The sequence below is a fragment of the Phaseolus vulgaris genome, chromosome 7 (assembly GCF_000499845.2).
Source record: "Phaseolus vulgaris cultivar G19833 chromosome 7, P. vulgaris v2.0, whole genome shotgun sequence".
NCBI classification, from domain to species: Eukaryota; Viridiplantae; Streptophyta; class Magnoliopsida; order Fabales; family Fabaceae; genus Phaseolus; species Phaseolus vulgaris.
Window position 1 is genome coordinate 31,999,505 of NC_023753.2, and position 123,545 is coordinate 32,123,049.

Consider the following 123,545-nt stretch of genomic DNA (forward strand, 5'->3'; position numbering starts at 1 on the left):
TAATTTATAATGTTTATAAAAAAAAAATACATTTGGGGTATATTTATAATTCACGTCATTTTAGTTCCTAAAATTGTATTTTTTTTTAAATAAACCCATTTTTAAATAAATTTACTAAATTAACTCATCCCCACTTTTATTTTAAAACTAGATATAGTTGATATATTGAGAATTTAATAACTGGGGTGGCTATAATTCTTAACACCGAACAGTATTATCAGGTTTTATTTACCTTCGTTTTTTCATTTTTTTTGAAGAAAAATGAAAAAAAATGAAGCTGGAATTTAATTCTCCATAAATTAAATTCTAACTAATTTTTCCATATAGAAATGGATATATTGAGAATGAATTCTAAATGTGATATCTTAACACTTTAAGAAATGTTGAATTTGAGTTTTAGATGGCAATTGAAGAAGTGAAAAGAGTAAATTTATTGAGAATAAAAGGTAGATGAGGTGAAAAAAGAGTGAATGTATACAAATTTATGTAACAGATGGCAGAAAGAAGAAGGAGGGGCCATAATGTGGTGAAGGTTCAAATGATACATAATTGATGGGAGGGAATAAAGAATATCGCATATGTATTGGCAGAGACATGAAACAACTAGACGAAACAAAAACATGGAAACAGAATCCAATGCAATATTTTGTCAGAGATCAAATTATAAACTAGTAAACTGTTTTTGTGTTTTTTTATGCTTCATAATCCCCATTTCTTATTATATTCTTCTTCATTTTTTCTCATTATTTACTCTCCACTGTCTATTTTTCAGTGATCCATCACAGTTTTTTTTTTCCCCTTTTCTGAAAGGAATTTTATTAAATTCTGAATAAAATTAGTTGTTACAATTAGTTAAAAGAAGTTGATGTTTGTGGTGGGGTGAATCATAGAGAGATGGATTTGAAGTGTAGTTACAAAAACTCAAATTCGCCATTAAGAAATCTCAACTATGAAATCACCTTATCTTAAGTTTTATTTGTTATTTGATATATTAGTATTTATTATGATAACAAATTCAAATCTAATTTATCAAATTATATATATATATATATATATATATATATTAATACAGTTTTGTTTATGCAATAATCTAATACTCCCATAGCAGGCCCATTAACATTCTCATAATCTGTTGGACCGGTGTTTTTATTATCACTTTTGTTGAGGCTTCTTCTTGCACCACCATAACTTAAGGCAGCCCATAAGCCAGATAAAAGATTATTTTATTCTTAAAAAATACTTTCTAGATTCTATAATTTGAAAATCTATTTTTTTTCTATTTACAATTTGAAAGGTGTAAAATTTGAAAGGTGTAGAAGTAACTTCCAAATTATACAATCCAAAATATTTAAAAAATATATATTTTAGATTATAGAATCCAAAAGGTATTTCCGAATCAGGAAATACTTTAAAAATTCTGTAATATGAAAATATCTTATGGATTCTATATTTTTTTTTAAAGAAATCCATTATGAATTATAGAATTTGAAAGGTATTTCCAATCTAAAAATACCTTCCAAATTCTATATTCCAGAGCTTTTTCGGATCATCTATTCCAAAATGAAAAACATCAATAAAATAAAGGGTATTTTTGGTATTTAAAGAAGTATGTGGTGCCACAAGAATCTATGGAGGTGCAAGAATAAACAACCATTTTGTTAGCCGATAAATTCTTCTTGTATTCCATGTTTTTCATAATTATCCCTTTGAAAAGGAATTTAGGTATTGGTATATGTTAGAGTTGTTAATTTACGATGTTATCCTTTTTTTGGTAGTTGGTGGCATTAGTAGTGGTGGTAGGTGATTGCGTTGTTATGCTTTCTCATTTAGTTTTTCAATGATGTTTTTATAATTTTAGAATGTGAGACTTTCCATATTATAGAATTTAGAAGTTAATATTTATGAATTTTTGCATTTTGGATTACACAAAATACAAAAATTTATTTTTGATTGTACAGTTTGGAATACTTTTGTATTTTCAAATTGTAAATTTTGGAATACAAAATTTATATTAAAGATTGTACATTCTAAAATACAAATTTGATATTCCAGATTGAACATTCTAAAAATAACAAATTAGTATTATGGATTGTGTAATCTATATAAATTTTCTATTATGGAATGCACAATCTAGAATACAAAATTGTATTTCAAAATTTGTAATCCAAAATACGATTTTTTTTAGCATTTTTTTTTTGGTATAATTGTAGCACAATGATTGTTGAATGTGTAAATGAAATCTAATTTTGGAGCAGAATATTCAACAAAGTAGATAAGATGTCGGATATGGAAGAGTTCAATTCAATGAACAGTGAAGATGAATTGGTTGGAGGAGATTATGTTAGGAATTTTACAACAAATGAGGTTAATAAAATTTCATTCATTTGAGTAAAAAGTTTGACATTATGTTGTATTGTATTTATGTAAGTATTTTGTATGCGAAATGACTTACATCAGTGGGTACATAGGATGACCTTTCGACTTAGTTTTGTGATTGTCAAGATTAAATTTGACAAAGAAAGTGGACAACAAGGAAGAGAGACTTGTATTGTTAGGTTGTAAAACGAATTGTACAAACACGATTTGGAGGTGATTATAACTGTTACAAAAAAATGTGAGTGCTCTTTTAAATTGGAGGGTAATTTTGTTCGTAATGGAGAATGTTTGGCATTGAAAGTAATATGTGGAAGTCATAATATTGAAATGGCTGAGACATTAGTTGGTCACACCTATGTTGGTAAATTAAAACTGAATGAACATTTTAAGGTTGTTGATATGACTAAAAGTCTAGTGAGATCGACAAATATATTATTTACTTTGAAAGAGAATAACAAGGACAATGTCACAATAACAAAAATAAAGCAAGTGTTCAATACCAATATGCATACAATTGATCATTAAGACGATCTAGAACTGGAATGTAACAACTAATGATGTTACTTGAGCGTGACAAATATATTCACTGGAGTAGGTGTAATTAGTATTCACAAGTTGTCACTCATATTTTATGGACATACCCTAATTCAATTAAATTACTGAATGCATTTAACATTGTGTTGTTGATAGATACCACTAACAAAACCAACAAAATATAGGTTGTTTTTGCTTGAGATAGTAGGTGTGACATCCACAATATTGACTTTCTCTGTTGCTTTTGTGTTGTTAGTAAGTGAACAAGAAAACAACTTCATTTAGGCTTTAGAAAGACTTAGAGGGTTATTTTTTAGGTCAAATGTGTTATCCTAAGTCATTGTTAGTGACATAAACTTTGCTTTGATGATTAGCCTTGTTTTTCTTGAAGCTTCCAACCTTCTGTCTCAATTCTACATTAATAAGAATGTTAAAACATACTTGATTATATGCAGGTTTTGGAAATTATTATGGATGCATGGGAATTTATGATTGAGTGTGCATATTGTGATGAATTTTTTGGGTGTCTAAAATGTTTTGAAGGTATTTGTTCGCCATGGTCGTTATTTGTTGAATATGTGAATAACACATGGGTCATTCCACACAAGCAAAAATTTGTAAAGACATAGACATATACAATGATGTATTTAAAGAATACAACATCAAATAAGTATGTTTGTATGTGTTCATTAATACTTCATAATATACATGCAAAATTTGTAGGTTCAAACTTCATATTTATCTTGTAATATGCATGGTTGAATGTGCTCATTGGAATTTGAAGCGATAGGAGACTTGTGTACATGTTGGGACACACTAAACAATGTCATAATATTGCAACATAATGAAATTAAGGCATCCTTTGAGAAGAATCTACATGTTGTGGGGGCACACTTTCAATACCAACTTGTATAAAAAAAATGGTGGATTTTGTATCTAAATATGCTTTGATGCATATTGCTAAAGAGTTTGATTGGGTCAAACATGTGGATTTTGATAGTGAATGTTGTGCATGTATAGTGAGACGTACTCACGGTTTACCATGTGCTTGTGAATTAGCTGGATATGACCTGAATATCATATCACTAAATGAAGTTCATGCTTTATGGACTAGACTGAGCTTTTCATATGTCATCATGTGATTCATCATCTGAGTTGTCTATCCAATAAGAATTTGACGTCATTTTAAAGAAGTTGACATTGCAAGTAAAATCACAATTAAGAGCAAGCTCTGTGAAATAACCTACACAAATATGACATTAACGTGTGCATTAGTGGATAAAGTGAAAACAAAAGGATCCAAAAAACTTGATCAAATCAATTTGTCATGCCCACAAAGAGTGAACCATCATATTTTGAGCATGTCGATGACATTCATTCTATGCATGATAACTCTTTTTCATGGAAGGTCGTCAAGGGGATGGGAAAACTATCGGTCGTTGTGAAAAACAATGCAGTTCCCCTACTGGATCAATTTCATCCCGATTGTCATCCTTACATAGTTGATGTGAAGTTTGATAGTCATTCTGGTTATCAATCTATTCTTTTGTTGGGGATGGATGAAGACTCATCACCAACCACCCTAAAAATAACCAACAAACCACAAATAATGCAGGAACCACGACGATCACCAACAAAAAAAATCAACAAATGCATAACACAAATCGTCAATATGTAAACCCTAAAGCAAAAAAAAAAAAACACAAAATAATCAATAAAACCTAAGAAGGTGCATAGCATAGCATTCATGCCCACCACCACAACAAAAAATGCAGAAGAAATCACAAACCAAAATACATAAAATCCGTCAATAAACCATAAACAAACAAAAAATCACCAATATAACTGTAAATTTTACCATCACCATTCTTCATTGTTTGACATTGCTTCAGAATACTACGTCTTTGTTTTTCATCTCTTTCGTCTCTCCTCCAACTTGGCTGTGCCTCACAATAATTATAATTTTACAAATAAATACTAATTACTCAACAATTTTCTCATTTAATAAACAATAAATATTATTAATTAATAATATAATGTGTTTTCTCTCGTTTAGTAATCAAATATGAATAAGAAAAAATTGAATACATAATCACATAAAAATTAATTAGAAAAATACTAGACTATGAGTTTCAACAATTTTGTGAGCAGTTTTAGAGCAAACAATTGCTATATATTAAGACAGATATAAATTAATGTTCTGGGTAAATTGTAAAAGATATTTAGTACTTGTCATAGGAATAACATAAGAAAATGAATTGAAAGAAATTTAAAAATGCAATTGTGACGCACGTAAGTCGTTTCGCTTTTGACCGTTTCTAACGCGCTTTTACGCCGCCTCTTTGAAGGGGTCATTAGTGCTTGTCCTTTTCAGAAAAAGTTGAAAATAAATCTAAATCTAATCATTTCAAGTTCCATTGAATATCACATTATGAACACTCATCCAAACAACATTACGATTAGTGTGTCTTTTTTTTTTTTTAATTTCAAAATATCTCCATTCAATTTAGACAAATTCCGATAAGTACAGCCCCAAGTGCGTGGTCACTGCACTGCGTGCTTCATGTTTCATAATACTCTTCCCATCTCAACAAGTTCTTCAAATCTTCTATTCTATTATGTTTCAAGAAAATTTAACAAATAAAGGGTTGTTTGTTTTATGAAAAAATGATTAATTTAAACGCAAACTGAATAAGAAGCAGAGAATGTTGACTTTCCAAGAGAATACGCGGAAAACTCCAGCTTTTGATTTTTCATCGAGCTTTTTACTTTCTCATTGACATCAATTTTTTGGGAGAGGGGGTACCTTTATATCACGGGAAGACAAGAAATCATGCAAATTTTGAAAATACTTTCATTCAATATAAAAAAATATTAAAATTTATACATAAAAATACACAACATGTATCTAAAATCCGTAAAATCCGAAGTATTATTTTTTTTAGAATTTAGAGTTTGTTATGTTAAGAAAATAAAATATATAAAAATTAAATTAAGAAAAAATATATATAAAATGTCATTTATTTTAACTTTTAAATAATATAAGATTATATATTAAATATAAAACACAGCTAAAATAACTAATTAATAAATATTTTAAATCTATATTAGTGTTTGAATCTTGCTATCACGAGTTCATCAAAATACGCTAAAAGTTTGTTAAAAACACGTAATTCAAAGGTTAAAATATGGAAATATTTTCGTGGCACTCAACAGGAAAGTGAAAGAAATATCTGACTTTTCTTTGTCTCGGTCAGCAACAACACATAGTGCAGTTCTGTCTTTAGTGTGCTAAGGAAAAAATAAAATTAGTATTTAATGAATACGTTCAACGATAAGTACTAGATAAAGGCAATTATGGATATTAAAGTCAAGACTTTAAATCAAACGTCCTTTTGTAATCTTACAAATACTAAAATACGATTCTTAAGTTATATAATTAATTATCCAGTTTCAGTTTTAGAGTTCATACAGCACATGTGGGGATAATTATTATTCTTGACTTCAAGCTTTCGTTAAGTAATTACCCATCTTGTATATATTATAAAATATATTTTTTTTTTAACATATTTCTTACATTAAAACTATGTGAATATTTATAAATAGTCTGATAATAGTGATATGATAAATTTTATAAATTTAGATTAATATAATTTCTTAATAATTTTGATATTATATTAAAAAAATAGATTCTAAGTTTAATTAATGGAGCGTGTGATCTCTAACAAAATTTGCAAAATTTGAGAATGGCGTGTGAAAAGAGAAACCATGTAGGAAGTGCTAAAGATATTTGTTCTTGAGTATGAAATGGGTTGGTACCCAACTTTTCAGAAGTATCATAGTAATTATGAATATTAATTTTTGAATGTAACTATCAGACACATTCACCATAAATAAAGCAGATATTCAATGGTGGAAATAAAAGACAGTATAAATTAAATAGACGTAATATTCAGTCCCAGGAGTAACAGTTTCCACTGGTCAAACTCCAAAATTTCGTACCAAACCATAAACTTTAGTTTAATCAACCATATCCTAACTAAACTTTTGCTGAACATGATTTGACAATATGAACATTATCATATACGATAGAACTGCTACATTTTATAATATATTTTAAATAACGTTGAATTCGTTAATAATTAATCTGAAGGTGTTAGGCTATATTTTGGGTAGCTTCTAACTCAGTTTCACACATAAACTCAATTTTTTTTATATATTCTATTATTATTATCAAAATCAACTATATTTTTTCTAAATATGTTTTCTTTCATTTACAGGGTCAAAACACGAATATTTTACTCTTTACAACATGTTTTACTAAAAGACATATAATTCAATATTTAAAAATTGTATTAGTGTTTCACACATATATTGTGAAATAAATATTTAATTTATAAAGTATTTGAACGTATATAATGCGAGATACGTGGAGTGGCAGAGCTAAATCTCTTACAAATTACCATAGTATTTTTAATAGTAATGTTTTTATCTACACATTGTTAATAGTGATTATTTATTAAATTAATTACGATGAATTCTAAATAACTTCATATTTTTTTTAGCTAATTCAAAATCACTTTAGAAAGCAGAGAACTGATTAATAATGGCGTTGTAATATATAACACATTTCATTAGTTGGAATAATATGATAAATTCAGTTAAAAGCTTTGTTTTACAATGATAAATTAAAATAGTTAGCTGTTGCAACAAAATCTAAAATAATGTACTATCAAGTAAGTTTTATTGTTTTATGATTGATTACTTGTTTAAGTTTATCAATATACACTTAACTAGAGCTTATTTGTAATGTTAATTTCAATACACTTTAAAAGAGATAAATTAATCCAATAAGGGAAGAAATTATATAAAATCTCCAATCTTAACTATAAATTATATAAATAAAATAATATGGGTAAAGAAGAACTTTATAAATATATGCTTATTTTTCTTAAAATATGTAGTTCCATCTTTTTGTATTTTTTTTAATAATATTTTTTTCATGTGATGACAGATGATGGTTGTTATTTGAGGGGTCAGTCTAGTTAAGATGTTAAGTTGGATAATAATGTCTAACATGAAATCATTTTTATAATAAAAAATATTAATAAAAATAAAGTATTGTTGTCATCCAAATAAATAATATAAGATTTTGTTTTCATAGAATTTACAACGATTTAGTTTGTCTAACTCAATAAAAAACACAATAGTGTATCATTTTCATTTATGCACTTTAACTGAATTGTTAAGAATTTAAGATATATATGATACATTAAAATTTTAGATTGAAAGTGTTGTGTTGATGTCATTGATATAGAATTTTCCACGTGTCTCCTCCTCCTCTAAAAAAAATTTAACATAAATAATTCTAAACTTGAGCAAGAACACATGTGATTATATGAAAGTTAATTAGCAAAGCTATGGTTGTTAAAGGTTGTGTTCTTATATAAAAGTTAATTAGCAAACCTCTGGTTGTTAAGGTTGCTTCCAATGGTCATATGTGTGATAACATAGAAATTAATTAATTAATTAATTAATAAGGCCATGACAATTAGTTTTACGATTAAAAAAAGTAATGGTTATAAGATGCTTATTTATTGATAGTGTGTAGACAACTTGTTTTAATCAAATCTATATAATGTACATTACTTGTTGATTATAACTTTGTAAAATAATAAACGTTGGAGTTAATGTAAGTTGTAGAGTAATTATGAAGATTGGTATGATATACAATAGATAGACCAAAATGTCATTACCTATTACATGTCATTAGAAAGATCATGTTGTAAAAGTGTGTATAGTCTATTGTAGTAAAATAATTAAAATTTAATATGAAATACAACCACCATATACCTTAATGCCTTAATGAATATTCCAAGTTGAGTTTTTCAAAATAGGAACATGAATTTCCAATTTTAAATGTGCAATAAGTTCTCCCTCTAAGCAAAGTAATAGTCATTGTCATTTAATGATACTATGAATACAATGTGAGCATAGGATAAGGTTCTCCACATAAATGTATATATATTGTATGTTACTCCATAACCATAAAAAATATTTAACCATTTTAGAGATTGATAACATAATTGTATCATATATACCTCTTTCCTCAACTACATTACTTGATAAAAGATTACATGATTAACTTACAACAATTATTATTATTATTATTATAATAATCATAGAATCAATGTTACTCGAATGCTTCGATTAAATATTTGTCTTAATTACTGTGGAAAAATCAGGTTTAGGGTTACTTATATATTTTTCGTGAAGGAAATGCGTGTGCTGATAAATTAGCTAATTTGGGACTTATTCATAAAGAATCTTTTCATTGGTATAATAGGTTACTATACAGCCTGTTATTAGAATTTTTTTAGTTTACCTATGTATCGTTTTTGTTAACATGTGAGTTTTGGTCTAATCCCTCATATTTTTGTATTTTTTTTCTTTTTTAATAATATTTTTTTTTTCATGTGATGGCAAATGATTGTTGTTACTTGAGGTGTCAACATAATTGAAATGTCAAGTTGCATAGTGATATGTAATAGGAAAACTTTTATTTAATAATTATACTAATAATAATCACAATAAAAACAATAAATTTTGTCTTCAATAGTAAAAGACTGACCTAGCAAATTTTAATCCAATTAATGGCATTTTCTTTTTGTCGGCAATAAAAAATAAATAAATGTGAACCATTTTAGGGGTGGTCTAACCCTTATACAAACATAAAATACCTAAGACACTCCATCTCAACACTCACACCGCCAGACGCCTAGAATTACAAAGCAATCATAACTCAACCAAAAAAATCTGAGCTAAAAGATAATTCAAGAAACCATCGTCATACAGACCAAAGGTTCGAGACACCACTCGGAAAAGAAGAACAAACCAGAGAGAGACTTGGACGTAATCCAAGACCAAATTTTCACTTGAACCAAGACAACTACAACCACAATTAATGACATTAACTGCAATAACGCAACCAGTTTACAAATCATTAACCAGAATAAATTCAAGAATTATCATTAATCAAACAAAAAATAATACAAAACTTTTTTTTTTTTTATCAGCAAAGAATAAATAAAATTAAAGGGGATACTTCAGGGGTATCCCAACCCATATACATTAACCAGAAGTAGACTTCCTATATCAACCAATACAAAACTTACTTTTCTTATATTTTTGCGTTAGCTTTTTCTTTAGAAAATTTAATATGTTTGTAAGTTGATCATTACTCCAATTAATCATCATTATTAATAAGGCTGTTCATTTAATTATTGTTATTTATTTGTGACTTTGATGAATATTTGTTATGGTTTAATTGTCTGCTTATTTTAGAGTAGTATTAGTTTGGATATGTAATTAGAGTAGTATTAGTTTGGATATGTAATGAAAATTTTAATAACTTTCTTTATATTGTGGTAACTTAAATTTGATCAGTATTTTAAAAAGTCAATCTCTCAGTTTACGTTACGAAGAACAAAGTTGATATAAAATACATGTGGTGTGTTCAATACTTGTCTTTATATAAGACAACAAGTTACATGTAATTTTCGTCTTTTTTTGTAGTTGGCTCTTGTATAAAACCTTAAATTAGTGGAGTTTCTTTATCTTTACTTGAACCCAACAATGGTAATAATTATATTTATTAATAAGGTTATTCATCTGATTGTTGTTATTTTATTTGTCAGTTTGTGGAATATTCGTTAAATTAATTGTATGTTTAATTAAATATACATTTCAATCTAACTTTAATTTAAATTAAATATAACTCTAGTCAATTATATTCGGTATGTTTATCCTGAAAATCAATTCAATCAAAATTATAAAATAATTATTATTAGTAATATAATACAAATGTTAATTATTTAATCTGTATTAATTAAATTTATTATTTAAAATATTTAATTATGAAATAATACAATCTATTTTAAAGGAAATATATACTTTAGAAATCTAAAAAATGTTTTGAAATTAATAATTTTAATAAAAAAATAATTCCAGGTCTTTAACCTAACTCGATACAACATGATAATCTGGGTTGAACCGAATGTAATAAAAAAATGAAAAAGCTCTATCCAATTTAAGTGATTTTTTTTTATTTATTTCACACTTGAGTTTGTCTGAAATTCCATTCATTACACTTTGTTTGGTAAATAACTTATTATTGATGAAGAATGATTCAAGATTATTTATGAAAATAATGTATTTGCGGAAGTTATTTAAAAAGATACCAATTTATCCTCAATAGTAATATTCACGTGCATACTTGTTTTTTTTAATAATAATTGTTGCGTATCTCTGCATATCCGTGAGTGGTCGGAAATTTTCATTTTATAAATTAATTGATTTATAAAATTAAATTAAATTTAAAATTTACTTTTCAATATAAACATAAATACTATTTAATAGTCTTGTACTTATTGATTCTAACGAAAGTATAAATTATAATTTTTAATTTATTAATTTGATAATTATTATTTCTCTATAACATAAAATTGGTTACTAGTGATATTTGTTAAAACGTCAAAAAGAACTTACGGTCTTACACACGTGGAAGATGATATGATCTGAGTTTGAATGTAAGCACATAGTGTGCTAGATAGCGAAGCAGGAAGAGGCAAATATAATAGTGTCGCTTTCGCTCCTCTGGCCTACCGCAATATTTTGTTCCCAAAGCTTATCTTAGCACTCGAAAGTGGAATTTGTGTGTTGCTTAGTGAAAAATAAGAAGAAAATGCAGGTTCTCTTAGCCATTTCTAGAAGTAAGAAAAAGAGTGTAAATTGTTGTGCATATGGTTTGGTTTGAACACGAGAAGAAGGGTTTGAATCCCAACAACTATCCTCCGTGTCCGAAAACAAAACCAGCACAACAATATCCACTGCGCCCCTTGATTCACCTCCCCCATTATTTGACTTACATGTCAATCCCACCTCCCATTTTATATCATTTTTCCACCTTCCCTCTCTCTTTGCATTATATATAAACATACACACTCTCTCCTCACTCCAATTTCTCACCTTCCATTGCCCCAATTTCTTATTCAAATTTTACAAACATATACATACAATTTCCATTTTTACTTTCTTCATCGTATTATAGCTTGGGAGTGGAAATATGGAGATTCACGAAAACCAACACGAGTCATGGTCGGAGACGGAGAGCACGGGAAGCCGAGGCATGCAAGTGGGCTTCAGCGGGCCTCTCAGCGGGCCTTTCAGCGGGCCTTTACTTACCAGCCACAAGAGGAACGGCAGCAAGAACAAAAGCGCCAGGTTCAAGGACGACGAGGAGATGGTGGAGATAACGCTGGACGTCCGCGACGACGCCGTTTCGGTCCAGAACATCCGCGGCGGCGACTCCGAGACCGCCTTCCTCGCCAGCCGCCTCGAGATGCGGCCCTCCTCCTTCTCCGGCCGCCTCAGACAGGTCTCGCGCGAACTCAAACGCATGACCTCGAACAAGACCTTCGATAAAGTTGACCGTAGCAAATCCGGTGCTGCTCGTGCCCTACGCGGCCTTGAGTTTATGACCAAAAACGCTGCAGGTCCTGAAGGTTGGTCACTGGTCGAGAAGCGCTTCGATGAGTTCGCCATTGACGCAAAATTGCCAAAGACTCGGTTTAGTCAGTGCATAGGTATCATATCATATACACACATTTTAGTTTAAATACAATCATAAATTATTATCTATAGCAGTACTCACTAAACTCGTTTTTAGAAATTAGTTTTTTTCCTGGAACTTATGAGTTTTGATGACAACAAGGGATGACGGAATCGAAGGAGTTTGCCGGTGAGTTATTCGACGCATTAGCTCGTCGCCGGGGAATAACATCAGCTTCCGTAACCAAGAACCAGTTGCGTGAATTTTGGGAGCAAATTACAGATCAGAGTTTTGATTCACGACTTCAGACCTTTTTCGACATGTAAGACTCCATGATCATCATCTCTTGTACTATTATTTAATTATAATTTCATTTTCATTTGGAAGCTCATGTTGTTATACAGCTCATTGTTTTGCTCTTGTAGTGAAAAACTACTTATTTAGGATATGCATGCCAGAAGATATTATATAATTTGTTTAATCTAATAATTAGGCAGCAGAAAGAGACGGATTGTCTGCTTCCACAAATGGCCCAAATTATATATGCGCTCTGTGTATACAAATATTTCTTCGTTGAACTATACTTATGTCAAAGTAGGGCGTTCAGTTTTCAAATAATTATATAGAAAATCATTTCCGTTGATCATTTTTTTCTCTGTAAGACTTCCAAATATCATTATCGCGTTTCACGGAATCTGCATGTGAAATCATGTGTCGTAATTTAATATCGTGTGTTAATTACTTGATTAAAATGTATTAGGGTATGATAAGAAAATGTTATAACGAGGGTTGATGATTGCGATATATGAATGCTAATTCCATGCAACTGTTTCATGTTTAATTAAAACTATTTACATTTTTTTGTCAGCATCCTTAGATATCGAATTTTTAGTATTTATTTATAGTTGCTTTTTTTTTATCTTTCATTAGAAAATTTAAACATATTTTCTTATTTGAAGTGACAACACTTTTTTTTTGTTGGATTCAGTAATTAGTTTTGATGACTATATATGTAGTTAGTATCAATGACGTCCATGAATCCTTTTGTTTTACTTTTCTAACTGTTCGAATTATTTGACTCACTATTCAAGTTTCCCAAGTGGCAAATGACCGAACACAAATAAACAGTGTTACATGTGTATATAATTAGATAACCAAGGTTAGGTGACTATAATAAAAATATAAATGGAAAGCAGCTCTATCATAATAAAAATAAAATAATATTTTAAAGCCAAATGTAAGAAATATTGCATCATTGATTAAGGTGTACATGCACTTTTGGTTACTAATAAACCTAAATCATGTCAGGGTGGACAAAGATGCTGATGGACGAATCACTGAAGAAGAAGTAAAAGAGGTAAGAGTTTATTATCCAATAAAGAACTCCTAAAAAAATTTACTTTTATTTTTATCGGATAAATAGGGATACTCAAATCCTGAAGGAAAGACAATTATTACTGACTCAGCGACCATTGGACCAAATGACTAATGGCTCCAGATTAAAATTTTAATTTTCAATTGCTTTAGATTGTTTATTTTTTTAATTGGAGTTGTGGAGAGACGTGAACATAGTTGTATGATTCATTTTGCAGATTATCACCTTAAGTGCTTCAGCTAATAAGTTGTCAAAGTTACTCGAACGTGCAGAGGAATATGCTGCCCTTATCATGGAGGAGCTGGATCCGGACAACCTTGGATACATTGAGGTTTATATTTTACACCATTCATAAATTCAGAACAAAATAAGTTAATCAGCTAGAAAAATGGCCTCATAAATGGTTTGATGGTGGTGTTTATATGTTTATACTTTAAGGTTTATATTTTGTCATTGTTTTTATATTCCTACGTTCGGTTGGTACGCTGCATTATTGATTGGCCTTTGGTACTGGGTGCTTTTTGTCTTGGTCAATTCGGTTGCTTTTTCTTTTGCTGAAAAATTTCGTACCCAATCCATCGTCCCTGACAGGCTGATAGGCCTCGTTAAAACTGGACCTAGGCTGCACTTCTCTATTAAAAAATATTTGGGATATATGAATCAATTAACAAAACTTGAACCTACAATTATTCCCTAAATTTTGGTTCACGCCAATTATGTATGATATAACGATAAGAACTAATTTAATTATATGACCAAACCTAATTCAGTACTTTATCTTCTATCCTAATGAAATTTTAGATTTACTCTTGAAATTTATCATCTTCTATCAATTTTTTGAAACTTCTAGAGTCTTATTCACATAAGATTGATAATCAACATTATAATGGTTAGATAACTAATATTAAGCACTTACTATTCATATAATAACCCGACCTCGTCTTTTTGAGTCAGTAAATATGTATGCTGAATTCAGTTTAACTTATACTTTTATTTAATAATTTTCGACCGAACATATTTTTCATACATTAGAAGTAGTTACCCAAACATCAATATATAGTTTATTCTAAAAACTTGTGTCTACTGCTTGAGTTGATGTAAAGAGAAAGTCCAATTATTATGAAAAATGTTACCTGACGTAAAACTGTGGTCTCACGCAGTTATACAACTTGGAAATGCTGCTCCTGCAAGCGCCAGCACAATCAACCCACATAACCACGGATAGTAGGGTGCTGAGCCAAATGCTGAGTCAGAGACTAGTCCCTACAAAGGAGCACAACCCCATCAAACGTGGCTTTCGGGCGGTGGCATACTTCGTGCAGGACAATTGGAAACGCCTTTGGGTAATAGCCTTGTGGCTTGCTATTTGCGCTGGTCTTTTCACTTGGAAGTTCATCCAATACAAGCACCGCGCCGTGTTCCATGTCATGGGCTACTGTGTCACAACAGCTAAGGGGGGCGCAGAAACAACCAAGTTCAACATGGCCTTGATCTTGTTGCCCGTATGCAGAAACACCATCACTTGGCTCAGAAGCAGGACCAAACTAGGAGCAATAATTCCCTTTGATGACAACATCAACTTTCACAAGGTAAAAAAAACTAAGACCCACATACAGAAACAACTTATACTGTTTATTATTTTTTTGAGTAAACTGTACTACTGGTACTCTATTACTTACTTGAACATTTAAATATATATAGGTGGTAGCCTCTGGCATTGCAATTGGTGTTGGATTGCATGTGATTTCACATCTAACGTGCGATTTCCCAAGGTTGTTGCATGCCACGGACGCAGAATACGAGCCCATGAAACCATTTTTTGGGGATGAGAGGCCCAATAACTATTGGTGGTTTGTGAAAGGAACTGAGGGATGGACTGGGGTGGTGATGGTGGTGCTTATGGCTATAGCTTTCATTTTGGCACAACCATGGTTCCGAAGGAACAGGCTAAACCTCCCCAAGTCCCTCAAGAAGCTCACCGGTTTCAATGCCTTTTGGTACTCCCACCACCTTTTTGTCATCGTCTATGTGCTTTTCATCATTCATGGATACTTCCTATACCTTAGCAAAAAATGGTACAAGAAAACGGTACGTGCATGGTCTCTCTCAGACATGTACCTCTATTGATTCTCTGTTCCCTTTTTTCTTGCAAATCCTCTTTATTGATGATTTTTTCAATTGGTTACACGACAGACGTGGATGTATCTCGCCGTTCCCATGATACTATACGGATGCGAAAGGCTACTTCGTGCGTTTAGGTCTGGCAACAAATCTGTGAGAATTCTCAAGGTGCATATATTTTCAACAACTTCGCTCCATCTCTGCTTTGATATCAAATGTGTTGCTAAATGAAATTTTAACAAAATATTCCAGGTTGCTGTGTACCCAGGAAATGTTCTAGCACTGCATGTGTCTAAACCACAAGGATTTAAGTACTCTAGTGGCCAGTATATATATGTTAACTGTTCAGATGTTTCCCCATTTGAATGGTATGCACGTAATTTAAGTTCCCCTTTTTCATATATTACCAGGATGGTGATCATGAACAAAGTTAATTTAATTATGTGGCATTGATATCTATTTGTAGGCATCCCTTTTCTATTACATCAGCTCCGGGAGATGACTACGTGAGTGTTCACATTCGAACTTTGGGTGATTGGACATCACAACTGAAATCTGTTTTCGCCAAGGTAAATTTTGCATGACATTTTTATTTTCATTTTGCGAATTAATCTGCTGATGACATGAGCTTATCATCGAACATTCTCAATATGGTTTATGCAGGCATGTCAACCAGCAAATGATGGCCAAAGTGGTCTTCTACGAGCTGATATGCTACAGGGCAACAACAAACCAAGGTATGTTGTTTAGCTGTCTTTAAATGTGTGGTAAAAGAGATATGTGACCATGAAGAGTAGGCTGATACTAAAATTGACAAAATGACCAATTTCTGATTATTGTGGAAAAAAAAATCAGGATGCCAAGTGTATTAATTGATGGACCATATGGTGCTCCGGCACAAGACTACAAAAATTATGACGTGATCCTTCTTGTGGGGCTTGGAATTGGTGCCACCCCTTTGATTAGCATACTCAAAGACGTGCTAAACAATATCAAGCAACATCAAGACGAAGAAGAAGGAGTGGTGGAAAGTGGCGTTAAGGACAACAAGAGGAAACCTTTTGCCACCAAGCGAGCTTATTTCTACTGGGTTACCCGTGAGGAAGGTTCCTTTGAATGGTTTAAAGGGGTGATGAATGAAGTGGCAGAGAATGACAAGGAAGGAGTCATTGAGCTTCACAACTATTGCACAAGTGTCTACGAAGAAGGAGATGCTCGGTCAGCTTTGATCACTATGCTTCAGTCCCTCCACCATGCCAAAAATGGTGTGGATATTGTATCGGGAACAAGGGTGAAGACGCATTTTGCAAGACCAAACTGGCGCAATGTCTTTAAACATGCAGCACTCAAACACCCTAACCAAAGAGTTGGTAAGTGTGAGTGTGTGTATATTGATTTTGTTTTGAATTTGATTCCTGAATTTTACAGAGACATTACTCAGCTAATTTTGTATCTGCTTTTCAGGTGTTTTTTACTGTGGGGCGCATGGATTGGTTGGGGAACTGAAAAGGCTTTCTCTGGACTTTTCCAGGAAAACCACCACCAAGTTTGATTTTCACAAAGAAAATTTTTAGATTCTTTTTTCACTTATGTTGATATTTTTTTGGGTAAATGTATTTATATATAGTTGGATCATTTTTTGTTGTAGCGGTGGTATATAGCTAGCTGCATTTGATACATGGAATTTAGATGTATCTAGAAGTTGTATTTTCCTTTTAGGTAGTGTGTAGTCATGTTGTAGGCTTGCATACTATCAGTTCAAATGGTTATTGTAATTGTTTTATAATATATGCCAAACTTCTTAGTTTATTTAATAACAGTAATGCGTACTTGTTTTTTCAAATCCACAGACAGGAAAACATAAACATAGTAACTATCGTATCATCCCAAAGGAAGATATTTGGTTGTGTTTTTTTGTTTGGGCCTCTAATACGTCAGTCCACATATTTGGGCATTCTGTGCTTATATTACTCGGGTCCATCTGTATAAACATATACTTAATATAATAAAAATATATTTTTTCAACTTTTCTCTCCCTTCGTGTGAACATTAGTATCGTCTACCCAAGTGTGTACTGTAGCATCGTCTACCCAATGAACCAATCATGAAAAACTTTAACCGGCTCTGCTCCACTGCCACTACTTATTCTAAATATTTTCTTCTTCGTCTTTCTCTTCTTTCGTTTTTTTCCACTCTTTCTTGCTTCTCGTCTTGTTTTTCCTCCTTCTGTCATGGAGTTATTACAGAGCTCTACTAGTACTTATTTTCGGCATTCAGAGAACCCAATAACAGTTCTTGTTACGCCTCAACCTTGACGGTCCAGTTATTCCTCTTGGAATAGAACAATTAAACTATCTCTGTTTCCAAGAATAAATTCAAATTCGAAAAGAGAGAGAAAATACAGAACCTTCGTGTAATATTGAACTCTACAAAATTTGGGAGAGATGCAACATTATAGTTATCTCTTAAATAACACCGACTCTTGCTACACAGATAGCACATAGCACCGTCAACATTGATAATGCGAAGAATTATGGGATGATCTCATAGAAAGATTTTTTAAAAATAATCATTTTAGGGCTTTTGATTTTCTTAAAGAGATTAACTAGATCAAACAATGAGAAAGAACTATGACATAATATTATACGTATTTGAAGACTTTGATAGACTCGTTAAAACCTTTGCTAACGTGTGTGTGTGATGCAAAATGTACTTGCAATCTGCTCAAGATTATTGTTGATTACAGAGAATCAGAACGCGCCATGTGTTTCTTAAAAGGTTTAGGAGAAACCTACAGCACTGCAAAAACACAAATATGTTAATGGAACCTCTTCTAGGTATCAACCGTGCCTTTTTATGGATTCTCCAACGAGAGAGACAGTTAAATGAGATCATTGGTATTAAAATCAAAGTTTTGATAAGCAATGTTGGTTGGTCAACATGCACAAAGGATGAATTATAATCATACCGCTGACGAGTGTTACTCAAAGAATGGCTTTGCACCATGATAAGAACAACCATACTGCTAATGCTATAAAAAAAATGGAGATTATAATGAATAAAGTGAGGAATTCTCACAAGGAAAATTGGTTAATGATAAGTCATAAAAACCTTAAGTTCAGAAGAGTTACAACAACTTGTTTACAGAATTCAGTCTGCTAAGATGAAAGATAAGGGTCTAAACAATATAAACAATATTAGTGGAGAAAGCTTAAGACAACGATTAGATAAAGGTAATAATGGTAAGAACGTTTGGATTCTTGATATTGAAGCTACAAATCATGTAACTTGCTCTCTATCTCTTTTCATAAGTTATCACAAAATAAAACCAATTATTATATTGCTTAGTTATAAACATGGTACTAAAGGATACATAGTTATTGACACAGAAATTTTCATCAAAAAAAGGTTATTTTCTATGAATCCAATTTTTGTCAAATAATTGATAAATCTTCTCAAAATGATGTAAATTATAATGAAAAGTTTGTCAAGAACATATATGAGGATGTACATGGTGTGATTCATCATCCTATATAAGTTATTAACAACGAAAATGATAGTTGAACAAAAACTAAAAACTTGAGAAGATCCACTAGAACTCGTAAGGCTCTAGCTTTTCTTTGAAGACTATCATCATCATGTAATATTGTCTCCTCATGAAAAGAACCTTAAGAAACCCAACATTGTATGTTATCCTCTTGACTTTGTTTTATCATATAAAAGTTTTTTAGGAAAACAACTTAATTATGCTCTTTCTATTTCATCACAAAACTAACCACACTCTTATGAGGAAGCCAAACAACATCCAAAATGGATGTGTGTGTCATGGAAATTGATATCAAAGCTCTTGAAACAAACAACACTTTAGAGATTGTTGACCTACATGATAACAAAATACTCATTGATTGTAAGTGGGTATACAAAATTAAAAGCAAAGCAGATGGATAAATCGAGAGATAAAAAACAAGAATCGTTGCAAAAGGGTACACACAACGTGAAGGAAAGATTATACGAATATGTACTTTCCTATAGTCAGGCTTACCACCATTTGAACCATATTAGTTATAGTTGCTATTAAAGATTGACATTTGGAACAACTAGACGTTGATTATGCGTTTCTACATGAAGAACTGAAAGAAGAAGTTTACTTGACCTACCTCTAGTAATTACTCCATAAAGGTGCAATCAAGTATCTCATCTAACCAAGTCTATATATGATTTAATACAATCAAGTCAACAGTTATATATATGAGAAAGTTGTGATTTGTCCAATCTCTTCCATCCAATTTTGAAGCTACCAAAATCTTGCTTTGATGGATAAGGGTTACTTGTTTAGTTAGAATGACACTTTGCTGGAAAGTGCTTTTTTGCTTTTAGTAGTTTTTAGGATGTGAAACTACATTGTTCCGTAGGTTTTTTGTGAGCCTTTTATGTGCTCCCTAGTGCTCAAGAACCAAAGGTCCTCTTTGTAAGGGGTCCTTGACTGATGTATACGGAGTGGGACACCCTTGAAGTGTCTCATCTTAATTATATTAATTCTTTGCTGATATATATATATATATATATATATATATATGAGAAACTTACTTCTTTTTATACACTATTAATTTCATTCAATCTAAACCTAAGAGGTATCTCTTTCTTAAAGAAACCAAAACATTTTTTTATCATTTTTCTAATATACATTGATGATATTTTGTTAGCTGGAGATTGTATGAAAAATATTAAAGATGTTTCAAATAATGCTTTTAAAATAAAATATCTTGGATGCTTAAAGTTCTTTCTTGGATTATAAATTGCAATAACTCATGAAAATTTTACATATTTGTCAAAGAAAATATACTCTTGATATTCCAGCTGATACAAAAATGTTAAATGCAATGCCTGCTATTACACTTATGATAATAAAAATTGACAACTTATTTTATGAAAACTTAGATACTCATAATTCTCTGCGTGGATAATATTATAACCTATATAAAATTCTCTGTATAGTTCCTTAACCAATTCGTTCAAGTCCTTGCTAAACATCATCATCAAGCGATGTGACGTGTTCTCAGGTATATTAAAGTTGAATTTGCACAAGGTATTTTTTTTACCCAAAGAGTTATGTTTTGCGTATCAAAGCCTTCAATGATTTGGATTAGGTTTCTTGCGCTATCACACGATGATCCACAACCAGATTTTGAATTTATCTCAAATATTCTCTTTTATCTTTGAAAACAAAGAAACAAAGCATAATTTCCAAGTCCTTTTCTTAAGTAGAATGTTGGGCTTTAGCCTCCACCTAATGAGATAGAATGACTTGTCTGTTTGTTTGAAGATTTACGTATCATACCGTGCAACAGAATAAACTTATTTTGTGACAGTCAATCAATCTCATTGCTTATAACAACAATTTTCTTGAATGCATTAAACATATTAACATTGATTTTCATGTGGTCAGGGAAAAACTTCAACAAGAATTATTTCATCTTCTACCCATAAGCTTTATTGATCAACCAACTTATGTATTTACAAAGCCACCAAATGGTGAAGTGTTTTTAAACTTGTTTTCAAATTTAGAGTTTTAAATATACATACTCCAGTTTGAAGAAAGATTTTTAACTTTTTTTTTATATTTGGATCTTTAATAGAGGACCCACTTTATTTTCAGTTTTTCTCACTTTTCGTGTGAATATTAGCATCATCTACTCAAATATGTGAAAAATTGCAGCATCGTCTACTCAAGTATCACTACAAAAAAAATCAGTATTATCTACGGATTTTTACCCACGGATCTGAGTCCGTAGGTAAATTCAGCATTACCTACGGATATTACCTACGAACAACATTACCTACGGACATTACCTACAGATTCTGAATCCGTAGGTAAATTCAGCATTACCTACGAACTATTACCCACGAATTTTCAATCCGTAGGTAAATTCAACATTACCTACCAACTATTACCTACGGATCTTATTACCTACCAACTTTTACCTACGGATCTCTATTACCTACCAACTATTACTCACAAATCTCTATTACCTACGAACTATCACCCACTTATCTCTATTACCTACCAACTATTATCATAATAATTATATACATAATATTAAAAACATTAATATAATATGAAAAATTATAAAAACATAATTCATATTCATAAATAATAATAACCATAACTAATTTATACCTATTATTAATATTAATATAATAATTTAAATAATATAAATAGTATTATATTAATAATATTAATATTAATAATATTTTATAATATTTAATAATATTAATAATATTTAATAATATTAATAATATTTAATAATATTAATAATATTTAATAATATTAATAATATTTAATAATATTAATAATATTTAATAATATTAATAATATTACTAATATTTAATAATATTAATAATATTAATTATATTTAATAATATTACTAATATTTAATAATATTAAATAATATTAATAATATTTAATAATATTTAATAATATTTAATAATATTAATAATATTAATAATATTTAATAATATTAATAATATTAATAATATTAATAATATTAATAATATTAATAATATTAATAATATTTAATAATATTAATAATTATTAATAATATTAATAATTATTAATAATATTAATAATAATTAATAATATTAATAATAATTAATAATATTAGTAATAATTAATAATATTAATAATATTAGTAATATTCAATATAATAATATTAATAATATTAGTAATATTTAATAATATTAATAATATTAGTAATATTTAATAATATTAATAATATTAGTAATATTTAATAATATTAATAATATTAGTAATATTTAATAATATTAATAATATTTAATAGTATTAATAATATTAATAATATTAAACAATATTAATAATATTAATAATAATGATGATATTTAATATATGAAGAATTTTATTAATTTTTATTTTATTAATTATATTAATATTGATAATCATACTTATAAATATAATAATAATCACAACATGACAACAAGACTGGTGTAATGGTTAAAGCTTCTATGGACATATTTCAAGGGACTTGGCTTCGAGTCCCACCTGCTGCAGTTTAATCCGTAGATAAATTGGATTTTTCTTGTAGTGTATGTGAACCAGTCATTAAAAACTCCAAATACTTTGATATGAGAATGAGATAACAAAATACAGAAGTTTGATTTTTTTTAAGACATTCTAATCTTCTCCTTACTTTGTAACCAATGCACTTTTACTGTCATACATTAACGTAAGTATGTTGATTTTTGTACTACTTTAAACATGCTTCTCTTGAAACCTGAGAAGTAACTTGTAAAATATTTGAATAAAAGTTATTTTGTTATTTGTTTCATATGATAAATAAGTATAGAAAAATAAAATGGGTCCTATTTACACTTCATTTTACATATTTTAACTACTTTTATGTGCCTAAACGAGCTGAAAATAATGTTTTCTGTCTAAAAAAATAAAATAAATAAAGTAATTAAATATTTTCCATTTTAATAATTTATTTCATTTTTTAGTCCTTCTATTTCCCTATGAACAGATGCATAACTTACTACTCATGTTTCTGTTCCTTCTTTTTAATAATTGCCACGATAATAACTTTGCTTCTTTACAGATATACGATGTCAGAATCCATTAATTTGCATTTGTCTTGTTTAGTGTTGTCACTGTCACTAGTTCTTAGAGTTTTATAAATTTGGATAATCAATTCTAAGAACTTAACAAGACTTGTTGGCTAAGTTATAGTTTGGTTTGTTTTAAATTAGTTTGCTTTCTAATAAAAAGAGATTTTATCAGAACAAACAAATCAGCCTTTTAATTGAGTACTCCTTTATAATTAGCAAAATGTTTTTAATAAAATGTAGCTAACATTAAAGTCATTATTTGACAGCTACTAGTATTAATTAATAGCATCTTATTGAAGGCAAATAAACAATCACATCCCCTCTAAAAAGCCAATGAATACCAAATTATATTAACCTTTAAAAAATTATTTTGATCACCACAAATTCTTAGGCATACTTAGAATTTGAGTTTTGTTTCGTCATCATTTTATCTTTGAAAGATGTTTTGATGAATTGAAAAAATTGTATAAATTAATTTTAACTTCAACTTCTAAACTACTAATTAAGGATAAGAAATTTTGGAGTGAAAAGTGTAAACTGATAATTTAATTTTGGGCACTGATAACTTAACATACAAGGCTTCCAAGATTGCTTTACAATTATTTTCCATGAGTTTACAGCAAAATCCTATCTGTATATCCAATAGCAATTTGGAAACTTTCAGGTAAATAAAAGTGGTGTCAAAAAGTAAAAAAATAAATAAAGAGAGAAAAAAACGTTTGTTTATTCCATTGACATGTACAAGCAACAATGGCTATCCTATACCATTCTTTTTATCACAACCAAATACGTTTACCTGAAATTTCTTATTAAGAATATTTTGGATACAAAGAAATTCTAACAAGATTCCATCACTCACATGTTCAATTTATGTCTATATAACACTTAATTTGTTAGGTTTTTCTGAGAAAAGATGTTAAAAAATTTGACACTAATGAGTAGTAAACATTTTAACCATTAATTTACTATTTAAGATATGATATTTAACACAACTGTTATAGATACTCATAATATTTTTAGAGTTAAATTACCAGAATAAATAAATAAAATATTTCTTAAATAAATAGTGTTATGTAATACCTAAAAGAAAAGAAAACAACTCCCGCGGATCTCCAAATTTTAAGTTCTTAAAAAAAATTAACTGATTTATCATAATGATAATTTTAATTAGTAATAAAGAGTTTAAATTAAATAACACCATGAGCAATAATAGATAATTAATTTGTTTCGAAAAGAAATTGTTCCTCTTTCCTCCATTAACTGATTCTCTCGATCACTCTTATTTCTGGAAATATGGTGTGAAGTGTTGTACTTGCATAAATTCTTTTAAGTTTAAGTCATTATTTATCTTAATTACTTATCAGAAAAACTAAAAAATTAAACTAAATGCTCTATTTATTCATACTATTTGTTAATGAGTCTATTGAGTTTGACACTTTATTTTAAATTGATTACTTATTCTTTATTAATTGATTTTTTATTTTATAATTATGTCCAGAACACTTAATTAACTTTATTTGTTTGTTGTCTATCGGTGTTTCTTATTAAAATTGACATACGTAAGATTTTCATTAACACATAAAATTTCCATTAACATATTCTTTTTTTTCTTTTCTTTCTTTTGACTTCTCTATCTTTTGGCATGCCTAGTTCAGAAATGAAAGGTGTGTTCTAAAAATTAAAATAAACTTAATTTAAGCCCAGTTGATTAATAATTACACGAATAATACAGAATCCAATTTATTATTCTAATCGATAAAGATTGAACTTACATAAACCTAGACTTTCACGGGTGCATTTAATATACACCTTTAAAAAATGGGGGAAAAAAGGATTAACTATGTATTTCTTGTCTAACTAAATTATTTGTATTTTTTTTTTTCATTTTTTCTGCTGGATCAATTAAGTCTTTCAGTTTTTCAAAAATAAATAAATTTAGTCTTTTAATTGATTTTCTTCTACTTTAAATTCTTACACCACATGAAATTACAATTAAAAGAATAAATAAAATATGAGGTGGAAATTAAGTTTAGAATAATGGAACAAGACGTCCTAATTTAATTACATTTTCATTAACTATTAATTAAAATTTCAACTTTGTAATAGTGATGAAAATTTTAATTTGAAACTTAAAAGTACCAGAAAATTAAAGTATGATATTGAAAATAAATACATTAAACCTTGATGATTATGTTGTTAATGAACCCTATCATTATTACAACCTATGAGAATATATTCTCGAAATCCATAAAAAGTAAAACCTCTGAAACACCTGCTTCATCAAAAGGCATGAGGCACAGATTGGCAAAAGAAGAAAAAGCAAAAACCGAATCAAGTATATGTGTCCACTACAAAATTTAATTTTCATAAAACAAAATTCAGCGACTCCTGTTCAATTACGTCTAAATTGAAACCACCATGTTTTCACATCCTTTTTTCCCATGCAGGTTCTTCTTTTCATGAAACCCTTCACTTTTTCCTTCTCCCTCTTTTATATTATTATATACAAATTATTCTCTTATGCTTCAAACTCTCTCTTTCTCTGCTTTTTAACCCTTCTTCTCTCTCTCTCACTACTCTTCTGTCTCTTCTCTTTTCGCTGGAACCCCAAAACCTCTTCTTCTGTCTTTGAAGCTCCAATGGCAGCAACAGAATCTAAAGCGGAACCTAAAGAAGCAGGAGAAGGCGTAGAAAGAGAACCTTTGGCATGCAAGGTAAAGCATCGTTCCATCTTTTACATTTGCTATTTCGCTTAACAACGCCCAGTACTCTCCAACAGGTTCTGAACTTGTTACGCTTCTGTCTCCCAGACCGTGGCGTTGAGAGTCTCCATCCACTGTCAAGGCTGCAAAAAGAAAGTCAAGAAAATTCTGGAAGCCATTTACGGTAACGTAACCACCTTCAAAACCAAACCCTGATTTCAATTTCCCTCCTTTCCTTTAACTCTTTTGCACCACACTCGTTACTCTTCCATGGCGCAGGTGTTTACAAGATAGACATTGATCAGAAGCAACATAAAGTGGTGGTAACGGGGAACGTTGACGGCGAGACGTTGATTTGGAAACTCACCAAGGCGGGGAAGCATGCAGAGTTGTGGCCTGAAAAGGCAGATTTGGGAAAGAAAAAGCAAGGAAAAACAGAGAGCCAAGAGAAGCACCAAAGCGACGCAGAAAGCAGCGAAGGGATTAAGGAAAACGATAAAGAAGATGTTAAGGTTGTCGCGCAAGAGCCATCCAAAAACGTTGAAGGTACTAACAATAATAATAGCAACAAAAGTAACGCCGTTAGAAACATGGATGGATGCGCCGCCGGTAAAGCTGCTGTTCAGTTTCAAGAGCCAAAGCCGGAGGTGAGGCAGACCGTGGTATTACAACCGGCCGTACCGGTAACCGAAAAAAAAGTCAGCATCGCTGTTCAAGTTCCTAACGACAATGAAGCAACCGGAAATGAGAATAAAACCGGTGGAGCCGGCGGCGGTGGTGCTAGTGGAGTGAAAAAGAAGAAAAAGAAGGCGACGGCGACCGGGAAAGGAAGTAATAACAACAACGTTAACGAGGTTGGTAGTGATGCAAAGGCCAACGATGGTTCCAGTAACCAGTCAAATAGTCAAGGTCTCGTTCATGATCCAGCTGTTCCAGTTCCAAGTTCAGTTCCTTTCGCGATCCCAGCCAATGACAGTTGGGCACGTCAACACCACATTTACCGTCAGTACCCACCGCATTACTATGCACCTCCTCCTGTTCCTGCACCTGCACCTGCTCATGTTGTTCACAGTATGAGCTACCATACGGCGCATCCTAGCAGCAGCTACGGTGCAGCGTATTATGCACCTGCCCAACCGTATTCGTACGCCCACGTGGTGCGCCCAGGCTACGAAGTGGAGCCTCCAGCCTACACGTACGAAGCGGAACCGTATGCATCGTATGGTCCATCGCAGCCGTCGGATTCGTTCGAGCTCTTCAGCGATGAAAATCCGAATGCGTGCTCACTGATGTGAGAGTGAGTGGCATTGCACGCAATCATTTCATTAAAGTAATTTTGTAATGGGTGTAGATATAGAAGAATATTTGACAGGCCTCCTTTTAATTTATTAATATATTTTAGGAAAAAACTATTTGTTTGTTTTTATTGAAGGGATGAAAAGTAAGGGAGAATAATGGGTGAATGTGGCTCTGTGGTTGTTCTTGGTACCCCACAAGCTCCACTGCGCAATATCCATCACTTTACTATTATGCTATGCTTCTTGTAGACTTATAGGTGCGCTAAAGTGGGCCAAATGGAACAACTTCTCAAAAAGATGAGATGCGTTCAAATGGTTTTTAAAAAGTTCATTAAATGTATTCCAAATAAATATATTGTTTTATATACATGTGAATTTGTTTGGTCGTATACTTTTGCACTCAGTTTAGGCAAATGAAGTATGACCAGGAAAGTGTTAATAGTAATTAAACTATACAGAAATTATGTAATATGAATGATAATTGCTTACATTAAAATTACGTAATACGAATACTCATTGCATACACAAATTTTAAAATTACGTACTATTGCGACACTGCCTTTTTTTAGGTCTAACACTAGAAGATTCATCCCATAATATAAATAGGTGCAATAATATCATGACATAGTATAAATAAACGCAATAATAAAAACAAATATATTATTATTACAACATTAATTATACTTATACTTATTCAATTTAACACAAAAATATTTTCTACTATATCTTTTATTTTTTATTAAAAAATATAAATAATTATAGATATTATATATTAAAAATTAATTATTTAACCTAAAAAAAATATCATAATTTATTATTTAAATATTTTTTAATAAAAATAAATAAATTTCTAAACTTATATTTTACATCTTTAAAATAATTTTCAAATTTCCATATCTGTCACAAATTTCAATAAATAAATCTCATAAATCTATTTTATCATTCTTCAATCAAAACAATATCATAGATACTTACATATTTTTTTAATCTTCACAAATTTTCTATTTTCCCTTTCATAGATCTTTTCCCAAACATAGCATAAATAAGTTGACAACCCTTAAATTTTCGAAAACGAAACTCGAACACAAAATGAGGGAAAAGGGAAAAAAAATAGTACATGATCGAAGGAAATAGAAAAAAAAAGTACACGAAGAAAATGAATTAATTGTTCGGGTAAGAGATCTCTCTCATTCCCTTATACAACAAGTGTATGATCAGGAAAGTGAAGTCAAAAGGTTGTCCCGAATATGAGAATAGATTATCACCGAAAAGCAAAACAAGAATAATCATTATTCAATTAATCAATTTTATACGTTTATATTTCAATTTGAGATATGGACCACTATTATACATACACACACATCCTCAAAGATTTTACATATTCTGTGTTGCCATGGGAAGAACATGTTTATAAGGAATATTTTAATCAGAAAACAATAAAGTCACTGAAACCATTAATGTCTTCCACAAAAATAAATCTCTGGAAAGCTTTTTCTGGTTTTTGATTCTGTTGCCAACTTGAGCCTTATTGGACATTTTTGGTTGAAGGGAATTTTTCACCAAATATTTATTCTTATTCTCTCATGAGAGGCAATGCAGGAATTCAGATTTATATTGTTGACGAGAAACAATTTAGACTTTACTTTACTATACCAGATAATTTACGAACAGCATTTCTTCTTTTTTGAGTTTTAACATCAAGTGTTACAGAAATCAATTACATTACAATACTTGCTAAACTTGTTTTGTTACAAAAATCATTGCTTACTTGACTAAAAACTCTGCAGCATTTCAATTACTAATTTTTTACACGCAAAAACAAGTTAATAACAGTCACGTCGGGTCCTTTTAAGAGGATTCTGAAGTGAATACTCTGGGAAACCTTGTGGAATAATCGAATAATAGTGACGAGGAAGTTTAGTAACACTTGATCATCTGCATATTCTTTCTTGTCTTATCATTTTTCTATTCAGGAATCTGATTCCTTTTATTAAAGATTCAATCTACCTTCATATATAAGCCTCACAAGAGTTGTAAACTATGAACTTCCAGACACGCTATTTTTAAATAGTGTCGACACATCAATAAAAAAAAAAATTATAATAATTATAAAAATAAATATATAGAAGTCAGAAAAGTGTTTGAAAAATCTAAATAAGAAAAGTGTTTTAGAAATCCAACTCAAAAAATGGGTTATAGAAAACAAAATTCATAATTTCTTTTATTTAAGGATATTTTTGTCATTTCACTCCATTGAAAATGTCGATAGAGTAATTGCCCTTAATCCTTGGACTGATTTCAGCTTGAGGAGGCCCAGTTTTTAATGTGGACGTCACTGTACTGTTCTTATTTATTGGGATTTTTTTTAAAACATTGCCCGAAAATTTTATTTGTACCATCTGAAAAAACAAATGCATATGTTATGAAAGGTTAATAAGACTACACTGGTAATCATAATTTATTTGTACAGCAAGATTTTTATTAGAAGGTCATATTGATATAATAATGTTTAGCTAGTTGATAATATAATGTATCAAAATAATTTGAACTACGTAGCTACAATATGGTTTGTGTATCCACCAACTTATACAAAGTTTTAAGTATAGAACATCGTTAATCTGTGTTTTTCATTTATATTAGAGGTGATTATGATTTGGATTGGATTTAATGAAACTTGTTTTGAGTACACATATCAAAATAGTTTATAGGTGTTGAATCATTGGGTATAAAAGTAATATTCTAGTTTTCTTGAAAACAATATTCTTTTCAGTATGGAAAGATAACATTGTTACACCAACATTTTTCACCTCTTTATTAGTGAGATGACCATCATGTTGGATTATGTGTTTGTATTATTGCATATATCAAGAGTGGGACAATTTTGTTCATATGTGGCGTTGTATTGAGTGCCTTACAAAATATAAAAAATAAATAAAAACATTAAAAAAAGATATATTTTTGGAACACAAATTTTGAAAGGGTAAAATTGAAATTTCAATTTATACGAGAGTGCAACTTCAAATGATGTGGATGTAAAATATAGTGGCATTCTTTCTAATGCATTCTAATTTAGGTGGTAAAATAGGCTAGGTAGTAAATAGGTAACTCACCAAAAAATAGAATAGGACGGGTTAACTTGTCATGGCAAAACAGGTTAAAAATGTTGACCCGCCTAACTAAAGAATAAGTCAGTAGGTTAATCTATCAACTTTGTTTTTAATTTTTTGTTTAATTTTGTTATATTTATATATTATTTTTTAAAAGTCTATTTAACTATATAAATATTTCTTAAGTTTTTAATTAATTAATTGATATCTCTAATTAAATAAATTAAAATAATTATTAATTTTTGTGTGTTAAATTACTCCATTATTAATATTATAATTAATAATTGAAATTTAATTTGTAAGTGTTAATCATTTAAGTTATAATATTATTACATATTTGTATTTTCTAAATAATGTAATACAAAAGTTTAATCTTTTAAATTTTTTTATTTTTTATTTTTAATTTAAAAAAAAAAACGTTTGAGATACACCAATTTAGTGGACTAGACGAAAAAAGACGTCATATAATACATACTGAATAGTCAAAAACATTAACCCAAACACTAACCTAATTTATCAAATTATGACGGATTAGGAGGCTAACTAGCATGTGAAGATTCATTCTATCATCCCTAATTCTAATATAACTTTATAATAGTTATATTGTATTTCTTTTGGACTTAACCGTGAATGCATTTTAACAAATTAAATCAAAAGTTAAATTAAAAAGGAGAAGTTTAGTTTGTAACATTTTATCAAAGGTTCAAATTTTACTTTATAGGTCAGGAGGTTGTTTTCATTATTTCTAAGGTTATGCAAAAACTTGTTCATCTATAAGAACTAGTTTTACAAATAAAATATATATTTGTTTTATAAAACTAAAATTGAAGAGAAATTTAATATATGATTAGCTTATTATTGGAGTAAAAAGTGGATCTTAAATACAACATTAAATCTGTAATATGTAACATTTATTAAAGATACTTTTAAGGAATGTTTGGATAAAGAAACTAAAATAGACAAATATTTTAAATATATAAATTTGTCCATCTTTATTTTTAGAAAATACATATAAACAATAAATTAAAACTACAATATATTATGTAATAAATGAGTTAGATTGAGTTGAATAAAGAAAAATACTTTTTTAACGTAAAAACATATCCTTGACACTATATTATAATAATGTAATAATATTTAAAATTAAAAAATAAATTAAAATTGATTAAAATATTATTTTATTTGTTTGTAAAGTGAATATTTTTTACTATTCACGCTGTTATAACACCACTCTTGAATTAAATTCCCAGTATCCAATCTAATAAATAATAAATTTGATAAGACAATTCGATTTCCCATAAATACTCCAAATATTTAGGTTAAATTGAATGAATTTTACTTGGTGATATCTATAAACACCCAAATTTATAACTCATGTTTGGAATTGATAGGTGCACACTTTCAAATTTAAAGTACATATTTCCATTAAAACATTTTCATCACGAAACGCGAGAATGAGTTTTTCAACTACAAAATAATAAGGTATTTTTATCTTAGAGTGTATGTCATATCTATAGTTGGGAAACAATTAATTCTACACATGCTCCTTAACCAATTTTTATGTAACAAGCTTAAAGTTATTTTTTTATGTTTGTTAACATTAACTATTTAGGGGGAATGGAAAAAAAAAAGAAATGGACTTCAAATATAATTCAACTTTATAAAATTGACTTATAATGTTATGAAATGTTTTTATCTCTAATTGATAACACACCTTCTCGTGTCAAGACCTGTCAACTTGTGTGTGATTATATATTTATGAGTGGTCTAATATCGTTTAGATAACAAGTAACCTGATAAGTCCAACAAACTTTCGTTATAATAGACTCTAAATGCATTTGATATCATATTAAGTGGTGAATTTTAAGTCTAACTTAACCTTATAGAACTGATTTATAAAATGAGGTTTACACTCATTTATATACTATGAAATATTTTTATCTTTTGTCGTTAACACTTAATTTAAAATTAGGAAATATACTTTAATTTTAATTTAATTTTATAAAACTAATTAATAAAGTAAAGTTTGTACTATTTTTTTTTTTAAATCGATGTAATAACACTAAGTTAGGAAATATGAGTATATATGTTAAAGACCTAATCTGAGTCCAAATGATTTTCTCTGACTTGACTTTTTTTTTCTATCATCCACTTTAAAACTTACCCTTGTAGAATTCATCAAGCATACTGGTAGCTAATCTCTTTTCCTAATTTTCTTTTCTTTTATTTAAGTCTTTGTTATATGCGAAACATAGTGGTTTCTCACGCTTCCTTGTGAGAAAATTAAAGTAATCAAAGTAGTTCTTAGACGTGTAGGGAAGTCACGCATATAATATACCAAGACAATTTTGTCACACTTGGAAATTTGTATTGAGGAGTAGGTGAATGAAAATGTTGGAGTAATATAATAGCCTCTACCCATTTCAGTTTCTTCTTTTTCATAACTACTGCTGGAATACAAATAGTCAACTTAGCACAATATAATAATAACCTTTCTCAAATTTATTAAAAACAACAAAATAAATATACATGCAAATATAAATATTCACACTCTCTCCTTTCAAAAGAAAAATACAAATAATACACACTTCTTCATGCTCCACACGTCTCGTCTTGCCCTCCCTCTCGGCCCCTTCTCTATTCTCTCTTTGGTCCACCAAATTTTAGAGAGGCCTTCCATTAAAGAGGAAGAAGTTGTCAAATTCGGCAATTTAAATTTATTTATTAAATAAAAAACAGTTACTTATGACTTAAGTGTTTTCATTTCTCTTTTTAGTTAATTATAAGTACTTTCTTTCTATTGAGTGGAAACTCTAATGGTAAAAAAATGGAAAATCAAAATTTTAATTGAATTTAAAATGATGAAACGAGAGATTTGTTTAGCGGGGTTAAAAGAAAAGCGTTATGAAGGTGGTTGTCGCTGTCGGAAATGGCAAAAGCGTAAATAAAGAGAGCAGAGTGTCTTTTCTTGAAAAGCAGAGAGAGGGTTTAAAGTTTGAAACTTTCAACTAGCTGTGTGCATTTCATCGCGTGAGCTGAATTCATTTCATTTGGGGGAAAAAGGGGAAAGAAAGAAAGACGCAGCATTCCTGAATTGAGCAAGGAAAGGGAAAAAAGAGAAGCCTCTGATCAATGGCGAAGTCGTGTTCCTTAGCTGTGGTGATGATCTGCGCCGCCACCGTACTGGTGGCAATGAGTCGGTGCCCGACAGCCGTGGGCGGCGGGGACCACCACCTGGGAATGGGATGGGGTTCCACGTGCAGGGGGTCCATCGCGGAGTGCCTGGGAGGGGAGGAGTATGAGTTGGACTCGGAGATCAACCGGCGCATCTTAGCCACCAACAAGTACATCAGCTACGGTGCGCTGCAGAGGAACACTGTTCCCTGCTCTCGCCGCGGCGCCTCCTACTACAATTGCCAACCAGGAGCTCAGGCCAACCCTTACAGCCGCGGCTGCAGCGCCATTACGAGGTGCAGGAGCTGAATTTTTCTTTTCTTTTTCTCCAATATGTTCTGTTGTTATATAAATTTATTTGTTATTCGTCAACATTTGTGCTCGTCCATTTTCGGATTGCTATTGTCAGAATACACTGCCTCCTCTTAAATCTCAATACTAGTATTGTTATTATTTGGATTTGAACGTTTGTGTAAAATAAAAATAAAAAAGAGAAAAAAACTGTCACTGTTTTTGTTTTTTTTGCCCACTCTGTGCTACTCAGAGTCTGAATCTGAGTGGGTGAAAAAATACAGAGGCCGTGCCCGTGTATTGGTGATTGTATCAGCGATTCATTAATGCTCTCGTTTTCCATTTTTCAAATCACAGTCCCTCCTACGATGCTAGTATAAATTTTCAATCTTTTTCTGTGGGTAGCTTTATTAAATCAACCAACAGATTTTGGGTTTTCCACTTTTTCTCTGTCTAAACCAAGTGTGAAATTGGGATTGGGAGATTCCAAGATTAGTTGATTTTCGCTTTTTGTTAATGCTTTGCTTTTGCATGCTAAAATAAAGCGTTGAGTCTGAACTTTGAATATTACGAGGATACGTGAATTCGTTGAAAGTGTTACTATTCGAAAATCGAAGGAAGCAGTGAAAAGCTGAAGTGGGTAAACGAACCGACACGCCAAATATGAAACATCATGGAATGGGTATGTGGGTAAAAAATGTACGACTGAATATTCTTTCAACACCATGGAATTTATTATATATGTTTTAAGGTATTGTGAAGTTTTTTAGGCCTCTCTGTGTTGATTGAGAATTCAGATTACACTATCTTACTTGTCGGCAACTTAATTCTTTGTATCATCACAAGACAAAAGCATGGTGTTACAGTTTTCTTTTCCAGGAAAGTTCTGGACCTTGTAATTAGAATAATTCGGGTGTGTTTGGTTATTCAATAAAAAAAACTCATCACACACATTTCACAACAAGAGAAGGGCAAAGGAAAGTGTAAGGTAGAGTTGAGTTAGCTTACTGGCACTTCCTTAATTGTGTGGTAGATTAATAATGAATGAAAAAGGTATAAGTTGGCGGTGAGGAAGAGTTATTTTTCTGGCTTTTGACATGGTAATTAAAGTCGTTAAATCCCCGCCTTTTCTATACTTAGGTGTTGGTTAAGGGTTCCATCACATTTCAAGTTCTAAATGCAGAGCAAATTTGAAAAGGTAAAAAAGTGGGCAGAAGCAAAGGTTTATGTGGGCATTAAGACCCCCACAAATTATTAAGGTATCTTTTTCAAAAAATGGCAATCAGGCTTCGATTTGCTTTCTGTTTTGTTGCTTTTGGAAAATTATTGAAGAGCTGAGATTCTATCGGTAATGGAAATGGGGGACCAGACTAAAGCTCTGAAATTGTTAATGAGGCAGCGTAATGATTCATAATTTTTATTACTTTGCCTCACCAAATCATTGGCCTTCGGTCATCGCCGTTTCATATAATATTATTGACGCATTTTGGAATTGGGTCTGTAACTCACTTTCTGGGATTCGTATGTTTGATATGTTAGGTAGAGGCTTAGTTGTATTGTAGTGGAGAACACTTTGGTTTTAGTTTTATAGATGGCGAAAGGAGAGTGATAATGGGTCTTCAAGGAATAAAATCTAAGTTGCTTAGCCTAAGAAGCGCCTACTATTGGTACTTAAATTCTGAATATAAATCCTTTGTTCGTCTCTAAGCCTATGTTTGGATCCATTCTGGAAGGATGCGAGCATGGAAGAGTGATGTTGTCCTTCACTTGTATTGTTCATTTGTATTTATACTCAGTGATTTATGAGTAGGTATTATCGCATCTCTCATCTAAGTGAAAATTCAAAGGGAATCTATCGTTCATACTTTGGAGATTCATAATTGTCCTTAACAAATTTTGTTTTTTTCCTATAACCGATTATTAATTTCTTATTTTTAATTTCATAATCAATTACGTACTATTTTTCAAGTTATTTATAATTGATTATGAACTCATGTTTTTAATAGTCTAATCCATGTATTATTTTCCAATCCATCCATTATGAATTCATGTTTTTAACCGTTCTAATCAATTATGACTTATTTTTTATGAAATAAATATCTTTAATATTCATTTTACTGCATTTCAAATATTTTTTCATTTTTTTACAATCTCCAATATTACAATTCAATTTATAACGGGAAAAATTGTTTTTATGAAAATTTTCTATCTTCCGACAATGATAAATAACTCGTATTTTTTTTTCAAAAATAATTATTCAACGGTACATGAAATAATTTACAAAATTTTAATGAATTCAAATCTACACAAAAATGCCTCATATTTCATTATTCAAATATTTTTTAAAATAAGGGTAAATTTGTGAACTTACATTTTAAATCTTTTGAAAAAAAAAATCACTACCATCACATCACTCACAAACTTTCTTCATAATCTACTATACATACAATCTTATTTCCTTGCATTTTTCTCTCAAATCACTCCAAATACACTTTCTCAAATAATCACACATCCCCTCCCTAATCCAAAAACACCATAATTGTTGAGATGCTTTTGTGGAGTGTAGAGAAGTTTGTCTATTAATTTGTGTCGTGTACAAAAGTTGTTTGTCATTCTTTAGTCGTTTTTGTTGCTATGTATACTTGTTGTATGACAATTATTTTTTTTCCCTAGCTTCTTCTTTTCTTTATATAGCAAGCCTTGTATCTTAAGTTCTAAGAATTTTTCCTTTTAGTAAAAATTGTTTCATGCTTTCTTCCTTATTTGCTTCTTACTTTCTTTTATGTTTAACTCTCAACTTAACATTTACATATCGCTTACACTAAACCCTACATTGACACACACACTGGTTGCTTCACCATGGAAGCATACCATATTCAATATGTTATCAAAGCAAGTTGAAAGACATGTTTTGCCTCTATTGTTGTTGCATCTTGTTTCAATCTTGCTACTTCACAATTCTTGATCTTGCTTTGTTTTTGTTGGTTTTCGGTTCTTGATTGATTCTTCTTTTGCATTGTTTTTCTTACTACCTATCATCATAGAATCGTCACACATAACATGGTTTTGTAATGGACCATTGCATAAACCACTCAAGCCCTTATTACTTGCATCCTGAAGAAAATATTGGAACTGTTTTTGTCTCTCTTTAACTCAATGAGACAGATGACCATTCTTTTAGTAGAAACATGAGATGTGCTCTTTTATCCAAGAATAAATTGAAGTTCGTAGTTGGTAGCCTTTGAAGTTCCAAAACGTGGAGATCCTTTGTATGAAGTTTAAGAAAGGTATAATACTATGATTCTATCATGGATTAATCACACAATTATTACATTGTCATTAACTCTTGTTGTTATTCGAAATTAGAATTTATACCAACTCAATGTTGATAATGTTTTCCTCAATATCTCAATAAAGAAATGTACATGATTTAGTATTTACTAAATACTAAATCTTTCTAAAATGTGATTACAAATTAACCTTAAAAATGTATCCATGATATCTGATTAACTCAATGTAAACATCTTTGAATTTTGAAACATCCATTTGTGCTTCATTTTCTTTTTCTCCCTCGAGTTGATAAAAGGGGACAATATTATTAAAGGGTTAGGCACACAAATTGGAAATGTGAGTACTATGCATAAATATTAAATTTATTTAGCAAATTCGGGTAGAATCTTGTGATTTTGTTATTTGAACTCTTTTCCAATTACTATTTTAGGAGGCACTTGCTAATATGATGAAGAGACCGTTTTATATATGGATTCAACAAGGGCTAAAATGTTTGAGACCAATGACAGTGTAACTTGTCTTCTTCATCAATGTTCTCAAACATGTGTGGCTATGATAAAACCATTATTGAAATACTGTTCCCAGAGTCTTTAGCTTGGCCAAGAGATGGGAATAGACTAATAATGTTGATACCCTAAAGGAATGGGACAAGGACCTGACATTAATGTAGTGAATGGATTTTAGTTCCTCTTTTGTTTATTTTGTATCACGTAACTACTATAATAAATTCATCTTTTTCCTCTTAGAAACTCTTAAACTTTATAATTTTATTTCTATCATGTCGTTCTATGCAACTCTTTTTTATATATAAATTTATGCAAATTCATCTTATAAAAAATAATTTAAGTAAGTCACGGAGTTTGAATTCAATTATAGTTTTGCTCTTCATTGATAGGTCTACATAAACATAACATTTTCTTAACATTTAAATTAGGAAAATATAACTTTTTAAAAATGTTTTTACAATGTGCATGCATTAACAATACACCACCTTAAAAAAATTTAACCTTTTTTCAACAATACAATATATTATAAACCATCAATTATTTTATGTATTTATTATTATTTTCTGTAAAAGTATAGAGGCATCCCTCTAGTATTGTTTTAATACTAGTAAAAAATTTACTAGTTATTAATTGAAGTCTACATAAAGTTTATATAAATTTTAGAGTTTTACAACTCTGATGATGTATATTTATTACATACTTAGGGTGGTAAATATCTTCTAAATTAGTTTTTTACTCGACAATTAATTCATAAGAACTAATTTTTCAAAATTCAAACTATTGTCCGTAGCAAACACTTGGAGATTGGTGACCCATTATCTATCGTTTATTGGAAGGTGTGAAATTTAGTTATTTTTAATATAATTTACATAATGTGTTTTTGTATTATTTTTCATATTAAATAAGTAAAAAATTATTACTTTATTTAATGTATTTTTAAAATTAAAATGATTCATAATTAAAGATTATGAGTATTATATTTATTATTAGTTTTTAAACTTAAATGAATTTCAAGTGGAATTTGATTCTTCAAAAAACTGGAAATTTAAAACAAAAATCCATAACCTAAAAATTATTTAAATTTCATGTGTGCTATGTTTATAAATATAAATGTATATTGAATGAATTTTCAATTTACGGTTGCGTATTAATGTTAATAGATTTAGAGTGTAAACTATTTTTTAACAAGATAAGAACATACATAACAACTTACATTTAAAAAAATAAAAATTAACATATGAATAGAGAATAAAAAAATGTAATTTTTATCTAAAACAATATTTCGTGGATAATAAAAAACAGTGATAAAAAAGTTTCCATTGCCGGGAATCGAACCCGGGTCTCCTGGGTGAAAGCCAGATATCCTAACCGCTGGACGACAATGGATTTTTGTTTAAATTAACCACTAAATTATTTATAACCAAATACATTTTAATAAACACCTTTTTGAAACAGATTTTATATAGTAAGTTGCAAAAAATTAAACAAAATTGTTTAACTCTTTAATTTTAAGTGACTCATGAAACTCACATTAAAATAATAACCTTGTTTATAAATAATTATTATAGGATATTAAAATAATATTTTACTCTAAAATCTTATCACTGTTAATTCTTTAATTTAATCCTATCTGTGAGTATTTTTAATGTTTTACATCTTGAAGTTTTTATTCTCTCAACTGATTCATTTAGCAATTTATATTTTGATTGTTTTGGTCATTTTTCGAAAATATCTTATAAGCTTTGTTTTATTTAAATAAATATATTTGGTTATTTAAACTATGTGTTAGATATATTATGACTGACTTTTGTATGTATATATGCAAACTAGTGAAATCAAACGTTTAATGTATGTATACAGCTTTATTAGTACGAACTGTTACACCAAATTCTTAATTTACTTTTTTTTTAAACATGATCAATTTAAATACTTTAAAATATAAGAATAAAATTTTATGCTTTTTTTAAAGAACAAAAAATATGACTTGGTCTTTGAATATAAACTATTTTTCATAAAAAATGTAATTTTAAGGACCAATTAAATTATACGAGAGATCATTTTCTCATCATATTATAATATTTAGGAATCAATTTAATTTTTGTATACACTGAAGAACTAAATAAAAAAATTCATTTCTTCAATAAATTAAATTTATTGTACCTCATATTTGAGTAACAAAAGGATCAATTACCCATTGGTGTTGTAGAAATAAAAAGTCACTCTCATATACTAGATTTTAAACCTATGTTTTTCCATAGGTTATTTTAAATTAAACATTTTTAACTTTAAAAATATATGTACGTAAATAAACTATCAATTTTAAAATATATAGTAACAGGTTAAATATAATTATATTAAATAAAAATATATATATATATATATTATTCAGGCACGTATTATTTTTAAATTTTTATATTATTTAAATTTATTTAAAGTACTAACCTCGATGTAATACCTATATGAAAAATAAGGATTAAAAAACTATATGATTTAAATCTGACTAGTAAATATTTCATTAAAATAGGATTATTTTATTTTTGTTTATAATAAATAGTTTCTAATATAATCTTTTTATAAAATTAAATAACTTTAAATTTGCTAACATCAATTATATATTTTTTTTCAATATTTTAAAATGTTACTTTCAAGTAATTTAAGTATGTCACCTAGGTGAAACTTAGAATTATTTAATTGAATCGCAGTATAAATTCAATATTGCTTTTTTTTGTTATTTATTAATTAATATTTTTTTTAATTTTGATTTAATTACTTAATAATGTAAGTTGGTTTGAGTTTTCTCAAACAAATTGATTTGGACTTTCTCGGATAGGTCGATGTACCTCCAAAATGTTCCGATGATAAAGTTAAAATCAATTAGATTAAGTTGTAATCTTTATAAAAAAACACTTTACTTACCTGCTAATCAAAGTCATCTATTTATGCTATTTTGTATTGGGCTTTATTCCCAATATATTTGTAACATTCCATGTAAACAAATCTTTATTTTTTTTTTCAAAATCTTGGTCAACTATTTCATCAAATCTTCATTCACCCAGTTGAATCATTTTTGTTTCTTCTTTCGGTTTTATTCTTTCTTTATTATTCATTATGGGATCTGAATCAACCATTGTTATTAAAGCTCTTTCATCTTCTCGACCTCTTGTTTTGCAAGATAGCATTCTCTTGTTGCTCATATATAGTTGCAATATTTCCTTTTTTTTGTTGGGAATTTCATAGCTAAGTGTGGTGTTGACACTATAGCTCTTAACTTATTCAACGAGGGTCTCCCCAAAAGAATATTATAAAATGTTTGCCTCCACAACCAGATATCTGATCTTGATTGTCTTTGTCACTTTTCCCATTCCAAATGTAGTTCTTAAATCTATGTACCCATTTGTATCCACCATTTCACTCGAGAACTCGATTATTTGTTCTCGGTGTGGCATAATATCTTCTTTTTTCAACCTTAATTTCTAAAAAGTCTCCCAATACAAGATGTCAACAAAACTTCATCGATCTACTAACGTTTTCATAATTGCAGATTCTGTTATTTATACAATGATCACCATGGGATCATCCTGATATGGATGAATTGTTTGAAAGTCTTTGTCAATAAACGTAATTGGCGGCATGCTTCTTTTCCGAGAGACTGAATACCCTATTCGAGTAATTCTCATGTGCTTATTTGTTCTCGCTTCTTCTTCTCCGAGGACTTTGACAAGTTTTATGGCTTTCTTCTCTTCTTTCCACCCTTTCATCTATTTTATCATATCTTTCTTCCCTTCTTTTCCCATACCTCCTCTCTTTTGTTCTGGGCTTCTTCCTTTTCTCGGTATCCCTTCATCTCTTATGAAACGTTTTAACTGCTCAACTTGGAACAATTCCTATATTCGGTCTTTCAGTGCTACACATTCTTTTGTATGATGACCATGATTCATGTGGTACTGGAAATGCTTACTTTGATCAACTCGTTATGGTGTTCGAGTCTTTCTTGGTGTAAGTATTATTTGTGTCGTTAAGGCCTCTTGCAGTATCCAGGCTCTATTGGTGCTTAATGGTGTGTATTGTGGGAATTTCGGTCCACAAGGCACTTCTCTCATTCTTCTATATTGTTGACCTCCCTCTCTTTCATTTTGTTTCTTTTCAACTACACCATCTCCTTTTATTTAATTTCTAAAATCCCTTAACTCCTCCATTTGCATAAACTTTACATATTGTTGTCTCAACTCATCCAAATTAACAATTAGCATTTTACAAAGGCTATGGGCGTGGTCCTGGCCTTAGCACAGTGATCATGTGATGCATTGTTACTTTGGGACTTAAATTTCATATACTCAATGCAACTTTTCCAAAGAGTTCCATGAACAGTCTAAGTGATTATTCTTTTTCTTGCCTTATATTGACTAAAGCAATTGAGGTGAAATGATGTCGACGACTTGTAGTGAACTATGCTCCGAACTTCTCAACAAGTGTATGAAAACAATCAATGGATAATTATGAAAAACGTGTAAACCAACTTAACACCGCCGGTTTCAATGTTGTTGGAAATACTCGACAAAGGATGACATTATTCCATGTATACAAAATAATTTATGTTGTGTATATCAGGATTTGTGCTTCCATCATACGTATCCATTGTCGGATTCTTTTAGTTATCGGGCAATGAGGTTTCCACAATTTCTTATGAGAACGACTGCTTTCTTATAGATGTCCCAAAAAACGTGCTTGATCTTTCTTGTCGCCTTCTTTGGGTTCTTTCAAAACTTGCTTCAATATTTTGATGGATACGTCTTCTCGGTTCAATAGTTTCTAAAGAAGTTATATTAAGAACCGATTCTTCATTTAATTTTTGTTTGATATAGGCATTTTTGGCCCTCAACATACTCATCTCTTCTTCATTCATTTTTTTTAAAGTTTTGAACTCCCTCTGTAGCTTCATAAGCATAGGCATTGATACAACATCTGGATTATTCTCCATTCCTCCTACTTGACCTCTCTTTCTGCTTGTCATTTTTTGACTTCAGTTAAATTACTTCGAGCCCCACAGTGGGCGCAAAAATGTTCTTACAGGACTTAACACAAAGTACAATAAATTCTCTTGTCTTCTCCTCCTCACAACCTTTCGGTTTCTTCTAGTGAATATCTTGATCAAATGGGTTTTTGGCTCTCTCTGACAGGTTGGCGTGGGCTCTCTCGGATAGGTTGGCTTAGGCTCTCTCGGACAGGTTGACTTGGGCAATCTCGGATAGGTGGATGTGCCTGCAAGGTGCTTCGATGATAAAATCATAATCAATTAGATTAAGTTGTGATCTCACTAAAAAACACTTTACTTACCTATTAATCAAGTCACCTATTTATACTACTTTTTATTGTGTTTTATAATATTTTAGGTTTAACAATTGGACGTTGGTACAATATCAATACTATTTTATTCTTTTATATTTTTCTAATTACGTTTGATTTTTGTGCGATAACGACTTCTCGATCTCTCGACCTTTTCGGCTAAGCCTTTCCAATATCATTAATGACTTTTTCATGGACAATACAACTATATTTAAAAAGTTTTTAATCTATAATTTAAAAAAAAAAATTTCAAACTCTACAACATATTAAAAAATTATAAACATTATCTATCTGAAATAGATAAATTTTATTGATTTTTAAGAATTATTACTTACATGTGTTAAATTTATTAAAATTAATATTTATGTTAATGAAGAGAATAAATAAAAGAACCATGAGAGCTTCTATATTTTTTATTGTCAACTAGAAGTAAATTTGTTCTTACAGGACCTAGAAACAAACTTATTTTTTTCTGGACTTGTAAGCTTTTCGATCTTCTATCTCGGGTTTGGGTTTTCGGCTGCACTATTCACTGATTTGGGCTTGCCTTTGGACACAAGTTATGGACTCTCACTCACTAAGTTGGGTCAATTGGGACTCTCGGTCTCTGGTCTCGGTTTTGGCTCTCAGGTAGGTGTATGTACTTGCAAAGGACTCCAATTATAAAGTCATAATCGATTTTAGTTAAATATCAGATAAAATTCACTCTACTTATCTTTTGGATTGATCACCTATTTATAGTATTCCTTTATTGGGCTTAAGACCTAATTGGACTTTTTTTCTTTGTACCTAATATTTATGAAAACTACCCGTGTTTGAACTTATGTAATGGACTTTGCTACAATATTTTACTATTTAATTATTTATTCATTTCTTATTTAATTCTTAGTTTTACTATTGACTTTTCTACTTTTCGCCATAGACAATTCATTAAAAATATCCTCATTTCCATAAAAGGTTTGGATTAATTGAAACAAAAGTATAAATATTAAAAATTTAAATATATAAATATTAAAAATTGCAAAAAAAGTACGAGGAAGAGAAAAAATTATAAAAATATAACTTGTGAACCGTGATTATAGACGAAAAAGGTTTTCCATAAAAGAAAAAAATATTGCATCATCCTTTTTTATATTAAATTACAGTGAAAATAGATTAATTGAAATTGAAAATCTGTGTATTTTATACTCATATTTATCTTTAAAAAAATACTTAGCACATGAAATAGAAAGACAAAGTATATTTACATTTTTGAAAGTCATGATGGCTACTTAGTGAAAAGATGATGGTCCATTATGTGGAATAAGTATTACTGTGTGTTTGATAATAAAAAAATGAAAAAACTAGTGAAAATTGCATATATAAAGGAGAGATTGGCCATTTATTTTAATTTAATTCTTTTCAAATTTATTTAATTATTTCATTTTCAAAAATTAAAATTTGATTTATTTTTAATAAGTAATACCAAAATAAATCGAATCCTAATTGAATAACAAGATGTTGTTGCTATTGTTAATATTTTAACGGATCTCATTAAATGAAATAACAGCAAATTTGTCCTATTGAAATTTTTTGTAGTTAAATTATTTAATTTTAAAAATACATAAAATCCATAGCATTTAAATTTTCCTATTGACCTGTTTTAAAGTTGATATATATATATATATATATATATATATATAAAATGTTAAATTTCTAAATCATTTCAATACTAACAAATTTATTTTTGAATTTTTTATTAGCATCATGTTAATTCAGTATTTTATTTTTTAAAATTAAATACTGATTTATTCTTAATAAATGTTGGGAAAATAAATTAAATAGCACAATTATTATTTTTTGTAATTTTTTTTTTAAAATTAAAAACATTAATATGAACCATCATTTTTATAACAATTTTTTATATTCTTAGTTTTTTCTTTCACCTTCCAATAAGATTCAAGAATAGAGAAAATCTATTCCACCGCCTCGGCATGCTATATATATATATATATATATTCATAATTATTTATGAATAATATTTTTTTATTTTACATAGTACAGAATACGTAAAATATACCATAGTTGAATTTTCACCAATTTTAATAATATTATTTTTCAATTTTATAAATAATATAACTTATTCACACACACGTATACTTTAAATTTAAATTGATATCTTTTAATTCTATAAATTAGTTATGTTAATTCGTATTTATTTATAACCCTATAAATAAAAGCAGGGCGTCTTCTTTGTTGGAAACACTTTTAGTATCGTAGTTGTGGTTGGTTCTCTCTTTCATCTTTCCCCAAATTGTGAGTGTTAGTGTGGAATCGATTGGTCTGACATTAGGTTGATCTGAAAGACGCAATTGACATGGCGAGCGCGATGGTAGAGGATGCGACCTTCGAAGATGATCAGTTGGCGAATATGACCACCGACGACATCGTCAGAGCTTCACGTCTTCTCGACAACGAGATTCGCATTCTCAAGGTACAACCTTTTCTTTCCGTTTTGCATTATCTTCTTCTGTAACCCTAACCCTATCGATTACGCTATTTGTTTGCCTGTTCGTGTTCATCTTCTTGGCGCTAGGGTTTCTGGTTTTAATTGATTTTCTTTTTTGCCGTGGCTGAAGGAAGAGTTGCAGAGGACGAATCTCGAATTGGAATCTTACAAGGATAAGATCAAGGAGAATCAGGAAAAGATTAAACTCAATAAACAGTTGCCCTACCTCGTTGGCAACATTGTTGAGGTAGCTAGCTATGTTCTTTGTTTATCTATTTTGGATGTTGTATTGGGGATTCCTGGAGTTCGAATTCCGAATATTGTGGAATCGGGTGGAAGTTGTTTATTGATTTTTTTCAAATTCTTGTTGCGTTATTATGTTGTAATTGTTTTGCATCTAGATATTGGAAATGAACCCAGAAGATGAAGCTGAAGAAGATGGTGCTAATATTGATCTTGACTCGCAAAGAAAGGGGAAGTGTGTTGTGCTAAAGACTTCTACTCGACAGGTGAAATGGATGAATATTTTCATATTCTTGGCAAAGGATACTATCCATATTCAAATTTCAATATCTGCTGTTACTGTTTCAAATTTTGAGATAGTTGGTTTTGTTATGGTTATTTTTTCTTGTGCTTTTAGTGAGAAAAGATATTGGTACACTTTCTGTAATGTTGAGCTTAATAATGTTTTCTTTTGACGGCAGACAATCTTTCTTCCTGTTGTTGGGCTTGTTGACCCTGACAAATTAAAACCCGGTGATCTTGTTGGTGTTAACAAGGATAGTTACTTAATCTTGGATACCCTGCCTTCTGAGTATGATTCTAGAGTTAAGGCCATGGAAGTCGATGAAAAGCCCACAGAAGATTACAATGACATTGGTGGATTAGAAAAGCAGGTGAGCATTGAGTATTGCCTTAATATATTGAATCCTGTTTTTTTGGTGTTAGATAATGCAATCTCAGGTCATTCAATAAATTGGTCTTCCTCAACAGATTCAAGAATTAGTCGAAGCCATTGTTTTGCCCATGACCCACAAGGAGCGGTTTCAAAAGTTAGGAGTTCGTCCTCCCAAGGGAGTGCTGTTATATGGACCTCCAGGGACTGGGAAAACATTAATGGCCCGTGCCTGTGCAGCACAGACAAATGCCACTTTTCTGAAATTGGCAGGTCCTCAACTGGTCCAGGTATGACAATCTATATCTATTAATTTTGCAGTCTTCTCCATTATATATCTTTATCCATGAATAATTCTGTTTAAACCAACTAATTATTCCATTTTTTACGTGTTTGTAACTTTTTCTTTTATTTTTCTAATATGTGAATAATCAGCACATTATCCCATTGATCATTATTCATCAGTTTCTTTTGGATGAATTCTTCCTGTGATGTATTTCACCGATACTCATGATTTTACAAGGATTTCATACTAATTATTGGCTTATGTTTTAATGTTTGGGGTACTACCTTAACTTGCGTTAAATAGTCCGTTCATCCGACACATCTAATTACACAAGATTCGTTGCCTCTATCTCACTTGAACACTGCTACCTTTGTTGTTTGTATTCATTTGTATTGATGAGTTCTTTATTAGAATGATCTATAACAAGGAATAATTTGCAGATGTTCATAGGAGATGGAGCAAAACTTGTCCGTGATGCCTTTCAACTAGCAAAAGAGAAGTCACCATGCATTATATTTATAGATGAAATTGATGCAATTGGTACAAAGCGTTTTGATAGGTATTAACCTGCAATATTTAGATTTATATTTGCAATTGACTGACTACCCCCTCTCACTTTTGAGGTAGAGAGAGTGTGTTACTCAGTTAAAGTCTAGTGGCTCAGCAACCTTGATATATCTTGTGGCTGATTGCAGTGAAGTAAGTGGAGACAGAGAGGTACAACGGACAATGTTAGAGTTACTTAATCAGCTGGATGGTTTTAGCAGTGATGACAGGATTAAGGTTTGCCTATAATTCTTGTTATCTATTTTTTTCTGATTGATTTCATCAAAGTATGCTTGTTGTCTTCAGGTAGAGAGTAAAAGTACATATACTTTTTAAATCCAATGTTTTGGGGCTGGTTCCATAATTCTATAACTTCCATTTATAACAACTTAAACCGTGGCTATATTTAGTTGTTGGCACCTAATTTGGTGGATTTTTTGTTCAGTTAGGCAATAGGTTGAAGTTCCATTTTCATATATTCATGTAAATTGCAGGTGATAGCCGCAACAAACCGTGCAGATATTCTTGATCCGGCCCTCATGCGTTCTGGTCGATTGGATCGTAAAATTGAGTTTCCACACCCAAGTGAAGAAGCAAGAGCTCGTATTCTCCAGGTTTTATGTCTTCAGACTTTATCTGCTGACTGACATGTTTTTTGAACAAAACGATTACTAACTGCTCTTACTTTGATATTTTAGATCCATTCAAGGAAGATGAATGTTCACCCGGATGTCAACTTTGAAGAACTCGCACGGTCCACAGATGATTTCAATGGAGCACAACTGAAGGCTGTCTGTGTTGAGGCTGGCATGTTGGCTCTACGCCGTGATGCAACTGAGGTTTGTCTTCTTCCAGATAGGCTTAACTTAAATAACATGAACATCAATGTTTGAAAGAAAATTAACACCGTTATTAGTCTGGGCGATAGTACTGGTTGGCATTGTTGTTATGAGCTTTTCTTATGAACACCAACATAATCCTCTCCATTGAACCCCAAGTTGGAGCGATTCAGATATCTATTATCATAATTATTGCCAATCTCTTTATATTTTTTTGCCTTTCTGGTTCAATTCAGTGCCAAAGCTGCTGACCAGGTTATAGTTTTGTTTTTATATATTTTACCTGGTGTTGGAATGTTCTTGAAATTTGTTTGTTTCAAACGTAGGTCAACCATGAGGACTTTAATGAAGGTATTATTCAAGTCCAAGCAAAGAAGAAAGCAAGCCTGAATTATTATGCGTAGGCTACACAGTGGAGCAAGCTTTTTTTTTTTTTTTTTTCAGTTTACAACGATCTATGTGGATGTTTTACATTTATTATCCTTTTCTTATTCTTTTGTCAATCTGTAACCGTATGATATAACCTACAGCATTCTATAATCATCGGATCTTTTAAAAATACAATCTGATCGTCAATTTGCTAGTAGTAATACAAATTTGATCTGTTTGCCAATGTCTAAAATCTTGTTCATCAGGCTAGTATGATATTTGTTATGGTAAACAAACAAGACTTGTGAAACTGTATATAATCAAAAAAATTAGTTCATCCTTTGGACTTATCATTTTATACATCAATCGATTCAGGTTGTTTTCTAGCGATCGAGCAAGTAGGTGTTTTGTAAGTTAATTTTTTATTTCTATAAGTAATTAATAACAATTAGTTATATAATTATGTGTTTTTCTTTTGAGACTTTTAGAATGTTTAAAATTCTAAACTTTGATGTCATTGTGATATAAAATATGATGTGATGAAGACATTATATTTTTTCATGAAAGAAGAAAATACCGTGTTCAGATATTAGAAGAGTATTGATTTGTGATGTTCTATGGAAAATGACAATTTTGACTCAGTATCTTGGAATCTATAGATGAAATATGAATTTGTATGCGGAATTTGGTCATAAATTTACTTCATATGAAGATGAATTTTTTTTTATAGATATTTGATTGAATTTTTAAAAAGAATGATATGAAATATGAAATAATTATAGATATTTGATTGGATTTTTAACATGAATGATATGAAATATGAAATAATTATAGATATTTGATTGGGTAGTATCTTTAATAAATTCTTTTAAATTTAAAGTTTCATTTGAAAGGTTTTAAAAATACTAACTTATCATATTTTTTTACTTGTGGTTGCTTGTTTTTAAAAAACGTGCGATAGTGTTTTACATATAATCGAAGTTGTATGTAATGAGGAGCAAAGGAGTTAATAGAAAAAAATTTAACCAAAATCTGAGTCTTTTTGTTATATATCTTAAATTGGTATATATATAAATATATATATATATCTTTTTGTTACTGTTTATTACTTTTATTTTAAATTAGGAACAAATAATAATTAAGCAAGAAAATAATTGTTATAAAAGTTAAAAAGGTATCAACATATAGTTGGTTCAATCGGTATTAGGCTCTATCTTTTTTATGTAAGGTCTTAAGTTTTAGTTTTGTTGATGAAAAAATGTAATCAACAAAAAAAAAATTAACTAAGAATAACCAGACAAGTTTACCTTACATATACTATTAATTAACGAAATCTACGATATCTAAGGATGTTCATGTTTGTAAGACTTACATTCAATTCAAATATAAAGTTAACACGTAAAACTTTTACCTTTTTTTTTATTAAAAACTTGAATGGTATTTATCTATTAATGAATGCTTGAATAAATAAATCTTAAAATAAGAAAAATTACAAGCACTATAACTAGATAGGTTTCACTATAATATTAATTAACAATAATAAGTTTAAATCTAGAATAGAAAATGACAAATAGAACAATGAGTCATAACTAGAACACATGTTCCTCTCGTAACAACCAAAATAAAAAAAAAGGGATACAGATAAAGCTCTCTCATAACATAACCAAAACTAGAAAATTCAAAACATAAAGACAGTATTGCACGTATTCAGCACTTGATTTCCTTCAAACCGTAGGCAAAGTAGATAAAGGTTGGATTAGTGGCTCCTTCTTTGTAGTAAGCAAAGACAAGGCTTCCATCGTCATGCATACTCTCACCCACAAAACTGCCACATTCATCACAGTAAGAAACCATTTATGCATAAAGAAAAAAACAATGTAATGAGGGTTAACAAGCAAATCCAACAGAATAAAACCAAAGAAGATGAACCACATACAATTGAAGGTCTTTCAGCTTTGGGAGAAGGAACTTAGTTGCTCCTTCAATGTGTTTCTTAAACAACTCTTGCTTCTCTGCCTCTAATTTGGGTGTCAGCAACTTTATGTATCTCTTGATGAAAGTCACAAATTGCTTTTTATCATAAGATGGTTGCTCCTGAAAAACAAAAACTAATAGATGACTTAACCATTTGTTCTGCAGAAGAAATCAGCATATGGTTACCAAGAAATAAAAAATTCTCCTTTTACCTGAAGCCTGAAAGTGTCAACAATATCAACCACTTTGACAGCTTGATCGTCAACACCATCATCGTCCTCTCCTCCTTCTGCAGAAGGGTTAGCACCAATATCTACATTAACTGCTCCTTGAACAACCCACTGACAAAACACACACATTATTCACATCAGAACACACTCTTTTAAGTACATTCTCTCGGTTGAAAGTTATTCAAAAATATAGAATTCGGTGAAAAAGTGGATTAGAGAGTGTTCTTAGCAATCTCCCTTAACATATGTTTGGAGAAATTGAAAATAAAGTATGCAAAGTAGCAGAGATTCCAAATTATGCAGATCATTAACAACAAACCTTTCCTTCCACTTCCCACAGCATTCCATTCTCAATTTCCTTGTACGGGAATGAGTCAGACAGAAGCTCATCACCTGAAAATTCATCAACAAACAGAAGTTTACAAGTTAAAGCCATTGAAAATTATGATCAAATCAAGAAATCCTCAAGCAAGGAAAGCAAAAATCTTAATCCCTAATCAGCAAACACACCATCTGAAAATCAAAACCATCTTTAGGCCATCAAACCCGTTATCATTAGGGTCTAGGGATGCATGCAACAAGTGTAGCACTTTTCAAACAAAACAGAATTTACACTTGCATCACAACAAATACAGCAATTGTCATTTAGAACAACGGAAAACTCAAAGCTAAGGTTACAGACAGTATTAAAAAGGCCCAAACTTGCAACTTTGTGGCACAAAAACTCAATTATTCAAACCACTTTTGTGGCAGAAACAACATATAAATCTCAAAATCTTCCCTGCACAAATAACTCACCTTCCTGCAAAGAATTATTAGTCTAAAGAAGAGGAACTATAATCAAAGTGGGTCACACGAATAATCTCAAAAAAATCCCAAGATATCCAAAACTGCACAAAAGAAGAAACCCAATAGGGTGGCAAAGGGAAAGAAAGAACAAGTTCTGAAATTGAGAGAAAAAAAAAATTATACCTGTAAGAAGATCCTGGTAGACAAGCATGGTTACAGTTGTTGATGTTGTTTGTCTCTGATTCTAAAAGTATAGGAAGCAAAGCAGAAAGAGATTGAAGGTTCGGGAAAACAAAGAGAGGTGGTGAGGTTTTATAGAATGATTGGTGAGAGGTTCATGATCTTTATTTTAGATTACAAAAAATAGTTCCTGATTTTTCTCATGAACAAATCCTTCTATCATCCCATGATTCTACTGTTTTATCTTTTCCTACTTCTTATTGTTGGATTAAAAAAAATATTAATTTTAACAAAATCTAAACCATATAAATATATTTGGATATCTTAACAAAATAAGGGAATTATAATTTGAATGTAAAATTATTTTGGTCTAAGTACATACTATTAATCCTTATTTTAATCTTATGAATATCTTTTCCACGTTATAAACTATATTTTGTTGAAGTTCGGTATGTAAATCAGGAAATATATATATATATATATATATATATATATATATATATATTTTTTTTATTTTTTTTTTGATGTTTTGAACCGCTTGAGTATAAAATGGGAAAGAATATTAGAATAAGATATCTTTATCTCTTTTAAGTTCGATGCTGATTCATATTATTTTATCTCTTATTTATTTTTGTGAAGTTTAGTTTTATTATTTTCATAAATTTTAGTTTTTTAGTATATTATTGATCATATATATTGAAATAGATAATTTTCATTTTTTTCAATTTTTTATATTGATAGTTATTATATTTAGATGAAAAATGTATCTTCAAAATTTATCATTGAAAATATAATTATTATATCTTAAGAATTATATTAGCTCAAAGTATAAAATGATAAGGTTGATTTGATTACATTTTTATTGTTAGTTCAGTTTTTTTAAAATCTCAAACGAACAATAATAAACATAATTAAAATTTGAGACCAATGATTACATTTATATTTATATAAATTAATGATTAGTAAGAATGATTATAATAAAATATATGTGAATATATGTGTGTGTTGTGTGGTATATAACTTACCCCATGAGATTATTATTAGCTAATAAATAACTATTTTATATATGGGAGGGAATATTCAAGAGATATATTCTTTTCTAATTTTGCATGACATAATGTTAAATGAATGACGAAGTGGGGTAAGAATAAAGAATAAAGGCCAAACCAAAATGTTGACCACTAAAAATCGGTATTTTTTATGGATAAAAGTTCTGTATGGATAAAAGTTGGGACAACGTAGGTTGTCCCACCTTGCACAGGTTCGTTTTGTGTTTGGTTCATTCCGCACACGAAGTGCGGATTTGTTTCGCTATCACGCCTTGCATAAGAGGTAAATCGCGGGCTTGCAAGCCAACTCTCATAAGAAAAAAATATATTTTTTTCAAAAATTAAAATTTTATTAATTATAAAAAAACTTAATCTTACTATTTATTTTTTCCTATATATATATGTAAATATATAAGAGTGTCCTATCAAAGTTTTGTTACAAAATATTTTAATGAAGATGACTAATTTTTTAACTACGCTATTGAAATCTCTTATTTATATTATTTTCTTATTAACAAATTTTAAATATAAGATTCTACTTAAAATTAAACCAGTGTCACTCTTAATACTAGCTAATAGACCATTCATTTTTTAGTACATTAAATAAAATAAAGGTCAGACTACATTATATGATTTTCTTTTACAAAATAATAATAATAATAACAAAAAACACTTAAAATGAAAAATCCCCTATATAAAATGAAATTGTCATCTCTCGTGTGTATATGTTGCAACATGTTAAGTTAGATAAAATCACATTGAAATTAGACTTTTCTTAGCTTTTACTGTTTTTTTACTTTGTCAAATACATTTTTTTCAAAAGATTTAACCTAACTATTAAAAAATTCTCACCTAACTTCTATGTATTTGTAAATTTTTACTTTTTTTTCTTTTTCTTTTTTTAACGCATTATTCTTCTCTTTGATATATATTTTTTCCTTTAATTACCACTTGAACAATTAGAGTTAAAGACATAATATATATATATATATATATATATATATATATATTAAAGATCTTATACAAAACAAACATTACAATTATATGCTCATGACAATTTAACCTATTTTCATCTTATAAACATTTACCCTATCAAGTGTATAATGTGTAATATCATAAAGTATTTTACTTGCAAATAATTTAGTAATAATCACAGGGTTTGTCAAAAATAAATTGTTGAACAAAGAAAAAACAGGTTTACATAATTTTTTAATGATTTATTAATTTTTGTTGCAAACTAATATTGACTAGTTTACTGTCCAACCATCTGGTATATATTATACTTGTCATCCACTTCACACTTTATCTCTCTCTAATTTAATCATATATAATAACAAATTTTGATAGACAAATTAAAGAATAATTCTTTTTTTTTATCAAACATTGTTATCACTATCTTGAGTAATTTATCTCTCCATTTAGTCAATCTTTCCACATTCATTATCATAAAATAATATATAATATAAGGTTATCCAATTTTTACAAAATTATGGTTAATGTACAAATCCATACATAAATATTAAATGTATAACTTTTTTTTTACCTTTTTTATTTTCCTCCTCTTTCCTTATTTTATATTTGTTTACTCATTTCTTTTATTTTTTTTCCATGTGTGTAAGAATAATCTATCTTTCATGTAATCTCTTAACCACCCACATATAATGTTTATTTTTATAATAATCCACAACCACATTCTAAATTTTGTAACGAATTATTATTTTGACTTTAAACAATAATATTATGTTCTCATAACTCCTTTCTATTTCAAATAACACAGAAAAGAGGATGGCAGAATTAAAATATACTGTGTATACCAAATAAATATTTGATAGAATTAAAGTTTATTATTATATTACAACTTAAAGTATGTATTTTGATCACTAGATCTATATATTATTTATTACAAGAAAACCAAGAGGGTAAAATATTATTTTTTTAAAAATAACTTACAGTCAGGTTGATGAAAATTTTATTTATACATGTATGTTACTCAAGAGGGAACAGTTATTGGTGTAAGAAAATATAAAAATAATCTAATTATAATGATTATTTTTCAAAATAAAAATGTTTTGTTGTTTTCTGTGCATTGCCAGAAAAGAATCATACATTGACATATAGAAATGAAATGCATATATTTGTAATCATAATAGAGGAGAAAACGACATTAGATACAGCAAAGAGGAATTAAAGAAACATTTAGAGTTAAAGAAAATGAAAAAATAATAATTTAAAGTCAAAGGAAGGTGAAGACACCGCCAATGAATCATAACCGTCGGTGAAGTTGATTGGACAAGAGTGATCAGAGTCAGAGGAAGAATCCAACGATCCCCAGTGGATTGAATGGAAATAAAAAAAAAAATCCAAAAGAAATTCATTCAATCTTCTTCTGCCCCAAAACGCAGACCAAACCAAAGACTTCAGATCTCAGATTACACCTTTTCCTTACTTTTCTCATCCCTGTCCTAACTCGGACAACACAAATTCAATCAAACGCAGTCGTTCGTTCTTTCTTCCTCTTGTTCCGATTTTAGGGTTTTGTAATGGGTCTTGGTAACGACGAAGAGGATGATAATAATAACAATACCAATAGTAATAAGGTCGTAGACGACGGAGGAGATGGTGGATGTGGAAAGTCTTTCGCCTCGGTTCCTTGTTCCATTTGCCTCGAGCCTGTTGCCGATAATGGGGATAGATCCTGGGCTAAGCTTCAATGCGGTCATCAATTTCATCTTGGTAACTCCAATTTCTCTCCCTCAGTGTCTGTAAATGCGATGACTTACATATTCCTTGAATTAGAATGACACAGCTTAGGCACTTGTGCATTCATAAGCCGATGCCTCAATCGATGTTAGCTGCAACAATTGAGATCTAGAATTTGGAAGGAAATTTGGTTTCCGTTTCATAATTGTTTTAATCATCGGTGGATGCAGATACAAGCATATAATCATCATCATCATCATAATAATAATAATATAATATCACACAAACTATTCATGACAACTTTTTATTCTCGATAGTATGTTAATTGGTGTTGAGGTTCTAAAGCCAAGGAGTTTTGGGGTTTATGGATTCGGATTTGGTTTGTTGATCATTTACTTTGAATGGAGAATTGGAGAGCATTTAGGCTGGATATACTATTGTTTTGTTTTTAAACTCTCATATTCAAACAAATTTTGCAATTTTGATTCATTACATTTTGTAGTTTAATGATGGCGGTGATTGGAATATCCGTCTTGCTACAGCCAAGTTAGAATTTATGATGATATTTTGGAAATCTAGATCAGTTTCAATATTTGTAACCTGGTTGGAATTCATGATTATGTACGGAGAAGTTGGACATTGTCTTTGTCTTGATGAATTGTTTTAAAAAAAAGAAAAGAACTGACCTTCTGAGTTTGTCTAACTTTGTATAGCTTTGATGAAATTTCTGCATAACACATGTAACTGCTCACACTTAACAATTGCTTTAAATAACTCCTGTCTAAAGTGAGCAAATTGGGAGTGTGTGATTTCATTGACTTGGTCTTGTTGAGGCGCAGTATGTATTAACTGCTTTTAATGACGGTGAGAAAATCCAGAGGGTGTCTTATTAATTGCTTAACGACAAATATTGTGACATTTTGACTAACTTTCATAAATTTGGTGGAATTTCGGCGTAATACATGTAGTTGCTCATGGTTAGCAGTGCGTATTGACTGCTTTTAATTAGGTCTTGTCAACAGTGAGAATCTCCAGTGTGTGTGATTTCATGTTTTGGCATTGTTGAATTGGTTAACCGACAAAAAATGTGGTGTTTTTGACCTTTTCCTTAAATTTAGTGGAATTTCTGCATAATATGCTTGGTTGCTATTGTTTAGCAGTTACTGTGCTTGTTTTTAATAGGTTTTGTCAACAGTAAGGAGATCAGGAGAGTGTGATTTCATTGTCTTGGTCTGGTTGAATTGGTTAAATTTGGAGGAATTTCTGCATAATGTAGGCAGTCTTTCCTGTTTAGCAGTATATATTGATTGCTGATAAAAAAAAAATCGATTGCTGTTACTTAGTCTTGACTGCAGTGAGGAATTCCAGAGTGTGTGGTTTCTTTATTTTTCAGTGGAACCCAGTGAGGGTATATTTACCAGAGCTATATTAACTTTTTTCCCGAACAGCCGATATAATGTTGTACATGATGTAAACTTTCCCTCTCTGAAACTAAGAATTAAGATTCTGTTATGCAAATATCAAATAAAAAAATAGAGATGCAGGAAGCCAATGGATAGATAACCCTTATTTTATTGTTCAGGTGCCATGTCAAAAAGAAGTTTCACAATTATATTGGATAGAGGGGATCTGAGGGGAATAGGTTCCACATGTGTATATGAATCAAATCTTTCTATGATAATGTCCAAATTGTATTGGATATAGCACCCCGACAGTTTTCTAAACAATATTAATGAATTATTCTTATTAAACCTAAAACTATAATCCTCTTCACTAGAGGAAGCATTTTCAATTGGTCCTTATATGGATGCTTATTTAGGAGAGTGTTATGGTTTGGGTTGAATTAGCAGTGGTCATTTCAATGTACACTGTTTCCTCACTTGGCATCTTATTCTGAGTTTAATGCATCAAGGTGAGGTCAGCAATGGATTTTATTAAAGGCTTTATAAAAATATTAGAAATAGAATCACTTTTGTTGTCATTGTTGGCGAATATCTGGATTGAAGGAGGTGCTTACAGTTTAAAGTATTTCTTAAAAGTTAAAACTAAAATTCACAATTTGACACTGTCAATTTTGTTCTCATTGTCACAAGACAAGTGAAAGACTCTATGTGATTCTATGATCAAACAAATTCAATCCTTGCATGTATACACTTTGAAAGTAATTTCACATGTCATGTTAAATAAAACGGATAAGCACATGGGTTTCCCTGAGTTTTGTGCTAATTACACTTACACCTGTCCTGATTGAAAAATTGCACTTATATCCCTATACATATTGGCACCTTCTGCATTTTAAAAGAATACACACTCCTGAGTTTTTTTTATTTATGTTTTGGTTCATGCGGATGGTATCCTTCAAAATTAGAAGTAAGTGTGGTGCAAAGGAATTAGGTGTACTTTTGAAATCAAGACTGGTTTAAATAGATGTTAACCTCATACGAGATTATTGTAGATATCCCTCAAGAATGTTATTACTAGTAATATATTTTGTTATTTTTTTCCAGTTTTTAATATTTGGCATTGTTTATAAATTTACCCTTCCAATTTTGATTTATTTGATAATGCAAGCAAGTTAAAGTGTGGCCATTTGGTTTTAATTGTAAAACATCATATATTAGGTCCATGAATATGTTTTATCTTCATCTGCCATAAGAAGAAAACTTTTGGTTTTGAAGGGTGGACAAAGCACTAGCTGTACTTAACCTTGTGCGGATCTTGAAATGCTTCTTTAGTGCGTGCCCTGCATTTAATACTTCTATCAAAAACCGAGTTGTGTGAAAAAAATACGACATTAACTCATGGTTTAAGTGTTAGATGTTGTTGGTTATACTTTAGCATTGGATGATTATGGGGCTGATTAAGTTTGTACTAATATTATCATTGTAAGCTTAGTTTCTGCATACAATTTGCGATTTCATTCACACATTGTTTTTATGAATTGTCATCTTTGAAAAAGTATATTGCATTATTCATTGTTCCCTGTCGTACTAAGAGCTTTTGTTGCTATGCATGTACTATTAGTATTGACTTTTAATAACGAGAAAATTGCAATCTGAAGAGAGAATAGAATGATTTCATTGAGGATTTGAAAATAATATTAGATAGGTATTTCTAGCATAGAACAAGGCTGCGTGAAGGAAATAAATCACCCCTAATAATCAGAAATAATCTCCTCACAATCAGGTTTAGCTTCCTGGACAGACTCCTTTACAAAATCCTTTGATTCAAGGGATTTCAAACTTGATAAACTGAAATGATTTACATCTAATTTACAATATCCACATTTTCTGCTTCATCCCCTCTCCCCCAGTTTTATTAACAGATGTTTTCCATTCTTAGCTTGGTAAATGGGTCATTGAAATTGGGGCCTTTCAGCCTCTTTGCTGGACATCAGCTATTTGCTGTGTGAATGGAACACACTAGGTTTTCTTTTAGCTTTTCCATGGTGAAGTGTGAATAAGTTGTCTATTTCAACATGCTTTGTCCTATACTCCTATCATGTTTGTAGGATTGAGTTATATTAATCGCCAACTTCTGGTTATAATGGAGCTTAATGAGACCTACTAACTTGACTTCCAAGTCATCTAGGATAACTTTTATCCAAAGATGAACGAAAATTCCTTGAGTAATAGATTTTGAATTTTGATTATGTAGATGATCTAGCTATCATGTTGTGTTTTTACTTTTTCATTTAACTAAATTTTCTTGTAGGAAAGTGCAATATGTGAATCTATCTACTAGTGAACCTGTAAGTCTGCATTAGTGTTATAAGAACCTTTGGAGAACCACACCATAAAAAGGTGGTTGTTGTAGTTGGAAAGCCCAACAAGGTCTAGTTAACCCTACATTAAAATCCTATACATCAATTGCGCGACTCAAGTCCTGTACCAACTGGATTCTGACATCCCATCACACTCCATAGCTGTCTTACGATCATGTTGGTTTGTTATGCACTTTCCCTTTGATTACTTTGGTGAGTAGTGCAATACCAATGCCATCGCCTATTTAGCTTGTTTGCTGTTCAAAAACATGTTGGAAGCTCATAAAACCCTGCAGTCCATACTAGAATCCTTCAAATGGGGACAGAACTCCCATACTTTGCAATTGGATCCTAACATCACTTTTTAACTATTCTTGAATAGGACTCTATTTTTCGGTCTCCCCTGTGAATTGTGTAAACTCTGTATGCAGATTAAAGGTGAGGTTCTCTTGGGTCATGCATGAATTGACTAATGAGACTTATTGAATACCTTTTGGTTGTTCAAGAAGCTCACTTTTTTCATCATATATCATTGGAAAATTCTTTTGAGAAGAAATGTTGGGGAGAAATACTTATTTTGATTTAAGGGGATATCAGCAAATATGTACCATTTTTTGGATTAGGGGTCAGAGACCATGTAACTTATTGAGTGAAAAATTAACTTAGGAAAACACACATGACAGCCTGAAGATCAAGTTTGCCTCTATTGGTTGTGAATATGAACAAAGGTTGTAGACCCAAAATACTGTAGGAATAAGTCCATTTAAGGTCTTGAAGTAAGTATTAAAGCTGTTTAAGATCTCTATGTGGCTTTTGTGGGGAGGTTTATTTATCATGTACAAGACTGAAAATAGCCCGTTCCTTCCTAATGAGATTAGAAACCTTTCTTTGAAGGAGAAGAGCTCAGTTTTTTGTTGAGAAATTGCTCATTTTTCCTCTTGGCCTCCCCATTTTGCTTGTGTTTACATATGAGGAATCATGGATATTTCCTTATGATTAAGGAGACAAAGTTTGATAGAAAGGATAATTCATTCCATTGTCTGATCTGAACCTTGTTATTGTGAACCCTAGTTGATTTTTAATCATTGAGTGAAAAATTAGTATAAAAGTAATCACATTTTTGCTTGAGAAGATGAAATCTAGTGACCTCAGTCATCACTGCTCCCCCCAATCCTTGATTTTTCAATGCAGTTTCTGACATTTTTCCTTTTAGTCCCTTGATCTTTTTCAATAAGTACACTGCAAATTGTCAATGGTCTCCTTCCACTGGTTCTTTACATGATTATGGAATCCTCATTGTCCCACACATTGTATTTTTGGTCTTTCTTATCTGGTCTCTGCTCAAGTAGATGATTACCGCATCGTTTTCCCTTGAGATAGGTGTGAAGAATCTGGGACCATTTGAGATAGTTGTTTCCGTTGAAGCTTCTCAGTCTTATCTGCAAATCTGGAATCCTTGATTGGATTTAAATTGCTTGATACAATGGTCTTAATTTCAAATCCTGACATGAAGACCCTATGTTTCCTAAATCAAATATTTTTTTATATGGAAAGTTGGGTCAATATGTATGGTGTTTGGTTTTTATGTGGTGGAATTTCATATCCTTGTTTGGAACGTTAGATGAGACATAAACATGTAAGTCTTATTTTTGAAATAAAAGAGTACAATTTAATGTCACTTTTTGAGTTCACCTTATCGGTGGAGAATGATTCTCTTTTAGGGAGAAGATGGTATGTTGTGTCCCTCCTTCCCCTTTGTTAATCACTTTACAAAGGGGCAAAAGGAGCACTCTTGTATCTTCCTTTGTTTTTCTTACACTGCGCAATAATAATTCAGTAGTGGAATATAGAAGAAAAGTGATTTCATGAGTTTTTCTTGCACTGATCAATAATACTTCAGTAGTGGAATATAGAAGAAATAGTGATGTCATGAATTTCTGCATGCACTGATTTCTTATTGACAAAAATATATGCATTAGTAATATTCTTATGCTTACTATTGATTTACATTATTTAGATTGCATTGGTTCGGCATTCAACATAAAAGGAGCAATGCAGTGCCCTAATTGCCGGAAGATTGAGAAAGGTCAATGGCTTTATGCTAATGGTAGCCGGTCATATCCAGAATTTAGCATGGATGAGTGGACACATGACGAGGACCTTTATGATCTTAGCTACTCTGAGATGGTAAGAGGGCTGTTAACTTATTGTTTGTGTTTTAATTTTATGCTTGCACCTGAGCGTTGGCTTGCATAAATACTCCTTTATTGATTAGGTTTTTATGTGTGTGTTGTGTGTGTGCAGGAGAGAGACAGAAATTGCAAACTTGTTCTTTACTTGGTTTTATCAATAAGTTATTCTCTGAATGTCTTATTGGGATTTGGGAGGGCATTTAATTATATGCTACATAAAATTGTATGAAATTATAGACCAAAAGCAAAAACATAGCTGTCTACTACATTTAAGTAAAAAGGGAAGCTAGTTAATATTATTTCACTATGTCCTTTGACCTTATATGAATGTGAGCTTCCTCTGCCTTGTGCCTTTATTCGTCTACTTTCATTCAATCTTCAACTCTTAGTGTACCGCAAAGATCTGCTGTTAAAGTTTTTATCCATTTTCCATGTACAAGTTAATAAATCTAGATGAAATTCATTTTCCAATTATTAGTTAGTAGTTTGACTTTGACTTTTAAGGCTGAGATTACCTCTTGTTTAATTGGAGTTATTTCTTTTTATGTGTATGGATAATATTTTGCTCACCATTTTGACTACTTTTTTGACTGCATGGTGTTTGCAGTCTTTTGGAGTTCATTGGTGTCCTTTTGGCAACCTGACTCGACTTCCATCATCTTTCGAGTAAGGCATACAAGCTAACATCTATTTTGTTTCATAGACTTGGACTTTGAAATTTTTTGTATTCTTTTGTTCTTTATAGTGTACTAGTGGAAACGCATACACAAACACATACCATATCTGACTTTTATTAATTACATTGGTGGTTTCACATATATCACCTTAACAATTATTATAATAAAGGGTTGCTGCAATGGGAAGCGATACACTGAAGTAAAATGTTTTTGTTTTAATATGGAACATAATTAAGTTCATTGGAGTCAAATTTGGTTAAAGCTACTGATGTTATCAATAAATCTGAACTCTGAAGTCCTTGCTATATTTTAAACACTATTTTGGCAAACAAGAAAATTATTTTGCAAATACTAGTGGAAATCTTGGGTAGCATCACAGTTTTGAAGGTGGTAGTGTCAGTAAAATTTAAAGCTTGTTTCTGACTATGTGTTTGGTTGTGCATTGGGAGTTAAAATTGAAGCAACAAATACTTGTTTGAGTTTTTTGGGAATTTAGCATGAAATGTGGATAATGGATGAAGATCCAAACACAAACTTAGTTGCTCCCTTGAATGTTTGCTTACGTGGAACTACTTTATTTCCAATTGTTTAAATACAGAATATGACTTCCGCTGTAGTAACTAGCTATCCCAGACAATGGCATTCATCGAAATCATAATGTATCTGTCTGGTTTTGGGGGGTTTATTCTATAACCCCCCCAAAAAAAAGGAGGCTCTTGTCCGTAGCCTTAAATTTTGGTGGGTTAAGAATTGTATTTTAATTTAAAGCAAGGATGGATACAAGATGGGCCTTTTGTTAGGATCTATGTTATGAGGAAGGACATGATTCATAGGGGATGTGTACCAGTTTCTCTTAAAAACAGAATAGCTACTTCTTTTCAGTAATAAAACGGAGAAGGGGAGATGACTAGAGTCAGTTGGGAGTTGTGAGATGGAAAGAAATTAAGAGGGTGAGTTCAGATCTCTATAATAACTAGTAAGGTTAGGAATTTTTTGTACAGCATATCTATTCTGTATCTGATACCGAGGCAGAGATTGATCCTCTTTATCAATAACAATTATTGTTTCACATATACTTTATTTTGTAATCCAGTTCTTTCACCTTGCCCTTTGCCTTGGCAGCCTTGCCACACCACCCTAATAATATCTGGGAATGATGAACTTTGAAGCAAGCCCCTTCCTTTCATCCTTTTTCTTCTTCTTTAGTAATGTCATTGGCTAATTAAGTGCGTTTGAGATTGAGTACTCTTTTGCACTCCCAACAGGAGGCCCAGTTGTTCCTTTATGTGGGGCTTGTGTTTGGCAATATTTCAGTATGTTTCTTGTGACTGCGGTTGCAGCCAAAATGAAGACCTGTCGTATACTTGTTAATGAATTTACTCTTGTTGTCTAGGTTGTTGTTTCATCATACAGTCATACTTCTAATTTGTTGAACCAAGAAATAGGTATCCTACCTTTATGAATGTGCTTTAATTAGATCAGTAAATGGATTCACCCGTGAGGTTGACTTTCCTTGCCATGTGAAAGGGATAACAGAATAGTGCTATATATTTTGTACTATGTCGAATGCAACCCAAGTTGAGTATTGTCTGTTCAACATGCAGGTTGAGGATGGGGATGCGTTAACTGTGCATTTTTAGAAACAATTTTTTTCTTTGTTGATGAATAATTGTTTTACCTTTCAATGCTAAATTTTTAGGCATTTTTTAAGAGACTTTTCCCCCACACTCATTAAAGGAAAATAGTAGCATGTTTATTGAACTAATATTTATATTCCTGATTTTTCCAGGGAAGGGGAGTTTTCATCATCTGCATGTAAGATCCCTTTTATAGCTCATCACCCTCCTCCATTTTTTAAAATGATGTCTGCATGGCACTGAATTCTTAATTTACTGGAATGATGAGATGCAGATCATGATGTATTGGGACAACATCCTATATTTGCTGAACATACAGCTGTGTCATCTGCCAGTCATCCTTGCCCGTATATTGCTTACTTTGGACCAATACATCCATCCTCCTCCAATTCTGGGGGAACTGTATCAGAGGCTTCAAACTTCAACCATTGGAATGGTTCATCTGTGCCCAGTGACATACCAACTTCATACTCATTTCCTGCTGTGGATCTTCATTATCACAGCTGGGAACACCACTCCCCTCCTTTCTCCACAGCAAGCACTCGTCTAGTTGCTGCTGATCAGTCATCAGTATCCCCTGGTAGTCAAAGGCCAGTCAGGGGTGGTTCAGACGTACCAAGATCAGGAGGATCTTTCATGCATCCCTTTCTTGTCGGTCACAGGTACCACTACTGAGTTTCCTCACGATAGTAAATTATATTTATTTGCATGAATTTAATATTTGTTCAAATTTAATATGATTAGTGAGCTAAACATAATATATATATATTCAGCTTATGACATTAAATAAACAAATGATTTTTGGTTAGAAAAGATAAAAAATTATGGATATCGGAATCATCACTAGCTAGTGGATATTTACACAGGTCATAAGTTTGATTTTCCATGCACTTTTTGGGGTTACAACTTCCAATGCATTAATTTTTGCACTTGTATAACTTTCAATGCATTAATTTCTGCAGTTCTGCTGCCAGAGCGGGGAGCTCGGTTGCTTCTTCAATGATTCCTCCTTATCCTGGTAGCAATGCTCGAGCTCGGGATAGAGTTCAGGCTCTTCAGGCATACTACCAACCACAGCAACCTCCTAATTCAACCACAATGCGGACACCTATCACTACTGGCTCCCGACGGTCCAGCAGTCATAGTGGATCAGCTCAATTAGCACCAATAGCCACATCGCCAGACCAAAGTGGTGGCTTTTTTCTTATCCCATCAAGTTCATCAGGGCGCAATTTTCAAGAAGAAACCCATCTACCAAATCACTTCCATGCTTGGGAAAGAGACCACTTGCCTTCTTTGTCATTGAGCCATGTTGATAGAGATGCAGGTTGGAGAGCATACCACCAGTCCAGCAGCAGATCAGATCCCGGTACCAGGTCCAGTAGCTTTCGTTTAAGGCACGGATCAGATAGAATGCCTTCACAAAATCGGTAATACACTAGTATCCTGTTCACTGTGAAGCAAACTACCATTATTATGGAAAATTATGTATGCTTTGAGAAATGTTATATATTGCTTTGGCACTTCAGCCTTTGGGTCTGTCCTGTCATGACAGACTATATACTCTGGCTGGCCTTGGAATTGATTTTTCCGACAGCCACCAGTGTGATGGACATTTGCTTCCTCTTAGTTTATTTGCCTCCGTGGGCATAAAATAAACGTTATATCTAGTTGGGGGTATCAGGATTTGGAAGAAAAACTGGGCCGTTGTTATTTCAGGTGATGAATCAAGTGGATGAAGGCAAGTGTGGTTGGATTTGTAGTGGGTCAACTATTTATGTTTGATAACGATGCTCATGCAAATTCTGTGTATTGAGAATACAAGTAATTTTACTTCTACCCATTGCCAAGAGTGATTTGTAAACTGTTGTGCAAGAATTGAGCCAAAAGGTAATGGAAGTTCGAAAGCTGGTTTTAAAACAATAGTAGCAGTAGTTATCTTATAAAACATTACAGCATGTTACAACCAACGTGAAGTGGCGTCTATAATAAAATATATTTAGCTTCTGTAACTTTTTTATAACTCGTTCTTGCAATCCCAAAATTTTCCAATGTCCTTAGAAAGATTTTTTTTTAAAATAAAATAAATCAGTTGCCTGTACGATGCACGTTTTGCAATATGCCTATAGTTGTAAGTTATACATATTTGTCCAATTTATAATGTTTTCACTGTGTTAACACTTCAAATTCAATGCCTGTGTTTATAACTGGCTAAAAGTATTATTTTAACTACTATTATTTTACTAAGAACCAGAAATTTGAAATATTTATGTATGTATTGTTGAATTTATAACTATCAAGTACAAAATTAATGCTATTTAAATTAATCATTATATAAGAAAAAACATTTTTTTATAATTATAGGAAATATTCACATATTCGAAGGGTATTAAGCTATGTAACATGGACACTGACATGTAGAATGTAGGACAGGTAACTGACACGTAGAATGTAGGACAGGTAGACACGAATCTATATATTATATAATTATAAATTATATAAATTGACAATAAATATTTATGCGCACTAGTATGTTTCAGATTTTTTTAAGAGCAGGAAGATATTTTTCATGATTGGTTCAAAAGAATTTGTTCCTTTTTTTATAATCATAATAAAAATTTATACAATAAATTTAATTTTTTTAAAAATTATTGTATTTATCATTTTTTAAATTGTGTTCGAACTGTCCTAGAATTGTCAGAAATTCAACAAATATTTTTTGAATTTAACACTTTATTGATAAGTGTCGTACAAGTGTTGATATACGTATTTCTACGGATACACCATTTAAGAAAAATGTTCAAACTTCATAAGTATTAAGTAAAACATCTACTTTTATATTTGGGAAGGCGAAAAATTGTTCTGTATTAAATATAATCGCTATTTAAATTATTTAATTCTATGACTTTTTCTGAAATAGAATTTAAATTATCTAGTTTTATTGATTGATTCATCAACTTCATTAACATCTAGAACTTCCTTTTATCTTTGTTTATTTATCTTTCATACTTTATTTATCTTTTATCTATGTACCCTTACCATTTTTCCTCTGTCCGTCACCCTTTTTAACAGAATCTAGGTGTCATCTAACATGCTAGTTTCCATGTACTGTTTTCTTTCCTTTTTCCCCCTTAATAAATTGCAGGAATCCATAAGTTTGTTTTATAATAATTAAATACACCCTAAAAATTTATTCTGCCCAATTAAAAACACTTGATTTAGTCTCTAAAAGTTGACTTAAAGTAATCTAATCTTGAACAAATAATTTTATTTTTGAAATAAAGGAATTATGTGTATGTCATGACACAATTTTTTTTTTGAAATAAAGGAATGATGTGAAAACTCCAGAGTTTGTGGAAAAAGAATGAACAGACGTAAAAATGCATTCTATATATTCACTTTGTGATCAATTATAAGAAGTTTTATATCGGTAGTAAGTGATGTCTTTACCAATTGACATAACTAACAACACAATTGCAAAATACTAAAGAAAGAAATAAGAAAATTAACCATTGTTTAATCTAAACAGTAAAGCTAACAAGCACGTCTATTAACATCCTTAGAAGTGGCTTAGTGAGTAAATTTGTAGTTTGATCCTTGGAATATTGTTTTAAGTTTTAACTTAATTGTATTGATCGTACCTACATTCTAATTTTAAAATTTTATAACTGACAATAATGATAAAAAAATTACAATAAATACTTTTTATTTGGCAATTTTACATTATAAAATGTTTAACTTTTTTTTTAATAAAAAAGATTTAAATTTTTTGTTATAATAAAAATTGCGAAGACAATTAGATCAAATCACATGATATTTATTTTGATTCGGATTTCTATATTAAATTAATTTTTTTATTTGATTGAAATAACATTTTAGTGAAAAATATAACACTTATATTTAATGAAAAATATAAATAAACTATTAAAAGTATGATAAATTGGTGATTAATTGTCTGTCTGTATATTATTCATGAATATTATAGATTGTATATTTAATATTTAAATTAAAATAAAAGAATTGGCCAATGAAAAACATGAACGACATATGTAACGGTTAAGAACATGCACGTGTCAATGATTGAATGTGCCTTTTATTTTTTTCTCAACCCTTAGAAGTGAAGAATTTTCATTTCCCTGTTCCGTTCGCTTTTTCGGTGTCTTCTCATCTCAGGGTATGCCTTCTCTCTAACAAGATTTTTCATTGTTGTTGCAACGTTTTTCGTTGTTCTTGCAACATTTTTTTCAGTCACATGCTTGTTTTTTCTCCGAATTTTCACTAAATATGTCTTCTATTGTTTTTCCATTTATTTTCAGTCACATGATAGACACACTTTAGTTTTATTGACTTCAGTTTTAATTTCATCTTGATCGATTCTCGTTGGGAGTGGTTTATTCGCCAAGTGATTCTGTGCGTATGTATGACTCGACTAGTGTGTGTGTGAGAGAGAGAGAGAGAGTGATCAATTGGGTATTTATTTGTTTTTATTGTTTCTGTTTCTTTAAGTTGTTGAGTAAACCAGAAAGTACTGAAAGAAAACATAATCCTGATGGCCCTATGTGTTTTTCCTATAACCTATGTGTTAACAATCACACTTAGTTTAACTTCGATGAACTTGCGTGGCAGCTCAGGCATATTGTGGTTATGAAATTATATGATTGTTCTAGTGAGTTTTTCTCAACATTGCTTCGTACATTGTGCATATGTTTTAGCTGAATTTATTCAGTTGTTTACATTCATTGTATGTAAATTTACAGGAAATTTGTTTTGTAATTCAAACTGTTCTCTAGGGTAAAATATGAGTGGACGATCAAGTCGCACAATTTATGTTGGCAATCTTCCTGGTGACATTCGCTTGAGAGAAGTTGAGGATCTTTTCTACAAGGTGTGGTTATTGATACAACTAAGATATATTTGTGAAAATTATGATGATGTATTATTAGTCTTATTCTTAGGATTGAATACACAGTTACTCACACACGAGAAGAAAACAAGTAGATCTTAAAAAATGGGGAATCGGAATATGGAGAAATAATTTCTGATCTATCTACCGTACCAAATCAACTTATCTTTGGTAACTGGTAAATCTGTCAAGAGTTGCAAATAAATACAAAACAGACAACAAATATGTACTATTTAAACAAAAAAATTGTAAACTTTCAATGACACCACTTGAGATTTTCGCAAATTATAGTAATACTTCTTGTTTCTTTCACCATTACAGTGGTCTTCCTTATCAGGAGGGTGTTGGTGTACTGTTTTTAAAACTTAAGCGGTGCTTGTGTAATGTAAAAGGGTTGACAGTGTAATGATTTTAAAACAAAAGGAATGTTTGTGTAGAATTTTATAGAAATTGAGGTGTCAGTATAATTCGATTAAACCTCATGGGGCATAAGTGTAATTTATTCTTATTGTTTTGTTAGCATTTGGGCATGATATGGTTTGATTAACAGTATAATTGTGATAGCAAAAGGAAGTAAAGAATCCTTACTGTTCTGTCAATTATCTTGCACTATTTTACCTTTTCGTTTACTTTCTTAGTAATGCCCCCCCGCACAATATTCCTTCCGAAATCTAGTTGTAGACGAAAAGATCCAAAATTATATCTCACTAATTGCTTTCTTCGCTGTCTAATTGCAGTTGGGTCCTATTGTTGACATTGATTTGAAGATCCCTCCAAGACCACCAGGCTATGCTTTTGTAGAGGTCTGTATATATTATTTTAAGGTAGCAAAGGAGTATTGATCCTTTATTCTGTTTATGTATTGAATATTTAAATGCAGTTTGAGGATGCTCGTGATGCTGAAGATGCAATTAAATATCGAGATGGTTACAATTTTGATGGTTTTCAGTTGCGAGTTAGTACGCTCTCCTTTTGTTCACTAGTGTGTTTTCTCTGGGGGACGCACTATCTAATGTTCTTATAATCTTCCGGTCACTCTTTGTTTCTGTAGGTTGAACTTGCACATGGTGGACGGGGACATTCATCATCAGTAGACCGCTATAGTAACTATAGTGGTAGCGGTGGTAGTCGGGGAGTTTCTAGGCGTTCTGACTATTGTGGTATGTATAGTTTTCTGATATAGTGATATGAGTTTTCTTAAGCTTGGTATCTTTGTATTGTAGTTTTTCTATCCTTTCATTTTTACTTTCTATTTGCACATTAAAATTCTATGTTTTTTCTTGACCTTTTTCTTCTGTTTGTAGTTCTGGTCACTGGATTACCTCCATCTGCTTCGTGGCAAGACCTGAAAGTATGGCTTGGTTCATATTTTTGCATGCTGCTTATTGATGACATTTAACATTGACATCATTGTATTAGTTGAAAGTTAATGAACCAGAATTTCTTATTTTGAGTTTTGATGATAAGGATCACATGCGTAAAGCTGGTGATGTGTGTTTTTCGCAAGTCTTCCGTGAGCGTGGTGGTAAGTGGATTAAGGTCTAGTTTGGAATATTTATACCATTGCAAAATGAGTAATACTGTGGGGTGGTTGAGTGCATAGGCTATTATGCTGTCAGTCCATTGATTAAAGGAAAATGAGAATAAAACTACACGTGGAACAGGGGGAACTTTTATTTAGGAAATGATGACAGGTGTCATTTTGCTGCTGCGCCCTACAATTTCATGCATTCATAGGATTTTTTAATTAATTTATGTGTTAAAGGTTTCACAGCTTAATTTCTAAACTTTGGTATAATTTGTATGCAGGCTTGACTGGGATAGTTGATTATACCAATTATGATGATATGAAATATGCTGTAAGTGTTTTAAAACCTATCATCTAATGGTTATCAGATTGTGTTTTACCCTCGTTGCCATCTTTTTAATTAGTACATTTGTTCTACTTCTTTACCTTTGTATTGCCTTACAGATCAGGAAACTTGATGACTCAGAATTCCGCAATGCCTTTTCTCGAGCATACATACGAGTGGGTGGATGCTATATTTGACTGCATTCCACTTTCAATTTTGTAATTGCTTTTATTAATGTATATCTCTGATTGGTCCAGGTGAGAGAATATGATCGCAGTTACACTAGAAGTCGTAGTCGTGATTCAAGGAGGAGCTATTCTAGAAGTGTCAGCCATAGCCCATATATCTCACGAAGTCGAAGCTGCAGCCGCAGCAGAAGTCTTAGCTATAGTGACAGGAGCAGAAGGTTCAGTTTGGTTACATTGAAGTATGAATCGGTATGAATTTTCGTTAGCTTCATGTAATTGACTAAGTGTTAATTTTTGCAGTTTCTCTCCAAAAGCAAAACACCCTCATCGTTCAATATCTCTTTCAAGGTCAGTTTCTACTGTGTCTGATAGTTTGTGCTGTGATTTAAATTTTGAAATTTTAAAGCTTAGTTTTTATGCTTCTACACAATAAGTAAAACTAGAATTTGGTCAATATCATTAGGCAAAGAGTATCACTCGATTACTGTAAATAGGTTTTTCTCTTGGAGTATGTTTCTTTCAGCTTTCCGAATAGGTAGTATCATGTGGGGTTCATTTAAAAGAACATCACATTTCACATATATGGTGGATCAAAAATAAACTTGATAATTTTGGGTAAAATTCATTTGGCAAAACCTTTTGTGTTTCCTGCCTGGCATTATTTGTGGCCAACTTGATGATTTCAATGAGACATTCAAAAGGCTAGAGAGGGAGGGGGGACAATACTTTGTATTCTCGGGTTGTCATGCATGCACCAGGAGGAATAAAAAATAACTAAGGATCCTCCGTGCCAGAAGGCTCTTTGTTTTGTGATGCACCACCAGCAGGAATAATATAATTTATTTGGGTGAATTTTGTGATATTTATTTCTACTTTTCACTCATTTTTATACTCCTCTGTCTATTACTTTTAGTTGAGAAATGAGATCTTGGTTTGTTGATTCATAATTTTATTTGTTATTGTAGACCCATCTTTGCTTATATAAAAAAATCAACTTGTGTCAACTTTTGTCCTTGTCAGAAACGTTTGCCTGTTTTGGTTGTATGTATATCTCTGCTTGAATTCATTATTTTCTCTATCTTTTAGTTTATTTTAAAACTATATTTCAGCCGCTAAGTATTCCTTCTCCCTGTTCCCAAACAAGGAGAGATGAAAACTTAATTTTTTAAATATACATGACAAAATAGTTTATTCATATGGGCTAAAACTAAAACAAATGGCATGTGTGATGATTTACTGCCCACCTTTGGGGACTCAATTGATTTAGAAGTTACTGATATTAACTGGCGAATATGATGACAATTAGATGATTTCATATTTAGTTATTTTACATTTTTTTCTTTGAGCTTCAATCATGTTTCTGCGTTTTTTGTAATTTTTCTTTGCCTTCCACGTCATGTATAGGTGAGTGGTGACAGTTCTCTGTCATTTCTCTTTTCCTTCCACAATTCTCTTGTTTCAGTACGATTTTTGCTTTTTAAGTTTTTTACCACGTTAATTCTTGATGGAAATGAAAATTCATTGGATGGAACATCTGTTATTACAAGTATACAATGACATTTCTTTATTTCACTTTTAATTAATAGTGACATTAATTTTTCATTTTCTATGCGAGATTGTCTGGGACCGTATCTATATGAATTGCATTCAGTTTTGGGGATGGATTGCACTGACATGTTGATATTATGATATTCCTTTTTGTGTCTCAATTTTTTTGAGCTTCACTCTTTCTTTTTTACAAGTTGTGTACATTTTATTTCCTTATATTTCCCGATTAATTGTCTCAAAGTGAGTTTTTTTGTATGCATTCCACTTTTTTCTTCTCATAAAGCCTAATATTGTACCATAGACTTATCAGCATAGCACGTCATATGTGGAAAGGAGGAAAGGTGGAAAGGTGGAGGGGGTAATGTTGAAATGGATTGTCAGCTTGGCCACTGAATATACAAATGTTCATTAGGGTTGACTTTTGCTTTTTAGAGTGGCCTTATGCGGCAACCTGGGAACTGCATATTAGGATCTTGATGGCCTGTGGTGCTCAAACGCCAACCTTTTTTGTTTGAGGTAATGCTGTTTTGTTGATGATCACCTGACTGTTGTAACTAATGACAATAATGATATATTGATTAAAAACACGATCTCTCAAATTTCATCTTAACATCAATTGATATTAAGCAAAGGTATCCAACAAATATACAAGTCGCATTCCAATTGAGACACACAATGTGAGAGTTTTCAACGCCTCCCCTCCATAGATGCTTGTCAAATCGGACAAACCTATCAGAATAGTTGGTACCAATGAGTTATTGACTCTAATACCATGTCAAGTTTCATCATAAAATCAAATGGTATCAAGAGAAGTTGACTAACAAATATATATAAGCCACACTCCAAAGTGAGCTAGACGATATAAGACTTCCCAACATGTTTTGCAATTGTTGTAGACTGGATGACGGTAGATGGATGAGTTGCATTCTAAAGGTTGGATCATCATGAACTAATTGCCATTGGTACAAATCATGGCAAATCAGCGGTGTTACAATTCAAAAAACATAACTTGTGTTCCGAGTTCTGGTTGATCTATTCCTTCACTTTAGGAATTCTTATTGTCCTATATTGTGATGATGGGTATGTCTTCTCTATATTCGGTTCAAGATATCATGCGATGCTGACAATAGAATTCTTCACCCTTATGGAGACTATAGATGTCTGCTACTGGGTTCGATAGCTTTTCCGCTTGGGTGGTGCTCGAGGATTTGTGGTGGATGAATTTCTTCATTTTGGTTATGTTAACTTTGATGTGGAATATTGGGTCTGGTAGATAATGAATTTAGTTTTGTTCATTAAAAATGTTGCAGATCCCAGTCAAGATCAAGATCTCCAAATTCATCGGTAAGTCTTATCTGACTTGAATTACTTAACATTATTAAGAATTGGGGAAGTGGTGGAGAATAGTTGTATTGATTTATTTCTTGTACTTTGCATAATCTTCTGCTTTGATATCATTCGTGCACTGTAGCCTCGACCTCACCAGAATCGCAGTCCTAGGCGAAGTCCAAGCAACCCATCATAATCTCATTTGGCTCCAGTAAATTCTCACCAAAACTCCTTATCATTCAAGTAGTTAATTTGAAATTTCCCAAATTTTCAAAACCTCCTTGATTTTCTAATGGCACCTCTCATTTTACAGGGGAAATCTGAACGCAGCTGGACTTTTGAATCTGGAGACCACTACAGGGCATGTATTTTCTGCGCTACATTTTAATTTGATAATTGAACATTAGAACATCTAATATCTATTGCTGCCTCTAGTTTGCATTTGAATTTTAAATGTGATAGTTAAAGCCATGAAACAAACCTTTTAGGCATTTAAATTTGAAGTGGTTGATTTGAACTAGAACTGAATTGTGGTTGAGCTACATTCTAACTTGACTAGGGCATTTAGTTTAACCTTCTGATTAGTACAGTGGAAAGATTGGATAAATTTATTTTGGATTCAATGGATTGAATTAAAAAAATTATTTAAAAATTTGATCTAATCTGGTCTATTTAATAAAAATTCAATTCAATCTATTGTTAATTTTTTTGTTCAAGGATGGATATCTAATTCAATTATAAAAGTAATATTTTAAAGAAATTATGTATAATTGTTAAAAACTGTATAATAAAAAAAACAAAATTAAATTTTGAAAATGTTTTTGAATTTAAAAAAAAATTAAGAAATATTTAATGGTAAAGAATTGGTTGGATTAATTCTTATCGTTACAAATAGAAAGATAGTCATTAGAAAAGTAATGCATGAATCTAGCTTTTATATTTGTAACTAAGTACAGTAACGTAATTTAGTATGCATACTAATAGGAGATTTTTATAAAAAAAATCTGGGTGGTATGCATATTAATTTTAAAGATAAATTCGCATAATAATGACATGTAAAACTAATGGCTTCATGATTGTAATATTGGATCTCTAAAACACGTATTTAACATTTTCAAAAAGTGTACTACTTTAGTTATGTTATTTGTGTGGCCTTTATTACTTTATTTATTTTTACAGGTCAAATAATTTAAAATGAAATATTAAAAAATTATTAAATTTGTTAAAAATAAAGTAAAATCATGAAATATCATATTGTAGAAATAAATTAACTAATTAGATTGTTTCATCAAAAATTGGTTGACAAGTTTAAAACGAAACTAAAATTGTCCTTTTTTTTCAAATTTATTTATTAAAATCATAAGATGAAAATTGTGAAAAGTTAAATTGCTCATCTTTTAAAATATATTGTTCAAAATAACCTCCCCTAAAGTTTATCGTTTTGATAAATAAATACTTTATATTTTTTAAATTGATCGACAAATTTTATTCCATAATGATTAATTAATAATTATATTCAAAACAATTATTAATTATTTTATAATGTAAAAAATCTTTATATTGAAAGTATGTGAACTTAAAATATTTAATTATATTCTACAAATAAACATACTAATAAGTGAATAAAATTAGATTAAATATTTCTTTGATTAAAATTACACTCCCATTTTATGAAATAAAAAAAACATATTATATTCTACAAATAAACATACTAACATGTTATTTTTTATTCCATTCTGTAAATATTTTTTTATAATGATTAATTCTGAAAATATAGCATTTGTTTAGTTTCAACAAATACAAAAATTTTATTTTAATCCTTATAAAATTATTATTATGATTTTAATCCTTAATAATGTCATATAATGACAACATTTGTTTATGATGTTAATACACTGAATTAAGAATTTTGTTGATGTTTCACTGGATGATGTTACTATCATTATATTTAAAGCTTATAAAAGTTAAATCTAAGGAAGGGAGTTTCATGGTTCAGGTAATGCATTAAATTGGTGGTTTGGTTCTTCGAAGTTTGAACCAGAAAAGTTAGTTTGGGTAATACAGTGGGCGAAAATAAAACCACATTGAACAACAGAGACACGTGCGTCACACAGTATTTTCAACGCGCTTTTCTGGCCGTCGGAAATCGCAGTCTCAGGTTTACGAATTACGAATTACGAGTTTTAGTTTATATTCGCTTCTTCTTCTTTTCTTTTCTTTTATTTTTTTTCTCTCACCAAATTTTGAGTATCCTATATAAAGCAAACCCTTTGGTATACCCTTTTCATTCCTTTCGTTTCGTTTCGTTTCGTTCCGTTCTCAAATTTCATTCCCTTTACCTACCTCAACACCTATCTCTCTCTCGCAACAATGTCGGAAGCGAAGACTCAAATTGAATCCTTGAGGAAATGGGTCGTCGAGCACAAGCTTCGAACTGTTGGTAAATTCCTCTGTCTTCCTATTCATTCGTCCCGTTAGATTCTTTTGTTATTCATCGTTATGCCATTTTTTTCTGTTTATTATGACATCGATGGGTGCCTTATTTTAATGATTTCGATTTTTGTGGTTTTGCGGTGATATTCGGATCAGGGTGTCTGTGGCTCAGCGGTATCACGGGTTCAATTGCGTACAATTGGTCTCGACCCAACATGAAAACCAGTGTGAAGATCATCCACGCAAGGTTAGTTACAATTTCTGTTCGTTTGGTATGCTCTTGTTGGTTTATATAATTAACTGGGTGCGTCATGCAACCTGTGCAATCCGTGGTTTTGATACTGAGGAAACGTATTTGTGATTTTGTTGTGGTTCTGTGTTCATATAAGCCATTAGTTTGTCTGGTGTCAGCTGAATGCTACGATTGCTTTGATGTTTTGCTACTGTGCTTTGTTTCATCGAGGCCGGTTGTTGGCACTTGCATTTTGTTTCCACTTTTTTTCAACCAGTGTGTAAATTGGGGCCATATCTGTTCAGTAGAATGGAATGAAATTACTTTGTTTGGAATTGAATTCATTTTTTTAGACCGATGGTGGTGGTGACATTCAATTCGTTTTCATATATCCTGATATAGCCAAGGAATTAGATCAAGTTGAACTCCTTTATCATTTGTGATTAATTCAGCTTCAAAACTAGTATTTGTGTAACACTATTTTGCTGAAAATGTATGATTGCAGTTTACGTTTATAGATTTTTTTCTTATCATGGCCATCTTTCTAATTTCATTTTGATATGACGCTAATTTCATTCTCCTCGAAGTCAATAATGTCAATCAGCTAGAAGATCGAAATACAGGCTATTTTATTTATATTTTTAGAATGGCTATAGGAAGCATTAACTACTATTTTAGTAGGTGTTTATAACAACGATACATTGGAGTTTTGATTGTCTTGAACAATAATAATGTAGTGTTTATTGATTACTTTTTTCAATGGATTTCCCCTTTTTTCTCGTATTTCATGTGGTATAAACATATGCCTTGTTTTCATCTTCGTTGTCTCATCAATTAATTGATGGCATACAGTTCAGCATAAAGCCCTCAACTAAGAGAGTAAGTATTACAATTGCAAAATTTGAGTTCGAGAGGTCTCAGATGCCGTTAAGAGGATGTATACAAGATTTGTTGGTCGTAATGGTATTCCTTTTAGAATTGTGAAATTATAAATAATGAGCTGCACTATGAAATAACTGGAAAATTGATAGCACGCACTAAGAGATGAGACCTGGATTGGAGAGAATTGCGTTGGATTTATATTAGGAAAGTCTACCACAAAAGCCATTCATCTTCTATTAGGGTTGATGAAAATGTCAACAACATTTTTAAATATCAAGAAATGTTTTTTCGAGAACAGTGTGAGAACTCTTGGACGTGTGACTAAGTATTTTCCTACAAGGATATGTTTACACCAGGGTTCAGTTTTGTTGAGTCTTCATTCGTTTAATTTGATCCTGGATGAGTTTACCAGGGATATGCAAAATTATACCTAATGCATTTTTGTGATGCATTAGTTTTGATTGAGGATTCAAGGGAAAAGATTAACTCTAAACACGAGCTTTGGAGACTCGTTAGGATATAAGGGCTATTATTATTGAGTTGGTCTCAAATTCGTCCCACTGTTTTAAAAAATTTCAATTAGGTCCTTTTTTTATGAACTTATATCAATATCCATTTTGTCATGGTTTTTGTTCCTGGAAAAAGGGTAAAGGGAGACTGAGATATGAAGTATATTACATGAAATTGTTAAAAGGGAGATGGAAAATAATATCCCCGACAATTTATTTTTATGTAAATCCAGTGGCACTGTGCAATCCATTTAACTGATTTTGCGTGGTTATCTGATTATCGCTGTAATTGTTTGAGTTGTCATCATTCAATTTGAGGGACCTGAAAAGTGAAACCTTATTTTTGAATCCAGGAGGATACCGGTAGATCTTCATACTTATTGAAAGTAATGAACAGTGTCTGGAATGTGAATAACTGGACTGCGATAGATATTTCTATGTATGTGTGATATATTGGGTTTAATTCTTACTTCTCCCCTTTGTTGCAAGATTTACTGTACAATTTGAGTGGGTTTATTTTTACTGCTTTGGGACACCTTGCATAATTTCAAGCTCATTCTTCTTTCTAATGTTTCTGAGCTGTCTAATTTCAGGTTGCACGCACAGGCACTTACACTGGGAGCATTAGCCGGAGCTGCACTAGTAGAATATTATGATCGTAAGAAAGAAGCAAAGGCTTCATAAAGAACTTGGGCAACCAGAGTAACCTGAATTCTTTATAGTAGGAATCCTAGTACTAGTCATATCTGAATCATATTGCAAAATTTGCAATTGGACTTATACTGTATTCATTCTCAAAATAAAATACTACATTGAAATGTTAAACATGCTTGCGGCCGAGTGAATCTAGTTTTTCCTTGTAGGATGGATTGCTTATAGTGCTAGTTGCTTCACACATTTGCTAGCATTTTTTGTCAGTTCACAGTTATCCTATATATTTATAGGATAAGAGCACTTGGCTGCAGAAAGAAAGATTGAACAACAACTTATATATTATCTGTAAACTTCCACATTCGGCATGCAGAAAGAAAGGAGTTAGCTATTAATATGTATTGTTCAAACTTAATATTATGATATATATATATATATATATTATTTTTATGTGTTTTTTTATAATAAATATATTATTTTTAGTATTATTATTAAGTTATGATATTATTTTTTATTTTATTTCATTATTATTACTTTATTAACACTAGTTCAATTACTTATTCAAGATTAAATCGAGATGTGAGATAAACTTGCTCGAATTGTTTGAATTTGTCCATGTTTTAATGAGGAATATCCAAATGGATTAGATATGAATATAGAAGGATGTAAGTGTATCCAATATTTAACTTTTAAAATTGGGGACAGAACAGTATTTATACTAGTGGAAACACGTGTATATTTCTTTCTGTGTATTCATATTTTTTATTTTATTTTATTATCTATATATAATTATATTTAATATTAAAAATTAAATAAAAAATTATGTTTAATATTAAAAATTGAATAAAAAAGTTATGTGTTTATTATATATTTAATAAAATATATTAAAACTAAATTTATTAATTTAATTAAATATACAATTGAAAAAAAGTATTTTAATAATTTTAGTGTCATTAATAATGATATATCTAAATAAATACAAATATATACTGACATCATCTTCTATTAACCATCTCTTCCCTTTATATAAAAAATTCCATGAAAATAAATAAACACTCTTGTTTCTATCTTATCTTTAAAAATGGAAAAGACAAAAAATTCAGGAGGAAAATAGTGAAAAAATAAGCAATCGATCTTATCTTTAAAAATGGAAAAGACAAAAAATTCAGGAGAAAAATAGTGAAAAAATAAGCAATCGACATCGTGTGAATATCTGAAATGCAAAAAATAAAATATGATTTATAGTTATAGTAAATTGAGAAAAGTAAATTGAGAAAGTGGAAGAAATCTAGTGAGTGACGAGAGGTGGAGAAGACGTTGGAAGAGTCACTCATACGAGGATAAGAAATACATTAATATTGTAACAAGATAAGAAATACATTAATATTAAAAAATACATTAATATTGTAACAAGAAAATAACAAAAAAAAATTTATTATATAATTTTAAAATAATAAAATAAAATATTGAGGATAAAATGTACAAGTAAATATGTAGACCAAAAGAAAAATCTTATATATATATATATATATCATTTTTATTTTAATTGTTTACTTTTAAAAAAATTGACATATTATTTAAAATTTTATTTTGAGAATCCTGCAGTTGTAATTTTTATTATTATTTAGTTATTGTTAAAATAAAAAATATATATTATTTTGACATTAAATTTATAATATGATCTTTATTTTTTATAAAAAAATATAACTAATATTTAGATGGATAGGTATATGTTACTAGACTAGACTATCATCTCTCTTGAAAGAGTCTTATCTTCTATATCATCTCTCTTTAATGAATATTTCAAAATTGAAATGAATTGTGTATAAATATTTATATTGTGTCATCCTTTTTTAATGAATATTAAAAATATTTCACCGTTGAAGTGACTTATATAAATATTTATATTTTGTCTCCTCTTACTATCATACATTTTTAATGGATATTTCACCACTGAATTGGTTTATGCATACATATTTATACTTTAAAAGCAAGTCAACAATAAAGTTACATTATTTTTTATCCAACTGAAATACTCCTAATTGTGCAAAACATACTATAAAACTAATCTTTGGAGTGATGTTATTTCTGTTTGTATATTTTATTAAAAAGCACGCTAATATTATTTTTTTATACAATGACAAAATTATGATTGATTTAACTCGTAATTAATTTATTGGAGGAAATTTTAATGTAATTCTATATATTCATTTAGTTATTATTTTGAATTACCTCGAGATAAAAAAAATGTTGGTATTCTTTTCAAATAATGTTAATTTAACTTTCACCGCTTTTTCTCCCATATATCTAAAAAAATAAATTTCTCTAAAGATCTTTTATTTTCTATTTTTTTTTTATGATTTTGTCCATCAATTTTGGTGGGTTTAATCGAGAAAAATGTTCCTCTCTCAACTTGACCTTATAGTGAAAGTTGGTAATGTTTGGATAACTTATTTTAGGTTTCTATATTTTAGAGTAGTTCCCTTAATTGAACAAAACCTTATTTGGAATAAAAAATTATAGATACTATGTTTTTGATAGAATATTAAGATGACTGATTTAGATAATAAATTAATCTAGTAACCGAATTATGCATGTTATGGTATAAAGTTAGTTAAACTGAATTTGATTATGGGTTGATGAGTATATGAGATTTTGAATAGTTAAGATTGTATTAAAATGATTGAAGAATTTAAAATTTTAGTATGATAAATTGAATAATGCCATTTCTAAATTATATGGATTGATGTGAAGGATGAAATGTGTATGAAATTGAGGTATATATGTAATTGATTTGAGAATTATGAGTGGTTGATATGCACTATGTGAATGATGAAAGCGTGTATGAACTTGATTTCATATATTTGAGATAATGTATGAAATGTTGTATATTGTTAAATTAAGAATAAAAAAATTATATTTTAACATAGTCTATGTGACTTGGATCATATTGAGTCCCACTATAGACAATCAAGATTATATGTGTTGAAGTTACATTGATTCTTGATGAATGTATCAGATGTTAGCCTCTGGTAGGAGCATACTTAACTAGTTTTTTGGAAGACGAGAAATCCATGTATAATCAATATGATTGAAACAAAAGCAAAGTATTGGGGATTGAAAGGAATCAAGGTACTTTGATTGCAAATGGATCTATGTGGAGTCAATGTGATTAAAATGATATCAAAGTATTGTGGATTGAAATGAAATTCAATGATTGTGATTGAAAATAGACTTATGTTGTGGTCTATATGATTGAAATGAAATCGAATTATCGTTATTGATAGTTGAGTTTTTGCATGACTATGTTTGAGTGGAAATGAAACTGAATTAATTATAAATTAATTTTTTTTATTATACTTTTGTATGTTGAAACTTTATTTTAATAACTTACTCATGTGTTTGTTTGTGTATGAATGTGATTATTATACTATGTGGAGGAACATATTTATGTATATGTGCAGGAACGACATTTGAAGAGAAATATAGATTTTTTTTTCTAAATAGGTATATTTATATATATATATATATATTATGTGATTTAATAAATTTATATATTACGTAATGTTAATATTTGTTATTAATTCAGATTTTATTAGTCTTAAATGTTGGTTATTAATTCAGATTTTATTACCCTTAAATTATTTATTGTTATTATTGCATTAGTGGTCAGTTTACAGAACTTTAGTATTCATATTTTATAACTTTCAGTATTTATAATTTTACTATATATATTATTGTAGTAACTACGTTCAATCAGCTTCTACAAAACCTTTTTCTTATGTTATTTCCTTCAATTAGTTTCAACAGTTAATTTCTAAAGTGTTATATTAGTTGGTGTTTCAATGTGATTTTTTTTAATCTTAGTGTGATTTTGTTGAGACAAATTTCAAATTGAGTGACGTAGAAAATTCTAATAAAAAAAAACTAAGTATTTATTATAAATTATATAATCTAAAATTATTTTTCTAGAATGTTATTCAATAACAAATTGTATAACGTGAAATATATATTTAGATGATACATTATAAATTTCATAATTCAAAAATACATTTTAAATTAAATAATTGAAAAATATTTTTTTAATTTCTTATATACCTAAGTTTGTTTTTAACTTATTGATCCATTATAACAGTTTAATTTTATGAATATACTTTCTGATAAATAAAGAAAAGTGTCTAAGTTGAAATATCTCATAAAGTTTTAATAAGTTCCACCAGTTAAGATCAATAACATTGCGGACAACATGGGGTTTTGATGAAGGAAAAAAATGATCAAAAAGTGAAAAGAATTTATCTAGAGATGTATATCAAATTATTTTTAGGTAAATAATATATATTTATAATATTAAATTAATAACTTGTAGATAAAATATTTAAAGGGCAGTAAAAATTATGAAATGAAATTTATGTAAAAGTTTACATCTACTTTTATGTTATAAATAAGAATGTAGAATTCATAATTTAAAAAGTGACACATTTTGATTTATACTTTTTTTAAGGGATGTGTTTTACATATTTTTAGATAGTAAATACAACATATATTTTTTCAATACTTAATTTTTAATTGTTTATCTGTATAAATTTGTATAATCTTAAATTGATTATAATCCATTTAAAATATGAAGTACATGTTAGAAAAATTTAAGTATAACATAATTTATAAATTTTTAATTATATAAAAAAATATTTAACAGTACTAACAGGTCAAAATACCAGTTAACAATAGGCTCTTAATTTTCCCCCTTTATAAACGCGCGTTTCATATAGTGTATAAAACTAGAGGCAAATCTAAACCCTAAGTATCAGCCACACTTCAACGCCGCTCCTTTCTTCACTCTGAGTTGTGCTGTTTCGGTGTAGCTTAAGGTAATCCTCTTCCTTTTTACCCCTCCGTTCTTCGCTTTCTGTAGTTTCCGTTTGAATCAATTTGGTTTGACCAGTTAGTTTTCTAGGAACCACAGAATCTAATAAGGGATTCTTATTTGTGTTTTTGCGTTTTTGAATTCGGTTTGCAATAGAAAGTGAGAAGAATGAGTCGAGGTGTAAGTGCTCCGAAGGGCAAGAAGAAAGGGGTCACATTCACCATTGACTGCGCGAAGCCAGTGGAGGATAAGATCATGGACATTGCGTCACTCGAGAAGTTTCTTCAAGAGAGGATTAAGGTCGCTGGCAAGGCCGGTGCTCTCGGTGACACCGTCGCCGTCGCACGCGAGAAGACCAAAATCATTGTTACATCGGACAGCAACTTCTCCAAACGGTAACTTTTGTTTTTTTTCTTTTTACTCACTTTTCTTTTCTAGAATTAGGGTTTGAGCTGAATTGTGATATTGCCCTGATGTATTGTCCACTTCAGGACGCAGTGTTTTGGAGAGGATTTTTTGTGTTCTTAACATCTCAACTGATTTCAGGTACCTCAAGTACTTGACTAAGAAGTATTTGAAGAAGCACAATGTTCGTGACTGGCTCAGAGTGATTGCTTCTAACAAAGATAGAAACATTTATGAACTCAGGTACTTCAACATTGCTGAGAATGAAGGAGAGGAAGAAGAATAGTCATGTTGTCTGTTTATTTATTTGAGAACCTTGTTTACCCTTTTTCTCAATGCTAGATTCTGTTTTGGCTTGAGCTCTGTTTACATTAGTTGCAATTTAACAGTTTTGTTTATTTGAGAGTTCTGATTCAGAATAGAGTTCACATTATATTTTTGCCTTTGATACTGTTGCTATGCATTATTAAACTAATATTATGATCATCTCAAAGCCCATCTGCGGTCGCATATTATTTGTTCTTATGTATTTGCAATTGAAGAATGTTTGATCAAAATATTAGTTAATTGTTTCTGGAAAAGCAATATAGAATTTGGTTTGCTTACTGACTTAAATTTGGCGTTGTGCTCTTTCGGAGTATGAATAGATAGGGGATGTTTTGCAATAAGTTCTTCACAATCTTCAACCAATTGAGCTAAACCTTCTTGATTGGATGAGAATTACTAACATATACAACTGTGTATGGTGTCTAGGTATAATTATTACTTTTGTTGCTTTCCTTCCATCTTTCTTGGTGAACAAATCTTCAACTTTGGAAGTCAATCATACATCTTGAAAAATTGTTTACATTAAAATTCTTCTTCTCTGATGTGGGGAAAGGAAGATTCATTCCTTGGAACAGGAGACCATAAACGTTCGTAGCCTGGAGTGCATTTATATAAGTAATATACTGCTGCTTGAATGGATACTTTGGCACCGTTTATTTTGCAGGCTATGCTATATTAAAATCACTACTATCCACGATTTTGCTTATAAAGGTTCTGCTGTACATATGTTTAAGAGCGGAAGTTTAAGTAATATTGTGATTAAATTATGCTATTCAGTTGAGGCTTATTATAGGTTGATAGAGAATTACTAGGTTATTAGCATATTATGAAATACAATTTAGTTGAGATTGCCCTTTTTTTCAAAAAAATATTATATCTTTGCACAGCCTACACTTGGGTTCTAATCTAAAAATTACTTTTTATCATGCTTTTCCGTATTCTCTCATGTCAGTGTGAAATGCTTGTAGTGAAGATTTCTTCAATGCTTATTTAATTACTGTATCTTTTCAAATTTGCTCCAGCACGGTTTAAATCTTTGGCTCTAGCGTAATGCATCCAATCAATTCGTACCCTGTCAGTTTTTGAAATTGTTTTAGAAATTCAACTTTGGAGTTCGATTTCAGAATACCAAATCTGGGATAAATTATAATTTTTTACCTTCACTTCTATTTGAAAACTAAACAATTTCTACCATCACTTCTATTTAAAAACACTTCATCATTTCGTGTCATTAATAGTGTATATGTTCAAATTTAGAGCAAAAGCCTAAATCTTTATACATGAACACTTGGGCCTGTTGTATGCAGTTGTTCAGAGTTTTGGAGTTGTTACTACAATGAGTACCGTTGGCAATTCACTCGATATTTTATCTTACATACTTTCTGTTATTTCTTAAATTTAATTGGAAAAATACTAAACCGTGAGTGTAATTATTAAAAAAGACAGATTTTTAAAGTTATGATTTTTTATAAATATTAATTGAAGTGTTAGAATTTTATTATTTAAACTGTAAAATTAAAGGTTCTCGTAGATTAAGATGTGTGCTAACATGTTATATTTTAAATATGTATCTTATAAAACTTGTTACTTCCTACAACTTTTTTCCAATGTTGTCTTACAATTATTAAAAGGTTCAATTTTTAAATTGATTTAATGTGTTTCGTTACTCAATGTCGTTTGACTGTCTAACACAAGAATGTAACATTGTGTAGATGTGGTTATTGTTCTTGCGGGGGATATTGTTGATATCAAATAATTAATTAAGTTGTAATCTATTTTAATATTTGAACATTTAAATTAGGTGAGAGGTTTGAATTGAGAGAAAAAGAAAGAAATAAAGAGAAAGTAAATGGAAAGGGATGATGTTTGAAAAGTTAAGGAAAAGTTTGATTTATGTGATGATAAATTTAGGTGTATATTAATATATTTAGAAAATAATTTATAAAATAAAATTTTTAAAAAAATGTAATATAAAAAATATTTTATTTATTTATAGTTAAAATAAAATAAAATAAAATAAAATACAAAAATTATCATAAATTTTAATAAATAAATAAAAATATATTTTAGAATATTTTTTTTTTTTAAATAGGTTGTTAAAATTTAAATTAATTAATCTTATTTCATTTATTTATTTTAATATAAAAAATATATTAACAAAATATTAAATTTATTTTATTAATTATTTTTAATATTTTTTATTTTAATTATTCATTTTATTATAAATTTAATTATTGTATATTACATATCAATTTAAAAATATGTAATAAAATTAATTTAATATTTAATTGATTAAATTTAACTTTTTTTTCTTACAAGATCAATTATTAAAATAATTTACTATACAAAATATTAGTTTAACTTATTTTTTGTTATTAAACTATTTATTTTAATTATTTATTATATTATTATAGAAAACACATATTTATTATATTTATATATACATAATCCATTATCTTTCAAAGATAATTAATTATGTTTTACGGATAATCAATTTTTTTAGCTCTTTTCGTAATGATGAAAAGGTTTCGCATTCCAAACATGATCAAAAGTTACACAAGAGTATCAGAACAATAGAATCTACCTAAACCAGACATAGAACAATAAATCACCATAATCAAACACCTTAAAGACTAAACAACCCAATCTTTATTATTATTATTATGGTTGCAACAGGGGAGAAGGCGTGCACTTGTCCTTCTTCCTCTTCTGCAAAAGTCTTCATTATCCTCTGCTGTGTGCTTCATTATTGTTTTCATTCTCAGTGCATCCACTAAAATGACTTGAGTAATTCAACTTCAAATATTTGTTAGGTCATCCTATTGTTGTAACTCCAAATGATATGTGCCTCTTGTGAATTGGCTTCATATACAACTTCTTGTTTGTGGCTTCTCATTCCTCCAACTTACATTCAAATCACTCCCTTCTCGACCCAAGACACAATTCTCACTTATTGTTAATCCAACAATCCTAAACACTCCAAGTTATATTTGCCTCAAACCACTCATTTTCATTCCCCTCTCTGCACACCTCTTTTAAATTCTTCTACCATATAGAGTGTCATTTAGTTTTTCTATGTCCTTCTATGTCCTTCACACTTCTCTATATTCCATATTTTAACTATAATATTTGTTTCCATAAACCCTTTGATTCAATTCCAAGTCTCCAATTCAATTTAGCAAAGACTGTCATATTGAAAAAATTAAGTCTTTAAAGCCAATATCACTTTCTTCTTTTGGTTTGCACACATTCTCCCACTTCACCCAAGATATCTTCATATTCTGCTTCTCCCACCCCTACAGAAATGTACTTTGCACTTTCTTAATTTCATTTCCTAACTTAGATGGTAACTTAAAGAGTAATAGGTAGAAAATTGGTAAGGCTGTAAGTACTGATTTTAGCAAGCACACTCTTCCTGCAGATGCTAAATATCTTCCCTTCCATTTTGCTTATCTTTGCTTAAGTTTCTTCAACACCAGCTGCCAAAAATCTTATTTTCCTAGATTTTCCCCCACACTCGTATCCAAGGAAGTAAAAGGGATAGGCATAATACTATAATTAAGGATTGATGAGAATCTTTCTAAGTTAAACTTCTCTACTCATATTCCTCTCATCTTACACTTATGAAATTTTACCTTGAAATGACATTTCAAAACATTTTAGAATGCTTTTAATAGCCATTATATTATAAATTTGGATCTCATAGAGACAATGTACCATCTCTAAATTGTCAGAAATTAATTTCAACCTTCTCATTTCTCATCTTAACCTCTTCCAATGCTTTGTTTTTCATTACTTCCCTCACAATTTGTGCCATTCTTTTAGTCACAATTAGAAACAAAAAAGTAGGATCACCTTGTCTTAACATTAACATTTAGAGAGTTTTATTTCCTTAATTGAGATACCATTTACCAAATTGAAATCATAACACACTTTAGTCATTCTTTTATTCAACCGATCCACCTATTATAAAATCCTAATTGTTTTCATCACATACTCTATGAAATTTCACCTAACTAAATCATATATTTTTTTGTAGTCGACATTTACAATCATACAACTTTTTTTTTATTTGACCTCATCCACCATTTTGTCTGCTACCAATACACTGTCAAACATTTCTCTATTCTCCAAAAATATAGATTGTGATTGATCTACAACCCTCCCTTGATAACATCCTTTTCAGCCTACTTAAAAGAATTTTTGCTATGATCTTGCATATACTTCTAACCAATGATATAGGTCTAAATTTTTCTAAATCTTGTGGGTTATCCACTTTAGGTCTTAATGAGAAGAAAAATGCATTGCAATTCTTTGGGATTTTTTCCCATGATTAAATAACTCATTAACAGGCTACATCTCTCCCTTGAAGTTTCCAATTGATTTTTAATAAAACTATCGTTTAGCTTAACTTTATTTGGTTCCTCACACCACTCCTTTGTATTTTTATGTAATTCTTTTTTTTTCTCCAATTAATTCTTGAGTGATGGTATTTTGCGTTTAGGTCTCCCTCCTTTACCTTTGACTTTTTGTTTTTTATAGATTCTTGTTTAAGATTTAAATTCCTAAGTTTTGCCAACAGTTCTGTTCTCTCCAAATTTTTTAATCGCTTCTCCAAAACCTTTATCTTTTTGCCATTTATTTGCCATATATCTAATGATCTAAATGATTTTGTTCTTCTTCAATGCTAATGCACAATGATCCGATATACTTATATTTAACACTTAATATTGTTTGCATCCCGACCAATACTTTAGACGTTCTTAAGATACTATAATTCTATCTTTTACTTTTTGTTGTTCCATGTCTCCTATATCAAAGTCAATTTTCTACCGACCAAAGATATGTCTAGGAGTTTGATATTTAATATGAACTTGTTAAATCATTCAACTTTTTCCTATTGTTTCTTTGTGTGTTCCAACCTTTCCTTTCCTTTATTTTCTTCACAACATTGAAATCCTCCGTTAGAGACACCAATAATTAGGTACTTCATTATTTTTTTCTATCTTAACCTTTCTAGTTCATCCTTTCTCTTTGAAAGTTATTTATATTATGCAGTTCGTAGTAAATAAATAAACAATTATATTATAACTTTATTATTTGTTGTAGATGGTGATGATTGTATTATTGTACAGAAGATGGCCTCTGAGAGCAATAGTAAAATGAGTTTTTGGGTTCCAATAAACATGCCATCAATGTCAACCCAAACTTGATCATTGCACGTAAGTTTATAAATTTAACATTGTCAGACCAATTCCCCGTATTCTAGCTGAACCAACTTATAATTGGCACAATGAGGTATAATTCTAAACCAGCCTCCACCTACAAAAGGAAAACGTAAAGGGTACAATCAGTGGAAAATATAATTACAAATTAATTTTCAACCTCTTCTCCTTTATATGTTAAAATAGCATAACAAAGCTTATGTGTTTACTTTTCAAACGTATATTAAAAACGTAAAACTAAAAATATCTGTTAAATTTTCTGATGGAACCGATGGGAAACTAAGTTTTTGTGGTTCAATCTTTCTTTGTGCATCAGTAATAAAGAATTCACTGCTAATTTTGCAAGTTACGTAATTTGGCTGCAAATTTTGTTCAGTATTGTGGCATTCGTTCTCCAGCCATGTGACATAATGATAGAGTAGAGTTATGAGTTACTTGGCATAACTCTGATATTTGTGCATTGCGTGTTGAAATGGGTATATTCATTATTCCATTTGCTTGCGTTTTAAGGTTCTTCTGCGTTGCCAGCACTGACTTTGGCTTCTTGTTTTTTCCACACTTACATTTCCAACTTAGATAAATGAATCAAGTACTTTCATGCACAACTAACCAAGAACACTAGAGTCCCCCACCTCCTAAGCCGAACTTTCAGCTCCACTGTTTCCTTTCCACTATCATCTTTCCTTATATTCACGTCATCTCTAACCATTCTTCATCATTACATCATATTCTACATCACATTCTTTATCGGTCAACCATGTTAATATCTTAAACTGCACTTGTTAACCACAATCAGTGTAATAATAGCACTCTTCGGACCTTCCTAACTGCGAACTTAGTCTAAGATTACAGAAATTATTGCTCTTATAACAGCAAATTTAGCATATATAAATAATAATATTAACGTCACTGGTGCATGACACAACATTCCTATCCACCTCCCACAGATGAAAATTCATCATCACTAATAACAGAAGGGAAGTTCTGGAAAATTCGTCTAAAATAGTTTGTTTGAAACGCAAAAATGGTAGAGTAGTGATTAAACATTTGCTAATGGGGGTAAGGGATTTGTTTTTGAATTTCGTTTGCATCTATTTTTTTGAAAGTAAACTTTATAACTAGTGCTGGTAATAGAAACTCCAAATAGTTATATATTAATTTCTACAAAAGGAAAATGAAGGCCAGCAACATATATTCATATGGATATTTGACCAGAGAGAACTGCTATTATGCCATGACAGGGTTGCGCTTGTTATTGCAGGTTGAAGCAATATAGAAATTCTACAGTGGACACTGATAAGAAAAAAAAATTAAGCTTTGTTAAGTTCCAAGAGATTATTACATTGATCGGTGAGAACCAGGAAACAACAGTCGCTTGAAATTTGACCAGAGATACATATCACTGAACTGTGAAAAATAAGTTACATGGCCAAAATTGAATCTGTCCTAGTTATAACGAAGAAGCAGAGATGTGAGCAGAACCCAAGAAATGGAAATATAGTCTGCAATGGTAAGTGCAGAGCAGCAGATGTCATCCTTAGCTTAGATGTCTGTATGAATTGCGAATCCTTGTCGTTCTTCTTCTTCTTCTTCGATTCTGAAGTTGGCAAGTACATTCCACATCACCCTGCAGAATACAAATCACAATCACATGCAAAACTCTGTTTCTGGATAGAAAGTGTTAGAGTTGAGAGATGACCATGCCTCTTAAAACAAGTGAGCAGGTTTACAATCTTCAAACCAGTGGTAGAAGAGAATTTGAAGTAAACTTCTAAAAATAATAGATTTGTATTTTGAGAGATTAGTATGGCTAGAGAGAGTAACGTGTGCAATCAAAAGAAAAGGAAAAAAGAAGAAGCTAAACATATATAAATTATAATATGAAAATCTCATGCATGCAACTCTACTTTGACTTACTGTTGTCCACAGGAAGACAACCTCGGTTGGACAAGAAGGTAGGAAGGTGAAGATTGAAGGAAAAGCCAAAGAATGGTGAAGTAGAACGAGGTAGGAAAATCGTGTTGGAGAAGGGGAGCACGTGCAAAACCAGATGAACTACCAGAAGTGAGTTGGAGAGAGATGTTGCACGTGCCCTGCTTCTCCAACAGGACCTAGCCACCAATGAAGATTGTAGAGAAGCATGGTGACAGTAAAGCTTCAGTTTGAGAGTGGCGAAGAAGGTGGAGGAGTGCATTTATATATACTGGTCGTAAAGAGAGAGACAAACAGAGAGTTGCTGTGTGAGTTAAAGACATTGAGTCTTGAAGTGGACATTCTTTAATAGTAGAGTATATGATATGATCTCTATGATGACCTACACAAGCAATCAACCCCACATTTCCAAACCCAATTCAGAGTCTGAGATTTCGGCTCTTGTACCAAGATTTCGTAAGTTCCTGAAATACACTTACGCCAATATCATAAATAAGCTGTTTTTGGAGAGTGTGGTGCAGGATCTGTTATGTGTGGAAGCTAGAGAGGGTCCTTGGAAAATATGTATTTTAGATTTGACCCTGAATTTGACATGCATCATGCATGCCTCAGTGAATCTTATTCTTTTCTTTCCGCTTCATCAACCTGTGTGATTCAATAAGAATGCACATATAAATTACGTATCTACAGGTCAGTTATGTTGACAGTTTGTGCCGCCAAAACAGAGAATTAGGCCCCCACCTGCAGACATACCTTGTGCGCATGGTGGAAGGAAAAAATTTCACCCATAATAATTACATTTACTCACTCACAACTTCTCTTTTTTACTCAGATTGATGTTGATTGACACTTAAGAAGAGAGATAAGTTACATAAAAATAAACAAAAATAATGCAATAAGTTCAATCTCAGCATTGCAGTTCATAATCAACACATCCGTTTCTTGAACTGTTTCATAAACTTGATACTGTGTGAGAAGTTACTTTCAGATGAAAATGGGCACGGATAAGGAAGTCCCACACTGTGTATTATTTCTTACCTGCAAAATCAAATGAAACAACTCAAATATAACTTTTGTATTTGTAAACTATTGATTTAGTTTTGTAGAAATGTAAGGGATGAGAGCGGAAGGTGAAGTGTAATTTTTGAAATGACGTGAGTAAGAGAAGTGTAGATTGCAATCTGAACACGGTGGTTGGAGATTATTAATATAATTTAATTTATAGATGCACTTTTTATTATTTGGGTATAAAATATTAATATGCAAATTTGAAATTAATATTTTTAGTATTTTTCGAATAATTAGAAGTAGAATTTAGTCACTTAAATCTAAAAGTTGTATCTAATCCCATAAATTTAAACACTATTTTTAGTCCCATTTTTATTAGTTCTAGATTCATTCACGAAATAAGAAATATTAAAATGGAATAGTGAGAGTTAGAGTCAGTCACGATTTATCATTTCGTGTTAACCTTTCTAGTTTAAAAGTCGATGTACAACTTTTATTTCTCTCGACTCTTTTATAAAAATAAATAAGAATAAAATATAGAGAAGGTGTCTCATAATTTCTATGGCAACATTTTTATATTGAATGAAAAAGTTTTAAGTGTCTAATAGTATTTTCTTGACATTTTAAAGATGCAACTTACTATAATTTTAAATTTCAAAAATGTAAATTAGTGAAATATTTTGTAATAAATTTTTATTATTTTAAACTCTAAAATGCGTTGAAGTAAAAGAAAAGATGTTATAGTCGCGCATTCTAATTATAATTATTATACTTTAATCCCAAAATAAAAACTAAAGTAAAAGTTCTACTTATGTCAATGTGATAAAAAGGAGGAAGGTAGAAGATAAAAATATTACATGATTTAATGTGATGTACCCATGTCGTTATCATAAGAAGAATGAAAAGTTTAGAAAAAATATATTTCAACTTTTGAAAACTAAAAAATATTTTTAAATGTGATGATTTTCAAATATATATTTTATACTTGAGAGATTAAAAATACCATTTTTTTTTAATTTTAAAGAATAAAATCAAATTTTATCCATATTGTAGAGTATCAATTCTTAAGTTAAAATTTCGAAGTAATTAGTGGTCGATTGTTGTCAATTAAAATTGTACAAAATTCATAATTATTTGATGCTATAGAAATATTATCCATCATATCATTATTTGAAGTTCTATCTTGTAATTGTCATCAAGTATAAATTTATTTTGTGTTGAGAAATGCTTGTGAATAAAATAAGATTATTTATCGATCATCCTCTAAAGCTTAATACAAGGTGCTCACCACTATAACTTGTGAATTGCTAAATGTGTCTTAGTTGGTGACTGATAACAAAGTAAATACAATTGTTGACTTTTGTAGCTATGTTGTGAAGAACAAACAGGTAGGTATGGTGATGCTTAAAGGGAAGTTTGAAGAAGGTATATACAGGATCGAAGTTGCACCTTCCTAAAATAAATCTAAGTTTCAAAATTTCAGAATTGTTTCAGTTTCTTCAAATTTATCAAGTCTTTCACAAGAAGACTTAGGTCATCCATATAAAAGAGTTATGTATCAAGTTTTAAAATAGTGTAATCTTAATTTCGTTGTTAATAACATCAACTTGTGTGATGCTTGTTAGTTTCGAAAATCACATGCCTTACCTTTTAAAGATTCTCATTCTAAAGTAAAACATGTTTTAGATTTAGTTTACACTAATCTTTGGGGACCCAAACCAACTCTCTCAACATTTGAATATAATTTTTATATTCATTTTGTTAATGACTTTAGTTGCTTTACTTGAATTTACCCTCTTAAAATTAAAAGTGTTGTTGTTCTGGATTTTAATAATTTCAAAACACCCATTGAAAACCAGTTTGGAATGAAAATAAAACAAATTTATTCAGATTGTGGAACTAAGTAATTTTTTTTTGGAACTAGTTGAGAAATAAGGACTTATCTTTAAACACATGTGTCCATATACCTCAATCCACACAATGGTAGAGCAAAAAGAAAACATAGGCACATTGTAGAATTGGGTTTAACCCTTTTAGCTCAAGCTAAAATGCCATTAAAATATTGGTGGCAGGCCTTTGAAAGTTTTGTTTATCTAATTAATAAATTACATACTTATGCTCTTCATGGTATTTCGCAAAAGTATAAACTTTTTGAAAAGTTCTAGATTACTTTTCTCTAAAAATCTTTGGATATAGTTGTTTTCCTTGTCTTAGACCATATATACTAGAGTCATGAATTTCAAATTCACTCAACTAAGTGTGTGTTTAGGATACAATGAACTCTTCAAACATTATAAATGTCTTATAGTTCAACAAGGAAAATTTACATTTCAAGGCATGTAGTGTTTAATGAAAAAGAAATTTTATTTGCTAATGGTTTCCTTAATACTAATGTTGTGTCAACTCTTATGCTTATTTCTTTATCATCCTTTTGGTTTCCAAATAACATGAGCAATATTGTAGTCTCTGGATGGACCATCAACAAACTTCTCCAACAATATCATCAAATCCTGGAAGCCCCACTCTAGATTCACGAAGAGAGTCAGACAAAACATTTGTAGCAACATATTCTAAAAGTGCTTAATCAAATCAATCATCAACTGAAATTGACATTGATATGCTGCCAGCCAATGGAGAAATTCAAATGAATGATCATCCCATGATTACTAGAAGAAAGAGTGGAATCTCCAAACCAAAGTTTTCATTTGCAGAGGCTGCTAACAGTCTTGAAACAACCGAGCCTCATAGTGTTGCAACAACTCTAAGTAATGATAACTTGAGGAAGACAATGCAAGTTGAGTACCAAGCCCTTGTCCAAAAGAAAATACGACATGTCGTGCCACCATCCCCCAAGCATTCAATGTTGGTAGCAAATGAGTCTTTAAGCTCAAGTATAATCTGAATGCAAACATAAAAAACCATAAAGCAAAGCTGGTTTTATAGGGCTTTCACCAAACTATTGGAGTAGACTTCTTTGAGACATCTAGTCTAGTCATTAAGCTCACTATGATAAGAATTGTGCTCACCATTGTTTTTTCAAAAGGATGGGTGATTAGACACATAAATATAAACAATGCATTTCTAAATGGTTTTCTAGCTGAAGATGTGTATATGATGCAACATGAGGGATTTATTAATCCTGAAAGATCAGATTTTGTATGTAAACTTGACAAAACTATCTCTGGGCTCAAGCAAGCTCCTTATGCTTAGTTTGATAGGTTTGAAAACACATTAATTGTTTGGGATTTCAATAATTCCAAATGTGATACATCCCTATTATTTTTCATATCATATGACAACATCTTATTTATTCTTGTTTATGTTGATCATATTTTGGTTACAGGAAATGATCAAGCACTTATGCAAACTTTTATTTGCCAATTAAATAAGATATTTGTTGTAAAAGGCATGAGAGACCTTCACCACTTTCTTGGCATTCAAGTCTATAGAGATGAAACAAGGATTTATCTTACACAGTCAAGATATATTTAAGAGTTGTTGAAGAAAGCTGAGATGAGTCAGTTTAAAGTTTGCAACATTCTAGTCATTGAAAAATATTTGTCTGAGAATGATGGAACAGTCATGCGAAATCCAACTCCTTATAGACAAATTATGGGAGAACTTTAGTATCTCACACATTCTCGACCATATATAGCTTACTCTGTGAACAAGTTAAGTTAATTTCTTCAATAATAAGCCATGATTCTTTGGCATGCCGTGAAACAAGTTATGCGCTACTTGAATGGAACTATTTCAATTGGGTTACATATCATATACAGCTGCCTTGATGATCATGGTTCAGTTGCACACTACTTGTGTGCTTTGGTGATACTTTGGTTTCTTAGTCTTCTTAAAAACATGTGTTTAGAAAAAAATGTGTTGTATCACTTCTCTTCTCAAAGAATTTTATTTTTCTTTACCTTAAAAATCGATTGTGTGCAGATAACTTAAGTGCAATTACTCTTACTTCCAATCTTGTGCACCATGCTCGACTAAAGCATATTGAAATCGATGTTGGTTTCGTTAAAGACATAATTTTGAAGAAATATTATACGATGAGTAGCACCACTGTCCCGTACCAAAGATGGCTCACCAGAGTCATTATCTGAAGAATAAAATTGAGAAGAATTAGCATTAATATGAGAAGAAAGATTAGTGTCAAACCGATGCCAACACTCTAGAGCAGTATGACCAAAATTTTAACATAGTTGGCACTGAACGCAAGCAAAGAGAAACAAATTGGGCATGGAAGATGCGGTCAAAGAATTCTTGGTAGGAGGACGATGACCATTAAGGCGTTTATTGTTGTGTCTAAAAGGGGGGTGGGAACCACGATTATGAGAATGATGGAACTCATACATGGGTATAGACATAAGAGTTGAGGATGACCGAGTAGACGCAAGATTAGTGTGAGGCAAAAGTTGATATTGAGTTTTATACCGTTCAAGTCGTTCTTCATGAGCCATCAACAAAGCTTTAATATCTTCCACCGTGTAAGAATCAAGACGGGAGCTGACAACGATAATGAAAGATTCGTACTCCTTAGATAAACCATAAAAAATAGCTTCAAGATGTTGTTCATTAGTAAGAAGCGAGCCAGTTGCATCAATCGCATCTACAATCTTCTTGATATGAAAAAGATATGTAGATATGTATCGTTCATGCCTGGGAGCCTTCAATTACGTCTTTAATTTGATGATTTTGGTATGGGTTTGAGAAGTATAATAAACCTGTATTCCCTCCAAATTTGTGAGGCAGAGCGTAACCCACTAAAATCTTTGTCAAGATCAGTGTTGTCATGGAGCTAAGAAGCCACGCTACCAGAAGATGGTCTTGTTGTTGATGAACCAGAAACGCATGATTAACATTGTTAGCAGTAGCATCTTCGGTGGTGAGAAAACATAGAGGTAAAGCAGATCCATCAAGAAAATGAAAAAGTTGAAGCCCACTAACATGAACAGGGATTTGTTGTTGCTAGATTAGGTAATTATCATTGTCAAGTTTTTTAAAAAAAAGGAGAAAGTGTGTAATTGTGTGGAGGAAGAAGAAGAAAAAGGCATGGAGGTTTGAAAAGAGGCAGCGAAAGAAGAAGTAATAGACATGGCGATGAAGACGAGAACAGAGAAAAAGAAAACAGATGTAGAGTAAAAAAATCAATGTTCTTGATATCATGTAAGGATATGAGGTTGAGCGAACATTCTTAGAGAAAAAAAATTATTATTAGAAAAGTGTATATAACAAAAAAAAAATATATAAAAGAGTATATATATAACAAAGAGAAAAACCACTAATAGATTTATTTATTGCTTAATAAAAATCCAGTATGTACATTCAGGTAATGAAGTTGTCGGTCATTAACTAATTCTCGTTTTCAATTCTTACCTAATAAACTTAGTCTGATAGAAATACACTTTCGTTTGAGGGGAAAAGTTAAAACAACTTTAATATATGCTTAGTTACAAAAAATTCTGATACTTTTACTGGAATAAGTATTTTTTTATAGTGGTTTCTTGTAGCATTTAATTAGTCATACAATTCCTTATCTTACGAGTAGTTTGTATAAATTTTTATTTAATTGAATCAAATGTGAGTGGAAGTGGTGCATTAAAAATATTTGCGCCACTTTACAAAGATTTTTTAAAGTTACCTTTAAACTTAAAATATAAATGTGGGTGTAATTATTTTGGGGGCGAGTGTGAAAGCATAATTTTTGTTTTTGGATTATGCGAGGAAGAAAAAAATTAGGTGGTGGCAGAAAACACCTGGAGCAGTTTGTAACTTTCTATAGCTTCACTCTCCTACCATAACACATCCCAATGCTAACAAGCTACCCTCTTTAAGTCATGCCTACTCTACGCTCCACTCCAAATTTTCATGCTCATTTACTTCAATTGCCCTCCTCAACCTCTCTCACCCACTCTACCTGCTTCCATTACTCATTTCATTCACCTTCCAATATTCTATATTCGATCATCACATTCAAAATCCTGCTTAACTTTAGACCCAAAACCTCTAATTCTAATGTTGATTATATCATCATAGTATATTAGTTGTGTCTTGTTCTGTGTGCTTTTCTCTTTTTCCTGTTCTCCTTTTTATTATCTTGTACAATTTAAAACCTCCTTGCTTATCCGTTGATCACGATTGATGTGGAACTTATATCTCTCTGTTATTCATGGAAGGAATAAGATATACGAACCCTTTTAGACATTACAATTATAAGTGGATTGCAAGTTGAAAAACTTTATCGTGTTGAAAAGTAAACACCGTTTGCCAATTGCCTTTACCCTCTTTTGCAAGTGGCTCAACGTCTCTCTCTCGTCTACGTACCCATCATCTCTAATGTCATTTTTCAAACCCAAATAATGGAGAAATAGGACACACAAACAGAAGGGATTAACACCATTAAGAAAACAACCTATAAAAAAAGATATTAAAATAATATCTATACTTACTAATTTAATATCATTTTATAAATATAATTTAAAAGATAAATTTACATTCCTTTATATATTACAACACAAATAAAAAAGCAATCGAGTTAGTTGCCTATATTCGAGACTAGTCATGATCAGTAGTGTTTTTTTTTTCATTTTTCTACTGAGAGTTTTAGCGAGTTAACAAAATTATATTTGCAATTGCTGAAAGGGTTTTGTGCAATAATTTTTTTGAGAATTTTAATATATTAAGAAAAGTTGCAATAAAACAATCGGTATAAAAGGAGTCTCTTATCTTTGGGATTTGGACAACAGTCATGGGCATTTTGGAACATACTCCATCGGGAAAATGACATGTCACGCAACGTTTGCTCCTTCAAATACACAATCCAATGTCACGTGTCGCTCACTTATCCGTAATCCCACAATTTGTGGGACCCACGTGTACGGGAGAACCTTATCTCTAGGAGAATCTAGATCCGAAAGCCACGTAGTGTGCGCCCATGTGGTGCCTGATGAAATCGACGGCGCGGATTTGTTCGCAGGCCCATGACTTGTTGGGCCTTTAACGCTTCGCCGTCGTTAAATATTCCTCTCATGCTGCTTATTCTCGGAACATGCTAACTGGATCCATCTGATCCGCTAAGACACGCCACACCCGTGTTCTCATGGGCCTCCTCGATCACTTGTGGGATGACACCGTCGCCGGCCCTCCGCCGGAGAACGGCCTCGGCAAGCTCCGAAAGCACCACACCTTCGCTTTCCGACCAAACTCCGGCAAGGGTACGCATGCATGCCCGTCGAACGCCGTTCAGCTTCCCGAATTAATTTTAGCTATTCCAAAAAAAATAAGAACAAGAAGTAACCTTTTGAAAAAATACTTACAACCTCACGTTAGGTGTGTTAAATCTTAACATGATTAAAAACAAGAAATCTGCTTATGCTAACGAGAAAGCGTTATCGTTGTGTGATTTTGGTTTTGGTGGATCAGAATCAGACGGCGGAAGCCTGAAGTCATACGGTGAGGATTCGGCGGAAGATGCGATGAGAGTTACACGTAGTATCATGATCGTGAAGCCACCTGGATATCAGAGTCAGAGTGGATCGGCGCCGGCCTCACCCGCCGGTTCCACTCCTCCGGTGTCTCCGTTTTCAGGTAAGGTTGTGCTTCACACTTTTTTTATTGTCAGTAAAATGACGAATTAGACCTTGGATTTTATTTTGGAACTGGGATTATCTCCTGGGAAACTGGAGTGACAGTGGGAGAGTGTGACTGAGGCGGTTGCTGTAGAATAGGGTAATTCCGTCTATTCAGACGGCGTTTCTCTTTCCTATGGTAGCGTAGCGTTAACTAGGGTTAGTCATGATGGCTGTTTTGTTTCCTTTCCACATATATTCAACAATGTGCTTATCCATATCCAGACACGTATTAACAAATAAAATAATGAATGTTACAGGTTTTTTTAAAGTTTAAAAAGTGAGATAAGAAATAAGTTGATTGTATAATTGAGGGTGTAAAAAAATGTTTGCTCAACACTAGTAAATATTACTATTGAAAATACAATTATCTTTTGTTGTTCATTATTACTCCTTGGATTTTTTAAGAATTTTTATTTTTATTTATTTTTTATTAACAAATTTTAAGATTACTTTATTATTTATCAACTAGACTAGTGTGTATTTCAATCTTTAAATAATTTATACGTATATTTATTGTGTGGATAAAAAAAAGGTAAAATAAGAAATTATATAATTACTTTATTAAAATTAAAAAAACATGTTATATTTTTGGTTTTATAAAGAAAACTAACTGTAGCATTTAGGTTTTGAAGCTGTCACCCTGGGGTAACTTCTGAATTGAGTTTGTTACATGGTATAGATGTACGATAAAAGGCTTATTTTCTTGGGTTTTAAGGCTATATATATATATATATATATATATATATATAACAACATACAGGGTTTTAGGATATTTATCTGTTACTGTTTGGAAAGTCTATCCAGAAGATGTTCTTGATGACGTAAATGCACACACAACATGATAGTAATATCTGTACAAGTGATGGAGGGATTCGTACGAGAGTGAATGCATCTTTATAGTTTATGTCTCAACGCTACGTTTTGTTATTGTCCGTATAAAATGTATGAAGAAAAACTGAAAAAGGTCTGCTAATGTAATAATATGGTCGCAATATGAAGCAGTTTAATGAAGAATATAGCATGAAATACTTACTGTTTATGCGTGCATGTATGGTACTGATACAGGAGCTACTAGAGAGTCCTTCCGCTTTCGAAGAAGGTCGACATCTGATGCGTTCGAGAAGAATGGCCAGAACAGACCAAACTCTTCTTCTCCTTTCGATGTGTGAGAAATAACACTCGTCCCTCCTCCATGATGACTACAAAAATCAAAACCCAGTTCGTTTTCCCTGCCTTTTTTGGTCGTGATGTCTCCATTTTTGTTTACCTTTTGTGCATATATATATATATACATATATATATATATACATATATATATATATATATATGTGTGTGTGTGTATGTAAGTTCATGATGGGAGGTAGCTGTGGGTGGTTTAACATATCAGTCTTAGTTTGTCTACTGTTAAACTAGTTATGGTTGTGTCGGTTAGCTGTAAATATGTAAAAAACGCAGATATGGGCGTGCTTTTGTTAAGTGTACTGTGTATATATATAAAGCCTTATCAAGGTTTGTTTAATTAGTGTTTGCTTACACTCTCTAAGCTCTTTCTGGGTAATTCTTTCTCTATATATATTGTATATTTTTTCTGAAAAATGAGGTATGCCTTGAACATGTTAATTTTGGAGGTGGGTGTTGTGTTATTGGATTGTAGAGGGAAGTGAACATAAAAACAAAAAAGTTGAGAAGGGTCCAATATGGATAGGAATTGTGTCTGGCTTTAAGGATGGCGTATGAGTTTTTTTGTGGAGAGGTGGCCTTGTCTTGCAGCATGGCTTGGAAAGGGACAGTTCGTAATGGGGGCTTGACCCACATATATTCTTTAATATATTTACATGTCTTTTTGTCGGAACGTCCTTTTTTAAGCAACACATAGAAACAACTTTATTTTATAACTCACAATGTTCCTTATATTTGCAACCAAAATTATTCTCCTTTTTTACATAATGGATGTTCAAACCATTCCGAACCAACAACCTTATGGGGAAACATTACTGAAAGTAACGAAAACACAATAAATACATAAAATTTAAACCGAACGATTACATGAAGCATTCTCTTCAATCTGCTTCCCAATTCTTCTTATAGAATTGAAACGTAATTTTACAATTCATAAAAAAAAAATAGTTGATTATGTCATGTCGTATCACTTGCTATCTTATGGTGGCACCTTTTCTTTAGATAAACATAATCAGTATTGGTTATAGAAAATTTGTGTGGTGAAGATCTATATTAGTGGTTATGGGCCGATTTTGAAGACTTTCTGGCTTAGTCAGAGGCTGAGTGGTCATGGATCGACGTTGAAGCTTCTTGTGTAGGTCGATCCTAAAACTTCTCTGGTTTACGCCAAAGGCTGAGGGGTTGTGTGGTGAGAGTCAATCCAATTAATTATCTTAAATAATTAGTGTTGAGGAGATTACCGTTACAGAATCTGTGTAATGAGCAATTAAGTAATCAAAGAAGTTACAAAGAAGAGGAGCAAGCGAGAAGGCGCCAGGGACAGCTATATGAGAGAGGGGAGACCGACTGAGAAAATGGGGAAAACAACATAAGAACTAGAGTGTTGAACAATCTTGATGTTCTAGGTCAAGAGTTATTTGTCTTGGCTAAAACAACACCTAAGAATACTATGAATAATATTAGAGTTTCTTCCAATTTTTGGTCTTATAGTGTAACATTTTATAACATTTTAGGAATTTTATCAATTAAGAATTTAAACTAAATTTAACACACTATTCTATATTATTTATATTTTTAATAGGTTCCACAATATTTGTCTTTGAATGTTAAGAAATTATATTTTTGTATACCAATTGTTCTTAAATGTAACGTCTGTTTCGTTAGAATTGCTGTATAAGTTTATGAATCTCGTTAATAACTCTTCAGAAATAATCTAATTGGAGTTTTTTTTTACATAATTATTAGTTTGAAGGAAAGCTATTTATGAAACTAAAATTGAAAATTTGGTTTCAAATATAGTTGCTTTTAAAAAAACAAGTAATCTATTATTTCACATCATATTTTAAAATAATTTAAATATTTTAAGATAATAACTATTAATTATAGAATTATTATGATTTTTTTAAATCAAATTAGGACTAAAAGCGTTAGAAGGCAATTGTATATTTATATAGATAAAAGTATTTAATTAATATATATGATTGAAAAAATAGTTAATATTTTCTATATTTAAACAGAAAACTGTTTTAAATTAAATGAAAATAGAAAATACATATATAAAATGAGATGAATATATTAATTTATCTTTTGGATTTAACATAAACCCACTGTCATTATGAAGATTAGTTTTGTTTTCATAAATAGCTACGGAGGAAAGGATTAGTTGTAGGTAAGCATATACGCATGTTGTTACGTCGGAACGTCAAATATTTTTTATTTTTAAATAACATTTTATTTTTGGTGAACTACAAAATATATGCAAAACTCCACCAAGAGAAGCATCCTCTTTTTTTATTTTTGTTATAATTTTAGTCTCTTAGATTTAAAATCAATTTTTTTTTAAGAATATACAAGCAGTCATACTTAAAGCTACACATACAATAAATTTAAATTCTTTTATATCTTGCAATCAGTTAGAAGATGTTATTTATAAAAATAAAGAACCAATAAAAAATTCAAGATTTGTTCTGGCATGACTGTGGGCTCACAGTATATCATATAGTGGCCCAAATTGAAAACACCTTTTACTTACGGAACACCCCTATTCCGAAATCACCCAAAACCTTCAAGGTTAATTTAGGAATTTTAAATATCGTAGGGGTGCAGGATAAAACACCCATATGGTAAAGCTACACGAAGGAGATTGGGCTTAGTTATCTGGATCATCTTTTGAGGAGTTTCACATATTTGGGCTTGTAAATTTTTAAGCCTTGATGTATTGACAAATAGAAAAGATTTGGAAGGTTCCCATTGGATTGAATAGCACCGTGTTTGGGTGCAGTGGTAGTTAGTGTTGGAGACTTTATGAAATCGAGGTGATACAGAGTATGGTGGTTTAGCGGGTATGGATCGGAAGCAGTCCCGGCTCGGACCCAAGAATATGGATTGTAGCTTCTTGATTTTGTTCCTCCTCTTCCATGGCTTCCTTCCTCACTCTTCTGGTTTACCTTCTCTCTTTTTACACCTTTTCATTTAAAGAAATAAACAAAACATCTTCTGTTGATTTCACAATTTTTTTTAATCATCGATTGTCCTCTTATTTCATAACTTGATCACGCTAATATAAATTTCGAAATTAAGCTTAAGCATGGATATACGGAAATGAAAAGGGTAATTATTTCTTTCTTTTTGAAATACTGTGTAGTTTGAACAGGTAGTACTATGATCGTTAAGGATCCGGGTAATTCTTGAATTTTCTTCCTTTCTGATAGATACGCACTCTGGCTTTGCTATATGAATTCGCTTCTAAAATTGTTTGGAATGTTCGAGAGACGCATGGTGGTGTTTTTGAGTTGGTGTTACAAGGTTCATTTCTGATTAGTAGTAACTTGACCCACTCTGGAAGTGTGGTAATTGATCTTTGGTCTCATTTCCGTCATTCCATCTTTCTCAGTTGTGGCATTCTATCAGAACCAAAATACTAAATGTTACATTTACATTCGTTTTGTTTGGAATCTAAAGTGAGCTCAAAGTCCCATATTGGCTAAAGATGAGAGACCCACAAATCTATTGTGTTGAGGCTTTGTGTTGAACGAGGTTTCTTAGTCCTAAAGTTTGACAATTTATTATATCGAAGGTCTTCCGTTTTAGGGAAGCTTGTCCTATTGTGGGACGACGGTTATACTCATGCTTAAAGAAAATGCTTCAACTTGAGAGGGAGATGTTCCAATATGGAAGAGATTCATACTTGATGGGGGAGATTGTTAGGAATTTGAGGTGAGCTGAAAGTCTCACATTGGATACAGATGAGTAGGATGAACAATATATAAATAGAGAGACTCACAAACCTATTCTTAAAGTTTTGGGTTGAAGGTGGTGTCTTAGTCTCTTATATAAGTTTATTCACAAGTCGTTGCTATCGAATTTCTCCGGTGTCTCTCCTCGAGGAACATAACATGTTTTGACCCTTCATTTTGTTGGTGAAGTATATTCCTCAAAAGGACAATTTAAATGGAATTGATTTATTGGATTATGTGTTGATACAACGAAAAAATGGATGTGGATGTTCCAAATTTTATATTAGACAAACTTGTTTCAGCTAACCAAAAACCTTAATTTTGTTGCGAATGTCGGATAAATCGATGTACCTGTTTTTACTACACATGTATGTGGGATAAATCGATGTTCCTTAATTTTGTTGCGAATGTGGGATAAATCTGTGTGTTCTTCCTTCTTTTTCATGGACACACACATGGAACAATGCAATCTACCAATGTCTTGTCTTTTCCCTTTGTGGGATAAATCTGTGTTTCTTCCTTCTTTTTCATGGACACACACATGGAACAATGCAATCTACCAATGTCTTGTCTTTGCCCTTTGGCTTGCCTTGTCGGGATCATCTTTTCATCCTACTGCGCACTTCTTTTTTCAACTAAAGCTAAAATGGAGAATTAGGCATGCTTTCCATTACTGTATGCACATCCCTTAGTAAAGCATGATGTTATTGGAAATTTATCATGGTAATAAATCCTGATCATAAGCTTACAATGAGTTGTGAACTACTTTTTTTTAGTGTTAGCTTATTGTGGATCATAATGGGCAAAACATGCACAGGCATTGATGATCACAATGTTCCTTGTAATTCAATTTTCATTCCATTTTATGCATTTTTGGTTTGCAATTAATAATGCATCTTGTGATTAAATGTGTAACAACTGGTGGTTATGTAATTGAACAAGGTATCTACTCAAACGAGATATCTAACATTGTTTTTGTTGGTCAATGTTTTGATCTCATTTTATCTTACTTGTTACTTCTCCTGTGTTAAATAAAGTTATTAGTGGAATAGTATTCTTCTATGCATTTTGTTTTCAATTCTCTTCATCTTTTCTGAATGCAGGTAAATCCAGTGGTGTGTGTGTTTCTCAAGGTGGTCGTTTTCCTCCCTTTAAATCTGAGGGTAACGCTCCCAAAAAGGGTCCTAAAGATTTGACCCTTTGCCGGATTTTTCGCAAAAAGACTTGCTGTGATGTAACCCATACACATCCTGCTCTGATGTCTGTAAGGAAGCTTGCTACTACTGGGGAAGCTAACCCAGAGTGCTTGCACTTATGGGAACTGTTGGAATGTTCCATTTGTGATCCACTTGTTGGTACTCGGTCTGGACCTCCTCTTATCTGTGCATCTTTATGCGAGAGAATTTATGAGGCGTGCTCAAATGCTTACTTCTCTATGGATGTGAAAACACAGGTTTGGGGGTGGCAGTCTCTTTTTCAAAAATTTGCAGATTTCTTTTGTCAAACTTTCATTTCTATTTTTGTCAAGAAACAAAAATTTACACATGATGGGTTTGTCGTTAATAATTCACAGAAAAATGCTTTTAAGCATTTTAGATCTGACTTAAGTTTTTATTTTTATTTTTGTGGGATAGAGAGTTCAGTATGTTTATATTAGCCTTTTTAATACCACAACATGGTTTAACTTGGCACCTTATACCCGTCTTTCGATTGATTTGAAACACCAGATTCTAGCACCTTGTGGAGTAAATGACTTTGTATGTGGTAGAGCTGCTGAATGGGTCTCCAATGGTACAGATCTTTGTCTTGCTGCAGGTTTCCGAGTGAGATCATCCGATATTGTGTATATTGCCTCAGAAGAGGCTTCTTGCTATGGTGATAAATCAAGTCTAGGTTCTGTTGCTGATTCATGGAAGACTTCACAGTTTGAGTTGACCAGTAAAGGTGAGAGATTGAGGATGTTGGATGATTTCCACCAATGGGTGAGGGAAATGCCATTCGGTGAAAGAGTTTCTTGGGCTATTGGAGGGATGGTTCTAACAGCAGGCTTGGTGTTTGTAAGGTCAGAATGCACTCCTTTTCTTTCTTATTATTGAGTAGCTGTGCATTTTTGTATCGTCCCATTACTGTTAGGCAAGTAAAAAAGACAACTTGTTGGAAATGCAGATTATTAGAAGTGGTTCTTCATGGATTTTTTTTAACTACTTTATAACTATTATTGGAATGATGCTTATCTTCTCTTTATATATCGTAATCACACAGCAAAAGGAAAAGCCATAGCCATCGCCAGAAACTAGCTGCTATAAAGCGAACTGCAAGGAAGCTTGAAGGCAGGATGGTGGAGCAACTGCCTTTTAATGCTCAAGAACTTAGAAGAAGAATTTCCAGATGAGTGTTCCTTGTATGTGATGTTGAGAACATAATTAACGGTGCTAATTTGTAGGTGAATCCTTGAGTTCCTGTTATAATTATCAAAATGAAGTCTTGCTTTACTTTGTACTCGCTTTTCATGTTGTTTCCTTCTTTTTGCATAGGTTTTTCATGATATTTTCCCCTTCAAAATGGGTTTTCTTTAGACCGAAGTATAAGTTGGTTATAAAAAAGAGTTTGTTTGGTCTTTATGGCTTTTTTCTGTAGAAAAATTATTTTATGAAAACCATTGCTGTATAAAAGCCATGGGTGCTTCCACATCCTTAACCTTCGTCCCCTCAGATTGCTTACTGCTTAATGCATCATGAGTCAATACTATCGAGTCAAACTCAACATTGAAGGAATTTCCTGTGCAAATGCTGACAGGGTAGGTATGGGAGGTGAAGTCAGTAGCTTCGGTTTACTGGAGAAATGTTAGGCATTTAGAATTGCATTTGTGGAAGAAAATAGACAAAAATGATGTCTGGTCTTGAAAATATGGTTGATTGTAAGTTAAAAAATGAAGGTGTCTCCATTGATTTTTTTTTTTACCATGTTTGTGTTTGTTGTTGGTCAATATTTATTAAAAGTACAAAATCGTAATTGGATTTCTGTTTGCCAATAATGAAGTGATATTGCCAATCATCAAGTTTCAGAAGTGAGATTTATCAAATGATTAGATGTCCAATAAAATTGAGCTAATCGTAGTGTTAAAAACTCTGTTGCTTATTGTTTTCAGACCTTTTTTATGATAAAAAATTAGAAATAAATTTGAAAATTTCTGGCTCCTTGGGACACTGTAATTTTGTGGCAGAACTAGAAGCTACTGATGAAAGCCTCGAGACTTTGAACACAGGCTTTTGGTGGTGGACTGTGGAGTTGGTTTGTAGATTTTTTTTTATTAGACTTTACCATCTCACTTTGCTCTAGATTAAAATTATCTCTCAATTTACGCTTAGAAACTAATTTTTTCCAAACTTGATGATTATTGAAAAATAAGTTTTATTTTTTCATATTCTAAATCAGGACCAATTAAATAGATTCAACAAATGGATTCTTTTCACTTCTAATCGGATTCAAACTAATTACATTTCATTGAATTATTAGGTTTATTTTTTTATATGAATCAATCCAATTGCTTATTACACTATTTCTTTTCCTTTTTTTATTATCTCCATTATATAAAAAAGTACACTATTTTATAACTTTTTTTGATAGTTTCTGTTTTCAATGGGAAAATTTACCTTTTAATAAATTAAAAATAATGTATTTATTTAATATTATTCTTACAATATATAATATTTAAATTATATTATTTTCGTTAGTTACTTATAAAAATAATAAATAATAAATATAAAATAATAAAAATAATAAAATAATATTATTTTAATGTATTAGAAATATTTATACACGTTATATATTTTCACTAGTATATCTAACAATAATTTGATATAAAATCATTTGGTGAAATTTCTAATTTATTGTTATTTACAGTCATTGAATAATTTTTTTAAAAGTAATTGATTTCTACGAGAACTATTAAAAAAGAGCTTTTGATTTTAATAACATTGTATATTTATATTCTTTTCCTCGGATTATTTTTAAAACATAAAGCTTTTTTTTCTCATGAAAATGTAAACAAAGAAGTCCCATGACATCTTAAACTAGTATGCCAAATTTTTCATCCACTTTTTTTTATTGATTTTAATCTACCTACTACCTTATCTAATGTTACCATGTATTATAGTTTGGTCATATAATTGTGTGTGTGTTTTATTCACATTTCGGTTAAAATTCAATAAGATTTTACATAATAATTATAAAAATAAATATTCATTAGAAATAATGTATACTTTAAATTTAAAATAAACCGAGATAGAAATTAAAGAAAAATACTCCCATTTATTTCTATTATCATAATCGATTTCCAAATCTAATTAACCTAACCTTAACGAAATTGATTTAGTTTGGGTTTTCAAAATCTAAACCAAAATCAATCTAATTTAACATGATAAATCAAATGCTACTTTACTTATCTCGAACTTATGCAACCATGAAAATAATATTATAAAGTTTGATTTGATTTTAATTATTGTGTTAGGTCACTTGTTATGGAAATTTGGGCCGAATACAGTAAGCGAAGCGTTGGGCCTATGTTTCAGAACCAGAGCCCGCCCATATTCTGAGCTCCAGTATGAAAGCAGAGTAGTAAAAAACCCTAATCTGCTTGTTATCATAAATTGCAGGTGTAGCGGCAGAGAGTGAAGGCAGTTCGTTCCGAGACCCGAAGCAGCAATGGTTGTTTATCTCTCTCTGTCTTATTGTTATGCATCTGTAGCATCGTTCTTCCTTTGTTTCTAACGATTTTCATTTGAATTGGACACACAGGGGATCGATCTGAAGGCCGGAGGTAAGAGCAAAAAGACCAAAAGAACAGCACCAAAGTCCAATGATATCTATCTCAAGCTCTTGGTTAAGGTCAGTTTCAATTAACTTCTCTCGTGCCTTTTTCTTTGTCGTCGGTGATGATAAATGTGATCCCAGCTCATTATGAGACCTTCGCCATTGCAAGGTCTGGGAATATATTTTTTCCACATTTTTTCTGAGACACTTTGTATCATAAGCCGTATAATTTTTATTTATTGTTTCATTCCTTCATTTGTGTTGATTTAAGAAATTGTTCAGACCTTCGAACATTATTGTGGGACTGCAATTCCTTTTTTGTTGTATGCTTGTCTTTGTAACTTCAGTGCATAATTCCTTTTCGCTTACTGAATTTTAAATTTGATATCTTAACCCTAAGGTTTTCTTATTGTCACTTGATGTTAAATCTATTCATGAAGATTTTCTGCTTGAAAATGAGAAAGGTTCCCGATGATGTTTTTCTCCTTTTACCATGCTAATTCTGATCAATGATTAAAATTTTCGGATTATTGTACTGAGGGAACTGCTCTATTTCATTGGTACTTATCAAAATTGAGGCTTTTTGAATACCTTCTATTACTTTTAGAACTATTTGTTCTCAGAATTATTTTTACGTTTTATCTACATGAATGCTTATTTTCAGTATGTGAATCTTTGTAAATACTTTGAATTATTCTGATTGTTTTTTTACTTTATCAGCTTTACCGCTTCCTTGTACGGAGAACTGGCAGCAATTTCAATGCTGTCATACTCAAGCGTTTGTTCATGAGCAAAGTTAACAAGCCCCCACTTTCATTGTCAAGGTTGATTAAGTATACCAAGGGGAAGGTACGTCCTTTTTTTTTAATATTTTTATTTTTTTAATATTTTTATTTTTTATCTTTGTACTTGTTTCCATTGGTTTAATTTTTAAATTTATCTATGCAGGAAGGTAAAATTGCTGTTGTGGTGGGGACTATAACTGATGATATTCGTGTTTATGAAGTTCCATCCTTGAAAGTTACAGCACTAAGGTTTACTGAGACCGCGCGTGCAAGAATTGAAAAGGCTGGTGGTGAATGCTTGACATTTGATCAATTGGCTCTTAGGGCACCTCTTGGACAGAACACGGTATGGTTAGAAGCTGCTGTTGTTTTTTTCTCATTTTCTGACTGACTGCTTTTGTTCTCATGAATACGTATGTTATTGGTCTCTTCTTATATCGGAACTTACCTTATCATGTATAGTTCCTCATTTAATCTTCTCTTCTGCAAGAAGTTTTATTTTTGCTTTCTCATTTGGTTCCTCTTAATTTCCTGTGCTTTCTATCCGGACTAATCATACCAAAGACTAATATCAATTAGTGAAATCTGAGTGATTAAATGAGTAACAAGGGATACATAGAATTTATTATTTTTGTGAATATCGAGGTATATGTATGCTTGTTGTTGAATTTTTAGATTATGGAATTTGTTGTCTGCCACCCTAATCCCAAGCATCAGAGGCATTGCCACCAAAGGGTTAGGATTTCATTTAAAACTTTATTGAATGCAGGTTCTTCTTAGAGGCCCCAAGAATGCCCGTGAAGCTGTGAAGCACTTTGGACCTGCTCCTGGTGTTCCTCACAGCAACACCAAACCTTATGTTCGATCTAAGGGAAGGAAGTTCGAGAAGGCTAGAGGAAGGAGGAACAGCCGAGGATTTAGGGTGTGATGTGATAGCAGTTTTTTATTCTACGCTGGTATTATTACCTCTGGAATTCAAATTTTTCTTATATTTTAGACGGTTGAGGCAGTTTTCTTGTTATTTGTATTCTGATAATGATTTTCAGTACGAAGTTTTCATTTTTGGCTCCTTTATTTTCCGGTTTTGTGTTTGGTTCAGTCTTGATGCCACAGATTGGATAATCGTTAGTTATGTGATAAATGGGCTTCTCCAAAATCTTACTTTACTAAATTATGGAATTTTTGAAGGCTAGCATCTAATTGTTATGAATATCTCGTCTGTATTCAGTGGTATTTGTGGATACTATTTTTCCTAATTTTCTTGAAAGTTGCCACTAGCATAAGCTTGAAGCTAATTAGTTGCTACTAGCAGAACAAATCTTCGGATCTAGGATTTGGTTGCGCATCGGTCCCATTTGTTCCCATCGATACATGATTCGGAAATGATGTTATCACCTTCCATGTAGGTCGGTCAAGGAATGACACTCCTTTTACCTAGCCATACCAGTGATACAGGATGAGATACGGTTAGGTTCGAGCCATACAACCTTCAGTCTTTAATCCGACGAGGTGAAAAGATATAACGAACCTTCATTCTTGAATCGAACGAGATGAAAAAGGCTTAACTAACCTTCGTTCTTGAATCAAACAAGGTGAAAAAGTTTAATATTGACTTCTAACATTCTACTTTTCTTGAATTCAAAATCTGTCAATTGTGGGCTTCACTAAATAGAGTCAATGACCCGAGGTGTTTTTTTACCCTTTTTCAATCCTTTTACAAGTATTTGTTTCAAAGGTTGTTTTATTGAAATCCTACTTTGTTAGAGGATTTTCCCTTCCTCATATAGTGTCTAAAAAGTAGAGAAACTTGGAACTGCTGCTCGGATGTGAGTGTTGTGAGAAATTGGATAAATGAACATCCTTATTGACTCGACTATCCTGTTAAAGCTAGAATACCGAGACGTAGATTTGAAAGTCTACATCAGTATATAATGGCAATCTGAAATGGCTTGGCGCGAGGACCCTACATAAAAGGAAATGGGGAAGAGTGGCAAAGAGCCCACCCCAATGACCTTGGGCCATTCCATTCAGAAAAGGCAATTGCTTCCTGCACCATATCACTGCACCCGATTCTAGCGGAAAAGACGAAACTGTCCTTAAACAAAATTTTCGAAATATGTGTTCTGGATTTTTTTATCCGGAACGAAATTTTATATTATGGATTTTTTTTATCCAGAGTTTTTCATTTTTGTTTCTGGATTTTCATTTCCGAAACAGAATAATCTCTTTTCTGGATTTTTTTTCCAGAATGTATTATTTTCAATTCTGGATTTTTTTGTCCGAAATAGAATTTTAATTTTTGTTTCTGGATTTTTATTTTCGAAACTCAATAACCACTTCCAGATTTATTTTTTCGGAATATATTATTTTCAATTCTGGATTTTTATTTCCAGAATTAAGTGTATTTTTGGAAATTAAAAAAATATGTCGGGTGCAGGTTAAAAATGATCGGGTGTAGGTAGCATTTGCCTTCAGAAGATTGGGGTCCCAAGGTGGAGATGATCCTTGGAGGATAATGGAAATCTCAAATACTTCCTCGAGGGAGATATGAATATGCTAAATAAACAATACTTAGCTTCTCTTTTCTAATTCTTGCACGACTATCTAACAAGGTGCCTTTTCCCTGTCTCGGTCAAAGATCGAGCCAAAACAGTTGTGCAAGACGACAAAGAAGAGACCGACGTGATTAAGCTCGACGAGCTTCACTTTCAGGTGGACAAATGAGAGAAAGAACCTAGCTGACTCGTCTCCTCATGGAAAAATATGACAGATCTTTACCCTTAAGGAGAAAGAGTTGGAGATGGAGAAGGCCTATGTCTTTAAAAGGGATTGCGACGTCTGTTGGAACTAGGTACAACCCTTTCATGATGGTCATGAATGATTGGTGGAGGATTAGGCTTACACATAATGTTTTGGTCTACCTTTATGGTTACGACTTTTCCTTCAAGGGTGGGAACCTTGAGAGATGCGTGAACTTAGATTACTAGTAATTTGAAGAGAACCGTCACGTTAAAACCTTCTCGACCGAAAATCTTTCTTAGGAAAAAACAATTGGATGAGAATAGAGTGTGTAAATTTTATTAATCAATTGTAATAGAATTTGAAATGTGTGGCATTCCACGTCATCAGTACAATTTTACCTGACAACCATTATAGGTGATATGCTCCCGCCACTGCAACTTCTCAGATCCAAAAGGACCCTTCCAGTTGTACGAGAACTTTCCTTCATTCTTCCTTGCGTCGCTCCTTGGTCGGACTTTTGTGTTGTAGCGCCTTGCTGCCTGAAGTTTGCATGCTATCTCTCGAGTCTTACTTTTGTCGTGGAGCTCACTAACTATATCTAGGTTTACCGAGAGACTTTCTTCATTCAGGGTTAGATCAAACATTTGCCTTGGGACAATAGGCTCACCTACCTCGACCAAGCGGCTGTACAATGTTTCTTGGATGGACGTCTGGGGGTGCAGCGATACGCCAAAAGATCTTTAACAGTTCTTCGGTCCATCGGCCTTTTGCTTTGTCGAGTCGCTCATTTAACACGTTCAAGATAACCTTGTTAGCAGTCTTGGCTTGTCTATTGGTTTAGGGATGCTTGACCGAGGCTGTTATGGATTTGATGACGAGGTCATTGTAGAAGGATTGGAGTCTTCGGTCGATGAACTCTCGGCTGTTCTTGATTATTATCGTGTGCAGTACTCCGAACCAGCAGACAATACTTCGCCGTACGAAATTTTTCACGTTCTTAGCGGAGATGGACGCGAGTGGCTCAACTCGATGCATTTGGTAAAATAGTCGACTCCAATCAGGAGGAATTTTGTTCCTTTCCTGGGGTGAAGGATCGATAATGTCCATCCCCCAGACGACGAACGATCATGGGGATGCCATGTGGCTTCAGGTGGTGCAAGGGACGAAACTTCTAACACTTAACGCATTTCTTCACGTATTTTGTGCAGTCTCCCTGGAGGACCAGTAATAACCAGCCCTAAGGACTTTGTTGGCCATTGTCCGGGCGCCCGAATGACTACCACATACCCCTTCATGGATCTCATTGAGTACATACTCAACCTAGTTGTTGGTCATACATTTCAGCAGCGACGTCGAGTAGCTCATTCGGTACAGGTCCTGGTTGATCATGGTGTATCTTGAGCATTGTTGTTTCATAACTTCTCTTCCTTTAGTTTACACGTGCCGTGTTTAATGTATTGGATGATCGGGGTCATCCAAGCCTCGCTCTCGGTGTTGGTGACCGCTAGGCATTCAGCCTCCGCCAGATTTGTATAACTGACCTATGGTGACTTTTCTTCTTCGTTTTCGATAGTCGGGATAGCGCATCAACACGCTTGTTCTCCTGCCAGCGGATGTGCTCATACGTCGCCCTCTAGAACCGAGCCATGCTGTTGCAGACCATGTGATAATACCTTTAGAGTAAAGGTTCTTTAACTTCAAATTTACTTTGACTTGTCTGATCATTACTTGGGAGTCGCTCCTACAAGTTACCTCGCTTGTACAACAGGTTCAACCAAGTGAGGAGCTTTGTATTCGGCTTGGTTGTTGGTGTTCTTGAACCCAAATCGGAAGGCAGAGGAGGTCACCGGGTCCCTTTAGGATGACTCCTTCTCCACATGCGGTCTTGTTTTACGTCCATTTGGCCTGAGGTTCGGAAGAGGTGTAAGCTCAACAGAGAAGTCGATCAAACATTGGGATTTTATGGCGCCTCTCAGCTCATACTGGATGTTGAACTCCAAAAGCTCAATTGTCACCCTATCATCCACCTTGCGGTCGAATTTAGACAAAATCTTAAATATGGGGTAGTCAGTGCTTACTATGATGAAGTAGTTATGAAAGTATGGGCACATCCGCCTGGCTGTTAGGACTTGAGCGAGAGCCACCTTCTCAATCATTTGGTACCTCGTCTCACCGCATGGAGTGTCCGACTGACAATGTATACCCGTCGCTTTTTATTCTCCACCTTTTGAACCAGCGATGCACTGACCGCTTCCTCACAGACCGTTAGGAATATCACAATGGGCTGGAAAGGTCTCCACTTCTGGATGACTGCTGGTGATGATAAGAAGTCCTTCAGCTGCCGGAAGATCTCTTCGCACTTCTCATCCTAGTTGAATTTGGACGCCTTGTAGAGAAGTTGCACCATCGGCCTGGTTCTCTTGACCAACCGAGGGACGAACCTGGATAGGGCGGTGAGGCACCCTATCAGCTGTTGGACCTCATTTATGTTCTGGGGGCTCCAAATTTCGGCGATCATCCTTCATTTGTCCGGGTTGATCTCGATCCCCCAATAGGTTAGTATGAAACCCGTGAATTTTTCTCCTTTAACCCCGAACATGCATTTCTCGGGATTGAGCCTCATGTTCATACACATGAGGGCTTTGAAGACCTCTTCAAGGTCTTTGAAGTGCTGCTCGAAAGAGTCGGACTTCACCATAATATCGTCTACGTATACCTCTATGCACCGGCGGATAAGGCCCTTGAAGATCTTATCCATGAGTCGTTGATAGGTCGTCCCAACGTTCTTTAGTCTGAACATCATTATCTTGCAGTAGTAGTTGGCATCGTCTGTTACAAAGGTCGTTTTCTCCTTGTCCCAAGGGTGCATGCTTATCTGGTTTTATCCAGAATAAACGTCCAAGAAATTGAAGATTTTATGGTCGACTACAACATTTACCAGTTGGTCGATGTTTGGGACTGGATATGAGTCCTTTGGGTAGGCCTTATTTAGGTTCGTGTAATCCACACACACTCTCCATTTGTCATTCGTGACCATCACTACGTTGGCCAACCATGTCATGTACCGGGCTTCATGAATGAAGCTGACGACGTGGAGCTTATCAGTTTCTTCCTTGGCTGCGAGCCTCTTCTCGATCGCTTCCTTGAATATCGAAAGCTTGTGGGTCATGATATCCGGATTTACCCCCGACATATCGAATGTAATCCACGCGAAAAGGTCTACATTCTTCTTTAACGTGGCGTGCATCAACTTGGCCTCAGCAGTAGCTATGGCAGTGTCGACACAGGTACTGCACTATTTATCAAGATGGGGCATTCAGCGCAGGTTCTCCCTGTCCACCAGCCTATCCTCAGTCGTCCGGGGATCAAGATCCACCATGCGACTCTGTGCTCCATTGGTGTAGGCTGGTCTTCTTTACGAGGATATTTTTATCCTTAAGAGGTTTTGCGCTTAGGGGACTGTTCTTTGTGTAACAGCTCTACCCTAAGGCTCTCAGCATAGCATTCTCGGGCAACCTTTTGGTCCATATGCACCGTGAGAATGTCTCCTGATGTTGAAGGGAACTTCATTGCAGGTGAGGCGTCGAGATGAACGCCAACAGCCGGTTGATGGACGATTGCCTGACGGAATGTTATACAAGGTGTTAGCGTCGATCACCAAGTATCTGATCTTGATGATTTTGCTATTCTTCTCCTCGCAGAAGGTGGTGTAAAGTTTGATCTAGCCTTTAGTACTGACCTTCTCACCCGCGAAGCCGACCATATGATCATCGTACGACACCATCTTCGGCTCGAGTATCCTCATGGCTTTGAAGGTTTTTCAGTAGAGGATGTCTACGGAACTTCCATGGTCCACCAACATCTCCATGATGGTAAATATATCGATATTAATCGATATCCCTAGCCCTTTAAGGGGAATAATTTCTTTGCTTTATGGGCTTGTCCTGTCTGGGCGATTGTCTCGTGCCTCTGGCACCTTGGAAGAAACGTTGTAGGTGTCCAACTTGGATAAGTTCTTCTATCTTATCCTTAAGGGCTTGACATTCTTCAGTGGATGTCCGCTGTTTTTGTGGTATTGACACCATTTTCTGTGATCGACATTTTTAAGACTTGATGCTTTTCTGGGCAGAGGGATCAACTCGGCGCTGAGAGCCTCATCCAGGATCCTCTCCCTCTCAGCTGTCAGGAGAGTATACCTTGAGAACTGACTTCCTCGATTGTCCCTTCTTCTATCTCCCCAATTGGTCGATCGACCGTGACGCTCCTTCTCCTCCTTCCTCTTTTTTTCGCTAGCCTCCGCACGGGCCTAGTTGCGAAACTCCTTCAGTTCCTCCAATTGCATGTACCAAGCTTCCGGTCCCGGGTGCAAGGCCGTCAGCATATAGTGCATGACTACGTTCAAACTTAGGTTACTAATGCTCACCGCTACCTTGCCGAATCTGTCGATGAAGGTTCTCAAAGACTCCTCCTTTTCCTGATGGATACCAACCAGGGTGATGTATGTTAGATGGTGCAGGCGACTTGTGGCGAAGTGCGTCTCAAACTTAGATATCAACATCGCAAAGCTGTCGACAAAATTGGGATGGAACTTCGTGAACCAGCTGAGAGCTTCTCCCTTCAATGAGGTGGGGAAAACCCGACACATCAATACAAACTCATGTGCGTGGTGTACGCATCCATGTGCTCATCTGGGTCGGTCGTGTCGTCATAGCGGTCCCTGTTGACGCCTTTCCACTTGTCTGGTAGTGGAACTCCGATGACGAAATTGCTAAACATGTGTCAACGCACATAATCCACTATACCGGTTGTGCGGATTGACTTGTTAGGACAGGACTCACCATCCATCTCTAGAGTGGGGGGAGGTGACCGACTTACCGATGAGATTAGTCGGCACGATGGACGGTCTTCCCTCGATCAACTTCCTCTTCATGTATTTCGTTCTCCCTGCAGAGAGCCTGAATCTCTTGTTCATTCTTTGTACTCACTTCTTCGTTTCGTTTTCTCAGCTCAGCTATCTCTCTCTGCAGAGACAACAACAACGTGGCCTGGTCAACAATGTGGCCTGCAGAAGGCACTTTAATGCTCAAGTCAACAAAAAGGTTTGACACTCGATTGTCAGGGTACTTTCTTGAAATATACACTATTTATATGACTTATGATGAACTTTTCTTATTGGGTCAGGTTAAGGGGCTCGACCGTGTTTAAAGCTGATTCACCCAGCTTCTAATTACAAATTAGGTTCGTTGGCTTTGGTTGAACGTAATTAAACTTGAGCTATCGGTCGACCCTACGTTGGAGTCCAAGACGCTACATCAATCGTGCGACCACACCGATAAAAAAGTAAATCTATGTAAAAATACATAATTAAACAAAAATAAATTTATGTAAAAAGACATGGTCAAACAAAAATAACAAAAATAACGTATTAGACGATTATATAACAAAAATAACGTATTAGACGATTATATGCTAAAACCAATTACATTTTAAAATAAATAATAAATATAAATAACATTTTAAAATAATAATATTATTGGTTATCAGTGTAAAAAAAATATTAGTGTCTATGATCATTCTAAAATAAAATAATAATTATAAGAGTAATATTAATCATGATATAATATTAAAGTACATATACGATTTAGTAATTTGGTGATACCCACTATCATGATCCTGAATTCGTCCTACATGCTTAATTTTTCTTCTTTCTTTAAGAATTTAGTTTAGATGACATGATTGATTTTTCTTCTTTCTTTAATAATTTAGTTTAGATGACAAGAAATTATAACTTAACCTAAAAGATAATACTAACATTTTATTATATAATCTATTACTATTCGAGTAGTTATGTAATAGGTGCATCAAAAGTAATTTTGATGGAAATCATCCAAATAACTTTCCTTTATTAGAAGTTTGCACTAAAGAACTCAAACTCCATTATTGGTGTTGACTGAAACTGGGTTTGCTCTGACGCAGAAACCGTGACTCAGAACTTCTTAATGAAGTCATAAATGTGATTGGCCACATCGTGTGCTGCTTCTTGGTTGTTGAAGTGGCCAACTCCTTCCTGCACCACCACTTCCTCCAGAGTTGGCACATCTTTCTTGAAACCACCGTTGTGGATGTACTCCTTCATCCCCGGTGAAGTGTACACCAAGTCTACGCTACCTGTAATGAACTTAACTGGCACATTCTCAATTCCTACTCCAGTCCACGGTGCTGTCAGCTCCCAATTTCTGCAAAACCATTCAACATTATTATGAATCGAATTTAAACTTAACTCCATAAAACCAACTCAAGATAATATTTCCTATCAAGAACATTAGATTAAGCTTTGAAGCTCCCAGATTCTGTGTCAGTTTTCTTTTTCTTTTCTGTAAATAAACAAGATCGACATCTGGTATAGGAATAATCCCATATAGATGAATAGGAACTCACATATTGAGATTTCTGTAATAGTTCAAGCCTCCAGTGAAGCCAGATCTCTCGACTTTCGTAACGTAATAATCAAGATCTTGTTGAGTGAGCCAAGAGGGCAGGGTATCTGGAGTATGGGGATTAAATCCAGTTCCATATTCCCCTTTGGGGAAAATGGGTGGACCGGTTTGGCGCGTTGTAAACATGTTCTTCATCAGATATGCAGTGTCAACGCGACCCAGCTCAGCTTCCATCTTCCCTGGTTCCTGTGCGACACATAACAGTAACATCAACACAGAGTACTATCACGGCATAAGCTTAAAATTTCGTCTTGAACAAGACTCCGATTATAAAAATAAAAAATTACTTCCGAGTTTTAGAAAGAAATGTAAATGAAAAGTTATTAAAACCATAGATTCATGTAGCATCTTTACTTTGATTTTTGTGTCGTTGCAAAGATCTTGATATCTGATATTACTTCATTGGTGGTATTCAAAAATACTAAAGAAGTTGTTAAGAGAAAGTACCTGAAATCTGCATATGTAGTAGTCATCTCCATACAAGGCATGGAAAATATCGAGGGTCTTCTGTTGCGGGTTTCTTCCGAGGAAGGGTCGGAAGGGGACACTGAGAGCGACATAGGCCTTCACTCTGTCTGGTCGGAACAAGCAGAGGTACCAACCGAGGATGGCACCCCAATCATGGGCCACAAGGAACACTTTGTCCACACCAAGAGAGTCAATGAGCGCAACAATGTCACCGACAAGGTGGAAACACGTGTAGGTGGTGAGTGGCGCAGGGGCATCGGTGTCACCGTAGCCTCGGAGGTCAGGGGCAACAGCACGGTAACCCAGGGAACTGAGATGCAGAATCTGGTGGCGCCATGAGTACCAGAGTTCGGGGAAGCCATGCAAGAACAACACCACTGGGCCTTCTCCCTTCTCTGCAACATGCATATTTATGCCATTGAGTTCCACCATTCTGTGAAGTATGTTCTCCATCTTTCTCTTTGTTTATTGTTTACCTTCCGCAGCTGCACCTCCTTTCCCTTTCTTATACTTCCTACTGCAATGGATAAAGATGTCATGACCGACCCTTATTTACCAACTCCTCATAATAATGTAATAATATTTTAAATTATAAAATAAAATAAAATAAATATAATTAAAATATTAATTTATTGAATGTTTATGTAGTTGTTTTTATTGTTTACTGTATCAAAGTATCATTATTCATTTATTTATTTATATATATATAAATGAAAAAATATAAAATATTATAGATAACTTATTAAGATAAAAAGCATTTTAATGTGCTTTTTAATTTCCACTTGACTCATAAAAAAATCTTTTTCAATATTAAAGGTTGAAGATTTTAATCACTGAAAAATATTATAAATTATTGTTTTTATATTAATATTAGAAAATTATTAAATATTTTTGTTTAAAATAAAAATAATTAGTTGTTATATTACAATATATAAATATATAAGTGGCAATTACAGAAATGAGAAAAAAAAGCCTTGGTGATTCTGAAATCTATTATTCAATTCAAAAGAAAGAGTAAAGTTGCCTTATATACATGGGTGGAGAGAGAGAAAGAAAAAACTAACTTGACCTATGAGTAAAAACACTAAAAATAAATTACTTATAGGCCTAATAAAAAATAAAATAATATTTAATATTTTTATCAGTCCCCTCAAGCTGGGAGTATATATGTTTTTCATTCCCAGCTTGAAAAACAGAGTGTTGAACTAAACTGTAGTAAGAGGTTTAAGAGTTTGAAGAGAGGATGATATTGGAAGAAGTTTAAGAAGTTCATCATTGAGTTTCTTTCTCACCACGTGACAATCAATTTCGATATGCTTTGTCCTTTTGTGGAACACTTGGTTGTTTGCAATCTGAATTGCAGTTTGATTGTCACAGTAAAGCAAAGTTGGCTGTAGATGCTTGACATGAAAATCAGCTAGTAGGTATGTGATCCACTAGAACTCACAAGTGGAACTCACAGGTAGTAACAATTAGGACGTAATACTTGACTTCAGATGAACTTCTTGATATGGTTTGTTGTTTCTTAGATTCCAAGAGATAAGAGATTTTTCCAAATAAACAGAAAAACCAGTTATAAATTTTCTAGTTTCGGGACAAGTTGCCCAATCAGAACACTATAGGCTTTTAATTAAATAGAAGTTTGACTATAAAAGAATATACCCGTTCCAGTTCAGATATCGAAGAACACGCATAGCTGCCTGATGATGTTCATTTGTTAATTTGGAGACGAACTGACTAAGGTGATTTAACGAGAAAACTATATCAGACTGAGTATTTGTTAGATAGATGAAACATTATTTGATTTTTTAAAATAAATTTCTTGGTCTAAATAAATAAATTGATTGATTTGTTTAAAATGAATATTATTAAAAAAAGTTTGTAAATTTGTTAAAGTTGCTTTAAGGGACTAAAAGCAACAAACATAAATAAACACACAAAGCGATATATATATATATATATATATATATATATATATATATATATATATATATATATATTGTAAAATCTTTGACAAAAAGAGCGATATATGTATCACACGTTAACTTTTAGTAATATAGTTTGCTCATCGTTGAAATTTTAATCCGTGGCTTATCTTTTTAAATACAATATAGTTTGGGATAAAGTCAAGTTTATCAAATTCAATGTATCTAGTACTATCATAATAATAACAATTAATAATAAATTTAATTTTGTTTTATGTGTAAATGAAGACATTAATTTGGGAATAAAATTTGTAACTTACATTATGATATTAATTTGGATCCAACATTTATTTTTGTTCAAAACTAAATAATTAAGATATAATTACATGTTGTACTTAAGTTTTGTATTTGAAGTTTACTCTGAGATGATAAATGTCTATTCATAATAAGAATTTTAAAATTCATTAATTTTAATATATTAGTCATTTTTTAAAATATTAAATTAAATTAATAATTTTTATTGGAGATAGTACTAAATGCCATGTATTAAATATTAAAGGGTAAGTAATGAAGAAATATTAAAGGTGTAATCTTTATCTCTTTTTTTTGTAACTTTTATTAATGGTATCCCTTTAGGTTTTTTCATCTGTGGTATATATAAAAGAAAATTCTATTTACTTTTAGTTTACAGTCTTCAATATTATATTAATTACACTTTTATCTATCTTTAATCTTAGCACTGTGCAATTGCCCCCGACTTCACACTGTACTTTTTCTGGTTTGTTTTTCATTTTTTTCAAGTGTATTATTTTGAATATTAAATTATATTAATTTGTAATTACTTAAATTATAAATAGAAAATAAATAATTCTTTAAAATTATAAATATTAAATTGCTAGATTATGATAGTTTATTAATTAATAAATAGTAGGTAGTCTATTGCTGACTTTTTAAGCGTTTTATTAAGTTTGTTCGGTTTATAATTTATAGCAATACAAATTCCTAACCCTTTTTTAAGGTATCGTTTTTCAATTTTAACTTTTATAATATTAAAATATAATAAATTTAAAAATTATTTATTTTAAATTTTAAATTTAATTTTTTAAAAATTAGAGAAATTAGAATTTGAAAAAAAAAATAGAAAATACAATCTATAACAATATATATGGGATTTTTTAATGTATACATCTTGTTTTCCAATTTTATCTTTTAATATTAAAATATAAAAAAATAGCAATTACTTATTTTAAATTAAAAATTTAAAGAAATTTAAATTAAAAAACAAAGAATATAATTCCTTATAATTTTATACTTTAAATATTTTTTTAAAATTTAAAATAATTTTTCTCAATAAAAAGTCATCAACATAAAAAATTTAAAAATGCGGTATATGTTTAAAAAAATACTTTATAAAGAGATTTTTTTTATCAATAATAAAAAATCAATTTTAGAATCTTATACAAAATTGCATTTTACTTTATCAAAAGAGATGAAACTTGTCTTAATAAT

At 31.6% G+C, this 123,545-nt stretch overlaps 13 protein-coding genes, 1 long non-coding RNA gene and 3 other non-coding genes across 34 annotated transcripts; 13 read left to right on the forward strand and 4 right to left on the reverse strand.

Moving 5' to 3' along the window:
- The first annotated feature begins 11,516 nt into the window (after positions 1-11,516).
- LOC137830030 (respiratory burst oxidase homolog protein B-like) lies at positions 11,517-17,833 on the forward strand. Its single transcript, XM_068637113.1, has 12 exons — positions 11,517-12,554; positions 12,683-12,842; positions 13,829-13,877; positions 14,113-14,226; positions 15,056-15,484; positions 15,597-15,983; positions 16,089-16,184; positions 16,269-16,384; positions 16,483-16,585; positions 16,680-16,753; positions 16,872-17,386; positions 17,481-17,833. Exons 1-12 carry the CDS (start codon positions 12,035-12,037, stop codon positions 17,588-17,590), a joined length of 2,673 nt encoding a protein of 890 aa, XP_068493214.1. The 5' UTR covers positions 11,517-12,034; the 3' UTR covers positions 17,591-17,833.
- Positions 17,834-26,118: 8,285 nt separating this feature from the next.
- On the forward strand, positions 26,119-28,028 carry LOC137830038 (heavy metal-associated isoprenylated plant protein 35-like). Its single transcript, XM_068637130.1, has 3 exons — positions 26,119-26,353; positions 26,450-26,525; positions 26,621-28,028. The coding sequence occupies exons 1-3, from the start codon at positions 26,279-26,281 to the stop codon at positions 27,634-27,636; spliced, it is 1,167 nt and encodes a 388-aa protein (XP_068493231.1). The 5' UTR covers positions 26,119-26,278; the 3' UTR covers positions 27,637-28,028.
- A 5,850-nt stretch (positions 28,029-33,878) lies between these two features.
- On the forward strand, positions 33,879-34,229 carry LOC137829400 (rapid alkalinization factor-like). Its single transcript, XM_068636203.1, has one exon. It carries the CDS (start codon positions 33,879-33,881, stop codon positions 34,227-34,229), a length of 351 nt encoding a protein of 116 aa, XP_068492304.1.
- A 5,093-nt stretch (positions 34,230-39,322) lies between these two features.
- TRNAE-UUC (transfer RNA glutamic acid (anticodon UUC)) lies at positions 39,323-39,394 on the reverse strand. Its single transcript has one exon. It is a non-coding gene; the product is annotated as a tRNA-Glu (tRNA).
- A 5,967-nt stretch (positions 39,395-45,361) lies between these two features.
- Positions 45,362-49,027, forward strand: LOC137830031 (26S proteasome regulatory subunit 6A homolog). The gene is made up of 10 exons (XM_068637115.1): positions 45,362-45,824; positions 45,970-46,086; positions 46,241-46,348; positions 46,544-46,735; positions 46,833-47,024; positions 47,461-47,579; positions 47,716-47,803; positions 48,061-48,180; positions 48,265-48,405; positions 48,732-49,027. Exons 1-10 carry the CDS (start codon positions 45,708-45,710, stop codon positions 48,807-48,809), a joined length of 1,272 nt encoding a protein of 423 aa, XP_068493216.1. The 5' UTR covers positions 45,362-45,707; the 3' UTR covers positions 48,810-49,027.
- Positions 49,028-50,263: 1,236 nt separating this feature from the next.
- Positions 50,264-52,224, reverse strand: LOC137830039 (translationally-controlled tumor protein homolog). Its single transcript, XM_068637131.1, has 5 exons — positions 51,951-52,224; positions 51,298-51,371; positions 50,961-51,089; positions 50,711-50,868; positions 50,264-50,599 (listed from the first exon to the last, which is right to left on the reverse strand). The coding sequence occupies exons 1-5, from the start codon at positions 51,976-51,978 to the stop codon at positions 50,482-50,484; spliced, it is 507 nt and encodes a 168-aa protein (XP_068493232.1). The 5' UTR covers positions 51,979-52,224; the 3' UTR covers positions 50,264-50,481.
- Positions 52,225-55,231: 3,007 nt separating this feature from the next.
- On the forward strand, positions 55,232-65,888 carry LOC137830040 (E3 ubiquitin-protein ligase RFI2-like). The gene is made up of 6 exons (XM_068637132.1): positions 55,232-55,729; positions 61,477-61,646; positions 62,259-62,317; positions 64,118-64,143; positions 64,240-64,627; positions 64,928-65,888. Exons 1-6 carry the CDS (start codon positions 55,537-55,539, stop codon positions 65,397-65,399), a joined length of 1,308 nt encoding a protein of 435 aa, XP_068493233.1. The 5' UTR covers positions 55,232-55,536; the 3' UTR covers positions 65,400-65,888.
- A 2,140-nt stretch (positions 65,889-68,028) lies between these two features.
- On the forward strand, positions 68,029-74,309 carry LOC137830034 (serine/arginine-rich splicing factor SR30-like). Of its 16 annotated transcripts, none has more exons than XR_011084134.1 (15): positions 68,029-68,139; positions 68,756-68,850; positions 69,606-69,671; positions 69,749-69,823; positions 69,920-70,028; positions 70,173-70,219; positions 70,336-70,393; positions 70,678-70,727; positions 70,841-70,897; positions 70,979-71,127; positions 71,210-71,257; positions 72,759-72,973; positions 73,354-73,801; positions 73,929-73,997; positions 74,100-74,309. XR_011084134.1 is itself a non-coding variant. In XM_068637119.1 (14 exons), the coding sequence occupies exons 2-13, from the start codon at positions 68,764-68,766 to the stop codon at positions 73,980-73,982; spliced, it is 834 nt and encodes a 277-aa protein (XP_068493220.1). In that variant the 5' UTR covers positions 68,029-68,139; positions 68,756-68,763; the 3' UTR covers positions 73,983-73,997; positions 74,100-74,309. The 16 variants fall into 16 exon arrangements, 8 of the variants coding, with proteins under 8 accessions (XP_068493220.1, XP_068493225.1, XP_068493226.1 ...); XR_011084135.1 differs by having other exon boundaries at positions 73,608-73,801; XR_011084138.1 differs by having other exon boundaries at positions 72,890-72,973; positions 73,768-73,801.
- Positions 74,310-75,820: 1,511 nt separating this feature from the next.
- LOC137830035 (uncharacterized) lies at positions 75,821-78,667 on the forward strand. 2 transcript variants are annotated; one of them, XM_068637127.1, is made up of 4 exons: positions 75,821-76,226; positions 76,376-76,466; positions 78,196-78,281; positions 78,436-78,667. In XM_068637127.1, the coding sequence occupies exons 1-4, from the start codon at positions 76,195-76,197 to the stop codon at positions 78,524-78,526; spliced, it is 300 nt and encodes a 99-aa protein (XP_068493228.1). In that variant the 5' UTR covers positions 75,821-76,194; the 3' UTR covers positions 78,527-78,667. The 2 variants fall into 2 exon arrangements, with proteins under 2 accessions (XP_068493228.1, XP_068493229.1); XM_068637128.1 differs by lacking the exon at positions 78,196-78,281.
- Positions 78,668-83,209: 4,542 nt separating this feature from the next.
- LOC137830036 (large ribosomal subunit protein eL22z-like) lies at positions 83,210-84,272 on the forward strand. The gene is made up of 3 exons (XM_068637129.1): positions 83,210-83,361; positions 83,514-83,752; positions 83,904-84,272. The coding sequence occupies exons 2-3, from the start codon at positions 83,526-83,528 to the stop codon at positions 84,046-84,048; spliced, it is 372 nt and encodes a 123-aa protein (XP_068493230.1). The 5' UTR covers positions 83,210-83,361; positions 83,514-83,525; the 3' UTR covers positions 84,049-84,272.
- A 6,341-nt stretch (positions 84,273-90,613) lies between these two features.
- On the reverse strand, positions 90,614-91,577 carry LOC137830041 (uncharacterized). Its single transcript, XR_011084139.1, has 2 exons — positions 91,232-91,577; positions 90,614-90,941 (listed from the first exon to the last, which is right to left on the reverse strand). It is a non-coding gene; the product is annotated as an uncharacterized lncRNA (long non-coding RNA).
- A 7,642-nt stretch (positions 91,578-99,219) lies between these two features.
- LOC137830042 (dormancy-associated protein homolog 3) lies at positions 99,220-101,410 on the forward strand. 2 transcript variants are annotated; one of them, XM_068637135.1, is made up of 3 exons: positions 99,220-99,474; positions 99,683-99,847; positions 100,957-101,410. In XM_068637135.1, the coding sequence occupies exons 1-3, from the start codon at positions 99,360-99,362 to the stop codon at positions 101,058-101,060; spliced, it is 384 nt and encodes a 127-aa protein (XP_068493236.1). In that variant the 5' UTR covers positions 99,220-99,359; the 3' UTR covers positions 101,061-101,410. The 2 variants fall into 2 exon arrangements, with proteins under 2 accessions (XP_068493236.1, XP_068493235.1); XM_068637134.1 differs by having other exon boundaries at positions 99,256-99,474; positions 99,683-99,852.
- Positions 101,411-103,738: 2,328 nt separating this feature from the next.
- On the forward strand, positions 103,739-107,306 carry LOC137830043 (folate-binding protein 1). Its single transcript, XM_068637136.1, has 4 exons — positions 103,739-104,012; positions 105,911-106,260; positions 106,535-106,869; positions 107,070-107,306. Exons 1-4 carry the CDS (start codon positions 103,916-103,918, stop codon positions 107,197-107,199), a joined length of 912 nt encoding a protein of 303 aa, XP_068493237.1. The 5' UTR covers positions 103,739-103,915; the 3' UTR covers positions 107,200-107,306.
- Positions 107,307-109,310: 2,004 nt separating this feature from the next.
- On the forward strand, positions 109,311-111,478 carry LOC137830049 (large ribosomal subunit protein eL18). Its single transcript, XM_068637141.1, has 5 exons — positions 109,311-109,514; positions 109,605-109,694; positions 110,340-110,468; positions 110,568-110,750; positions 111,174-111,478. Exons 1-5 carry the CDS (start codon positions 109,512-109,514, stop codon positions 111,330-111,332), a joined length of 564 nt encoding a protein of 187 aa, XP_068493242.1. The 5' UTR covers positions 109,311-109,511; the 3' UTR covers positions 111,333-111,478.
- Positions 109,732-109,830, forward strand: LOC137830808 (small nucleolar RNA snoR69Y). Its single transcript, XR_011084280.1, has one exon. It is a non-coding gene; the product is annotated as a small nucleolar RNA snoR69Y (small nucleolar RNA).
- Positions 110,084-110,165, forward strand: LOC137830809 (small nucleolar RNA snoR53Y). The gene has a single exon (XR_011084281.1). It is a non-coding gene; the product is annotated as a small nucleolar RNA snoR53Y (small nucleolar RNA).
- Positions 111,479-119,017: 7,539 nt separating the features above from the next.
- On the reverse strand, positions 119,018-120,665 carry LOC137830048 (uncharacterized). The gene is made up of 3 exons (XM_068637140.1): positions 120,091-120,665; positions 119,585-119,829; positions 119,018-119,382 (listed from the first exon to the last, which is right to left on the reverse strand). The coding sequence occupies exons 1-3, from the start codon at positions 120,562-120,564 to the stop codon at positions 119,133-119,135; spliced, it is 969 nt and encodes a 322-aa protein (XP_068493241.1). The 5' UTR covers positions 120,565-120,665; the 3' UTR covers positions 119,018-119,132.
- Positions 120,666-123,545: the final 2,880 nt, after the last annotated feature.

What these genes read in the sequence shown, in the direction of transcription:
- LOC137830030 (XM_068637113.1), top strand. Translation starts at nt 12,035, where the DNA reads ATGGAGATTCACGAAAACCAACACGAGTCATGGTCGGAGACGGAGAGC. An exon ending in ACAACCTTGGATACATTGAG is followed by an intron (nt 14,227 to 15,055) that starts GTTTATATTTTA and finishes GGTCTCACGCAG; the next exon opens with TTATACAACTTGGAAATGCT. An exon ending in ACAACATCAACTTTCACAAG is followed by an intron (nt 15,485 to 15,596) that starts GTAAAAAAAACT and finishes AAATATATATAG; the next exon opens with GTGGTAGCCTCTGGCATTGC.
- LOC137830038 (XM_068637130.1), top strand. Translation starts at nt 26,279, where the DNA reads ATGGCAGCAACAGAATCTAAAGCGGAACCTAAAGAAGCAGGAGAAGGC. An exon ending in GAGAACCTTTGGCATGCAAG is followed by an intron (nt 26,354 to 26,449) that starts GTAAAGCATCGT and finishes TCTGTCTCCCAG; the next exon opens with ACCGTGGCGTTGAGAGTCTC. An exon ending in AATTCTGGAAGCCATTTACG is followed by an intron (nt 26,526 to 26,620) that starts GTAACGTAACCA and finishes TCCATGGCGCAG; the next exon opens with GTGTTTACAAGATAGACATT.
- LOC137829400 (XM_068636203.1), top strand. Translation starts at nt 33,879, where the DNA reads ATGGCGAAGTCGTGTTCCTTAGCTGTGGTGATGATCTGCGCCGCCACC.
- LOC137830031 (XM_068637115.1), top strand. Translation starts at nt 45,708, where the DNA reads ATGGCGAGCGCGATGGTAGAGGATGCGACCTTCGAAGATGATCAGTTG. An exon ending in TTGGTGGATTAGAAAAGCAG is followed by an intron (nt 46,736 to 46,832) that starts GTGAGCATTGAG and finishes CTTCCTCAACAG; the next exon opens with ATTCAAGAATTAGTCGAAGC. An exon ending in TACGCCGTGATGCAACTGAG is followed by an intron (nt 48,406 to 48,731) that starts GTTTGTCTTCTT and finishes TTTCAAACGTAG; the next exon opens with GTCAACCATGAGGACTTTAA.
- LOC137830039 (XM_068637131.1), bottom strand. Translation starts at nt 51,978, where the DNA reads ATGCTTGTCTACCAGGATCTTCTTACAG. An exon ending in TGTGGGAAGTGGAAGGAAAG is followed by an intron (nt 51,090 to 51,297) that starts GTTTGTTGTTAA and finishes GTGTTTTGTCAG; the next exon opens with TGGGTTGTTCAAGGAGCAGT. An exon ending in AAGCTGAAAGACCTTCAATT is followed by an intron (nt 50,600 to 50,710) that starts GTATGTGGTTCA and finishes TGAATGTGGCAG; the next exon opens with TTTTGTGGGTGAGAGTATGC.
- LOC137830040 (XM_068637132.1), top strand. Translation starts at nt 55,537, where the DNA reads ATGGGTCTTGGTAACGACGAAGAGGATGATAATAATAACAATACCAAT. An exon ending in CGACTTCCATCATCTTTCGA is followed by an intron (nt 62,318 to 64,117) that starts GTAAGGCATACA and finishes TGATTTTTCCAG; the next exon opens with GGAAGGGGAGTTTTCATCAT. An exon ending in CCCTTTCTTGTCGGTCACAG is followed by an intron (nt 64,628 to 64,927) that starts GTACCACTACTG and finishes TAATTTCTGCAG; the next exon opens with TTCTGCTGCCAGAGCGGGGA.
- LOC137830034 (XM_068637119.1), top strand. Translation starts at nt 68,764, where the DNA reads ATGAGTGGACGATCAAGTCGCACAATTTATGTTGGCAATCTTCCTGGT. An exon ending in CTTCGTGGCAAGACCTGAAA is followed by an intron (nt 70,220 to 70,335) that starts GTATGGCTTGGT and finishes TTTGATGATAAG; the next exon opens with GATCACATGCGTAAAGCTGG. An exon ending in TATAGTGACAGGAGCAGAAG is followed by an intron (nt 71,128 to 71,209) that starts GTTCAGTTTGGT and finishes TAATTTTTGCAG; the next exon opens with TTTCTCTCCAAAAGCAAAAC.
- LOC137830035 (XM_068637127.1), top strand. Translation starts at nt 76,195, where the DNA reads ATGGGTCGTCGAGCACAAGCTTCGAACTGTTG. An exon ending in GCACAAGCTTCGAACTGTTG is followed by an intron (nt 76,227 to 76,375) that starts GTAAATTCCTCT and finishes TATTCGGATCAG; the next exon opens with GGTGTCTGTGGCTCAGCGGT. An exon ending in ACTGCGATAGATATTTCTAT is followed by an intron (nt 78,282 to 78,435) that starts GTATGTGTGATA and finishes GTCTAATTTCAG; the next exon opens with GTTGCACGCACAGGCACTTA.
- LOC137830036 (XM_068637129.1), top strand. Translation starts at nt 83,526, where the DNA reads ATGAGTCGAGGTGTAAGTGCTCCGAAGGGCAAGAAGAAAGGGGTCACA. An exon ending in GACAGCAACTTCTCCAAACG is followed by an intron (nt 83,753 to 83,903) that starts GTAACTTTTGTT and finishes AACTGATTTCAG; the next exon opens with GTACCTCAAGTACTTGACTA.
- LOC137830042 (XM_068637134.1), top strand. Translation starts at nt 99,360, where the DNA reads ATGGGCCTCCTCGATCACTTGTGGGATGACACCGTCGCCGGCCCTCCG. An exon ending in CCGACCAAACTCCGGCAAGG is followed by an intron (nt 99,475 to 99,682) that starts GTACGCATGCAT and finishes TTGGTGGATCAG; the next exon opens with AATCAGACGGCGGAAGCCTG. An exon ending in TGTCTCCGTTTTCAGGTAAG is followed by an intron (nt 99,853 to 100,956) that starts GTTGTGCTTCAC and finishes GTACTGATACAG; the next exon opens with GAGCTACTAGAGAGTCCTTC.
- LOC137830043 (XM_068637136.1), top strand. Translation starts at nt 103,916, where the DNA reads ATGGATCGGAAGCAGTCCCGGCTCGGACCCAAGAATATGGATTGTAGC. An exon ending in CTTCCTTCCTCACTCTTCTG is followed by an intron (nt 104,013 to 105,910) that starts GTTTACCTTCTC and finishes TTCTGAATGCAG; the next exon opens with GTAAATCCAGTGGTGTGTGT. An exon ending in CTATGGATGTGAAAACACAG is followed by an intron (nt 106,261 to 106,534) that starts GTTTGGGGGTGG and finishes TTGAAACACCAG; the next exon opens with ATTCTAGCACCTTGTGGAGT.
- LOC137830049 (XM_068637141.1), top strand. An exon ending in ATCTCAAGCTCTTGGTTAAG is followed by an intron (nt 109,695 to 110,339) that starts GTCAGTTTCAAT and finishes TTACTTTATCAG; the next exon opens with CTTTACCGCTTCCTTGTACG. An exon ending in CACCTCTTGGACAGAACACG is followed by an intron (nt 110,751 to 111,173) that starts GTATGGTTAGAA and finishes TATTGAATGCAG; the next exon opens with GTTCTTCTTAGAGGCCCCAA.
- LOC137830048 (XM_068637140.1), bottom strand. Translation starts at nt 120,564, where the DNA reads ATGGAGAACATACTTCACAGAATGGTGGAACTCAATGGCATAAATATG. An exon ending in ACTACATATGCAGATTTCAG is followed by an intron (nt 119,830 to 120,090) that starts GTACTTTCTCTT and finishes TGTGTCGCACAG; the next exon opens with GAACCAGGGAAGATGGAAGC. An exon ending in TATTACAGAAATCTCAATAT is followed by an intron (nt 119,383 to 119,584) that starts GTGAGTTCCTAT and finishes ATGGTTTTGCAG; the next exon opens with AAATTGGGAGCTGACAGCAC.